Here is a 144,179-nt window from a genome sequence, read left to right on the forward strand (position 1 = left end):
CTATTGGGGCTTTGGGGGGAAAAAAGGAGGAGGATTGGCAATGGATGTTAGCTCAGGGCTTATCTTTCTCACACACACACAAAAAAAGAGTTTATCCTTTTTCTTGCCAAGTAGTATTATAATGTACCAATGCAACACAGTTTCTTTCTCCATTCACCTGATGAAGGACATTTAGCTTATTTCCAGCTTTTGGCAATTATGAATAAAATGGCTATAAAGGTTCCCACAAAGATTTTTGTTTAAACATTAGTTTTCAATTTTCTTCAGTAAATACCTAGGAGTGGGATATCTGAGTCATATAATAAGTATATGTTTAGCTTTATAAGAACCTGCTCAACTGTTTTCTGAATGCAACTATCATGTTGCATTCCCAGTTCTAATTGCTCCTACTCCTGACCCACCTCCTCATGTGGTATTTGCAATTTTATTTTTTATTTCAGGCACCTAATAGGCGTGCAGCATCTTATTGTGGCTTCTGCTTCATTTTTGAAAGTGAGTTCTGCTAAATATAGAATCTTGTGTTGACTTTTGGGTTTTCTTTCTGCACTTGAAAGATGTCATTTTGTTGTTGAGTTGTCTCTTTTGTTTTTGATAATATATTATCCATCATTCACCTTATTTCTCCCTGTATGTAATGTCTTCCCCTGTATATATGTATTTCCCTGACTGCTTTCAAGATTTTCTTTTTATCTTTGGATTTTAGTAGCTTGACTATCATGTACCTAAGTATGCTTTTAATTTATATTTTATTTTGTGAGTTTGCTGACTTTCTTGGATCTAAAATTTTAGATTTTCCAAGAAATTTTGGAAGTTTTATGCTATTACTTATTGATTTGCCTTTCTGCCTCCTTTAATTTTTCTGTCTTTCTCCTCTCTGCTGGGGACTCAATCATCTCACAGGTCATAAGGCTCTCTTCGTTTTTCTTCAAAATTTTTACATTCTTTTCTTCAGACTGGAAAATTTCTATTGCTGTATCTCCATGTTTTTTCTACTGTTTCTCATCTACTTGTAAACTCAAATGTATTTATTTTATTTCATCTTCCTATTTGGTTCTTTTGTGTAATTTCCACTTCTCTGCTGAGTTCCCACATCTGTTCATTCATTATGGGAATATTTTTCTTTACCACCATGATCATCTTTATAATAGCTGCTTTCGTATTCTTGACTGCTAATTGCAACACATTGGAGAGAGTTTCTACTGCCTGCTTTTGGTCACATATGGATTACATTTTCCTGTTTCTTCAAATCTCATGATTCTTTTAAATTGTGTACTGGAAATCATGAAAGATAGGTATAGAGGCTCCGGATTCTGTTGTATTACTTTGAAGAGTGTTGTTACTTTTCTAGCAGGGAATCAACTTGGCTGGACTGAAATTCCAATCCTATCTCCTTTACAGTGGGCATAGCTGAAATCCTCAGTCAGTTCTTTCATCTTCCAACTGCTGTTTTTACACTAGGCCTTCTGGGGCCTACCCTGTATGTGTGTTGTTCAAAGATCTGCCAATTTGGTGTGTGTGGGGGAGAGACTTACATATATATTTTGCGATTTTCCTCTTTGTGTCTCCCTCCCTTCCAGAATTTCTCCCCTAACTTTCCAGCTACTCTGCCAGCCCAAAAATACATCCTCTAACATTACAAGTAAGACTGTAGTTTTTCCCCTGTCTAGGCCATGTACAGATTTTGGAATGCTTTGAGGCAAAAGATTCAAGCTTGCAAATATCTCCTGGTGCAATTCCCATCATTTAAAGGAAGATTCCCTCTCAGTTCTGCTTGCTTTTGGAAGTGATTTATACATACACACAAGTACACATTTATTTTATGTGTATTACATATAGCCACACGAGTCTGTATAAATATATATAATATTTTGTGCAGATTTTATCATTGTTATCTTTGAGAGTGTTAGTTCAACAGGCTACTCCACCATTACTAGAAGCCAGACCTCGGTTTTGTTTCTTTCTTGGATTTTATATAAATGGAATTATAAAATATATAGCCTTTTGAATATAATTTCTTTTATGCAGCATTATGGTTGTGATATTCATCCATGCTATTGCATGTAGCTAGTGTTTGTTCATTTGTTGAAAATAAGTAATTTTTTAATGGTTATAAAATATGCAGAACATAAAATTGTAACCGTTTTTAAGTGTACAGTTCAGCGACATTCAATACCCTCACATAATTGTGTAGCCATAACCTCCAACCATCCACAGAACTATTTTCACCTTGCACTGAAACTTTGTGCCCATTAAGCAACAACTCCCTGTTATCCCTCCCTCTTGCCCCTAGGAACCACCATTCTCCTTTCTATTCCTATAAATTTGACTACTCTAATTACCTTATATGAGTGGAATCATACAGTATTTTTCTTTTTGTGACTGGCTTTATTTCACTTAGCATAAATTCCTCATGGTTCATCCATGTCATAACATGTGTCAGAATTCCTTCCTTTTTAAGGGTGAATAGTATTCCACTATGTGTATACACCACATTTTTTTGGCAGCTCATCCACTGATGGACACCTGGCTTGATTCCAGCTTCCAGCTATTTTAAATAATGCTGTTAAGAACATGGGTGTACATATATGTCTTTATACCTCTGCGTTCAGTTCTTTTGGGTGTATACCCATAAATGGTGTTCTCAGATTCACTTTTTCACATATAACAGGGTCCCCTACACCTCCAAGAAGCAATTCTTGTAATGCCAGCTGGTTGCCAGATAATTCAACTCAATTTGATGCTGACAACCCAGAGATACATCAGATTCTACAGGTTGATGGCTCCGTCCTATAATTCTGTGCACCCATCCAACCTCACCTTTACTTCAGATGCCAGTTACAAGCCCAGGTTGTTACCTGTACTTCTGACTTACTGGCTATAAACCAGAGGTTCCCACAACCTCCTCCTTGGGTTTGATTAATTTGCTAAAGTGGCTCACAAAACTCAGAGAAACATTTACTAGATCACCAGTTTATTATAAAAGGATATAATTCAAGAAGAGCCTGTTGGAAGTGGTGCATAGGGAAAGCTATGGAGATAGTACACAAAGCTTTCATGCCATCTCCAGGTGCACCACTCTCCAAGCAGTCCTTGTCATTGCCAACCTGGAAGCTCTCTGAACCGCCTTCTATTGGGATTTTTATGGAGGCTCTCTCACATAGGCATGATCAATTATTAACTCAGTTTCCAGCCCCTCTCCTTTCTCTGGAGGATAAGAGGTAGGGCTAAAAATTCGAAGCTTCTAATCAGGGCTTGGTCTTTCTGGTGACCAACCCCCATCCAGGAGCCATCCAGGAGCCCACCCAGAATTGCCTCAATAGAACAAAAGATTCTCTTAGTGTTCTTATCACTGGGGAAATTACAAAGGTTTTAGGAGCTCTGTGCCAAGAACTGGATGCAGAGGCCGATAAATATGTTTTTTATTATTTCAGAACCCATAAGTGGAAATTCTAGATCATATAGTAATGTTATTTTCAATTTTTGAAGGAACTGCCATACTGTTTTCCACAGTTTTATATTCTCACACTCAGAGCACAAGGGTTCCAATTTCTCAACATCCTTGCCAACACTTGTTATGTTCTGATTTTGTGATAGTAACTCTCCTAATGGGTATGAAAAGGTAGCTCATTGTGCTTTTATTTCACATTTTCTTGATACTTAGTGATGTTGAGCATCTTTTCTTGTGTTTCCTGTTCATTTTATATTTTCCTTGGAGAAATGTCTATTCAAGTATTTTGTGCATTTTTAAATTGAGGTTTTTTTTATTGTTGAGTTGTAGAAGTTCTTTATTTATTCTAGATATTAATCCCCTATCAGATTTGTGATTTGCAAATATTTTCAACCATTCCATGGTTTGCCTTTTTACTCTGTTGATAGTATCTTGTGATACAGAAAACTTTTTCGTTTTGATGAAGTCCAATTTGTTATTTTTTTGTTACTTATGTCTTTGATGTCATATTAAAGAAATCATTTTTGCAATGGCATTTGGACCCAATGACATACAGGTTTTACCATGTGTTTTCTTCTAAGGATTTTATAGCTTCAACTCTAACATTTATATTTTTGATCCATTTTGAGTTAATTTTTGTATATAGTGTAAAGTAAGGGTCCAACCTCATTCTTTTGCATGTGGGTATCCAGTTTTCCCAACAACATTTGTTGAAAAATTGATCTTTTCTCCAATGAATGATCTTTGTACCTTTGTCAAAAATCATTGGACCATATATGCAAAGTTTTATTTCTGGGCTCTCTGTGCTATTTCATTAGTATAGTGTGTGTATTTATGCCAGTACCACACTGTTTTGATTACTTTATAGTAAGTTTTGAAATCAGGAAGTGTGAGTTCTCTAACTTTGTTCTTCTATTTCTAGATTGTTTTGGCTATTCAGTGTCCCTTGAGAGTCCATATGAATTTTAGGATAGATTTTTCTATTTTTGCAAAACCATCATTGGAATTTTTACCTCTTTGAGTAAGTTGATTCTTAAGTATTTTACTCTTTTGTTGCTATTGTAAATAAAAATGTAAAGTTTTTAAATTTCTTTTTCAGATTACTTATTATTAATGTATAGAAGAACAACTAGTTTTTGCATGTTGATTTTGTGTCCCACTACTCTGCAGAATTTACTAGTTCTAACAAATTTTTGGTGGAAGTTTTAGGGGTTTCAACATATAAGATACTCTTTGTAAACAAATATAATATTACTTCTTCTTTTCAAATTTGGATGCTATTTCTTTCTTTTTCTTGCCTAATTGCTTTGGCTAGAACTTCTAATACCATGTTGAATAGAAGTGGTGAAAATGGGCCTTCTTGTCTTGTTCCTGATCTTAGAGAAAAAGCTTTCAGTCTTTCACCCTTGAATATGGTGTTCTCTGTGGTTTTCTATATATGGCTTTTATTATGTTGAAGTAGTTTCCTTTTACTCTGAGTGTTTTTTTAGTGATTTTAGCATGAAAACATGTTGAGTTTTGTTAAATGCTTTTTCTGCATCCATTGAGATGATCATGTGTTTTCTTCCTTCATTCTGTTAATGTAGTTTATTACATTAAATCATTTTCATATATTGAAACATCCTTGTATTCCAGGAATAAATCCCACTTAAAAATGCTGTATAATGCTTTTAATATGCTGATGAATTTAGTTTATTACTATTTTATGGAGGATTTTTATATCAATATTCATCAAAGATATTGACCTATAGTTTTCTTTTCTCTTAGTGTCTTTGGCTTTGATATCAAGGTAGTGCTAATCCCATAGGATGACTTTAGAGGTATTTTCTCCTCTTCAACTTTTTGAAAGAGCTTGAAAAGAATTGGTGTTAGTTAATTAAAAAAAAAAGTCTTTGGCCCAGGAATAAATTCAGCATAAAATAAATACAAATAAATATTTTTTAAAAATATGAAAAAGTTTTTTACTAAAAAAATTTAAAAATTAAGCAAGTACATCACTTATCACTTTATTTCTAAACAGTTTTTTAACCTACTAGTAAGCATGAACAAATTGTTAGAATTAAAATGACTCAAGTGTTAATTTTCTTCATTGCAAGTTTTCTGACAGAAGTATATGATGCCGTCATGTATGACATCTTTTATGAAAAAATGGTCATTTTTTGTAGTATTTGAGAATATTGTGAATTTTCCCAGTGGCCTCTGACAATACTCTGATATGCAAAGTTATCTTTTCAACATGTATGTCTCATCATCATCCTTACCAAATTAACAAACTCAGGTACTAATTAATCAACTACTTTTCATATGATTCAGGTTCTCCACCACCAATTTCCCTAAGCATCAGGAAATTCTACAACTTCTGCAAGATTAACGATTTTACCTTACACTGTATATATCTCACGTGGTTTAAAACATCCAAAATCCTTGATAAACTGACCCTGCCCACACTAAAGTATTGTGAATTATAAAATATGGTCTCTGTTAAGTGGGGAGGGATTTCAGGTTGAACTTAATTTTATAAGTGGTCAATTTATTACAGTGTACTGTTCTGTTATGTATTTCACTTCTTTTCTAAAAAAAAGTGATAGTTGAGGGCACTTAGATAATAAAAATTTGAGAAAATAAGGAACTGATACACACTGTAAGCTTCAAGTGTTTTCAAGCATAAGATACAATAGGAACTAAAACTATGAAATGGCAGAGGAAATAGAGATAAAGGGATAAAGTTGCAAAACTGAATCTATAATAATATCTCAATGGCTAACGTTGTGGTGCCAAGAAGGTGGTGAAGTCAAAGAATTCCTAAAGATGATAATAAAGACACTACAAAGAAAAAAACTGAAATTTTCATAGAGAGAATTTTTACAGTGATATGACAGATAGAGAACAGGGAAGAGAAGTTTGAGTGAGAGACTATCTGCTTCTTAAATTATTTCCATTGTAGAGAACAACAAACCAATTTGCTGAAATCTTTATTCCCCTCTATGACCCTATCTTTACCTGCAAAATCTAAGCCCTGAATCTATGTCACAGTCCAATTTTTCCATCCCTGGAGAACAGAGCAATTTATCTCATATGAAACCTCAACAGCTCAGGCTGTGAAACAAGGCCGGCCATCCATTCTCACAGAGGAGCCAACTGGAGGTAGGATTTTTGGTTCTGAATTCAGCTAAATATCTTCAAAGAATTGTATCTGGCCTTCCTTATCCAGGGCTATCAGTGAAGTGCTGGCTGGCTTTCAGAGAAGAGCAAGTCACAGTCAGTGGAGACATTTTCTGTTGAGCTCTCTAGAGAAGGCTGTGGGGCTTGTCAGTAAGAGTTGATTTCTATGAGGATTAAATTTTTTTATTTTATTCAGAGATTTATAAAGAAATTTACATGGTAAGAATTATTATCAATAAAATACGTTGTCTATTCTCTGGTCATTTAAGCAAAATCTTCCTCTCAGGGACAACCCATGGACAAAGCCCAGATTTAATCTCCAAGAGTCTGCTAGGCACTCTGTGGTCCATGGGAAGTCCTCAAGTTGGCAGCCTGTTTCCTTGTGTGCTGTGCTGGTGTTCAATCTTCCATCTCTTCCGGGTACAACTAGACAGACGCCTATCAGATCATCAAGGGACTTGACATTGGAGAAATGTACTTTTCATTATCTTTAGACTTCTACACTTTTCAAAAAGACTCTCAGCATTTCCAGTAATTGTGCAGCAGTTTACCCAACACTAAAGTTCTCACTATTAAAAGTTAAAACAAATAAATTTTAAAAAGGAAAACGTGATCTTTGCAATTTTGTACAGAATCTATATAAAGGGGGCATCCTTATAAATGGAGGTAATGGTGCTCAGGGCAAGCTACCCCATTAGGCACCACCCTGGTGTGTGTATTGTTTCCTGCTGAAGACAATAAGGACTCAGAGAACTCAGGAAGTATATTTGAATTTCCCCTCCCAAACTGCCTAAAGAATTTAAAACAAAAAATCTGTTTCAGGAAGGAGTTATTATCATGATGGTTGTAAAGATAACGTAGGATAGAGGTTACAATAGGAAAGGCACCAAGCCCCTTTTATCAAAAACTGTATCTCTCACTGACCACATTATCTATAGATGACCCTGGGAAGAGTTGTCAGGCAAACATTTGCATTTCTATCTCCATGTGAGTTGTCTTCTTGCCCTCTGTGGTCCTAGACCACTACCCACCCCCAAGACCTTCCTCCTCTTTAGCTACAACACTTAATCGGGCAGCTTAGACAGAGGGACGAGTTGCTCATTTCTGAGTTTCTCCCATGTATACATGTTATTAAACTTGGTATTATTTTCTCCTGCTAACCTGTCTTGTTAACTATTTGGCCAGCCATGAGAACCTTAAGAAAAGGGAAAAGGGAGATTCTCTCACTCCCTCAACAGTTTTTGCACCCAACGTGGGGCTACACTGCATGGCAAGTTACGTTCTCTGGCTGGAAGAAATGCCTTCTCCCTAGATTACTGCAGGGGATGAAATACGGGACCCCCTGACGATAGCCGGCAAAATGTAAGATTCTTACCACGTCAGCCTCCCGGAATCTCTACCTGTGGAGTCCGGTGGAAGGAGGTGGTGAGAAATTTTTTCTCTTTCAAAATTTAGATTAGCAGGAGCAAATATTTGGGAAACTAGTTTCTTGTGCTTTCAGTGACACTGGTAAATTTGGTAGAGTACTCTTGGTTTTGATCTTGATCCCTTTTCCTCCCAGAGATTGTCTCTGTTTTTCTCTTTTGTCTCTGTCTTTTGTATCGTGTGTCATAAGAAGGAAATACCATAGGGTAGGACGCAGGCATAGACCCTATAAGCCTAATGTCCGGGCCGGCCCCACAGACTGATGAGTTTGCGGGTCTCACCAGACTGGTGTCTATTTAGACAAACTTTGCTGTGGGTTAATATGCACATGAAGTGAAGGCCATTGCCAAGGGCATCTTGGAAGCCAAAAAGGTCGCAAATTTGGTGGGCACAGGTCGAGCAGTTAAGAGCCATTAGGGCACTCGCCACTTTCAGAAGACTCCCGTGACAGGATAAGTTGGGTCACGGAACGGGGTAGATGACAGAGGTCCCCCGCCAACTGCAAGAAAATGTCCATGCAATGACGAGGTACTCTGTAAAGCACACAGTCCCCAACCCCGTGGCATCTCCCCCCCCAGGTATTATTCTGACTCAAAGAGACCTAAGGCGTGGCTAAAGCTGTCATTGTGCACATAAGAAAAAAACCGGATGAGGTTTTTCCTTCTGTCTTGTTCTGTGTCCTGAGAAAACTTGGCTTTGTGACCAGTGAGAATATTCTCCTTGGTCTCCACCATACGGAAGGTGCATTTACCGGGGTGCCCCTTGGTGGCCAGTCGAATAGACTGGGGTTCTGAACTGTCTCTTTGTCTGGCTGTGCCAAGCTCTCAGGGGAGTTTGTCATAAAGGACCTAGTCCATAAGGGCTTTTGTCGTCTTAACCTTAGTTGCTTGTTAGTGCTGGAAAAATCCCATTCCAATATTGCCTGCCCGGTGTCACAGATTAGCGGCTCTGTGACTGGAGGCGTCCCACACTATTGTAGGAGACCGGAGACACCGTTTTCACTACACCATCCTTACCGCCTGTGTAACGAAGGTCTTTACTTTCTCTGAATATCTTTGGGAGTGAATTCTTTGGATCATGGGGGCTACATCATCTGCGCCCTCACCAGGGACGCCTCTTGCGTCCATGGTAAAGATTTATTCTAAGCATGGGAAAGTTACCACCGGGTCTTTCCTTAAAAAGGCTTATTGGATCGAGTCACTATTGGAATAAATAGACAAATGAAGATCCTACTCGTCAATGGCCCGACGACAGATCCTTTGAATTGGGAAAACTTCTAAATTGGGGAAAAAAAATATGTTTTGAGAGCTCTCACACAATTGTTTAATTGGTACCTAAAAAAGGGCCAGAAAAAGGAAGGGAAAAATTTAAATAGCCTTAAGAGCTTGACTCAGGTTACAATTGAATTGAGAACATGTAAAAGTGTAAGTGTTGATAAGATTATAAAGGTTGGAATGTTTGAGCTAATTTTATATAAAGAGGTTACATCAACTTTGCCTGTGTATGTTTTAAAATGTCTGACTGGGAATGCTTCCCTTGTCCAAAATTAGAAGACCAACACCTATTGATAAAAATCTTAATGATAACTATGTTTAAAGGTATAAGAGGTGATGAAATTTACATGAACTTTTGTACAAAAAACTGATGTTATTTCTATTACAGAACTGGTTAACAAAAATAGTAATTTAAATGATGGCTAATTTTATCTAATGTCTTATGAAGTCTTTTAGACAATCTAAATAATTATTGGGAACAAGTAACTAAATAGTTGTGAAAAAGATGAATGTTGGGTGAACTTTAAATAATAATTATGTGTTATGGTGGTTACATCTTCCAAAATCTTTTTGGTGACTTAAAACTTTAGAGTTTTGCTAAATTTTGTGATAAAAATTCACTGAGTATCATCATTTCCAAATAAGATAAGATATTAGACATTGATTGCTAAACTCACGATTGTCTACTTTGGGCTTTTCATTACAGGAAAACTAAAAGGTGTTTTGGGTCTATTGGTAAACATGTGTTTTATTAAAAGATTGTACTATAAAGTAACATATTTCTAGAAGTTATGAAGTGTTTATAAATTTTCCAAGCCACAATATACTAATGTAAAAGAAAGTTTATAATGGTTTACTTAGTTTTTACTTACAAATTGGGGTTTCTAAGAGTTAAAATTTCTAATTAGTATATGTGATTGAAGCTACTAAATATTAAGAAAAAATATGTCTGTGTACAAGGAAAATAAGATGTATAAAGAATGAACAAAGAATGGAAATATTTTATTTGATTAAGAAAGATAAATTTGTCTTCAAGTAGTAGGAGGGAAATGAAAGACATGGGACAAATTCTGAATGTAAAAAGAAAGTTATAGGTTTGTGGAAGAGGAATTCTGGAAAAGGAGTTTTTGTATGGTCAAGTTTGCTCAGATTGAAATGAATTTAATTAAGTAAATGAATTTTAATATCAGAAGGAAGCTGGTACAAAATTATAATTTGGTCTTATTTCTCTTAAAAGGATAATTTTCTTGAACTTGATAAAGAGGTTATAAAAGATTTTTCTTTACCTTTGGGTAAGTCTACCTAAAAGACAGAAAAAAAAAACTGTTAAAATAATTTCCTGTGTTCAAAAGACTGAGGTTTCTCTATTAAGGTTTTTGGACTGTTAATGCTCTCTTTGCTTTAACGTTTTCTATTTTTGACAAGCTCCCCAAAATTCATATCTTAAATAAAGTGTTTTTTTTACTTTTTTTCTTTGAGAATTTTCAAAGGGCCCTGCAACTTCTTAAAGAAATTTGCTCTCTTCCTCTCAGGGGAAAGATACTAAACTTATTAGGCTTATTCCGTATGCTAAATTACATGGAAAGCATTGTCAGACAAGTGATGATAAGTCTGCTTAGGTGCTATTATGTGGGCAAATGTTATCGACATAGGTGTTTTAAAATTGTATAACATTACTGAAATTCTGATCTGTCCTGATTATCAGTCATAATTCTGGTTATTATTATTTTAAAGTGTTGTGTGTCACAAAATTAATCAAATTTCTCTGTCAATTGCCATTTTGAGGTCTTGTTGTTTACAGACTTATTTCTTTGCTCTAATGCTTTTGCAAAATATTTCAACTTCAGAAAAATTCATGGAAAGGACTCTGGCATTTACACTGAAGTACAGGTTTCTGACAAACTTTCTGATCATAAAACTGACCTTGGTAAGAAATTACAGAAACCTGATGGAAAGACTGATAACTTCATGAAGCTGCTAACAGAAAGATTGGGATCAAGAATGGATTACACAGGACTGAATGAACTGATAAGGATGATTATAATTTTTATGATTTTTCATTTGAAGTATTGCTGAATTTTTAATGTTTTGATTTTTCAGAGTTAAGGAAAACTTTTTCTCTTTTCTCCTGAGCTAGCTATGACTTATAACAATCTGGTAAATGATATTTTTGTAAGTAAAATTGAAATATTTCTCTATTTCTTAGATCTGATCTCTCGAATTTGGAAACTCTTAGTAAGTGAGTATTGTTGTTTTCATGGCAATATAGTTATTTGCATAAGTTCAATAAGAATCTGTTCTCCTTATAACAGGACATAATTGGAAACACTGGTTATATTACCAAGGCTGTGACTGGAAGATCATATTTGCGATATAACCATACAGCTTTTGAGGAATGAAGATTGGACTTTATGGAATAAAGCCACGTGGAAATATTGGCCTGGTACCTTATGTTCCAAGCAGCACTTACCAGGATAAGTAAAGAATGTCACTTATCTGGCAAACACAAGGAACCTCGAAATATTTTGGGGGAACCTAGGAACAGAGGAATTCACCCAAATCTGTAGGTATTACAGGCAAAGTCTGATGACAAAATCTTTGGCTTGGCTTTTCTGGCCTGGAGAGGCCTTTAAAGTTCAATCTGAGATTCCTTATAAAAAGTTCCAGCAAAGCAGACTTAAAAGAGCCTATGTGATCAATTGCTATTCTTGCTGTACTTATGTAAATAATTGGGCCAACACTATTGGAACTAGACTTATTTTGCAAACTAGTTAGTTTTAATTTGTCTATCTTTGATAAAAATGAGGGTGATCTTAGAAAGAAAAATTATATTTCAGTAAAAACTGTAGTGTACATTTGCGGATATTAGATCCTAGTTTTGTTAATTGTCTGTTAAGGTTTTTGTTTTATATCTGTTGACTGGACTGGATCCTGATTTCTTCTAGTCTCCTAAAATATCTGGCTACAGGTGTCCAAACTAACGTTTTTCATTTTTTCCATCATTTTCATTTGGAATCACTGAAAACTGAACCTGCCCTTTTCCCTGAAGCCTTACAAACTGAAGCTCATGGACTTGATATAAACTTAAGAGATTACCCGATGACATCATCAGAGACATTTTAAACTGCAAAAGATGCTTTGATGCTGACATCTAAAAATCTTCTTAACTAGCTGTCCCCTATACTCAGAAACTGCTTTACAACTTGCTCCAACCATTAACCTTGCTTTTCTCTCTTTTACATAGAAATGCTTCCATTAAATACTTGATTGCTTGCTTCCACAATATAGGCGTAACCTTGAGAGCCCACCTGCATCACCACTGTCAGGGGAAGAGGGGGAATCTCCCTCTGCCCTTTTCCTTAAGGTTCTTATGACTGGCCAAATAATTAACAAGACAGGGTAGCAGGAGAAAATAATACCAAGTTTAATAACACTTATACATGGGAGAAGGCAGGGACACTGCGTTTCTCAACACAATAGCAGATTCTCGTCTTAAATACCATGTCCAACCAAAGACAAGGAGGATGTTGGGGGTGGGAGTGTTAGTTACAGGAGATTATCACTAAAACACTGTAAACAAGAGTAAGATTTATTATGCGGTTTTAAGTCCTCACCTTCTACATTGATAAGTCTCTAGAAATGAGGTCGTCCCCCCTCTTCCCAATACAGAGAGGGAGATACCTTTACAAATGGAGACTTCCCTTGTAAATGATTGTCTGGTAACTCCTCGCAGGGCCATCCAGAGCCTGTGGCCAGAGAGACAGAACTTCCAAAAAGATGGGCTTGTTGGTGCCTTTTCTATTGTAACCTCTATCCTACATTATCTTTATAGCAGTCATGATAATAACTCCTTCCTGAAACAGATCTTTTGTTTTAAATTCATTAGGCAGTTTGGGAGGGGAAACTCAAATATTCTTCCTGAGTTCTCTGAGTCCTTATTGTCTTCAGCTTGAAATAATCCGCATACCAGAGTGGTGCTTCCAGGGGTAGCTTGCCCTGAGCACCAACAGTTCCCTCCTCTGAAACTTCCCTAAAAGTTTCACATATTAAAAGCTGAGCTGGTAACTGTGGAGAGAGAAATCGTGTTAGTATCCGAGTGATAAGAAGTCTGCAAAGAGAGAAAAGAAAGCAGATTAGAATGAGGATGAACAAACAGAAAAGAACAAATCGGAGCACATTTCCCCACACTCCATTAAACCAGTCCCCCAGTCCTGGAAATAAGTCAGTCCAATAAAATGTGTGAGCTTCGTTTATCTGATGAAAAATGTCAATCTTCTCTTTTAATAGATTTAAGTTAGATATTACTTGACCTGTTTGATTCACATAAAAGCAACATTTTTCTCCAATGATTGCACATGCTCCTCCTTGCTGGGCAGTGAGTACATCCAGAGCACGTCAATTTTGGAGCACCACAGATGCTAGGCTGTTAATCTCTGACTGGAGTATGTTCAAGGTTTGCATGGTGGTGTTGAACTCTTGCTCCATTACCATAAAGAGATTTAAGATTGCCTTTTCCAACTCATAATCTCCAAAGCTGGGGAATAGGACTCTCAAGGCTGAAAAGAACTTGGAGTTGTGATATACAAGTGGATTTTCCACGATTTCTCGACTGACACGTTTATGTGGCACAATCTTATGAACAAACGAACCCAAGTTTGTAATTTGGCTGGCATTTAAGGTGGAGTGTTTGGTGACAGAAGGAGCCAGGTATCCAAGTCTGCATCGTCCTGACCAATTAGGTGGGAATCCTTTATACACTTTGTTGCCGCATAAAATGAAAAGACCAGTGTAGTTTAAAGACAAGGTTAGAATTGAGTCTGTAGTTCCCAGGATCTGGACTATTTCATGATCTGTGCCACTTGCACTGTTACTACCTAAACATCTCCATTTCCCATGAGCTCCTGTCAGTCTGCGAGAACAGAACAGATTGCAGAATAGCTGGTAGAGGAGGCCTGCAGTCTGATTTTGGCAGCTATAAAGCCTGGTCTTTTCACCTGACCAGGTGAGTCCAGATCTTTGATCCACCCATATATAGTCTGTGGCATTGGGCAGCTTAACCATGTGGATAGCTGCTATACCCCAAGTTGCACACGGGTGGCTCGTAAGCCATCCAGAGCACTTGGTGATTTGGCAAATGTGTGTGTCAGAGGGAGTAGTGATAGAGTCACTTACAATTCCCTTGAGAGTTCTGAAGATGCCACCTGCGGAATCAAACCACAGAGTTTGACTGCAATATTGTCTCGGTATGTCACCCAGGAAAGGTCCAGCGCCATGTTTACTTTCAATGCAGAGGGAAAAACTTTCACTTATTGCTTGTACTTGGGCAAGGGACAGTCTTTGACCTTTTAAGTAGTCTTTCTGGGGCCCAAGTGACTCACCAGGAGATGAAGCAGAGTGAGGTTTCCCTTGCTGCGGATATCATACTCTGTTATTCATCCATTTTCCGTACTTAGTCCACCAGGTGTTCATATCAGCAGGAACAAAGACTAGTTCAGGTTCTTTTGCACTATCTAGCTGTTGACATAACCAACAGTCAGATTGATTAGTTAGCGTGGCTAGGGCTTGGTAAACTGGCATAAGGGGGTGTTTGGTCTGTGCCCGCCTGACCTGTTGAAAAGGAGATGGTTAGTAAAAGCAAGACACAGATCGGAAAAGAGCCCATAGCAGAGACTTAGAGAGGGGAAGAGGGACAGGTAGAGACCAGCACTCTCCAGTCAGCTCTCTAATAAATGATTAAAAAAAATATATAGGGGCCGGCCCGGTGGCGCAAGCGGTTAAGTGCGTGCGCTCCACTGCGGCGGCCCGGGGTTCGCTGGTTCGGATCCCGGGCACGCACGGACGCACTGCTTGGCAAGCCATGCTGTGGCGGCGTCCCATATAAAGTGGAGGAAGATGAGCACAGATGTTAGCCCAGGGCCGTCTTCCTCAGCAAAAAAAGAGGAGGATTGGCGGATGTTAGCACAGGGCTGATCTCCTCACAAAAAAAAAAAATATATATATATATGTATATATATATACATTGTATATATATATATACGTATATATATATCCACTAATAGTTTGTGTGTGTGAGTGTGTATATATATCCTGAGTTTTAAAGCAAGGTGGAGGAAATGGGTCAAAGAAGGTTTTCTTGATCCGTGATCTTGGGAAAAGCTGTCTACTTCGTGATGTCGGCTGCTTCTGGGGTCTGGGTTTTGGCCCTCGAAATCCTTAGTTTAAGGTCACCTGTGGGGATTATCTCTCAGCTGTCTTGAGAGCGACGTTCTGGGTCTATTTTGGTGTGGCTTGCATGGATCCAGGAATATTTTTTTTTATTTTGATGGCAGTGCAGGTCGTCAGTAAGACTTCATAAAGTCCTTCTCAGCGAGGTTACAGTGCGTGTTTTCTTCTAAAGGCCTTGATGTACACCCGGTCTCCTGGTCGAAAGGGATGGCAAGGCTTGTCAGAAGGTGGGGGCCACGCCTCTTTTACCTGTTGACGATATGCTTCAAGTATACTAGTTAATTTTTGTATATAACTAGTCATAGCATCAAATTGTTCACTTAAGTTCCCATAATATTCATTTAATCCAGGAATTGAAGGTTTAGAGACGCCAGTAGGCATCGGACATCCAAAAACTATTTCAAAAGGAGTCAGTCCATGCCTTTTGTTTGGAGTATTTTGAATCTTCATAAGGGCCAAGGGCAGAGCTTCTGGCCATTTAAGTCCAGTTTCTTGACAGACTTTTCCTAGAGTTCTTTTTATATCTAGAGTTTTATGTTCCACTTGCCCTGATGACTGAGGGTGATATGGGGTATGAAATTTTAATGAATACCCCAGAGTTTTTGCAAGCAAGTGGTTTATCTCTGCTGTAAAATGAGTTCCTTGGTCTGGTTCAATCTATAAAGGAATGCCAAAGCGAGGAATAACTTCAGTTATTAATTTCTTTACCACTGTTGTGGCATCTGCATGTCTGGTCGGATAGCATTCAGTCCATCTACTAAACATACAGACAATAACCAAACAGTGAGAGTAACCTAAAGCTGAGGGCACGTCCATAAAATCCATTTGGAGTGCTGCAAAAGGCAGCGTAGGCCTGGGAGGACTTCCTGGATCACACCGATTTCTCCCAGAAACTTGGTAAGATTTGCAAGTTGTGCACTGGGAGGTGATTTGGTCAGAAATTTTACGGATGCCAGGGCAAAACCAATTGTTTTTTAGTTCTTTAGCTATCCCCCGTTTGCACATATGTCCCATTTGGTGGGAGATAAGTGCAAGCCAAAAAGTCAAAAGAAAAGGAGCTACTGGAAGTCCATTTGGTCCAATGTATAATCCATCTGATAACTGTTTGGCACCCTTTTGTATCCAATTGTCTTTTTCAGATTGTGGGGCATTTGTCTGATAGTTAATAACATCAGTCAGGGATAAAGGCAGGTTTAAAAATTGGGTGGAAAACGGATAAGGGGGTCCATAGTGAGCTGCATGTTTAGCAGCTCTGTCAGCCCTGTCATTCCCTAAAGATATGACATCAGTCTCCTTAGTATGGGCTGAACAGTGAACAATGGCAATTTTTGAAGGAAAGTGAATAGCTTGTAATAAGGCTGTAATTAAGTGTCCATTAGCAATAGGAGTTCTTGCAGAGGTTAAGAATCTACGGGATTTCCAAATTGTGCCAACAACATGGCAGACTCCAAAAGCCTATTTGGAGTCTGTGTAAATAGTGGCAGTTTTTCTTTTGCTAATGTGCATGCCCTAGTAAGAGCTATGAGTTCAGCAGCTTGGGCTGATCTTATGGTGGGCCAAGAATAAGCTTCAAGAGTTTCATGTGGGGAAACTATGGCATAACCAGTTATTATGGTTCCCCGGGAATTTCGTTTACAGGAGCCGTCACAAAACAGAAGTAAGTCTGGATTGTCTAAAGGGATGTCTGAGAGATCCTCTCATGGCTTTGAGACCATTTCTATAGTTGCAAGGCAATCATGTGGAATGGAGTGGGGCTCTCCATCATCAGGAAGGGGCAGTAAAGTAGCTGGATTTAAAGTGTTGCAACGATGTAAGATGATGGAAGGGTTAGTTAAAAGAGCCTGTTCATAGGTGGTCTGTCACCGTGTAGAGACGTGTTGTGTCCTATGAACTTGCAAAATAGCTGACACAGAATGTGGGACATAGAGGTGAATGGGAGAGCCTAATGTAAGAGTACTGGCCTTATCAATCAGGGTGGCAGCTGCAGCCACCGCACGTAAGCATGGGGGCATGCCTGATGCCACAGGGTCTAGTTGGCATGAGAAATATGCTATAGGATGTATTTGAGAGGCAAAAGATTGCCCTAGAATGCCTATAGCAATTTCATTATTTTCATGACAGTATAGATGAAAAGGCTTGTCAAAATTAGGTAAGCCAAGAGCCAGAGGCATGGACAAAGCTATTTTTAAGGCCTCAAAGGAGTTTAATGCTTCTGAGGGCCAGGAAATAGGCTCTGGGGTGATATCTGGGAGAAGAGAATACAGAAATTTAGCAAGGGCTGCAAAATTAAGAATCCATTGGCAGCAGTAACCAGCAGCTCCTAGAAATTTACGTAGCTGTTTCTTTGTTTTGGGGAGACGGATGGATAAAATTGACTCAAGGCTTTTGGAGGTTAGCTTTTGAATGCCTTGAGATATCTCATGCCCTAAGTAGGTAACAGTCATTTGCACCCACTGAAGTTTAAACCTGGAGGCTTTATGGCCTCGTTCAGCTAGGGCTTTCAGGAGAATAAGAGAATCTGTAAGAGCCCCCTGCTTAGTTGGATTACAGAGTAAAAGGTCATCAACATATTGAACAAGAGTGGAGCTTTGAGTAAAGACTACAGAATCCAAGTCAGCTTTAAGGACCTGGGAAAGTATTGAGGGGGACTCACAATATCCCTGAGGTATTCGAGTCCATGTTAATTGTCTCCCTTTAAATGTAAATGTGAAAAGAAATTGTGAGTCAGGGTGTAATGGGATTGAAAAGAAAGCTGAGCAGAGGTCAACTACTGTAAAGCAGGCTGCATCAGCAGGTATTGAGGTCAGGATGACAGTTGGATTAGGGACCACAGGATGCCGAGGAATTACAAAAGAGTTTATGGCTCTGAGGTCTTGTACAAATCTATAGATTTGGTTCCCGTCTGAGTCAAATTTGCCTTCCTTTTTTACTGGCAAGATTGGAGTGTTACAGGGCAAGGAAGTAAAAGCTAGTACACCCTGTTGCAAAAGGAAGTCTATTACGGGTTGAATTCCTCGCTCGGCATCTCTGGAGAGCGGGTATTGGGCTACTGATGGAAACGGTTTATTTTTTTTCCAAGTAACATGCACGGGCTCAGCACTAAGCAACAATCGTACCTCATTTGCATGTGTAGCCCAAAGACTGGTTGGGACATTCTTTAAAGACTCATCTTCCTCAGAAGGATTTAAATCAGGACAAGTTTCCATCATGGAAAGTAGGAGACTTGGGGCTTGGTCAGAAGGCAAGGAGATAAAAACATCTTTTTCATTACAATTTATAGTGACATTGAATTTACATAACAAATCTCGGCCAAAAAGGTTTGCTGGTGAACAGTCAGAAACTAAAAAAGCATGATGAGTGTTAAGGGGGCCTAAATATATTGGAGTGGGCTTAGATATGGGCAGTGAAATAGGCTGTCCAGAGACTCTAACAGCTTGATAGAATCAGAGGTAACAGGTAGAGATAAATCTTTGAATGGATAGTAGAGAATGTCGCACCAGTGTCAATTAAGAAATCCAGTTTCCGATCCTCTATTTTAAGTTTAACTGTAGGCTCAGGAGTGCAACTAAGGATCAGCTGACCCTATCATTTGAGGGAGAAATGTCCCTCAGGTGGAGAAAAATGAGCCTTTTGGTGGTGCTGGGGTCAAGCGGGAACATTTTTTAAACTGCCGGGGGAAGAGAGAGAATCTCCCTCTGCCCTTTCCCTTAAGGTTCTTCTGGCTGGCCAAATAATCAACAAGACAGGTTAGCAGGAGAAAATAATACCAAGTTTAATCACATGTATACATGGGAGAAAGCAGGGACACTGCGTTTCTCAACACAATAGCAGAAATTCTCGTCTTAAATATCATTTTCAGCCAATGACAAAGGAGGATTTTGGGGGTAGGGGGAGTCAGTTACAGGAGATTACCACTAAAGTACAGTAAACAAGAGTAAGGTTTATTATGTAGCTCAAGGCCTCATCTTCTACATTGATAAGTCACTAGAAATGAGCTCATCCCCCTCTCTTCTCCAAACAGAGAGGGAGATACCTTTACACATGGAGATTTCCCTTATAAATATAAATGATTGTCTGGCAACTCTTCGCAGGGTCATCCAGAGAATGTGGCCAGAGAGACAGAACTTCTGATAAGAGGGGCTTGTTGGTGCCTTTCCTATTGTAACATTTACCCTACATTATCTTTACAGCCATCATGATAGATCTGTTCCAGGAAGGAGCCACCATGTCAAATTCTTTAGGCAGTTAGTGGGGGAGGTCAAATGTCCCTAGAAAAAACAACCAAGGTAAAGAGATAGATTTCAGGGTGGCCAAATCCCAATCTCCCACAAAACTTTCCCTTCTCTTAAGAGCGGCACATGCTCTTTTCCAATGCCCTGGTTTCTTGCAATACCTACAATTGTCGGAAGGCAAATAGGGAGCCCTCTGAGTGGGCTTTAGTTTACTTTCAGGGTTGAATTTTTGCTTTTCAAAAGATTCAATTTGCAAAGCAAGAAGAGTTGTCTTTAATTCTTTTTTTTTGTTTGTTTTCTTGCTGACAATTTTCAAAGAATTGTGTAGCAGCCACCATTATTACACTTAATGGTTGTCCTGCCCAAACAACTACACGGTTTTGAATTTGTTTCTTTATATCAGGAAGAAAATTTCCAACTAAAGCAGAAATTAGGAGATTCTTATGCTCTAAAGCTTACAGATTCAATGCAGTGTGTCTTTGGAAAGTCTGAATAAACCGTTCAACAAAAGCTTTATGTTGTTCCCCCTCGTTCTGAGTGCATAATTCAATTTTTGACCGATTAACTTTAGGAGGAAACGCCTCTAGAATCGCTCCTATTAAACCTTGAATATCAGCCCGTAGCTGTGCCACTTCCTGGTTATCTGCAGGAGGGTCTGGGAGAGGGTCTGGCCATCTATTTCCTCTATGAGGGGGGTTTTTGCTAGGGGGCCGTCTGGCCTGTCTGATAACTACAGTGTAGTCATGGGATGGAAGAACGCCCCTTAGCAGCCAGTCAAGGTCTCGGTGGGTGGGGCTATGAATAGCCACTAATCTTTCTAATTCTTCTCTAAATTTAGTAGGGTCTTCTGACAATGGAAGCAGGAGAGTTTTATAATTTAAAAGATCAGCTGCTGTCCAGGGGACATGAATTCTCTGCAGCGGAGGTCCAGGATACATCCTCAGTGGATACTGCATAGGAATGTCTGAAGCTGACAGAGCCTGATTACAAAGCCCTGGAAAGTAGGAGGAGTTGTAAGACACAGCAAAACGAACCTTCTTGCCCTTCCTGGGTGTTTCTACTAAATTTATTTCCTGGTTTTCAACATTTACACAAATAACCTGGATGCCCCTTGCTTGGAGGTCAGGCCTAAGCGCCCCCTGTAAGTCTTCAACAGTGAGAGAAGTTAAAACAGGCACCTGAAAGAACGTCGGAGAAGTTGGAGTTCTGGGACCTAAGGGAACTGGTTGAGGAGGTGGCTGAGGAGATAAGTCTTGATGGGGAGGATTTGGGCCAGGGGCCCAGAAATCCAAAAGATGTTCTGGGGAGTCAGGGACAGGGAGTTGGGGATATAGGGAGTGTAGGAGGAAGGAGACAGGGAATTTCCAGTAAATTTGACATTCAATCTTTGTTCTAACTCCGAATTTGTTCTTTTATTTTATTAAGACATTCCCTAAGGCTACCCGTTATACTTTTCTGGGTTTTCTTTTCAATTTGATTTTCCCATAAATACCAATAAGGCAGCTGCTTGGGATGAGTCAAATATCGATAGAAAGAAAAAGGACTGGGTTTTCCAAAGATGCAACAAGAATGATCAAGTCCCGATTCACACCTAGATATCCTGCTCCTGTTCTCCATGAATTGTAAAATTGAAGTTAATTATCTCGTTCATTTTGTCTAAATCTATTGGGTCACATTGGCACTGAGCCCCTAAACTGGTCCACAGCCTGCTTCAGCAGACACCAAACTCTCTCTCAAGTGCTTGCATTCGGGCGCTGAGTAGGTATTGTATTTAGATCTTTTCCAACAAAAGATCTTCACTGATTCACTCAAGTCCTTACGTATCTACTAGGCGCCAAATGGTCTTGAAATGTTGGGGGTCTGCAAGGAAGACAGATATGTCTAAACAGATAAATTACACGACAGAAATAATGTGAACGAAAGCGATATGAACAAACTGCCGTGGGACTCCAGGAAAAGAACCCCCATGGGTTGACCTACAACTAAGAGATACAGCTCTGTCCTGGGGCTCTGAGGAGAAAAACAACCACCATGGGGGGGGGGGTGGACAGGCTTTGTACCATCTAAGGAAAGGAAAAGGAAGGGAGAGAAGATAAAGATAACACAAGAGAAACGGAAAGGTTTTCTTCTTCTGAGTGTTTCTGCCACCCACTTTCGGAGCACACTGCTTGCTGATGTCCTTTCTGGCCAGTCTTCTCCTTCAGCCGGCTTCTAGAGACTTCAACAATTCGATTGTACCGAGCCGGGCTCCTCCGTGCAGACAATGCCAAGTCTGGAGGGAGCCAGGAGGGGAGCCAAAGATTCACAGGACTCTGCAGCCCTTTTGCAGCTCACTGGTGTGGAGGGGCACCGAGGCTTCACCTTGGCCTCTGTCTCCAAGTTCACCGAAAGGAGGATCGGTGCCTTCCTCGCTAGATGAGCGTGGAGAGAAACCTCGTTCACAGAAGGGATTATGGAAAAATTAATGTCAGAGCCATGAAAAAGGCAAAGGGGGTAGCACCATAAATCTGAAGTAACTGGACGTGTGAGTTAGTAACCAGTAGGACGAGGAGCTGAAGACAAAAAAAGAAAAAAGGCAAAAAACCAGTTCTCAATTTTCTAAGATGGAAAGGCAAGTCTTTCTATTCCAAAAGAAAAAAGTCATTGAACCCTCTCCTTTACAATAAAATTGAAAGGGGCCACATGTTGCAAAGAGGGTTTTAACCATGATGTCAGTACACGATCATGTGTAGCCATCAGTCGTTAAGGGCACTGCAGATAGTTCACACCTTAACAGTTATGTTACCAAAGTTTGCAGTTGAGATATATATATGTATACATATATTAGAAAAGAGTAGAGTGTGTGCCAATTGCTCACTATACTATTGACACTGTCACTCTTACAACTGAAAGCATGACTAGGAGAGAGAAGGTGGTGTGACCCTAGACTGCTAGAGTCACAGCAAGAAAAGTTAAGAAAGTGCCATCAGGTCATTCGGACAAAAGAATGCTATATGGCTGTTGGGTTTGTAAGAGATCCATTGGAGAAAAACAAGTCACTACATTAAATTATTTTCTACTTACCTGCATCACCCTCTCCAAGAACACATATTCTAAAATGAGACAAGTTATTACATTAAAAATGACCGGCTCTGGCATTTGGATATCTACATCAAATAATGAAGTAAAAACTGGGTTAAGAACATCCTGGTATCAATTCCAACTACCATCCTTTACCAAACTACAACTCTAATGATCGCTTATTCACTTGCAATCTAGTGCTCCTCCCATATACAACATCAACAACTTAAAACGTGTCATAACTTTTTTAAAATTTCCCTAAAATTTTAGAGGATAATGTAAATATAGCTCTTGGAAAAGTTGAGAACGATGGAGACACTAGGAAAGGAAAAGATGAAAATAGTACCCCAATCAATGATGTAAAACAAAAGGCTTGAACTACTGTTAAAAGAATTCTCTATGACATTGATCCATTCTACCATCTCTACACCTGGCTATTTCCTATCATTCGTTTGATACATAAACCAATAGAATAGTGTATTTCATGGGATCAGTTCTTTTAGTTGTGTGCTTTCCCTTTGACCACTACATATGCTTTTACGTGTTTGCTTTATTGTCAGGTGGTGTCACATCAGAACACCCTCATCTCGGCAGATCTCTGCGTTAAGGAACTCTACCTTGGCCCTTGATCAACAGTACTCTGTGTTATGGTCAACTCAGAGCCCTACATGGATCAGTGTTTCCTCCCTCCTCCCTCCCGTGCGTTGTTCATGTCAAGGAGTATAGTCCACCGAGTGAACAGTAAACAGTCTTTCCAAAGCATCAGATATTTAAGAGGAGGAGACGCAGGGTTGGGTGTGGGACCCCATTCCGTGCCTCAGTGCAGACAAGATAGAGGTCAAGACATCCCTCCAGAGACTGGGATCAAAACAGGAGGTTATGAGCACGAGGTTCCCTCTGCAGGCCTTGAAGCAGGGACCTGGAATCAAACTGCTGACACCGTGGATCATGGTTGGTTTGACAGGGAACTCAAGAGGAAGATAAGGACATGAAATAATGATAATTATAAGAACAGCAACGAAGACTTCTACTGAGCCAAAGACTGCACCCTGAATGTAAACTCTGTGCTTGAACATATCTTAACTCACATGACCCTGAAAACATCCTGCCATAGTCAGTGTTGTTCTTTTCACCATTTGCTAGATGAAGAGACCGGGTACAGAGGCTAGAAAACTCAGCCAGGTTACAAAGCGGATAAATGGCCGAGCCCAAGCTCAGTGCTCTTCTGTGATGCTCTTGGACTACAACTCCAAGTGAAGTCTCTAACGACTATCTCCGCTCGCACTGCCAACACCATCGTCCTCCGTGGAGTGGATGGAGGCAGGCGTGGGCAGGGCAGGGAGCCGGGTGTGGCAGGCCGCCAGATCTAAGGTCTGGCACACAGGTTGCCAGGTGGCTCCCTCCTCTGAGGGGGCCCAGCACACGCCCCAGGGGACTTGGCGGCAGGCCCCAGGGCCCTTTCCCCCGGATCTTGTCCACTTGAAAGGGGCCTGGCCCAGGTGGCCGGTTGGGCTGGTTGGCCAGCCTCCTTTGGACAAAGCAGGCGAGCCCAGCCAGCCTTCCAGTCGCCCCCGGCGTGGCACCAGCGCCCTCAGGCCGAGGGCCTCACGCGTGCCCTCCAACGCGGATTTCTCCTCAGAGCCGTGGCCTGGGCACTAGGAAGGCCAGGCCCTCCCGACTCCAGAGATGATGCTGGGACCCGTCGCCGGAAGGGCCTGCCCGTGTGGCAGCGGCTCCCCAAGCCGGCGGCCTGCTGGGGCCTCACTCACTGCTTGGCCATAAGCCTGTCTCGGCCCTTCGGATTCCACAGAGCCTTTCCTCCACCTGGCTGGAGTCGACAAGTGCGGGCGTGGGGTGAGGCCGTGGTTTTGCCTTTCCAGGAAGAAATGAGGCCCGGGCAAAAGCAGCTGGCCGAGGCAGAGCCTTGACCTGGCACCCCAGTCGGCCTTTGGCCACCAGGTCCAGACCACCGCTTCCAAAGAAGGGAAGCGGCCGGCCAGCTGATTGCAAGTGGGGGATGGGAGGGAGACAACAGCTGAAGCCAAGTCCAGCAGGGCGTTGGCGTTCCTTCTTCAGCTGGGACTGGCCTGGCCTGGCGGGCGGGCGGGGCCTTCACTGAGGACCCCCGAGGCCCGCCCTAGGCCCTGGCGGTGGCGGGTGGCGCATGCGCCCTTGGCCTCAGGGGTTGAACCCAAGCCCACAGGGCACTCAAAGCAGCCGGAGAAAGAAGGGGCCAGGGGAGAGGAAGGCAGGTAGGCGAGGCGGGCAGGGCTCGCCCACCTCTTCTCCTCAGGTCCCCGAGAGAGAAAGAGAGAGAGAGAGAGAGAGTGAGAGACAGACAGACAGACAGGCAGGGAAAGAGTGAGAGATCCCTGACCTCTGAGTATCTGCATCCACCACTGCTGCCAACTCACAGGCCATCCCACTTCCCCCCCTCCATCCCCATCCCCAGGCACGGCCCCCCGGGGCCAGCCACACCACAGAGAGGCCCCTTCATGGTCACCTCCGTGCTGTCCCTTCCGGGCCTGACCCCACTGCAGGGGAACCGGTTCAGACAATCCAATCGTCTACATGTCCCTCTCCATGACAATTATCTTCTCCAGTCTCACATGCCCAAATCGCACCCCCAACATCCTCCTTTGTCTGCAGCTGGAGATAGGAGGAGAATCTCTGCCATTGTGTTGAGAGACTCAGTTTCGCGGGTTTCTCCCCTGTACACGTGTTCTTAAGCTGGGTATTATTTTCTCCAGCGAACCTGTCTTGTGAAGGATTTGGCCAGCCATAAGAAGCTTCAGGGAAGAGGCGGAGGGGCTTCTCTCTCCGCCCCCGACAGCCCTGAGCTGGGTCAGTGCCTCAGACCTGGCCAGGGGCAGCCCATCCCCCGGCGCCCTCTCCCGGGGCATCCCAGGAAAGCTTCACAGCCAGCCCCACCCCACTCGCCACTGCCAGGACCATCGGCCTCCCTCGGGAGGACGGGGCAGGACAGGGAACCGGGTGTGGGAGGCCGCCAGATCTCAGCTCTGGCACACAGGCTGCCAGGCTGCCTGGTCCTCTGAGGGGGCCCAGCACACGCCCCAGGAAACTTGGCGGCAGGCCCCGGGGCTCTCTCCTCTGGAACTCGTCCACTTGAAAGGGGCCTGGCCCAGGTGGCTGGTTCGACCGGTTGGAAAGAAATCTTTTTCTTCTCTGAGAGACTGTTGCTTGTCATCTCCTGGACATGAGATGACAGACAATTGTTCCCATTTCCCTTTCTACTTGAAACCTGATGGATACATTGCCCACTGCCTTTAGAGACTGCAGGTCTTTCTGAAACTCTTTTCAGTGCGCTGGCTTACTTCAGCATCATTTCATTGTTCCATCCGAAATTCCGTTCAGTTGGATCTATTTTCCTTTCTAATCCTTTTGTATACCTAGATATTTAAAAGCTGCTCAAATCTGTAGTGGAGAAAAGTTGGGTTACAACTCTTTCAGACAGCATGTAAACCCACATTTTAGGGTTTCTACACAAAACGTCTCTGCCATGTTTCTAGCAGCTCTCCTTCCATATATTTTCCTCCAGGACTTCCTGTGACAAAATTGCCTTTCTAAAAGCCAGTCCTCCGTTCACTCTCTTGGCCAGTCACGTTTCCATAGAAAGAAAAAGGACTGGATTTTCCAAAGATGCAACAAGAATGATCAAGTCCCGATTCACACCTAGATATCCTGCTCCTGTTCTCCATGAATTGTAAAATTGAAGTTAATTATCTCGTTCATTTTGTCTAAATCTATTGGGTCACTTTGGCACTGAGCCCCTAAGCTGGTCCACAGCCTGCTTCAGCAGACACCAAACTCTCTCTCAAGTGCCTGCATTCGTGTGCTGAGTAGGTATTGTATTTATTTAGATCGTATTCAACAAAAGATCTTCATGGATTCACTCAAGTACTTAAGCATCTACTATGTGCCCAAAGGTCTTGAAATGTTGGGGGTCTGCAAGGAAGACAGATATGCCTAAACAGATAAATTACACTACTGAAATCATTTGAATGAAAGAGATGTGAATAAACTGCCGTGGGACTCCAGGCAAAGAACCCCCATGGGTTGACCTACAACTAAGAGATACAGCTCTGTCCTGGGGCTCTGAGGAGAAAAACAACCACCATGGGGGGTGGACAGGCTCTGTACCATCTAAGGAAAGGAAAAGGAAGGGAGAGAAGATAAAGAGAAAACAAGAGAAACGGAAAGGTTTTCTTCTTCTGAGTGTTTCTGCCACCCACTTTTGGAGCACACTGCTTGCTGATGTCCTTTCTGGCCAGTCTTATCCTTCAGCCGGCTTCAGGAGACTTCAACAATTCGATTGGAAGAAAACATGGCCCTGGATTAGGCAATGTGTTTGTAATTATGGCACCCAACACATAAGCAACCAAAGGGAAAACAGATCCATTCAACTTCATCAAATTAAAACTTGAGTGCTTTGAAAGACATGATCAAGAAAGTGAAAAGACGACTCACAGAAGGGGAGAATATTTTTACAGATCTTTACATATCTGATAAGGGTCTACTATTGAGAATATATAATACATTCTCCCCTCTCAACAATAAAATACAAATAGCACAATGAAAAATGGGCAATGCATTTGGATAGGCATTTCTCCATAAGAAATACATTCCTGCCTGGTGCTGTGCTGTCCCTTCCCGAGGCTGCGGTTCCTGTGCTGGCCATCAGGTGGCAGCCTCCTGTGTCAGTGGTGCCCACTGAGCTTTGTTGGAGCAATTGGAGAAAGGAGGAGTCATGCAGAAGTCATGCTGACCCTCCACCTGCCTCATGACCCACTTGCACTTCCTATTACTAGTGTTCCTCTTCACCGACTGAGTGGAGCAAAAGCAGGAAGGAGGGATCCAAGATGCCCCTATTTGTTCATTCGGCAGCTATGTGCCAAGCCCTCACCCTGGGCCGGGAGCCCTGGTGGTCCCAAAGGTGGTACTGAAATCTACCCAGTGGTCCCTGCCCACCAGGAGCTCAGTCTGGAGGCAGATGGACAAAAGCACAAAATCAGAGACACGTGAAAGAGAAGAGCATGAACTGGAATGAAAATAAAGAGTGTCCTGCAGGGAGGGCTGGGGTCTCACTGGGTAGGAGGGTCTGAAAGGCCTGACTGAGGTGACATTTGCTGTGACCAGAATGACAGGAGGACCCAGCGCTGCACTCATCTGTGATCAGCGTGCCAGGGAGAAGGCACTGCTGGTGTGGAGACACCCAGGCAGAAGTGAGTTTGGCCAGAGGAGGTTAGAGAGGTGGGCACTGTGGCTGCAGATAGCCTGGAGGGGAGAGGAGGGAGAAGGGCAGGCCAGACCCAGGAACTGGGAGATGGTGTGAGGTGTCTCCTCCTCTCTGAGAACACTGCTCCCCACCCTGCATCTTTAAACCGCAAATATTCTCTCTCTCTCCATCTCTGTGGACCAGGAATCCTGCACAACTGAGCTGGAGCCTCTGCTCATGACGACTTCCATGTTGGGGCTGTGGCCTCCACTGAGGCTGGAACAGGGTGAGATGTGCTGTCAAGCTTACTCTTGTGGGCTCGGTCAGGAGCAGCTTCACTGAGAGCCCGGCTCATTTCTGTCTGTTGGCCAGGGCACTCCCTTGGTTTTCTTCTGTGTGGGCCTCTGCATAGGGGAGCTCAGGACGTCCATGTATGTCCCCAGGTCCAGGGGTTAGACAGACTGAGAGAGGGGAACAAGGGAAGAGGGAAGAGGGAACACAAGAGAGCGAGTGAGAGAGAATGACAGCCTCGGTGATGGAATCTGAGAAGGGTCGTCCTGTCACTTGTGCTGGGTCTGTTGGTCAGAAGCCAGTGCCTAAGCAGTCAGTGGTCCACAGGGACGTGTAGAACAGGCAGGGAGGTCATCCCTGCAGGGGCACGCTGACCTTGACTCGAGTGTCCTGGTTGCGAAAGGCTCCCTTCCTACCTGGGCTGATCCTGCGTTGAGCTCAGATCCTCCTCCTTGGGAGTGTTGCTCATCGTGACCCGGGTGTGCTCTCCCGGGTTCCCTGGGCTCCTGTCTCCTCCAGGAGGGAGATGTACACTGAAGAGGCTGAGGCCAGAGCAAGCAGGGACCACTCCACCCTCCCAGTTCATTTGCTTCCTTCCCCAGGAGGGCCGACTCCTCAGGAGCCTCTCCTCACTGCTCACCATCTTCTCTGCTCTGAGAGCACCTCGTTTCAGCCTCTGAAGAAGACCTGGGGAGAAGCTTGCAGGTGGGAAGGCCTCTCTCCATGGGAGCCCCAGAGTGGACAGGGAACTTCGACAGGGCTGGGCATTGTCCCCTCAGTCAACTTGGACTTCCTGGGAGGCAGCAACACCTGGGGGCAGAGCCTAGGCTGGTGGAAGGTCTCTAAGCTTCCCCACAATGCCCATCTTCCTGGTCTCACCTGATTGGGCACAGGCCTGAACAAGCACACAACATTTCAGACCCCCTGGGGTCATGTGCAGCCCATCAAGGCCGCTGTGTCTGTCTCATTGTGTGGCTGTCCGTCTCACCTTCCTGGCTGATTCGCTGCTCTGTTCTAGATCCAACCTCAGGCGGCTGCAAAGTTGACCTTCCACGTCAGCTTGCCACTGAGATGGTTACTGTTTCCAGAAATGCTTAGGGGCCGGGCTTTGCGCAACCATGGCGACATCAAGTGGGCAACCTCTGACAATAAAGCCACCCCCCTTCAGGCTTGCGCCGCTCACAGGGCCGTCACACTGAGTGGGTGGGGACGGGACCTGCCCTGGGCAAAAACACCACGACTCTCACTGTTCTTCCCTCAGCTTCAAATGCTCCTCAGTTGGTTGTATGTCTTTGGTCTCTTCCCAGAAGTTGTTTTCTGACAGCGCGTCCAGTGTGATCATGGCTTTCCGGGAAGAGGATTGGCTGAATTCCTCACTCAACCATTTGGTGTGTCCTGCCGCCCCACCCCGATCACTTTCTAAAGGCTCATCCTTTCAGCAATCTGAGGACCCAAGATTGTGAGTCTGTGTCCCGGAGGGATTTTGAGAAGAGCTGGTGGGATGGCAGTATTGCAAAGCATAAAGTCTTGCTTCCAGAAAGCTCTCTGGGATCCTCATCATCTTGCTGTTTTGGAGTCAAAGCCCTGAGGTCTTTAAAAAGCCAGCAATGTTAGAACATGGGCAGGACAAACAAAAGTCTCTGGGCTCCAACACCAACTAAAATATTCTGAATTTCTAGTAAACTGAGACGAGTGGAAAGGAATTGGGAGTGTGGAGTGGAGGGGCGGTTTGGGCCAACTACGCATCTGGGAGGAGAAATGCCATGCAGAGCAGCCTTTCTGGGGGCATAAGTGTGGGACATGTGTGCAGACCCCCGCTGCAGACATTGCTGCTGCTGCCCTTCAGTTCCCTCAGCCCACTTGAGTCCCTGCAGTCCCTGGGAGCCAGTCCCCAGCAGGCCCACAGTGTCCCCCTGGAGCACCTGCATCCACTCTCTGCCTGAGGGCTCTCTCCTGCACCGGGAGCTTCATCTCCTGCAAGCCTGTGCCAGCCTGTAGCACAGAAGCCTTCATGACCCGGGGTAAACCCTCCACTCACGGGGACAGAGCCAGTCCGGGTGGGATCTCGTCTCCCAACAGGACTAGGATGGATGCTCACCTCAGTGCTCCCTCGTCAGGCCCCGCACTGGCTCTCCTCCGCCAGGCTCCCTTCCCCCATGGTCTCCCTCGGGCCTCCTCCATCACGTGAAAACAAACCACTTGCGATACAACCTTGTCTGCTTTGGGGGCCGAAACCCTGCCGAGGCTCCACGCTGGCTGTGACTTGGAGTAGGTCGTCCAGGCTTCTGGACTTGAGCTTCCTCACCTGTAAGATGGGGACAAAAGGCCTGCCTCCCGGAGTCTTCGGAGGAGACACAGCATGGGAAGATGCAAACCGCTGCAAAGAAGGATGCCAGGTGATCACCCAGTAAAACACCAACCTTGCCAAAGCAACAGGAGCTCGTGAGGCTGAGGGAGGAACGCGGGCAGCCTGTCCCAACAACGTGGAGATTCACTGACGAGTGTGGCCGTGCAGGGTAGGCCCCCGAGCAGTGGAAGAGCCATTAACAAGGAGGGTGAAAGGACAGAGGCTTCCAAGGAGAAAGATTTAAGTGTTAGAGGATCACAGAGGCCTTAGGAAAATCGTGAGGCCGTGGAACATGTTACTGAAATGCTATTATTGGCCGTAAAAATGTGTTACAAATACCCAGTCCACTCTGGATTACTTCTCTTTGGTTGTAGGAATGAGTGCACACTTGTGATTAGAACCCACATTTTGTTAAATATAGGATATCTTTATTTTTCTTAACTTTTAATTATTTTTTTTGTCGATGAAGTGCCAAGCATGGGTTTTCTCCGTTCTTCTCTTTGCATGGGTGGCCTCTACTTTCAGAAGTGGATTCATGGTGCTCATCACCACTACTATCCCGAGGGACAGCCCTCTTTCAGGTCATACAGTGGATGTGAGCTCCAGGTGGGCAGGGACCACGTCGGGTCATACTGGTGAAGTTACAGTGCTCGGCCCACGGCAGGGACCAGAGCTTATTGGGTGAATGAGAGAGTGAAACAATGAACGAATGCATGAATGAGTACATGAGTGCAGGAGTGAGTGAGTGAGGGAATGAGTGAAGGAATGACTGGGTGAATGAAGCAATAAGTGAATAAACCACAGCAGCTGGATCCATACAGGAGGAGGCTTTATCTGTGGCGGGCTCACAGGGTGTCACAGCACAAGGCCTAGACGGTGGCATGGAGCATGTCCAGCTCTCCTTCCAGCACTGAGCCTCCGTCACCTGCAACACAGTGTGGTCCTGGTTCTTCTTCAGCTCCACCTCAAACAATGCTGAATGTTCCCGGGAGCAGGGCAGCAGGAAGGGAACCTGAGGAGGGACTTCCCAGACCCTGCGCCCTGGAAGACCACTGTGACAGCCTGGCAGGGGGCTCTTAACACGCTCCAGGCACCAGGCTAGAGATACTCAAGCCATTCCGCAGGGAAGTCTCCCAACAGCCCATCAGGAGGCCAAGTCATTTCCTCATTGTACAGATGGGGAAACTGAGGCTGAGAGCCTCACCTGCATCACCAGCTAGAAAGAGGCTGAGCAGGCACTAGGACCCCTGTTTCTCTGACTTTGGATCATTCCAAACCACTGTCCTGCACTGCGGCCTCCTCGGGCCCAGGGGTCCTGGCCTCCCTGGGGCCTGCACCCTTCTGGCCTCCAGCCATCACTGAACTAAAGGGACAGGGTCACTCTGTCTGCCTGGGGCTGGGTATGGTGGCCGGGGAATGGCCAGCCGTGGGCCCTGTGGGCTCTCCCAGTACCAAGGACCAGCCTATCCCCCCACAGAGTGAGGTCTCTCTGGGCATCAGGACCAAAAGTTGTCAGAACTTTAGGGAAAAGAGGTCCCTCCCTCAGCATGGGGGAGCCCTTCTCAGGCAGGCCCCATGGGGTCTAAGAGGCACTGGGTTCAAATCCCGGCTCTGCCACTCTGCAGGGCACAGAGGGGGCAAGTCTCTTTGAGCCTCAGTTTTCTCATCAGTGAAATGAAGACAATAATTGCTCCTCCCCCAAGGAGTTGTGGGGAGGATTCAAGGAGATAGCTCAAGAGGAGAACAGAGGCCCCAGTAAGTGCTCATCACCGTGAGCTGTTCCTGCTGATGTCACCCCACTGAGAGCCCCTTGGGGCCCTTCGCCTCTGCCCACTCTGATCTCCCCCCAGGCATGCCCTACTCGCTCTGACTCCGCTGTTCCTCTGGAATGCCTTTCTCCACCCCATCTCGTCCCACGGCAGTCAGCCAGCCAGGTGGGGATCCAGGACGCAGCCCCATCTCTCCTCCCGTGATTCCTCTTCAGTAGAGCTAGTAGCTGTTGAGATCTGAGAAGGTGCAGGGCACTCCAGGTGCAGCCTCAGCGAACTTGTCTGACACCACCATGAAATGTCAGCTGCCACCCCACTTCACAGGTGAGGAAACCGAGGCTCCAATGGCAGTGCCTCTCCGAGGTCACCAGGGCTCTCTCGCTCATCCCCACTGAGCAGGGCCCCTCCATCGCAGAGGCTGAATGTGCTGGATATGTGGGCTGGGGCTGGCACAGTGCCTGAGGCAGCCATCACTCCTGGAAGACCCTGAGGTGTGCTTTGGGCACAATGACCTTCTCCAAAGCGTCCAGCCCCGTGCTCTGACCTTCTGGCACCTTCTATGACACCTCCACTGTGTCTTGTCAAAGTCACTTCTGCTCACACAAGCTCAAGTGGGTCCTGCTGTTGCAACTGAGAACTCCCCCTGGAGGGGGCATGTTCAAGGAGGTCCCTGTGACTCACTGCACTGCCCTAGATGTGCTTTCCCTACTGAGGATGGGGCTCTCTGCTTGGAGGGAGAGGGAGCAGGCAGGAGTGTCCAGACCCTCATCATCATCAGTCCTGGATGGCAGGCCAGGCTGCTCAGCTCAGGTGTGTTAGGGAGCAGGAGGGGCATGGGCAAGGCCAAAGCGAAGTCAGGTGTGGTAGGGGCGGGGCCAGGGGTGAGGGGAGTGGTAGGGACAGAAGCAACAGGAGCTGGGCCTTCCAGCTGGGCAGGTCACCCCAGGAACCTTCATCCCCTGCATCCTAGCTGCTCCTCCTTCTCCCTCCCTCCCTCAGGTCTCTGCTTCAGGGTCTCTGGACTCCCTGTTCCCAAATAAGATCACAGGGTAGAAGGAGACCTTGGGTGTCAGAGACTGTGACCAAACCTTAACATCATGTTTACATTATGAGCCAGAATCTCCACCTCTAGTGATCGGTCCTAAAGAAGTAGAGATTTATGGATGCAGGTGTCCCTTTCAGCACGCTGACGGGAGTGAAAAATCAGAAATGATCCGTGTTGCCCAGCAGAGGCTCTTAGGAAATTCTGAGGCCGACGCAGAGGAGGAAGAGGATTGACTGGCCAGGGTCCAGCCCTGGGGAAATCAGGTTCCAGAAGAGCACACTCCCTGAAGTCCTTCCCACACGATAGCCGCAAGTGCACACTCACACACATTTGCACATAGACATACCCATGTGCATACAGATGCACATAGCTGAATGGGCACATGCACACACGTGCACACACACGTGCATACAAAGACAAAAGACTGAAACTGTAAACACTGCCTATTAAGGGCACTCCTCAGTTTCCACTTAATTCTTAATTCCCTTAGAATTCATTCTTTTATTCTAATAAACGTTCATTGTCTTTGTAATAAAAACCTTTACAAAGAAAAACTAAATAATGTACGTCAGTCCAAAGATGAGTGATAAATGGATAACATTAACCATGTGATTTTAATCTTGTTAGAATTATAAGAGGAATAGAGGCATATTCTATCAAGTTGAAATATCACGCAGGCCCCTAAAGGAGAAGAGAAGCGAGTGGCAATTCCCATCCCCAGTGGTGAACCCCATGGAAGATTTGGTGCATATCTCTCTGGCTCTGTCTCTCTCTTTCTGTCTGTCTGTCTCTGTCTCTCTCTCACACACAGATTCATTTTCATAGATGCGTGTCTCCCGGCTGATATCACGTATACGTGGTCTTACAGATGGGACGGATGGATCCCATCGCCTCGCCATGGACAGTAGCATTCCTACCAATTGCTTGCTATTGCAACCAGTGCTGTGATGAATAGTCTGGAAAATACATCTTTGAAAAGTTGGGCAGGAATTTCTGTGGGATGAAGTCTTGGGATCAGCACCGCCAGCACAGGCGTGCCCCTGGGGACAACGATGGGTCCTGCAGGCTGGTCTCCAGAGAGGAGTGTCCATTCATACGTGTCACTAGGGGTCTACTGGGGCCTCTGCTTCCTCACATTGTCACCAGGGCTTGTCATCACCACACTGGAACCTTGCCCGTCTGATGGGGCCCAGTGCCCTCTCCACAGTGTCTCCATGTGCGCATCTCCTCCTCGGGGAGCTCGCGCATCTCTGACACGTGCTGCCTCTGTGTAGCGCCTCTCGTTGGTGTTGAATGTGTTTGCTCTTTATCTCCTTTTAAAACTCTGACTTTCGACCTTTTTGTAGACCACAAGGATGCGTAACCTTTCCCTGGCCTTGTGTTATGAGGAATACATTCCGGTTTATGGTTTGTCTTTCCAGCTTTCAACTCTTTTCTTGTTTTTGTTTCTGCCGCACGAAGAGCAACGCATTTCGTGTGTGGCTTCTGGCTCTGGTGTTCCACTTAGAACAACAGTCTGTACCCCAAGATTGTGCACATATGTAGCAAAAGGTCTTTCTTGGATACATGAAATCTAGACTCATCTGGGATTTTCCTATTAAATTAGAGAAATTCTATTTCAAATAAAAACAGAAAAGGAAAACCTATCAGGCCTTGTGAAAATGAGTGGGCAGATACAAATGTCCACCTACGGCATGATTTCACTTATAGGAAACATCCAGAACAGATTAAAAATAAAAAAAACCGTGACAGATAACAGATTAGGGGTTGCCAGGGCCTGAGGGAGAAATGAGGAGTGAGTGCTTTTAGAACAGGGTTTCCTTTTGGAGAAAGAAATATTCTGAACCCAGACAACGATGATGGATGCACAGCATTCTGAATGTACTTGATGCTCATGAGGTGTACAATTTAAAATGAAAAACAATAAATTGTTAAAAGATGAAAGTTAAATTTATTTTAAATATTCAAGATATAAACAATAAAAACAAAGCAATGAAAGGAACCAGGAAGGAAACAAATACAATAAACAGGGTAGGGAAGGATATTTGTGGTAAGGGAGCAGGTGGAACAGGTGGGACTGGAGGTGCTAATGAGGGAGGTTCCCGAGCCAGCTCTCCCAGGGCGCAGAGATTGGCCTCAGCTGCCTCCCTGTATCCTGCAGGCGCCTGTGCAGGGGATGGCTCTCCCTGCACGGAGGCTGTGGCCTCAGCTGCCTCCCAGTGTCCTGCAGGAGCCTGTGCAGGGGATGGCTCTCCCTGCACAGAGTCTGGGGCCTCAGCTGCATCAATGTTTCCTGCAGGTGCCTGTGCAGGGGACGGCTCTCCCTGCACGGAGGCTGGGCCCTCAGCTGCCTCCTGATCTGCTGGAGCCTGTGCAGGGGATGGTTCTCCCTGCACAGAGGCTGAGGCCTCAGCTGCCTCCTGGTGTCCTGCAGGGGCCTCTGCAGAGGATGGCTCTCCCTGCACGGAGTATGGGGCCTCAGCTGCCTCTCGTTCTCCTGCAGGAACCTGTGCAGGGCATGGCTCTCCATGCACAGAGGCTGTGCCCTCAGCTGCCTCCTCTTCTCCTGCAGGAGCCTGTTCAGGGGATGGCTCTCCCTGCACAAAGGCAGGGGCCTCAGCAGCCTCCCTGTCTCCTGCAGGAGCCTGTGCAGGGGATGGCTCTCCCTGCACAGAGCCTGGTGCCTCAGCTGCCTCCCTGTATCCTACAGGAGACTGTGCGGGGGATGGCTCTCCCTGCACAGAGGCTGAGGCCTCAGGTGACTCCTGGTGTCCTGCAGGAGCCTGTGCAGGGGATGGCGCTCCCTGCATGGACGCTGGGGCCTCAGCTGCCTCCTGGTCTGCTGCAGGACATGGTGGATATAATTTTTCTCCCGGGATTGAAGCTGGGTCATCTGGTGGCTCTGAAGGTTTTATCACTGTCACTGCAGACCCTCTCCCGGTAGCTGCTGATTCAGTCCTGTGGGACACCGGCGCTCGATCGGGGAGATGGATGGAATATCCCCTTCCACCAGTTCCACGCTGTCTCCTGTCTGGAGCTCTGCAAAGACAGTGACTGGCTCTGTCCCAGAGGCATCAGAGCCCTGCCCAGCTGTCCTTGCTGCTGCTTCTGCCCTCTGGACCTAATTCTCCCAGATCAGGCACACACCTGTGTCTGCACAGTATTCCACCCCTGAGGAAAGACCTACACCTCAGGGGCTTGGGATAAACCTCAGGCAGAAGGGTGCCATCCCCTCACTCCACATCCCACCCAGCCGGCCTTGACCTGGGCTTTGAATCTGACCGACACCCCCCAGGCTTCTAAAACCTCACCGACTGCTCCTGCTCACGGTGGTCTACCCACATGAACCCGCCCTTCCAGGTACACATGGGGAGGTGATGTAGGGCTGCCCAGATGGGACCATAGTGGTAGCCTGGTTTGGAATGGCCTTCCCTGGGCCTCCCGGTGTTACCTTTCCGTCCCTCCGGGTAAACGGCAAGAGCTGTCGGCCGTGAGAGGGGCACCAGCATCTGCATGGGTGTTTGGGGGCTTTCCTGGGGCTCCGGCCCCTGGTCATTGGGAAGAAGCAACTAAACATGTTGCTCCTTCTAGACAAGTGCTAGACAAGTGAGCTCGCTTGGGGGCTGTGTTTAGGATGTGTGTGCCTAGTTAGCAGGGTTTCCAAGTTCTGTTTGGCTCTGTGAGGTCACTCCCTGGGATCCCCTTACCTAAGCTTCCTCCTCACACAAGACCTTCCTAAGGGCCCCCCGGGTTGCTGACTGCTCACTCTCCATCTCCGTACCCTGTCCAGACACAGTCACACCAACACAGTCCACCCCACAGCCTCTGGGGAGGTCTGGACGCAACCGGGGCCCCAGCTTTGAGGACACAGAGTTGAATTCAGTCCCGCTCCTGCTTCTTGCCAGTGATGTCACCCTGGACAACCCTGCGTCTCTCACTGCCTCCCCTCTCAGGGTCTCTCCTCTGTTCATGTCCCTCTCTGTGTAGTGGGGGTCATTCTAGCATCTACTTCCTAAGGATGTCATCAGGTGTATAGACCTAGAGATCCCTTCAGAATCTGTGAATCCCGTGGGCTGCTCCCACACATAGCTCCTGCACAGACTTGGCAGTGCCAGGATTACAGAAAGGGCTGGCTGTAGCAGAGAATACAACGCAAAGAGGCTTGGGTCTGCTGGGCGTCTGGGAGAGGCACTTCCCCTCTTGCCTGTTTCCCAGTGTCCCTACGGAGGGTTGAAATGAAATGACGTTCAGACATCATCTCCTTCGGGCTCGCAACCCTCCAGGGCCTCCTATTATATTTAGACTCAGGTCCAAGTGCCTGAGTGGCTGTCATCTCAGCGTATGTGGTGGGCAGCCCCCACAAAGGCTCCCAGGGTTCCCACTTTCTAGGCACACATCCTATGTAATCCCCGCTCCTCAATGAGAATGGACTTTGCGGCTGGCTTCTAACCAATAGAATAGGGCCGAGTGATGGGTGGTCACTTCCACGGTCGGCTTAATGAAAAGTCTGTGACTTCTGCCTGGTTCTGTCTTTCCTGTGTTCATTCTATCTCTCTGTCTCTGTCTCTCTCTCTGTCTCTGTCTCCCTGTCTCTGTGTCTCTGGCTGTCTCTATCTCTCTTGCTCTCTCCCTGTCTCTCTGTCTTTCTCTTTGTCTCTCCTCTCTGTCTCCCTGTCTCTGTCTGAGTCTCCTCTCTTTGTCTCTCCTACCCATCTTTCTATCTCTGTGTGTCTCTGTCTCTCTTTCTCTCTCTCTTTCTGTCTCTCTGATCCACTATTCAGGAGAAGCCAGATCAGATATTATGAGCTTTCTTCCCTATGGCACCCCCTAATGCAAAGAACTGGCAGAGGGTCCAGGGCCACAGACAGAAAAGGCCTGAAACCCCCCATCCAAACTGAATCCTACCACTGCCCCGATACTGGTGAATGATCTCCGAGATGGCTCCTGCCTCTATCGAGCTTCAGTTGAGAACACAGCCCCAGCCTCCTGCTAGACCTTGATGGGGAGCCTCCCAGCTGACCTGAGCCTGGACCCTGGTACAGACACTGTCAGATGCTCAATGATAGGTCTCGTAAGTGCTAAGTGAGGCTAATGCTGTCACCCAGCGTAGACAGCTAGTACCTCCTTCCAAGCCTGGGTCTGGCCCTACCATCCTCTCTCCCTCACTTCTCTCCTCCTCAGCTCACTCTAGCCACACTGGCTCTTTTCTCACCTCCTCTCTTGTCAAATTCTCTTCTGCCTCCAAGTCTCTGTGCCTTTGAGCTTCCCCCCAGCACGCTGTTTGCAGACAGATGCAGGGCTGGTTCCTCTTGTCCTTCTGCTCAGGGCACAATTGTTCCCAGGGGGGCCCTTTACACCCACCTAGGGGCTCCAGGCCCTCCCTCCTCCAGCACCCTGCTTCATTGCCCTGTATCACCTGCTCTTTTTTTCGCATGGATTTGTTCATGATTTTGTCCCTTCTACCTCCAGGCTGTGAGCTCCTGGAGGACAGGGACCATGTGGGTGCTTTCAGCACTGCCCTCAGGACAAACACGGGCCGTGCTCAGGGTGAGTGCTGGGGCCACAGTAGCTGACAGAATCATGAGAGGATCTCAGAGTCCCCTCCCGCCTCTGATCAGCTCCCATTGTGAACGTGGATGCCAGTAATGAAAGGTGCCTGTTGCTTTAGTCAGGGGAACACCCAGAACGAGCCCTGGGCGTCCCTTCCCTGCTCCACTTGCTCCATTGAGCACGAATGGACACAGGACACCACTGGTGGTCAGCCCTAGCCTTGCAGCCCTAAGCAGGAAAGCAGAAAGCAAAACACACACCTTTCTTTGTTTGGGGTCCTCAAGGTAGTTGTTCCACCAGGGCCGAGGGTGCAAAGGAGCAGGACCTGTGGGCTCCAGGAGGGACGTGAGGGACCTCAGAAGCCTCTCTTGCTCCCTGCTTTCCTTACACTGGCCCTGGCGTGTCCCGTTGACTCACAAGGCCTCCTCACCCCAGCCAGGCCAATGACTCCACCTCACTTCCAAAGGAGGACCCCGAGGCTCCGACACGGATGGCCTTGTCCCTGGTCCCCAGACAAGTCGACCAGTGCTCTGCCATGTTCTGCACTGCCTTACTGTTATTAGGGAGCCCCCTGGGTGCTGAGTGATTGCACCCCATTTTACAGATGACCAGTGGTCCCAGCATTCAAGGTCACTCTGCTCTAAGTGACCAAGTTCAGACGTGAACAGGGGACTAGATATCCTTGCTTTTCACCAGCTTTGAGCCCAGCATTGACCATCGAGGCCTTGTCGTGTGTTGGGGCTCCCCCAGCCAGGCGACCTCCTGAGTCCAAGCACTTTGGGCACCTTCTTCTCCCTGCTTGAATCCCAACACACCCTCTTGAGGTCAGAGTCACTGACCCCAATTTTCATGGAGGAAACTGAGTCTCCGAGAAGACACCGCATTACCTTGTCTGTCACAGGGCTGTGAGGTGACCCAGCTATGGGTTTGACCCCAGGTCAATCTGACCCTACAGGCTCTGCTAGCACAGGAGCCTGAGGAGGTGGCCTGTGAGCCCAGCACAGAGGTGAGTCCATCCTGGATGGGGGCTCGGGGGAGGGGCACTGCAGGCTAGGAGCTCTGAAGGGGGCAGGGGCTTGGCAGGGTCCTTGGGGAGGAAGGCTCTAGGGAGGGTGGGGTGCGGTGAGGGGTACACTCTGGGCACGGTGTCTGGACCAGATCACACAGGGCCGTGACTCAGGCAAGGAGTCGGGCCTCACTACAGGTTGGTTGGACGTGAACGAGCAGTCTCATCAGAGCCTCTGGCAGTTAGATCCTAGATTTGGAGGGAGCTTGGTGTGGGCACCTTATCCACGTCCACCCAAGCCCTGTGGCTGAACAGCACTAGGGACTGAGGAGAAGGTGCCCTTGGCAATATCGAGTCCCTCCTCTTCATGTGAGGCTGGGTTGAGCTGGCTCCATGCCTGACCTCACCCCCTTGGTGACGGTGGGCTTCTTCAGGTCAAAGTCATACTAGGCTTCGGGTTCATTGCATTGAACACATTGGCATCCTCAGGGGTATTCAGCATGGGGGGGTGGGGCCAAAGGAGGGTTGGCTGTGCTCAGGACAGCCATACCAGGGACAGGGAAATGCACAGAGACAGGAAGCAGATCAGTGCTTGTCAGGGTGTGGGGAAGTGGATATGGGGGCATGGCTGCTTCATGGGTACAGGGGTTCTGGTGGGGTGAAGCAATGATCTGGAACTAGATAATGGTGACGGTACACAGCATAGAAGATGTAGTTAATGGCCGGCCCTGAATTGTACAACTTTAAGTGATGAAAACACTACACTTTATTGAATCTAAATTTGAACACATAAAACATAAAAAATCATAAAACATAGAAAAGGGAAAAGACATCCTGCCCTCACAGGCAAGGTGAAGGACAGCTCTAGGGTGGAGCTGGAGCCGGCTGGGCCTTAGTTGCTGACGATGAGGGTGGTGCTGCAGCTGCTCTAGCGCTGGAGCCACTGCTGTGGCTGATGCTAGAGATACCACCAGCTCTGGCTGTGCCACTGGCCCAGGAGCTGGACTTGATCTGGGGCTGGAGCTCGGACTGTCTCAGGCGATGGTGCCTGACCTGCTTCTAGAATTGGCTCCGGTCCTGAGACTGACTCTAGCTCTGCATTGTTGACAGATTTGGTGCGGGAGCCAGTGATGGAAATGGCTGCTGCTCTGGAGCTGGTCAAGTGTGGGAGCTGGAGGAGCTCTAGTTCTGGAGCTGGCCGCAGCTGAGCTCTAGAGCTGGCACCAGAGCTCTCACTAGTCCACAGCTGGAGCAGGATCTGGTGCCATGTGGCTCTAACTTTGTAGGTTGAGGTAACTCTGGCTCTGCTGCTGGTGACCGAGCCTTCTCTAGCGCCACAGCTGGTAAACAACGTGTCCTGACCTTTAGATGGGGTCAGTGACATCACCAACCCATCATGAGCTGTCCATCAGATGGTGGGAGCACTCCAGCAAATAGGATCTATTACATTAGTGTTATTTCATCTCAGTTCCAGTTACATATTTATTTTAAATATACTTAGAAGGAGAATAGGATAACAGAAACCATTACTCTTTGCTGAGATTTAACAGAGCACACCTTATTGATGTCGTTTTTTAAGAAATATTACACAGTGGAAGACATCATTCTCCTTCCTCTCTCTTTCCTCCCCAGAGGTAAGTACCGTCTTGACGTTAATATATGTATTTTGTACACATTGTCTTTTGCAAAAAGACAATCGTCCCAAATTTGCTGAGGTTTTTGTTATAAGTGGCCATCAAAGATATGCGTCCTAGTGGATACTGTTAAAAACTCTGTCCTTTCAAAGTAAAGACAACAGTTCAACAGTTAGTTGTGAAGGTACCTGCTTTGTAGATAACGTTTATAAAAGAGAGGTTTGAAAATATCTCCATTATGTTATCATTGACCCTCCTTATTTGGAAGAGTTATGTTCTGTCAATTCTTTGCTGACACTGCATGAGCAAGAATGAACCAGTGCTCCCAGGGGAAGGACAAGGTGAGGTTTCCGCAGCCTCTGGTCGTGACATGTTTGGGAACCTCTCAATGCACAACCTTGTCTTATGTGTGTCTCTTGAAAGACACCTTATTTCATATAGATTGTTGATTCATTAGTTGAACTCTCAGCCAACAGCACTATCTGTAACTCATGCCTGAAGGAAGCTCATCTAACACAAGCATTTTCTACGAAAGGCCCATCACAGGCTCCTTGTGCTTAGGAACACTACACAACACTTCAGCGTTTGAGGGCCATTCTAAAGAGCTAAAGCACCAAGGAGAAGCACAAAAGGTGAGAAACGTAGCATTCCATAGATTAGAAAAAGGACATTTGTTGACGTGAGAATTAAAACAAGAGTTTTAATACTGTAATAGCAAAAACTGGAAACAACCCAAATGTGCACCAAAAGAAGAACAGTCAAAGGAGATGTCGTTTACTCATACTAACATGTAACAGTGAAAAAGAATGGCATAGGTCCAAGCAAATTGTTACAAAAATATCTCCAATGTAGTTTTGAGTGAAAAGAGGAGGTTGCAGAACCAGGTCCATGCCTCACAGGAACAGGACTGCCTGAGGTTTGATCTCCAAGCAGCTCTATCCAGCCTAATGCCAACTGCTGTGAAAAAGGAAACAAAAATTCTATTTCTGGAATGTGCTATTTGCCTAAAGAAAATCTTGCAAGCATGTGGCTGGTAGGTTCATCTAAAAGGACAGAGAGCTGAGACTTTGCTGAGCTTACAGAATAGGATTTACGAGTTCTTTCATTCCCTGATTCCTAAGGAATATTTTTAAGTAAATGTCTGCTTGTGTGACAACATTTCACGTGAGACTCGCTTGCATTATAACCTGGTAATGAGGTTGTGGGCCTTAGCTAACCATTACCAAGGCAAAGTTTTGCTGGCTCTCCTCTCTACCAAAAGCAACCTAAAGTTGGGCAGGACTATTTTGGTGTATCTGGTGTTATTTGGGCTGGTTTGCAGCACACACCCCCAAGAAGTCTCTCACCTCTGGGCCTCTGTACTTGAGGTAGCCTCTGCCTAGAACCTCTACCCAGGATGTGTAAATGGCTCACTCTTCATTTATCATGGCTTGGCTCAAATGTCCTCTGAGAGGTGGACACCAAGACAGGATTAAACGGGCAAGGATTTTATGAGGGGAAATGCTTCTGTAACAGAAAATGGGGTGGGGGAGCCTGGCAAAGTGGGAGAGCCATCAGGCCATGATGCAAGTCTGACTCTAAATGAGGGGGAGATAGAGGGAAGGATGGGTCCAAGTGTCCTACACTGCTGTATAGTCTAAGGAAGGCTTAGGAATGCCACTGGGGAGTCCTTGAGCACAAGCAGATCAGCAGAGGAGTCCATGCCTCCCAGGAACAGGTCTGCCTGAGTGTCTATCCCTGCCTCACTCACTGATTCAGAGCAGTCCAAGGGAAGCACGACCTCAGTGCAAACAGAGGATAGATCTCATAGCCCAGCAGACTACTGACTTCATAGCTTTGGTTAATTACGTTTGCTGCAGGTGGAGGCCTTCGAGGAGCAGTCTCCTGGATACCATATCTTATCAGTCAGTTTTCCCTGATCACTCTCTGCAAAACAGCCCCACAGAACAGTAAAACATCCACCACATTTCACCAGGAAACAGTAAAAACACATTTCAGACTGGATACAAGGCACATTCCAGGACAACAAGGTAATCTGAACTGGTGTTGGGAGTAGATTAAAACTGGATTACTTCTAGGGATCAAGCAATATCAAGAGAAAGAGAGAGAAGGAAGCAAGGGAGGGAAGACAGAGGGCGTTGGCCCTCAGCATTTGGGGCTAGTATTTGGGCATGCCCACCAGGGATCATAACCGGCTGCAAGACATCCTACAAGCCATAAAGTCAAAACACCTCATTCATTTTAAAAATATCATTTCATGTATTGACTTTTGTTTTAACCCGTCCCCTCATTTCAGACAGGAGATCCAGAAAAGGGAGACAACTAGTCAGTAGCCGAAGCAGGACTAGAAACAAGGGCCCCAGACTCCTGGTCATTCATTCAGGAGGACACCCCTTGTTCCTGGCCGCCTCCCAACCTGTAGGAGGACAACATTGGTGAGGACAACCTGAAGGAACTGAAGTACTTGCTTTCACAGAAGTTCAAAGGAGGTGCTTGAGCTGGATCTTAGAAGATGACTAGGAGTTTGCCAGACATCTGAAGGGCATTGGAGGCAGTGCGTGCAAAGTAGGGAGGCCTGAAACAGCGGTGGGATCAGAAGGCACAAGTGGAGCCCTCTGCTCAAGTGGATGAAGCGCTGAGGAGTGAGGTGAGCCGGGGAGGAGGATGCACTGTGGAAGACAGTGGGGAATGCCTGCAGGGGTTTTGGCAGCGAATGCCAATAGGAAGAGCTACCCTCTAGCTCACTGTGGCTGGAGCAGGGACTGAGTTGCCTAGTAGCTGATGAGGGTGGGGAACGCCCACGACAAGGCCAGGGAAGAGATGACAACGGACAGTGGCAAAGGGACTACACAGGGCAGGGGAAGGACTTACCTGGAGATGCGCGGAGGGCGCCACCCCTCCAGCGTTTCCCAGGCTGATGCCAAGAAGCAAAGGACCTGGCGACAGGAAAGCGCCCTGCGCCCTGAGGAGCCGGGCAGATGCTCGGGAAACGTGTGCTCCGCGGGAAGGGGACGGCGCTCAGGCGGAGCTGGAGCTCAGAGGAAGGTCGCGCACCAGGTGGCAGGGCCAGGACCTGGGCCCCATCCACCACCCTGAGGATCGCAGGTCCCCGGCTCCGCCCAGCCCAGCCCCCCTGGATGCGCCACTGGGGTCCCTCAGCACCTCTGCCTTCAGCCAATAGGAAACCTGGAGGCGGGCGCATTCGCCAGGGCGTGGGGTCAAGGGTCACACAAATTGGCCTCGCTGGGTGGCCTGGAGGGGTGAAGCTGCGATGGCGCCGGCGGCGAGGGCCCGGCTGGGGCGCCGGCTGGGCTGCCCCGGGGGCGGGGCGAGGGCTCTGAACGGCGGCCGTGTGCTCACCGAGTCGGCAGGAGGCGGCGGAGGCCGGGGGCGCGCCTGTGGGCCTGTAGGTTGGCGAGCGCGCGGCCGGCGCCGACCACATCCTCGTGGGGGGCTGCAGCTTTTCGGGGCGCAGGGCGCCCCCCCTTCGTGCTGCCCAGCTCCGGGCGGAGCCCCGCGCCAGCTCGCGTCCGCGCCGCCGGGTCGAGCCGCTGCCATCCCTCCTGGAGCTGGAGCGGAAGGAGCGGGCGGCCCCTCCCTCGGCGCGTTCCGGCCACTGCCGCCGCTGCTCCTCCCCGTGCCCTCGGCCTCTTGAGAAGCTGCCACGCTGGAGGGTGAGACTCCGGGAGGGCACCCCTCGAGCGGCCACAGGCACAGGAGGGGGAGGCGACAGGGGCGCTGCCTGCCTTGATGGAGGCGCGGAAACGGCGGGGTTGTGGCGGCCCGTGGGAGCCACACCTCCCCGGCGGGTCGGGGTGTCCCCACATATCAGGGAGCAGAGGGAGGCTCAGACAGGTCAAAGGACAGGCCCCAGACCCCACAGCTGGTAGGGGGAGGTACAGTGGGATCAGCACTCGGGCGGTTGGCCCCGGAAGTTCTGATGTTAGGACAGACGGCTGCAAAAGCTCTGGGACCTTGCGGGCCGGCTGGAGTCGGTGGGCCAGAGGGAAAGGAAGCGTTAACTGGAGCAGGTACAGGGATGAGCGAGGAGGAGCGGAGGTCCGCACACACTAGGGTGTTTGCACAGGAGGCGTCTGCCTTGACTCAGGTTTGAAAAGATGGCAGCAGAGGGCGACCTGTGGCAGCTTCTCTTGGAGCCAACAGTCAGAAGAGCAAAACGAGGTGCTTGGGATAGGTTCTTGTTGGGGATGCTTGTGGGAATCTCGATGCGGGATGAAAAAGCAGCAGATTGGACCAGTGTGGCTTCTGACTTGTCTGTCAAGGGTAACAAGTGATCTTGAACTGAAAAGGGGAGATCAAGAGAAACGGGGCATTGAAGCTCCAGAGGAATGACAAGTTGCGTTGTTTTTTCCTTAATATTGAGTTGTAAGAGTTATTTATGTGTGCTGGATAGAGGTCCTTTATCATATACATGATATGTGCGGATATTTTCTGCCAGCCCACGGCTTTTCTTTTGATTTTCTTAAGTGTCCTTTGAAGAGACAAATATTTAAATTTTAATGAAATTCAGTTGATCAGTTTTTCTGCTGTGGATTGTGTTTTTGGTATGTGTAAGAAGTCTTTGCCTAACCCAAGATCACAAAGATAGTTTTCCTATATTTTCTTGTAGGAGCGTCATAGTTTTAGTTCTTCTGTTTAGGTCTATGAGCCAGCCATTTGACCTGGTATTTGTGTATGGTGTGGGGTAGGGGCCTTTTTCCATGTGGATATCCCATTGTCCTAGGATCATTAGTTGAAAGACTATCCTTTCCTTATTGAATTGTTTGGCACCTTTGTCCAAGTCAGTTGCCTGTAAACAGTCAGGGTTTATTTCTGAACTGTCAGTTCTGTTCCGTTGATCTATATGTCTAACCGTATGCTAAAATTATGCTCTTTTGATTACTGTAGCTTTATAATAAATTTTGAAATTGGGAAATGTAAGTCCTCCAGCTTGTTCTTGTTTTTAAAAATTGTTTTGTCTATTCTGAGTCTTTTGATTTTCCACATAAATGTTAGGATTAGCTTGTCAGTTTTTGCAGAAGTACTTGCTGGGATTTTGGTAGGGATTATGTTGAATTTGTAGATTGATTTGGGCACAAATGCCCTCTAACATTCTTTTGTCTTCCAATCCATGAACGTAGAATCTCTCATTTAAGTAGGTCTTTAATTTCTCTCAAGTATGTTTTGTAGTTTTCAGTATACAACTCTTGCATTTCTTTTGTTACAGTTATTCCTAAGCATTTTATCCTTTTTGATGGTATTTTGAATAGAATTGTATTCTCAACTTAATTCTTGGAGCTTTCCTTGCTAGTATATAGAAATACCTTTGGTTTTTGTACATTGACCTTCTATCTTTTGACTTTGCTGAACTTGTATATTAGTTTTATATGTTGTTGTGTATTCCTTAGGATTTTCTACATACAGGATGGTGTTGTCTGGTTGTCTGTGAATCAAGACAGTTTCACGTCTTCATTTCCAATTTGCATGGCTTTGTTTCTTTCTCTTGCCTAATTGCACTGGGTAGAGCCTTCAGTACAGTGTTGAATTGAAGTGTTGTCCGTGTTCTGTTCCTGATCTTAGGGAGACAGCATTCAGTCTTTGACCATTGCGGGTGATGCGAGCTGTAAGGTTTTCACAGATGTCTTTCCTCAAGTTGAGGAAGTTCCCTTCTTGTCCTACCTTATGCGGAGTTTCTTTTCTTTTTTAAAATCCTGAATAGGGACTAGATTCTGTCAAATGCTTTTTGTATATCTGTTGAGGTGATCATGTGATGTTTGTCCTTTATTCTGTGAGTAGGATATATTACGTTAGTTGATTGTTGGATGTTAAACCAGCTTGCATTCCTGGGAGAAATTCCTCTTGTTCTTGGACAATAATCCTTTTTCCACTGGGTTGGTTATGCTAACATCTTATTGAGGATTTTTTTCTTGTGATGTCTTTGACTGGTTTTGGTATCAGGATATTCCTGGCCTCATAGAATGAGTTTCTGGAAAAGTTTGTGAAGAATTGGTGTTATTCCTTAGGTAAATGTTGGGTTAATTTACCAGTGAAGTAAGTTATCTGGGTCTGGACTTTCCTTGGTAAGAAGAGCTTGTTTTATTACTAATTTAATTTTTTTAAGCTTGTTATAGGCACATTAAAATTTTCGATTTCTTCTTGAGTCAGCTTGGGTAATTTGTGTCTTCCTAGGAATGTGTTTTTTCTTGTTAGTTATCTAATTTGTTGGCATAAAGTTGTTTCTAGTATTCACTTCTGATCTCCCACAGTTCTGTACGTTGGTAGTAATCTTCTTTCTTTAGTTCCCGATTTTGGTAATTTGTATTTTCTCTTTTGTCCTTTGTCAGTCTAGCTAAAGAATTGTCAACTTTATTAATGTTTCGAGAGAACCAAATTTTTGTTGAATTGATTTTCACTATTGATTTTCTGTTTTCTGTTTGATTGATTTCTAGTTGTATTTTTAGTATTTCCCTTCTTTGCTTGCTTTCGGTTTAGTTTGCTCTTTCTAGTTTCTTAAGGTGGAAGGTTTGGCTATTGTCGAGGTCTTTTTTCTTTTGTCATGTAGGTATTGAAAGCTACATTACAAGCTTTAAACTAAAGTTTAAAGCTAAAATTATAATTTTGTCTCTAGGCACTATTTAGCTACAGCCCATAAATTCGGATATGTTGTATTTCTTCTGTCTTCATTTACCTTCAAGTAGTTTTCAGTTTTCTTTGGAATTTCTTCTTTGACCCTGGAGTCATTTAGAAGTGTTTACTTTCCAAATATTGATGGTTTTCCTAATTTCTTTATTTGTGGATTTCCAATTTCATTCTGTTGTGGTTAGAGAACATACTTTAATTTCAGTCCTTTTAAATGTATTGAGACTTTCTTTTTTCGCCTAGAATATGGTCTATCCTGGAGAATGTTCCCTGTGTGTTCTAAAAGGATGTGTATTCTGCTGTTGTTTGGGTGCAGTGTTCTAGAGATGTCAGGTCAAGTTGGTTGATAGTTTCTGGGTTAATCTATATTGTTTGCTCCTACTATTATGCACCACCCAGGCAGCTTTAATGTTCGTTATTAGCCTCTCATTGTTTTCAACAGACACTCCAGGAGGAAAGGCTGTTTGTTTTGGGTGATATCTGCATCAGGTCAGAAAAATAGAGCCTTGTTAATGGGGTCTTGCAGGGCACTACCAGACAGATGAAACGCGAGTTCTCTGGGAGTGGGGCTTTGCAGTTGTTCCAATCCTTTTCTGCCTCCCCCCATGGCTGCCAGATTGCTGATTTCCACTGAAATTGTGAGCTGTTTGTGTTGAGGGCTCCTGCAGAGCTGAGGAGAGGTGGATGGGAATAGGTCAGATTAAAATGCGACCAAGCTTGCTGTTCTGACTGAGAGTCAGCTGCTTTCCTGGAGTAAACATCCCCCAGATTGCTTGAAGTCTTTGGTTCTTTGTCAGAGTTTTGAAAAGTGGATTCTGACAGTTTCCCAGTGTTTTTGTTGCTCCACTATTTTCACCGACATTGCTCAATCCATGTCCTTTGAATGTAGTTACGGATGTGGTCGGATCACATCTGCCATTTTGCTCTGTTTCTTTATGTCATTTTTTTCTCTCTGCTCTTCCTTTGAGGCCCTCTTTTGTGGTTAATAGTTATTTTTCTAGCGGACTTTTTAAATTCCTTTGTTTGGTGTTTTACTATATTTTGTTTGTTTTTTTAGTAGTTGCTCTTGGGATTAAAATATGTGTCCTAATTTATCACAATCTACTTCAGGTTAATAGTGACCTAATCCTGAGGAAACTAACTTTGTTTCAACATTGCTCCATTTCCTCCTCTCTCGTTTGTGTGGTTGTTGTGATCTATACCACATCTTTCTACATTTGAAGCCCAGCAAAGCAATTTATAATTATGATTTTGTGCGATTGTCCTTTAAATCTCTTAAGTGATGAAGATAGACAAAATATATTTGTGCAGTGTTTTATATTTACCTTTATAATTACTTTGACTGATGTTCTTCATTTCTTCTTGTGATTGTTACTGACCATCTGCTGTCATTTCCTGTCAGCCTGAAGGACTTCTTTAGTTCTTGTTCAGACGCGTCTGCTCTCAGTGAATTCTGTCAGTCTTTGTTTGGTCATGTCTTTATTCCAGCTTCAATTTTTTTTAAAGTGTAATTTTGCTGGATATAGAATTAATGCTTGGTTGACAGTTTTTGTCTTTCAGACTTTGAATATGTCATTCTATTCGTTTCTGGTCTCCGTAGTTTCTGATGAGAAGTGAGCCGTGAATCTGATTGTTGTTGCCTTGTACCTGATGAGTCCATTTTCTTTGGGTGCTTTCCAGAGTTTGTTTTTTAACAGGTTAACTGTGTTTTGTTGAGCATCTTTGATCTTAGATTTATGTTTTTTCATAAAATTTGGTGGGTTTTCTGCCATTCTTTCTATAAGTGTTTTGTTCTACTTTCTTTCTCTCTTGCCCTTCTGAGACTCCCATTTCCTGACTGTTAATACAATTGATGTTGTGCCACAGGTCTCTGCAGCACCATTCGTTTTCTTTTTCAGTCTTTTTTTTCTCTATTTTTCAGAATGAATACTTTCTATTGCTATTTCTTCAAGTTCACTGATTCTTCTGCCATCTCAAATCTGCTGTTGAGCCTATATAGTGAATTCTTTATTTTGTTATTTTGCTTTACAACTTTAAAATTTCTATTTAGGATTTTTGTGTTTGTTTTTCTGTATTCAGCGTCCGTATTTGTGAAGTCATTGTCATCATGTATTCATATGGTTTTTTAACATGGTCTTAAAATAGTCTTTGAAAAACAGTTCATTGATATCTTTGATAAATCTAACATCTGGGTCAACTGCGTGTCAGTTTCTGTTGGCTGCTTTTTTCCCCCTGGTATATGTCACTCTTTCTTAATTCTTGTATTTTTTTTTTTTGTTAAAAACTGGAGTTTTTCATGATATATTATAACAATTTTGGATTCTGATATTTTTCATGCTGAGGATTTTTTCTTTTGTTTTGTTTTTTAATTTTTATGGACTTGATCTATAGCCTCAGCCTCCTGGGCTGTGCGTGGCCACTGATGTCTTTGCTCGGTTCCTCTTATTTTTTTAGCCTGACTTCCTGAGGGTTGCCCCCAGTCTGCATCCCTTTGTGGTCAGCCAATGATTTGGGCAGAGGTTGTGCTCAAACAACTTGAGCTTCTAAGGTTTCTACTCTCTACCTTTGATTGTCTGTAGGTTGGAACCACATCAAAGTTCAGCCTGTTCTCCAGTCTCCTCATCTTTACTTTCCACCGGTGCTCAGGTCTCATCTGTCCATTCGTGCAGTTTCTCAGAAAGCCGTGGATGTGGGCAGAGGCTTCTGTCGCTCTCTCTTTTCTAGCATTTTCCCATGAAATTTCTGGCTGGTCTGCCTCTCCTCTTGCCCCAATCACCATTGCAATCAGGCTCGTCGAGTTGTGCATTTTACTTGTTTGTTTCCTACTAGTTTGCTGATGGGCATGAGTTTGCACCCTCCAGTTTCAGCATCCAATGAAGGTCTGTGCATTCTGGCAACAAAGCTGAAGGTTTTCATGGCCAGCCCTGTCCTGTTCAAACTTCTGTGCTAACTGAGCTGGGGCAGAAGGAACAACACAAGACAGGAAGTCTGAAGTCTCCAGCTGTTCTTACCTGTAGTTCTCACAGTCTTCTGTGAATAATTCCTCAGTTTCTTTGTGTTTTATTGATTTCCCAGGCCGTGAAGTGGTGTTTTTTAAATAATTTTGTCCAGTTTTGCAGTTCTTTTTTGGTGAGAGCTTCACTAACTTCTTCACTCCACCATAGTTGGAAGTGCTCTGCTGGCACATTATTATAACACACATTACCGAATGCTGACTCTGTGTCAGGTGTTGTTCGAAGCCTTTTCCCATACTAGCAGATTTAATAACAGAGTAGGTGCTCACCAAGTATTTGTTGAGTGTTGAATCAACAGCTACCACAAGCAATGAGAGAAAGCATAGAGTGCTGGGCATCCTCTGTGGACTCGCTTCTTTTCTATGTTTCCTGCCGTGTGGTCGGGGGCTGGCTCCTGCCTCCCCAGTGGGTCGTTTCTGTGGACCCAAGCCATTCCCAAAGGCCAGGGAACTGAGCTTTTTGACTCACACAGGGGTGCATGTGTATATGTTCCCTGTGAATGTGAGGAGAGAAAATATCACAGGGAAAAAGGAGGGATATGTCACTTTGGGATGACTTGATTAAACAAGTCACCAACACGTCAAATTTAAAGGAAATATTTAGCTAGCTTTCCTCAGGCCATGCTGCAAGTAAAAAGAAAATCTTTCTTTTGCTGAGGAAGAGTCACCCTGAGCTAACACATGTGCCAGTCATCCTCTATTTTGTATGTGGGTCGCAGCCCCAGCCTGGCCACCAAAAGTGGTGTAGGTTTGCATCCTGGAACCAAACCCAGGCCACCCTAGCAGAGCGCGCCGAACTCACTCACTGGGAACTAGTCCACATGGCCGGCACCCCCGCCAAGAAAATTCTTCACATTTGCTCGTTATTGGTCAGCTGGCTTTTCCTAAGGATTAGGTTTATATATAGTCTCTGAGATTGACTACAGAGGCCTGTGATAAACTGTAAACAGCCAAGGGACAGTGGGGCATCATTTGGGTCACTGTAGAATTTGTTGTCCAGTTTGTTCGAGAGTGAACGTTGGGACATCAGGTGTAAGCTAGGACTATCCCAGGCCACCCGGGAAGGTGCTCACTCTGGGTTTTATGGGAAAGGAGCCGATTCTAAAGCCAGGCTGCCCTTGGCTTCAGCCCTACCAAATCCTCCGTTTCCTCATGTGGCCAGTGAAAGTGAGGATTGATAACATCACATCGCGTTTGGGTGAAACACCCAACAGAGTCACTGGGCTGTGAATGTGTCACTTTCGCTGTGGCTGTGGTATGAATGCTTCTTCATGGCAGGGCTTTGAGAATGTCACAGTGCAGTATCAGGGTCAAGAGGGTGCATTCTGGAATCAGACAGCCTCCACATCTTAGCCGCGTGACTGTATTAGACAAGTTACTTAATCTCTAGGAGCCTCGATTTTCTCCTCTATCGACTACTCTTCTTACTACCACCAGTAATGATAGTGAGTACGTGCCGTCGCTCTTACACATTAAGTCAAGTACTATTCACTGTAGGGGCTTTAGCTCTATTAACTCATTTAGTCCTGACAACAACCCAATAAGAGAGATATTGTTCTCAACTCCAGTTCACATAGAGGGAAACAGACACAGAGAGGTCAAGCAGTCTGTTTCAGATCACACAACTGGTCAGGGTCTACCAGCTGTAGACCCTCTGGTGTTGCCAAGATTCAAACTAAGGTAATGTTCAACTTTAGTGCTTTGCGAGACTGTGTCTTGGTGAATGGGGAGGATCTGATAACTAGATCCTTGGGTGAGTGTGAAGATGAAATGAGATAGTGCATCTCAAGCACTTAGCATGTAGCAAACATTCCATAAGTGTTGGTTGCTGTGTTAATAGTGTGTGTTCTTGGAATGGGTAAACAAGCTGCCATTTATTGCTGGAAAAACTGGACGTCCCAGATCAGTGAATGCTTTATGGGAACTTTTTTTCAGATTTCACCTGCCGCCTGTGGCCATGGATTCACACTGCTGTCCTCTAAAGCTAAGGATGGGACGAAAGTTTGGTAGATGGAACTCAACAGAGATTCTCAGTTTGGATTTCACAGGAGCCGAAAAGAGAAAATTGAGGCTCTCGCCTTGGCTTTTTCTGCTGTGATTTGCTGAGGAAGCTCCCTCTGATTTTCAAGAATCTGATGACATAAAGCAAACCGTAACAACAACATAGATGGAGTCTTGAAAGGCACATTGTTTGGAACTATCTGGACTAGATTATTTTCAGCCTGTTTGGTAAAGGTCCTTTGCTGATAAGTAGGGATGTTATTTTTTGGCCCCAGAGTGATGACCTTTGTTTCCTAGCTTGAGATATCCTGAGACACTCTACAGTGCCTAGAATGTGGTCTGGGCAAAAAATTCAATGAAAGCCTTAAGATGGAGGCTTTATTCCAGATATTTGAAATTGGATTATAAAATGTTAGAAATGATTTATGATATTTGCAAAAGTAGACACAAGTCAATCAATATGATGAGGACAATATGAAACATTTTTTAAAATAAAGGGGAATTACCCAGAAATACATACTGGACAAATCTTTCTTTTCATTTTTTTCCCTCTTCCCTCATTTGTATGCAAATGTCTGTTTATAGAATTTTGATCACAGTGTATATTTTGTTTTCTGCCTTTTTTCACTGAATTTCATATCAGAATCCTTTTACCCTTAGTATTGAAGTCTTTATTGGCTGTACGATGCCAAATGACATTTCTTTTTACCTTTTGTTAAGAATGATTGTAGACATATGCAAAAGTGGATGGAATAAGATAATGCACCGCATGGGCCATCACCAGCTTCCACCATCATCAGCTCATGACGATCTTGTTTTACACATTTCCCCCATGTTCTCCCTCAGCAAATTTAGAGCAAATCATAAGAAAATTGATTTCATTCATAAATATTTCAGTACATATCTAAAAACATAAGGACTGAAAAGAGTGGTAAGTATAGCATCACACCTAAAAATAATTAACAATGTAATCCCTTAATATCAAATAGTTTGTCAGTGTTCAAACTGACAGTTGTCTTATAAGTGTCAATAGATTTTTATTTTATTTTTAAAAATTTATTTGAATCAAAAGCTGGATAAGGTCTAGACATTGCAAGTGGTTGAGAAGACTTTTATAGTCTTTTAAGTCTGTTTGAATCTTTTATCCTTGAAATGCATTTAACGAAGAAATCTCATTGTTTATTCTATAGAATTTTCCAGTCTTCAGTTTGTTGAATGCATCCCTGTGGTGCTGGTTGACATGATCCTCTGTCCTCTGTATTTCCTGTCAATAGGTAGTTGGACCTAGAGCCAGTTTCCCTTTCAATGTTATATATTAACTTTTCCCAGGCCCTTAGGGGTCCATGCAGATAGTAATGGGGGATGTGAATCACTTGTCAGTATTTTAAAGTACTTCATATTTTCAGCTACTAATATGAGCTAACAACATTGTCCATTTTCTTTGATTTTGCCTAGAATCACATCATCTCATTGTGATAAACCAGTTATTTCATGCAGATCAAAAGCTCTGTCTGCAAATTATATCAGTCACTGATGAATATGGATGGGCAAGTATATTATTATAACATTCATAATGCCATTTATTTGGTGGATGAGATGTTTTTAAAGATGAGGATTATAGGAGAAGATAGGGGGTCATTAGTGAGGAGTATGTTGAGAACCAGTGCGTTTGCAGATCTTCTCCTCAACTCCAGACTCCACTGTAAATAGTCAAAAGTTCATTGTTTAAAACCTGTCAGAGGAATTCCATACATAGACCAATCTGGCCTCTCCAGTAGGATTATAAAGAAGAATAAGTTTCTGCTTTAATTCCTTTATTTTTTATTATTTATTTTTTGTGAGGAAGATCAGCCCTGAGCTAACATCCGATGCCGATCCTCCTCCTTTTTGCCGAGAAAGATCGGCCCTGAGCTAACATCTGTGCCCATCTTCCTTTACTTTATATGGGACGCCACCACAGCATGGCGTGACAAGTGGGGCGTCGGCGCACGCCCAGGATCCAAGCCAGCGAATCCCGGGCCGCCGAAGCACAGCGCGCACACTTAACCGCTTGCGCCACCTGGCCGGCCCCAAGTTTCTTCTTTAGAGTGACTTCTAGACAACATTTCATCTTACATGCTTATTTAAAAATTAAAATTTTCTATTTTGAATAGGTAACATATTTGCATAATTTAGAATCGTAATGGCGCCATAGAACATATGATGAAGAGTCTGCTTTCCACCTCTGTCCTCCCAGGATCATGATTTTTCTCCCTGTCGACAACCTGTGTTAACAGTTTCCTGTTTATCCTTCTGGAGAGATGTAATGCATGTGCGAGCAAATGCATCTACAAATGTATTCTTTTTGCTTCCTTTATTAGAAGTGGTGTCATATAACATGTGCTGTTTTTCACCATACTGAGAAATCCTAGTGGCTATTGCAGAAAGTGGCTATTGCTTTTACTTTCCTGAAAAATTCAAATGGTGTGAAATGACATGTGAAGAGCTTTCTTTAATAAGACTAAGGATGCTTTTCAGTAACCCCATGTGTCATGGAGGCAGTGTGGTGCAGTGGGTTGGACTTGGGGGCCAGGGTTCTGGTCCTTGCTGTGCCACTAACTTATGTGGCTTGAGTAAGTCATTCCGATCTCACTGTGTAACAATGTAGGGGTGGGGCAGTGTCATCTCTCATGTTAGAAGTGCTCTGACTCTGCGTCAGTGCACTCGCCCTGGTTGTGTTTGTTTCAGCGAGGGGAGACGCGTGTGTTTTGGAGCTCTCACCTGTCCCACTGCCTCTGGACAGACCTCAGGAGACACAGGTGCTACAGGTCTCCTTTGGCAGCGCCCACTGTCGTCCTGACAAGACGGTGAAGGACGTGAATTGACCTGTTCAAGATTGATGGATGGTGGGGGGACCACTTTCTTGCCATAGGGCCTGAAGTGGCCCATTTGATTGACCCACATCTGATTGTGAGGCTGTTGGAATTTCCCGAGCAAATCAGGAGCATGGCTCAAGAGACTATGTTGGGCAGACTTGGCTGACTCTTTTCTGTTCTCTGCTCTCTGTGGTTCTTGGGAAATCTGAGGTATATGTAAACATGACAGTGCACACCAGGCAGCCTCATCAACGCCTGCCTTTGTTGTGAAGTCACTGAGCTGGGCTACGTGTGTAAACGGCTTTTCCCTTGTACTGAGAGAAGCCTGTTTGCTAACACTTCCTCCAAGACGCGGGGCTTTCAGAGTCCAGGCTCCTGGGTAACCCCGACCGTCTCCAAAAAAGTGGTTATTCCAGGGAAGGCCAACTTGATGAAATTCATCACATTTCATTTTCTGGCTAGGGTTCTTTGTAGGAAAAGCCGAAGGTGGTGTTTAGGAACTCTTTCCAGAGGGGACTTGGCCTTGAGGGCAACCTGGTGACAGGTGCAAGGAATGGGGTGTTATGAGCGGTTCGGGGGATTCGATTGGAGACGTAAAAGAAACTCCACTCCAAACAAATGGACTGAAGGTATATCTTATTATACAGAGGATAGTAAAGGCGGTAGTCCTCCAACAGATCAGAATAGGTCAAATAATAAGAGGGAAAAACACCAGCTCCATCAGAATGGGAAACCCCTGATCAGCTGAGATAGCGGCAGATTCGAATAGGTCATATAATAAGAGGGAAAAACATTGGCTCGATCAGAAATGGAAAAACATTGGCTCGACCAGATCGACTGAAGGGAAATGACACAAGGCAACCGGAAAGAGAAACACCAGGTTGACCGAAAAGAGAACACATCAGATCAATTACTTCACAATAAATCCATTACTCACAACATCCACGCCCCAGTACCGAGAGAGTCCTGTCAATCGACATGGGTGTGTGGGAATCACACGTCCTGGGCAAGGCGTCCCTTCCACAAGTGGAACTCTCACCAGGCCTTGCTTTCCAGCAGTTTATATAAGCAGTTACAGAGTTTACAGAGCAAGCATTCAGTGTTTCCATGCACAAAAGGTTATCAGTGGCGTACATGCACTGAGCACCCTGGCTGTTGTCGCAGCCCAGTAGTTGTGTACGTGCATTGGTTTGTGGTTATCGTCCCAGCCCAGCACAGATGGTCAGTCAGGCCCAGGCTGTGGCGCCCGAGGGCCTTGAAATTTTTACACATTGCAACTATGTTCATGGGAGAAGGGCCAGTTCCCACCACTCAGAAAGCAGCTTTTATATTTCTTTTTGTGCTGGTGGCTGTAGGTCAATGGAGTGGCCAAACATGGCTGTACTCATGTCAAGACAAGGGGGTGCTGAGTCCTTTCACAGGAGGTGCTCGCCTCTCATGGAATTCCTGAGAGGCAGAACGAGGGCCCAGAGGAGAAGCAGAGGGAAAGTACAGGTGGCCCAGCCTGTTGCAGCATGTCTGGACCCCAGCATGCCTGGAGGTGTGCCTGCACTGGCTGGGAATATTGGAGAAGGAAACCCAGTGGCAGTTGGGTGAGCAGTTGGACTAGGACCACTTTCCAGACCCCCTTCCAGTCCTGACATTCTTGGGTTCCACACACCTGTAGAACTGATTTCATTGGTGGTGGTATTCTTTAGTCTTCAGCCTGGCAAACAGCTATTACGGACAATGTGGAAGGAAGGTGGTGGAAAATGAACCTTACAGGTGAGTTCCCACAAGGACTACCCCTCCCCAAGTTGTGTTGAGCATTAAACATCTCTGGAGTGATTACTGTGTGATAGAGTCACAGAGCAGTACCAAGCAAGGTTCCTCAGGCCTGAGAGGAGCAGTGAGCGCTCCACGGAGAGCTGTGGAGAGTGTTGTTCCATCTCAGGGGGAGCTCCGTGCATCAGCCTGGTGGGAGGGCAGGTGCATGAGCATTGATTGGGATGGCTAGACCTTCTTTGGATTCCTTCTTTATTTTTAGCCAAATTGATTAACTTCAAAAATTCCTCTGTTTCAGTTCTATTTCTGTTGGTCTTTAAAAAAATTTCCCTCTAGTTCCTCGCGTTATGCTGGTGGGTTTAAACACCAGTCTCAGCTCTGGCAGCATATTAAAATCACCAAGCGATTTAGTTTGTATTATTTTACCTTTGCACCTGTGTCTAACTCTGCCTTCTTTTTGACCTAGAGAGTTTCCCTAACAGTTACTATGTGTGTGTATGGGGCCGCCAGTGAGGAATGACAGAGGAGAGGCCAGAACCCCACAATGCTTACCGTGACCATATGTCTTGCTTCTCCCCAGATTGCCCTCAGCCATTAGCAGAAGTCACAAAGTCCATAGAACGCAGGCCTTCGATGGACAGGTGGTCCAGGTAAGAGGCGTGGGCTGAGAGCTACTCATTCTGCCCCTTAGGGCACTTTTGAAAGGGGGAAACTAGGGGGGGGTGATGGGAAATTTTTAGGCGGATTTTCTGAATTAATAAATTATTTTATACAAATGGTCGCCTGGCTACTGTAGGCCAGGATGTTCAGTACTGGAACATGGGGTACCAAGTTGAATAAGGTTTGGGGGGAAAACACTCTAGTGGGAGAGACAAGTTGAAAAAACTAGCTGTGCCTGAGTGTGCCCAGGCTCTGTGTGTGTTTCAGGCTGGCTTTATCTTGTTCACCATTTATTCCCATGTTTGGGGCAGTTCCTGGCACATGGTAGATATCTATAATCAATACTTAAATACATAAATGAATGCATACCGAAAGTGCTATAAGAGTAGCAAAGGGGAGTCATTAAGTCTTCCGGGGATGGAATGGAAGGCACAGAAGGCATCGTGGAGGAGGTGACAGAGGAATTTACCAGATAGACCAGGAATGGGTGGTGGGAAAGGTTTCATGGCAGAGGGGAGGTGGCAGGTGGAGCCTTTAACTGCTGAGAGCATGTGGGGTGGCTGGAGTTTGGTATGCTTACAGGGGAGTGCTGTGGCATAGGCTGGAAGACAGGTGGAGAGTGAGCGATGCAGGGTTTTCTAGGGTTGGGGGAGGAGGTGATGAAGGCCACTTGGGAAGGCGTGGGGAGAAGGGACATGTGGAGAGACATGTAAGGAGGATTGACCAGATTTGGGGCTTGATAAGAGGTCCAGGGAGTGAGCTAGAGGGAATGGAGCCTGACTCCACTGGCAAATGAGTGGCTGCTGATGTTCTCAACCCGGATGGGGGAGTCCTAGAGGAGGAGGCTCGTGTTGAGTGGGAGAGAGAAGCAAGGAGGAGGTAGAGAGTGAAATTGTTTTTAGTATGCAGTAGAGTATAGTGCGTCTTGCACAGACTTGAAAGTCCCATGGATGCGAATTCAAGTCCCTGCTTCCCCACATATTAACTGGATGACTTTGGGCAAGTTACCAACCTTCTCTGAGATTCAGTTTCTTCGTAGGTGTTCTTGGTTATTGACTTAGCACAGTGCCTGGCATAATAAGCATTTAGTAAACGGTGCTTTTCATTAGGCAGTTAGAAAAGCAGGTCTGGAACTCAGTAAAGTTGTTGGGAATGGAGATAGCAGTGTACAGGTGACAGAGAAAGCCTTGGAAACGGATGCAGCCTCCCAGGGGAGTGTGAAGAGGAGGAGAGAAGAGGGCAGAAGACAGACCTTGGAGAAGGATTCCAACACTGAAGGGTAAGGAGTAAGGCTGAGCTAGGGAGCAAGACTGGAAGCTATGGGAGAGGCAGAAGAGAGAGATGGGGAAGAGAAAGGCTTGTGGAGAAGGGAGTGGTTCTTCAGGGATGGACTGGGATGGAGGAGCTCTTGGGTCTTCTCCTTAGGACATCTGGCCCTTTCCTTTAGCAAGAGCCGCATCAGTGGAGGGGCAGGCAGAAACCAGGCTGCAGTGGAGTGAGAAAGAATAAGAAGTGGAGGTTGTGTGGGGCAGCCTGCCTGGACTTGGCCCCCTCAGGTTCAGGAGCAGTAGGGAATGCTCCCGTGCTTTGGGTCCTCTGAGCAGGACACTGGGCTGCCAAGGATTTCTTCTCATCAACCTTCCCTCTGTTTGTCTGATAGATCGCTTGTGGTCAGGACCATAGTCTGTTCCTAACGGATAAAGGAGAAGTCTATTCTGATGGATGGGGCCCAGCTGGGCAAACAGGTAGTGGACCTTACACCTCCTTGGGATGGTGCAGTCTGGAGCTGTGAGCAGTGGGGCTCTCATGGGTTCGAACCACCTGCCTTCATTTGACTCTTACCTCTCTTATCACTTCCTGGGGACACTGTTCTGTTTGTCCCTTCCCAGTTCCCTCATCCCCAGCTCCCATGGAAAGGAACCAATAAAGGATTGGGTGGAGGATTAGAGCCACCCCTCAGCAGAGGAGCTGTGAGCCTTTCTCTCAGCAGAGACAGGAAGCTGTGTGAGGCTTTCAAAGAGAAAACAAGTGTCCCCTAAAAGGAGCTTGATGTTCACTGATTTGAGAAGAATGTGATTAATGCAGGGAGGAATGATTGAGACATTTTCTCAAGCTTGTATATTTAACCTTTTTGTTTCTGATATTGGTCTGAAGAGAGGGCCATTAATATAAGACTAAATCTTGTAGAAATCCTCAGTAATCCTACCAGCAGATGAAATCATCTTTGTTCATTGTCTACTGTTTTCTTCCAATCCTCGTTCATATGTGCACATTTTTTCCCCCAAAGCCACAGTAGATAGTTGTATGTCATAGCTGCACATCCTTCTAGTTGCTGTATGTGGGACACGGCTTCAGCATGGCCGTAGAAACGGTGCGTCGGTGCGTGCCCAGGATCCGAACCCGGGCCGCCAGCAGCAGAGCGCGCACATTTAAGGGCTAAGCCACGGGGCCGGCCCTTTTTTTTGATGAGAAAGATTCGCCCTGAGTTACCATCCGATGCCAATCCCTCTCTTTTGTCTAACGAAGATTGCCCCTGGGCTAACATCTGTGCCCATCTTCCTCTACTCCACATGGGATGCCGCCACAGCATGGCTTGACAAGTGGTGCATCGGTGCACGCCCGGGATCAGTACCTGGGAGTCCCAGGTCGCCGCAACGGAGCGTGCACACTTGACCGCTCCGCCACAGGGCCGGCCCCCATTTGTGCACATTAGTATACAGTAATCACAGCATAGGTGTGGTTTTATATGCTTGTTTTATCATTTATACTTACATAAAGCATTTTTCCATGGTGGTAATATTTTCACAGTTACAGTTTTTAATATTTGTATGATATAGCATCAATTTAATTTATCATAATTAATAATTAATTTAACCATTTTATTATAAAATTACATGAGCATTTCCCTGTTGTCAGGTGGCATACTTCTTTGGAGACGGAGTGCGGTGGCCGTTGGAGATATTATGACATTTATCTTGTGTGCATACGTGACTTTTTCTTTCGTTTGGATTATTGCTCTAGAATAAATCCCAGGAGTGTCAAAGGAGTAGGATATTTTTATTCTTGTCAGTATGTATTGTTAAATTGCTTTCCAGAAGTTTTATCAGTTGATACTGCCAGCAGCAGTGGGTAGAAGTACCACTTGAATTTTGTGGGTGAGGCATCGTGGGGGGGCTTAGCTGGGTCTTTGGCTCTGAGTCTCTCAAAGGCTGCAGTCATCGTAGGGTTCCACTGGGAAGGCTCTGCTTCCAGGAGCACACCGATGGTTGTTGGCAGGATGCAGGGGCCCCAATTCCTTGCTGGTAGTTGTCCAGCAAATGGTTGCTGGCCAAGCCTTCCTCGGTTCCTTGCCATGTAGGCTTCTCCATGTGGCAGCTCCCAACATGGCAGCTGGCTTCGTCAGAGTGACCAAATGAGAGGGTAAGACGGAGTGCCAGTGAGACAGAAGCCAGTGTCCTCTCATTTAATCTGGGCAGTGACCTCACCTTCACGTTTGCTGGCCTTCTGCTTGTGAGAAGCAAGTCACTAGGTCCAGCCCCCACACAAGGGAGTACACGTGGGTGTGAACAGCAGGAGACGGGGCTCACTAGGGGCCATTATAGAAGTAGCCTGCCACAACCATGATCTTGACTGTGGCCTGAGCCTCCCTCTGTCAGTGACAACAGTGATTTCTTTCCAGTGGCCCTTGCCAGAGCACAGTTAGGTAAAGAAGCTCTCTGCGAGCCAGGCAGCAGAGGCCAGGCCCCAGCTCTGCCAGCCTCGCTCACCTAGGTGTACACTTTCTGGGTCAGTAAACCCCTCTTTTCCTTTTGAGTCAACTTAGGGACCGTTGGTGTGCCGCGGTCTTCACCAAAGCACTTAGAATCTGTCTTTCCAAAGTTATCCCTCAGCAGAGGCACCAAGATCAAATCCTGCTGGAAAGCTAAGTTGGCCACACTTCGTCCTCCAGACCGCTGACCCTCCCATCTTTCACTCTCAGCAGAAGAACCTGCCTCCTGTTTCATAGGGGAAACAGATGCCGTCAGCTGAGAAAGCCCTCAGTTTCCCACTCGGACTCCTGCACACTTGCCTCTACCTGTCCCCGCCCTGGGTCCCTTCCCTTTACAGTGGTGGGGGAAGCGTGTCTCTTCCTGCTGAAGCTGATGATTCTCTCTGTGCCCTGGATCCCTTCTCCCCCCGTTCCTCAGAAGCCTCACTCCATCTGCTGGGCCTTCTTCCCCACAACTTCAGCCTCTCCCTCTCTACTCGTCCCTCGCCATCAGTCTTGACACCTGACTCAGGTGTCTTCCATCTTAAGAGGCCCTGTGTGGAGCCCTCCACATCCTCCCATTCCCCCAAGTCCCACCCCTTCGCTTCACCTCCTGCCTCCCCTTCTAGGCGAGAGTTCTCAGGAGCTGCATTGACTTACTGTCCCCATTTCTTCGTCTCCTTCTCATTCCTCTGTCCGTTCCACTCAGCTTCCACACTGATCAGTTTGCTGAGTGGCTCTTGCTAGGGTTACGGTGACCTCCATGTTGCTGAAAACAATAATAAAGAACCTGGAGACCATTGTCCAATCTTTCCCTTTCTTGATCTCTCAGCAGCGTTTGACATTGGCCGTGACGTGCTGAGCATCTTGGTGAAGAGCGGTCTTCCTTTCGCCCCTGTGACTGGGCTCTCCGAGGGCTCTCTTCGTTTCTCGTTCCTTCTGGACTCATTTCCTGGCTCTCCTCCTGGGCCAGGCCCTCCCATGTCGGAGGTCCCCGAGGCGGGACTGTGCTCTCCTCCTTTCCTCTGCCTTCTCCTTCAGAAGGTCTCACCCTCACCGTGGTTGCAGTCACCGTCTGTGTGCTCAGGACTCTCCAGCTGGCTGGTGAGGCCAAGCCTGCTGTTCGGAGGTGCGAACATCTCTCAGTGCCACTTGACGTTTTCCCTTGGCCGTCTCTAAGCACTGTGAGTTCAGTGGGTCCAAAAGTGAACCCCTGCTCGTCACCCCCCCCCGCTCCTTCTCCACTGTTTGCCACGTCCACTCACGTTCCCCTCTAGGAATCATGTCCCTTCCCTACTTAGAACCCTTACCGTCTCCCCATTGTGCTTAGAATAAAGACCAGACCCTTCCGTGGTCTACAGCATCCTGCATGACCTGCCCTCCCTGCTCCCCACTGGCGTCTTGCAAATATTCCCCCTCGTCCCCTGGCTTCATCCACTCGGCCCTTGTTTAAACTCCCTCAGTGGGCCATGGCCCTTCCCTCCCTGTGCAGGTGCTGTCTCCCCTACGTGGAATACCGTGCTCTCCCCTCCCCTCCACACTCCTACTCATCCCTCAGACTACGTGGATAGAGTGAAGCCTCCCGACTGCTCCTGCCCATGAACTACATCAGGCTCCCTGACGTTCCCTCACGGAGGCCCCTGTCCTGCCATCCTTGCAGTCAGCACAGATTAACTGGGTGTTAATTTTGGCTGACCTCTGCCTCCTCCACTAGACTGAACTCAGAGAGAGGGACCGGGTCTCTTCCTTCCCCTCATGTTCCCATCACCAGTTAGATGTTTAGCTTATGTTTACTGTTTGGGACATATTTGTGGGGTGAATGAATGACCTGGCACTTATCTGCTCTTTCCGTTCACCAGAATCCTTCCAAGTTCTCACAAGTTTGTCTTCCTAACAGTATGGACCCTTCCTGTGACTCGGGTGAATGTCCCCCGATACTTGCCCTTCTCAGGAGTGGGGACGGTTAAGCATGTGGCATGTAGGGGCACAGGCTGTGCTGTATGAAATGGTGAGAGCCTCTTGCAGGCAGGTCATTGGGAAGGTGTAGAGGGGTCGATGGCGAAGGGTCGGTGTCTGTTGGATTCACAGGCACAGACCTCAGCCTGAGGGAGGGAACGTGGCTGTGGGAAGACCTAGTTAGAGTGAGTTCAGTTAATAGAGGGTGAGGGTGACGTTCCTGACAGAACGATAGTAGCCCTGGTTTCTCTGTAGACAAATAGCTAGCCCAGAGCTTAGTAATTCTGTAGTAAACCTCTGGAGTGGAGAAGGAACTGCTTTCTCCCCTCCTGTCGCCTGGGCCAGAGACTCTGGCCCTGCCTTCTCCAGAGAGGCTGCACCAAGAAACAGAGACAGAGGGAGAAGAGCCTTAGGGTTTCGACGCTGAGGTCCATGCCCCTGGGATGAAACATCTGGCACCACTGATGAGTATTCCACTTTTTATAAGCAAAACATCATTTCTGAGAGTTTTCAGCATCTGGCCAGAAGTTGTTTTATATTTGGCTTGCTCTCCTGGTCAGTGTGAAACTTAGAGCTGTTAGTAGGGGGATAACTGCCCTTCTGAGGCTCTCCTGTGTTCACATGGGGTTTCTGGGTGATTTGTTGACTAGGCCCCTCCAGGTTGCCCTCCAGGTGTGGGAAGTTTGTATTCTGAGCTTGGTTTGTTTGCTTGACATACGCCAAGAGTAAGAATTTAAAAGAGGAGAAAAGAAACTGATTCTTTTCCAAGTGTAATTAACGTGATTTTGCCAACCAAGGAGGAGAAAACAATCCCTGTGTATCGAAAGCATCCGAGCGGTGCAGTTTGAATTCCTGGTGAGGAGAGCTGCACTTGGTTTGACTTACTGACCGCTGTTTTTACTGTCATGTAGAAGGACATGTTTTTGTCTGAGGCTACGGAATTCTTGGCAACGGAACAAACCTAGTGGAAACCGCTCTTCCGGAAATGATTCCACCCACTCTCTTCAGCTTGATGGAGTTCAACCCAGAAGTCCAGGTTTCCTGCATTTGCTGTGGACTCAGCCACTTTGCTCCCCTTACCAGTAAGTGGCGAAGCCTGTGTGGCCCCAGTGACGGGCCGAGCTGCACTCTCTTGGGTTCATCCTAAGCCGTGGGCAGCTTTCAGTGTCCATCCATCCAGTGGAGGGGCGCCCCGCGTGGATAATTACAGTGAGCAGCTCATCCAGATGTTGTTTGGCTTGAAGTTGTATAATGTGTGTCTTTTTTCATCCTGGAGTTTTGTTTTTGGTTCCTTTGGTTTGTGGTTGGGCTCATGTGAAAGTGAATTTTCTCAAGAGGATGCCAGTCGGTGGTAGGAGGTGGACCCTCGAGAATGTCAGGGTGCTGGGGAACCCAGCAGAGGTTTGATGAATCCCCGGGAGAGCCATCGGGAAATGAAAGTGTGGGGCTCATCCCGCTCCTGGCCAAGCCCAAACCCTGACCCAACCCAGGAATGAGGGACGGCAGGACGCTGATTTGTCAGATACCCTGGGGTTTTGTGGAGGGAAATATGCCCCATTTCTCCAAAGTGCCAGGACAGAATGATCAAAGCCAAGGCTGGAATGGAGCTGTTCTTGAAGGTTTGCCCAGTTACAAAGCCGTCAGACACCCAAGTGCCTCCCGCCCTCGGATGTGCGCTTTCCTTGATTGCCTCTCCCGTTCCACCACAGTAACTGTCAGGTCAGTCTGCTGCTCTTTAGTTGACCTGACTGGTAAGACTGAAGAAAATTAATTTCATTTTGTGGGGATCCTCACGTAAATTCGCTATTTCCTTGCACCTAAGAATGTTAATTTGTAAATCTCAATTACTCATCTCTGGTGAGTCATTGTTTTCTATTTAGGCGTCTGGGCCGGGACAGAGTGGGGTCATCCTTGTTAGTGTTCTCTGGCCCTACGCTACTGTGAGGACTATCCAGAGGCCCCCCCGACCCAGAGTCCTGATTGCCCTTCAGTTGTCGTCTGAGGTTCAGATCTCAGGCCTGTAACACACACGGGCTGTGGCGTGGACTGTGGGGGGGTGACTGTGTGCACAGCACCCTCGGTCGCAGTGATGACCGGGGTAGTCCCTCAGCACCGTCACTCGGAGTCAGCACTTCCATATGCTAATGTCTTGAGGATGCCAGACTCTTCTAAAGCTATTTTGATTTAAAAACTAAGAGTCATTATGGACTCAATCTGGAGGTATCAATGATCTATGGCTTAAACTGTGCAGAGTCACATCCTTGGAAATCCATATGAAATGTGCAAAATATTCAACTAGAGTACACTGTTTTCTGTTTGCTGTCATGCCATGTGGACGTTTTGGGTCACACCAAAATGAAATCCGCTTCTAGATTTCCCCCGAGACCCCACAGCCACCCTCCAGGTGCCGTGACTGTCCTAAGTAGAGGGAGCATCAGAGCTTGGGTATCTCTCCTTCTGTGCCCAGCGTTTGCATGTGGTCAGCTGGGAGTTGGACTTGGTTGGTTTCCCCTGAGATCTGCTAACCTTTTGGGGGCCAGACTGAATTGTTCTATTAAACACGTAAAATCTGAGGGTGGAGTCCCCAGGGTGGTGGTCAGACCAGAGGGGCTCTGATGGATGGGAACAAAAGGATTCCTTATTAATCAGCCAGATTATTTTAGTCCTGGCTTCTCCATGTCTTGTCTACTTCTTCTGCTTCTCAGGTGGAGGTGGTAAAATGGGGCCTCTGTGCCAAGGAGTGCCCAGAGCTGATGTGGACAGAAGTGGGGTCTGAAGGCTGGGTAGCAGGAGGCTGCCCCACCAGGTCTGGGGTCCCGTCCAGAGGTGGGCATTCCCGAGCCCAGTCTAGATTTGTTCTCCTGGACTGTCCTCTAGAGCACTTCGTCCGTTCTTGTCCCTCGTGGCACTTTTTACAGTTTGTAAACACGTATATATTGGTTTGATCGTTTGTTTCTTTCTAACTGTTTGACTAGCTCTTGTCCCATGAGGACAGGAACCGTACGTGTTCACTCACTGTCGTGTCCCAGCTCCCAGCACACAGACATCGACCCGGCCCAAAGAGGTGCCCAGTCACCCTGTGTCCCTTGACCAAATGCTCCCGAGATGTGGAAACCCAGACAAGGGATGACGGATGGAGGTCTCCCTCTATTAGGGCATGACCAGGACTGGAGGGTGCTCAGACTTCAGGACGTGTGGAGGGCAGGGTGTGGTCGGATGTGACTGTGGGTGAGGGGTGTGCATAAGGGACGAGCAGAGTGGGCCATGACTGTGGGTGAGGGGCGTGCATATGGGGCGAGCAGAGTGGGCCGTGTCCAGGAGCCTCCTGGGCCTACAGCTCTGTGCATGTACTCTTCTCCATGTGACGGACACACCGTCATTCTGGGCTTGCACATGTCTTTGGTTTGGGGGTAGTATACCTTTCCCTTCAAAAGGAGGCATTAATGCCTGGTAGAAATTGAAGTTTAACATTGGGCTCTGTTTGTACCTGGTTCTAGAAAGCGTATTCTCATGACCCTTCCTCTTCTTGGTGACTTGCCTCTGGCCTAGCCCAGCCAAGCCACCCTTTTCCTTTCTGTGCAGACAAAGGAGAGCTGTTTGTGTGAGGCAAGAACATCCGAGGGTGCCTGGGAATCGGTTGCCTGGAAGACCGGTATTTGCCATGGAGCGTAAGGCTGGACTGGACGGGCGTGAGTGCGTGCCCACAGAGCAGACTACCTGATGTGGCAGCAGCGTCCAGTGTGTGGCTGGGCCAGGACCAGTTCCCTGGGCACTGCTTCCCCTCCCAGGTCCCAGCTGGCCTCCTCCTGCCCCAGCGCACCCTCTGCCAGGGCATCAGGAGAGACCGCGTAGTGGTGAGGAGCCAGAGCGAGCGCCCAGCAGCAGCTTCTCAGGCTGCAGGCTCCCTGGCGCTGCGCTCCTTCCTGGGGCTGTGAGTGAGCAGCCTGTGCAAGCAGGGGGCAGCCTGACCAAGGGTTCCAGTCCCCCTGTGCCCTGGAAGAGGCCCTGTCAGAGGCTGTCCACGGGCACGTGGAGCAGAGAAACAGAGGCCCCCCGGGGCCTCAGAGAGGCAGAAGCTACAGGCCAGGCTCCACAAGGCCCAGAGGGGCTCCCAAGGGGGAAAGATTTGAAATGACAAAGCTGGCGTGCCAGGAGCTGTTTGCAGAGGCCCGTTTGGAGGAATGTTTTACATGCATTTAAAAGAAAGCAGGATATTTAATATTTAGAGTGCCTTACCATAGCCACCAAAGTGAAAAATAATGTTTTTCATACCGGGGAGAATGCAATTAGACCAAAAGGCTCATTTCAGTGTTAAAGTGTTCTTTCTTAAATTGTAGTTTATATTACTGTTTACTAAATCAGTTCTTCTAAACAAAGCTATTGATGTTTTTGAACACGGAACATACGTACTTGGTACAAAGTGTCTTATGAAAACTAAGTCTCCCGTCTCTTGTCCCAGAGGCACCACCGGTTCTGGTTCTCATGTTGCCTCCAGAGACAGACTGCGGAGAGTGCGTGTGTGTGCCTGCGCGCGACCGTATGCACGCACAGGCCTAAGTATTTCCTTTGAAGGCTGGATTCTAATAATGTCTTTTGAAATTGTGAGAAGCATTTTTAAAAAACACTTGTAAAAATGCAAAAAAAAATGTATAATTTAAATACAATAAGGATTTATCTTTCAAAAACCCACTGCAGAGTGTTTCGAGGCACTTTGGTGTTTCAGGGGCTGTTTCCATCGGGCCTTCCCTCTGCCGCTGGCTCTGTTGGTTCCCTGTGACCTCGGCAGGCCCACAGACACAGAAACTGTTTCCACCATTAGCTTCGTTGCTATAATTTATCCTTTTTTTCCCTGCGAAAAGTCTGTCTGCAGGCTCCGGGCTCCTGTCACTTCAGCGAGTGTGTGAGGACACCCTGAATGCAGTGACCATGGGCCACTCCGACGTGTCTTCTGGCTGTCCTGACTTCTTACACTCAGGCTCTGTCCTTCTGCATGTATTGGGGTCTGTAGAGGAGGCCAGTGCACAGCCCGAGTGGCAGGTGTGGCCTGAGAAGGTGGAGGGACTCTCATCACACGGTGGCCACCATTATCTCCCTCAGTGGATAGCCGTTCCCAGGGGCATAGGTCTCAGTCTTCTGTTCCCTGAGCACCCGCCAGGTGTACATGCTGCCAGTCCATGATGATTTCTGGCGGGGACGGGGGTCTCTTGCTGGCACACAGACCCTGACATCAGTGAATCCAAAACACTTGGCCTGCCATTCTCGTCAGGTCCACCCCTGACTCACTCAGGAGAGTCTTGTCCTGATCATGCTTGTTTCTTGAATATGTGGTTGGCTCGCATTTTCACGAGGTCAGGAAACACCTACTGTGCACTCACTGTGTTCATGTGACACAGTCAGACGCTGAGAACCACGCGGCAAGAAGAGTGCTCTGACTTGGCACAGCGGGTGACAATCTCGCTGAGCACCTGGCACAGGGTAGACACTCGGGCTGCGTTTCTGAAGATCCACACTGTTCTCTCTCCTCATGGGCAGCCCTGGTCAGGTCCCAGAACCTCCTGACAAGCAGCAGAGTTACTCACAACTCTGAGGGCCGTTCTCCCCGCAGGGGCAGCATGGGAGCTGCTCATTGCCTCGGCCTAACCATGCAGCCTGACCTTCCCAGAGACCACTTCAGATGGCCTTGGGGGTGGCCCCCAGCACTGGGGTGGCTCTGTGAGGTCTCCATTCTCCTGGGGCCTGCCCTGCCCCAGGATTGAGCCCCAGGAATGTATCCCCTCCCCCAAGGAGCCCACACTTGCCTTTCTCTCTCCCAGGGTGCATCACCCAGCTACCCTCAGACGCTCATGCTGTGGCGACCAAGAAACCCAGCCTTTCTTCCACACCAACCTTGATATTTCTCATGGAACAGCCCAGATTGAGCTTGAGCTGGAGACAGTGCTTGGAGTCCCTCTTGCTGTGATTTTCTCGGGGCCACACTGAGGGCATGCTGAGCAGTCAAGTTTAAAAGGAAAAATCCCGAGAGTGTGGTCACCTCCTTGAACCAGGAGTCCATTGTCTTGCTAGGGAGGCAAACATGTGTGATGTAGCTGGTGTGGGGGCTGCCCATGAGGAGCAGAGAGACTTGGTCTTGCTGTCGCTCTGGTAGGGTGGTGCCAGCTGAATTGCCAGAGAAGAGCACAGGAATCTGTGCCCATCAGAAAAATGGCCCTTGTGAGTCCACCCTCAGAGACGGAAACTGAACAGGCTCAGGCTCATGACCGAAAGCTGTTCCACAGCTAAGTCATCCACCCTCATTACAGCGGGAGAACACTGAAGATGAAGCAAAGGCCTGATTGGGTCCCTGTTCCTGTCTGACTGTACGCCAGGAGCTGCCAGGTGCAGGGGATGCAGTGGTGAGAAGGACGCGTTCATTCCAGCTGGCACATCTGGGTGCAGGCTGCCTCTAATGAGTCTGGCCTCAAACTAGGGAATCAAGATGAGGCCGCCTGCTCTGGGGGCCATGTTCATGAGGGGATTCCTTTGGGCAGATTCAACCCTTTACCCTGGGCCTCACAACCTTGCCTGTATGATAGAATCATCTGGGAGGTTACTGATTGATTGTTTTGATGTATGCGAATGATCCAAAAAAAATAAAACGCTGGGCCAATGTAAAACTCGTACATGAAGTTCTGGCATTATTCATAATAGCCAAAAAGTGGAACCACCCAAATGTCCACCAACTGTTGAATTCGGTACAAGTGTCTGTGTGAACGTGTTCTCAGTTTTCTCAAGTGTATACCTAAGAAGTGGGATCACTGGTGCCTTCATTTAATTTTTTAAGTTTGGACACTTACCACATATTTCATGACACGCTCGGTGATCTTGAGTCCAAGACACGGAGTATTAATTGCCCTGAAAACAACGCGGGCTGTTCCCTATAGGCTCCTCAGAGACTCTGCCTGCTCTCCGAGGTTCTCCCGGGACAACAGGACCCTCCCGGTGTCCCAAGCTCATCAGGGTGGGAGATGGGCCTGGGTCTCGCTGATGCTGCAGAGCTTCCCGCTGGATCAGATCAGGTCCAGAGCTCCTGGAAAAACAGCTCAAATGAGATGCTCCCCCACCAACATTTGCGAGGTGGGAGCTCCCGGTTCTTGCCTCCGTCCTCCTCCTTCTTCTCTGTGCTGCCTCCACCATGTTGATAGGGACTTCCTCTAACCCTCAAGAGTGTCAGAATAACTCATATTCTTTCTTGGCCATCCTTCACGCCCAGCATCCATTCCTGTTGTTTTTTCTACCACATCGATATTTTTAAAACATTGACATGTGAGTCACATGACGTAGGACCATTTTAAAGTGTACAATTAAGTGTTTTAGCGTATTGTCTATGTGGTGCAACCACCCCCACGATCTCATCCCGCACATTCCCTTTGGAGAGCTCGTTTTGACCATCATGAGCCCCCTGCCCCCCCAGAGGAATGTCACATGATAAACCCGGGGGGCCATGTGACCACAGTTGTTGCTGTTCTGTGGCCCAGTTCTTTACATTACCTTTTAAGAGAGGGTGGGGGACGTTTTACACCGATATTTTATCCAAGAGAAACTGAATCAGACTCTTGGGGGTGGAGTCCTGGCATGGGTAACCCCCCTGGGGGTCTGAATGTGAGCAGTGGTGAGAACCTGCCACAAGCAGCCAGAGCTGCTCCAGGAGGAATTATGCCCTGGTTAGGCGAGGGGCACAGTCATGGTTCTGAGGGCTGGCTGGACATCTGCTGGTCCCCTGATACTCCACTGCCCCCACAACCCCAACTCTGCACAGGGACGACTCTAGAACCAGCCAGGGGCCTCCTCCTGAGAACTGAGACCAGGACCCTGGCAGTCCCCCTTTCCTGCTCCTATCAGCCCTCTTCATAACCAAGACTCCCACTCAGATGCTAAGTTTGGTCCCCTGCGTGGAAGTCCTCAGTGGCTCCCCATGGCCTATAGGAGGGTGAGGCCCCTGGCGGACCTGAGCACCCACCTTGCATTTCAGCCTCATCCCCTACCTGCCGCATCAACTCCTCCCTCCCCCGCCGCACTCCTCCATTCCAGCCAAGGTTCCCTCTGGCCCTCTGCGCCTTTGCTCCTCCCTCTGCTGGGTCCCCATCTTACCAAGCTCAACCCTAATGTCCTGGCTTCTTGTTCTGCCCCCTACTACTGGACAGTGGTCATTCCCTCCCCCTGGGCACAGCACACCCTTGTGGTCTAGCCTGGCCTTGCACTCTTTGGACTAGCTCCTTTCCCTGTCTTCTCACCTCCTAGAGAGACGCAGGTCCAGGGGCCACAGCCTGTTCCTCGGGGTCCCCAGCACCTGGCACAAGGTCCAGCACCGCCCAAGTGACAGTGACTGTGAGTGAGTGGTGGGAATGGGAGATCGGGCCCTGGAGTTCTTTGTAACTTTTGAGATTTTGGGGGAAATCAAGAGTCCCCGTGGATGTCCCAGCTCCAATGGGGTCTCTGAAGGAATGAGGGGGGCGTAGTCTGAAGACCCCAGAAGGGAAAGCATTCACAGCATCCAGAACTTTCTTGGGCTCAGGGTGGTGAGTGAGCTTCATCCTCATTGTCACTCCCTTCAATCCTCAGGTCCACTTTTCCTGCGGGCAGGGGTGAGACAGGTGGGAATGGAGGTTGGTGGGGTTCAGTGCAGGCTCAGGTCTTCAGCACTGCCTTGGTCACACTGGCCCTCTATGGAAAACGTCAGAGAGGGGCAGTGAAGGGTGTCCAAGGTCCAAGACCTCTGTCCTGCTTGGGCATCCTGCGTGCCTACCTGTCAAAAGGGCAGGAACCAAATGCCAGAGCCCTGTGTTAGGGACGCTGGGCACGGAGCCCTCCCTCGTGCCCCCAGGGTATCTTGTAGGGAGGCGTCAGCTCCTGGGCTTCTAGCACCAAGGACCTTCCTGGGGGTGTGACATCCACAGCACGGCTCTAGGCTTGGGCCAGAGGCCCTGTGGCCCGGAATCCAGCCCCGTATCCTCCCCATGCACCAGCAAGGCCCTGTCCTGCTCCGCAGGCCCCCTCACCCCCAGGCCTGCCTCTGCCAGAGGTTTGGGAGGAATGATGGGCACAGTAGCCGGTCTCCAAGATGACCCCAGTGACCTTGGCCTCTTGGTTTCACACCCTTGTGTGTTCTCCTCCTGTGTCAAATCAGAGCAGGGCTGTATGGTGACAGAGTATGGTGGAGGCAGAGGCGTGTGAATTCTGAGGCTCAGGGCCAAAAAACCATTTTGGTCCCTACACTGGCCCTTGAATCCCTTGTCCTGGGGGAATCTGGGCACCGTATTGTGAGGACACTCAAGCAGCCCCATGGGGAGACCCATGTGGAGAGGAACAGTCTCCCTGCCAACAGCTGAGCCCAACTTGCCAGCCCTGTGAATAAACCACCTGGGAAGTAGATCCTCCAGTCCCAGCCAGGACTTCAGATGATTGCAGCCTCCCGAGGGACCCTGAGCCAGCTGCTCAAACTGCTCCCGAATTCCTAACCCACAGAAACGGTGACACGTAAACAATCATTTTAATCCATTGCGTTTGGGGCAACTCGTTACCCTGCATCAGGTAACTAATACAGCCCCTCTTGCTCTGGGGATGTGTCCTCTCTCAGCCGCTGAGTGTGGACGGGGAGGCTGTTCTGCCTTCCTCCCAACCCCTGGCCATGTTCCCCGACCATGGAATGGAGAAGGAAAGAGATGAGGTGTGGCCCTGGAGCAGCACAAAATCAGACGCCCTCAGCCAACATATTTTTCTCCATTTTAATTAACACTTTACAAAGTACAAAATACATTGTATTTTGGGGGGAACAGTTGGTATTTGTTTCTCTCCATCACACAGTACGTGAATCTTGAGGGTCTTGTGTTTCTTCAAGAAAGAAAGAAATCGTGAGGGTCCCCACCAGGGTGTAAGGCTGCCTAGTTCTCCCCTCTCCAGACTTTGGGACAGATGTAAGTGCCACTGCTACTGCTGGTGACCTTGGGCAGGCCGGGTGAGGGCCAGACCCCCGAAGACGAGGTCCTGAACAGGGCAAGGCCCCCCAGAATACCATTGTACCCCCAACATCCACTCACCCCATCTCAGGGTGACGGAAATGATCTTTGCTTAGAGGAGGAGGTTGGCTTGAGATTTTGTTTGTTACCGCCTGACCCCAGCTTTGGAGCTTACCCTGCCCAGCACTCTGGAACATTTCCTGAATAGGTAAACTGAGGTAGGGAACAGGGAAATTCACTGGGCTTAGCCTGTGACTTGGGACATGAATTTGGCCTATTTTTCATCCCCCCTTCCCGCCCCATCTCCAACTTGCTGGACCCTCTTCAGGGACGAGCCCCAGTAGGCGAGGGGGCACCAGCACCCAAAACCTCTCCCTGTGAACAGTATCCTCAGGACTGGATGCTTCTGAAGAGCCAGCTTAGCAGGTCTAGCCCCTTTGGGCTGCATGGACTGCCAGGCCTCGCGCTGCACAGCAGAGCCCCTGCTGGAGACACCTCTGCCCCCTCCACAGAGCAGATTTACACAGTCAAGTGGGCTGGGGCAGTCCTGCATGCAAGGCCTGCCACACCACCATCAGCTCCACATGTGGCCCCCGGATAAGAATGCTACCGAGGCCTCAAAATACGGGATGAGCCAATCCCTCAGCTAGGATTTGGGCTCTGCACACGTGTGCTGGCACACACCCTATTGTGGATGACACAGCACATGCTCACACTTACATGTGTGTGTATGAACACACGTTTGCCGTGTACAGAACACTGTCCTGCCCCCAGGGCAAGGTCCACCTTGCACTCCTGACTCTCACAGCCTCCCACCTCCTTGAAGCAAGAGCCACAAACTCCCTCACCACCAGGCTGCCCACAGACGCCAGGGGCCGGGCCGCAGGCTCCTACCTCCCATCCAGCCGCTCCTGGTGCCGCCTGCCTCAAGGCCAGAGGCTGCCTCAGCCACCAGCTCCTGCCTTTACCTTCCCAAGAGAGCAGGCGTCATAAGAGGGGTGGACATCAAAGCTGAAGGTATGGAAAGGGGATGAGAGACAGTTAAGCTTGTCCTTTTGCTGCCTCTAATTTGAAAATGAAAGAAAGAAAAGAGCCAGATGAGCTCTGAGAGGTAGGGAAAGGTCTCTCCTACAGCAGGGCTCCACTCCCTTCAAGACAGCCCCGCCACTCTTCCCAAGCCTGCCCTCTGCTGGGCCGACCACCGTCCACCACTCTAGTTTCTCCCCTCCCAGGAGGCCTCTGTGAATGGAGGGCTGCTGCCCCTCCCTCAGCACAGTATCCAGGAACCTGAAAGGCCAAAGCTCATGTCTTTCCACTGCTGGGAGACTCCATCATCCTCCCCCAGGCTCCTCTCACTAAGCCAATCACCAACTCCATTTCTCAGTGGATGTGACAGCAGTGACTGGCTGCTCCCTGCCCTGGCTTACAGTGGGCACACATATATTGGGGGTATTTTCTTCCTAACCCTGCCCAGTGTTCACTCAGAGAGTGGCATCAAAAATTTCTCAGTCCCAGGACTGGAGTGCTCTGTTCTCATATGGGAGCTCCTCAAGGTTCCCTCTCTTAGCCGGGGCCGGCAAGGGCCCTAGTTGTCCCCACCTCCAGATCCAGAGGCTCAGAGAGGTGGCCCAGGGTAGCTGTGAGACTCCTAAAAGTCTTCCTGGGAAATACTGCCAGGAGGGGCTGGTGGTGGGTGAACAGGTTCATATTCGATGATCAGGCAAATGGTGCCTTGGCATGGGGTGGGGGCCTGTCCCTTCCTATCTCCCCAGAGCCTTCTCTCCTGACCTCCATAGCCTCCTCTGTCACCACAAAGTGCCAGGCTCCACCAGAGTGTGCATCATCTTCTGGACACCACACTGGTCTCTGAGGCCATGCTGACTGGTGGGGGGAGGTCACAGTGGGCGGCTCTGAGTCACCTGGCTCCCTCCCTTCCCTCCAGGGGTCTGTGGCCTGGGGTTGGTGGGAGGGGGAGAATGCTGGTTCTTGGGGGGCTCTGGACCCTCTGAATCTTTGGGAGTAGAGTTCTGCACACCTCTCCATCTTGGATGAGTACTCTGGGCTGAGGGCAGTGGCATGGGTAACACCTCTTGGGGGCTTTGGAGACCCCCATGGAGGAAGGAGGTGCAGAGTTGGCACTGCCCATCTCTCTCCTGGGTCAGGACTGAGGTCTGAGGGAGAAAGATGTTTCTTGGGAACCAGGGGAACCAATGCCAAAGGTTGAGCGAGGTCAGATTTTTCTACTTGGTGGGGGAGGGAAAGGGGTGGTCAGGGCTCCCCCTGCCCCTCACTCTCCTCTCCTGGAGCTCTCACCACTCTGGATGGGGCAGGGAGGAGCGAGGGTGGTGTAGAGGGTTTGAGCTTTTCTCACCAGGGGGAGGCACGGAGGCAAAGACACACACGGGAGTCCAGGTGGTGGATCTGAGTGCCCGCTCACCCTGCCTTTTGGCAGCCTGGCCCAGGAGCCCCATTTCCCTCCTGTGCCACCTGCCTCCCCAGTCAGTGCCCAGAGATCCTCAGCCCCCACAGGGCATCATCCTCAGGTCTCCCTGAGCCATTGGCTGCCCTTAGCACCCACCTTCGCCTTCAGCCGTTGGGAAATGTGGCCTCCAGCTCTTCTGCTGGGGCATGGGGTCAAGGATCATGCAAGACTGCAGTGCCCAGCATGGGTTTTCTCTGAACTTTTCTCTGCATGACTGGCCTCTATTTTCAGGTGTGGATTTCTGGTGCTCATCACCCCTGGTACCCCCAGGGACTGCCCTCTTTTATGTCACACAGTGGACGTGAGCTCCACGTGAGCAGGGACCACATCAGGTTGTGCTCCCTGGTGAAGTCACAGTGCTTGGCACACAGCAAGGACTGGAGGATGTTGGCTGAATGATTGAATAAATGAACCAGTGAATGAACAAATGAGTGAATGAATGAGTGATGACTGAATGAATGAGTGTAGGAATGAATGAGAGAATGACTGAGTGAGTGATTGAAGGAATGAGAGAATAAACGAAACAATGAGTGAATGGGTGAGTGAATGAAAACACAGAAGCAGGTGTGATCCAAACAGGAGGAGCCTTTGTTTCTTCTCCTCTGGACTCTGCCCATCTCATGGGCCCGGGCCAGTCCCTGTCTCTCCTGGCCTCAGTTTCCCAACTGTCTCCTGAGAGCCTGCTCTTGGAACTGCATCAGCCAGCTCAGTGTGGACACGGCTTGTGCTCTCCCCGGCGTGGGGGCGGTAGGGACGCGCTCGGGGCGCACGGGCCTCCCTCCAATGGGCGGTCGCGGGTGGACCCGCGCGGGGCAGCCGGGCCTCACGTCCCCAGCCGGGCACGCTCTCGGGGCCCACGCACAGCGCATGCACGTGACCCCGCTCCTCCGCGCACATGCGCAACACCAACAGCTGCCACAGGGCTGGTCCCGAGGGTCCCCACTCCGCCGACTGCTCTGTGACCCCCACATCGGTTGGGGCGTTGGAAGAGGCCCTGGATCCAGTGTGGGGCCGGGTCGTGGGTGCTGTGGGGTGGAGGACAGCGTGTGGGGACTCCTGTCTCCCCAGAACTCCCAGCCCCTCGTCTCGGTACAGCTGGCGCCCAGGGAGAGGTTTCAGAAGAGGCTGCGGCTCCCGGAGAGACTGGCCTCCGAGCCCGAGAGAGACCCGCCTTTGGTTCCGCCTCCGGGTTGCACGCGGGGGGACGGTGAACCCTTTGCTCTGTGTCCCGGGCCTTTGTCACGGAGGCCTGCTTGTTCGTGTGTGCAGGGACAGCTGGAGACCTCCATCGCCTCGGTGAGGGAGACGGGCCCTGACCCCGCCAGCCTGCAGGTGAGAGAGCTGGTCCCAGTCCCCAGAGGCAGCACCGTCCCGCCCACTGTGCCCGCCCACTGTCTGGGCACCTGTGGGAGAGACGGGACCTGGTGGCAGGAGCATACCTGTCATGAAGGTTGATGCTACTTGGCCGAGGAGACAAACCTGTTTCGGCTCATTGATGCTCATTCATGACGAGCTGATACATTTATTGTGGGTCGACTATGTGGACTGAGGGGTCAGGACTCCAGTCAATTTGTTCCAATCTCTGTGGGGATGAACTAAAAATGGCAACTTGCCCTAGAGTTTTCTCTTGTCCAGTAGCCTGTTTTGTTTCTGTGTCAGGGAAAGAACTAAAATGATCCTATAGGGCTGGCCCCGTGGCTCAGCGCTTGAGTGCGCGCCCTCCACTACTGGCGGCTCGGGTTCGGATCCCGGGCGCGGCCCGACGCACCGCTTCTCGGACCATGCTGAGGCCGCGTCCCACATACAGCAACTAGAGGGATGTGCAGCTATGACATACAACTATCTGCTGGGGCTTTGGGGGAAAAATTTTTAAAAATTTTAAAAAAGGCAGCTTTCTTTGAAAATGTCCTAAGGATCAGCCCATTTCTGGCATAGAGAGGAGAGTTCTTCGTGGCTCCCCAATGAGAAAGTGCCCTGGACCAGAAGTCAGAGACACTCCCAGTGTGTCCTTGAACCCTCCCTGGGCGTCAGTTTCCTCATCTGTAAAATAGGGCTATTGTGGAGGTCGTAAGTGGTTTCCAGAAGTTCTTACAGCTCTGAGAGTGATGCCTTAAGCTACCAAATGTTCCTGAAGCCATGAAGGAGGGGTCACAAATGGTGTTGTTACCGCTTAACAGTCATAAGCTAGTAAATATGAAAATGAGAGGGGCCCAGCTCGCAGATGGATGATTCCAGTGAAACTCCTTCACACCTTGTGTGTCATGGAAAGTTCTCCTTTACATGCTCCCTGCGCAGGTCCTGCTCCTTACCTATCGCCAGAGTTCATCGTTGACCTTGGGCACTTTCATTGGTCTTTTGGGAGGATTTCTGTTCAACTTGATGAGTTCCTGAATATCGTACCCAGTGAATCACTCCCAATATTACTCATTAATTCCAAGTCCTATTTTTTAAAATCCCATCTCCAGCCCTGTTCTGGGCAAGTTGTCTAAGCAAACCTCAGTGTCTTGGTCCAATTGAATTGTAGTGAAGATATCCCCGTGTACACTCATGTTTTCTCCCCTTTGATGTATTTCCCACATGGAATAGCTGCTTTGAAAATCAAAAGATAAAATTTCCTCTCTGTCCTCTGCCAGCTACCCTCCTGCCAAGAGAGACACTCTAAGCTGCACGTGCTTCACCTTGGGAAGATCAAGGCGTAAATTCAAGGTAAAATTTCATCAGTGTGAAGGTTAGGGTTAGGGCTGCTCGTGCCCATGCTGCTGGCTGGACCAAGTCTGCACCCCCTCCTCCAGTGGCCAACCCCTCCATCCATTCCTTCTGAGGACGTCTTTCCCCATTTCCCTGGGGGTGGGCTTTGTGAAGGTGGGTTTTGTGGGGTTGTGACCCATATCGTTTGGATGGGTTGGGTCTTGGTGTTATAGCAAGTGCCTAGTCCGGCTGCTCCTGGGACCAAGACACATCTCCAAGTTGAAACAAATTATCTTTCTCTGTATTTTCGTAAAACAGCTGTGTTGAGATATCGCTCACATGCCGTGTAAGCCACCCATTTAATGTGTACAAATCAATGGCTTGTAGTAGAGTCACAGAGTTGGGCAACCATCACCACAACAGTGGAACATTTTCATCACCTCAGAATGAAACCCTGGACCCATTAGCAGTCACTCCCCCTTCCCCCATCGCCACAGCCCTAGACAACCACTCCTCTACTTTTTCTCTCCCTCGATCTGTCTATTTTCGACCTCTTATATACACAGAATAGTACAATGTGTGTTGTTTTGTGATAGCTCCTTTAATATGTCATGTTTTCAAGGTTCATCCTTGTTTGTAGTGTATCGGTAATTCTTTCTGTTTTGTGCCAAATGATTTTCCGTTGCATAGATATACTGTATTTTATTGATCCATTCATCGGTTGAGGGGCATTGGACTTGTCTCCACCTTTTGGCTATTATAATAATGATGCTATGAACATTCACGTACAAGCTTTCATGTTTTCATGTCTGTTGGGTACACACCTAGAGTGGAACTGCTGGGTCATATGAAAACTCTCTAAATTTTGAAGAATTGCTAGACTATTTTCCATCTTTATTCCTGCCAACAATGTATGAGGATCCCAGTTTCTACCTATCCTTGACAAGACGTCTTAATATCTATATTTTTAATTTACAACAATCCTAGTGGATGGGAAATGATACTTATTGATTGTGGTTTTGATTGCATTTTCTTCCTGGATAATGGAGTTGAGCATTTTTCATGTCTTTATTGGCCACTTGTATATCTTCTTTGGAGAAATGTCTGCTCAGCTCCTTTCCCCATTTTTAAATTGGGTTATTAGTTTCTTTATTATTGAGTTGTAAGCATTCACTCTATCTTCTATTTGCAAGTAGCTTGTTATATATATGGTGAGCTGGTATAGTGTCCCATTCAGCAGGCTGTCTTCTCACTTTCTTGATACTGCCTTTTGATACACACAAATTTTTAATTTTGATGAAGTCCAATTTGTTTATTTTTTATTCGTGTGTTTTTGGTGTCCTATCTAAGAAATCATCACCTAACTCAAGGTCAAAAGTTTTATTCCTAGGGCCGGCCCAGTGGCGCAAGCGGTTAAGTGCCCGTGCTCTGCTGCGGCAGCCCGGGGTTCGCTGGTTCGGATCCCGGGCGGGCACCGACGCACCGCTTGTTAAGCCATGCTGTGGTGGCGTCCCACATAAAGTAGAGGAAGATGGGCATGGATGTTAGCCCAGGGCCAGTCTTCCTCAGCAAAAAAGAGGAGGATTGGCATTGGATGTTAGCTCAGGGCTGGTCCTCCTCACAAAAAAAATAAATAAAATAAAAGTTTTATTCCTATGTGTTTTCTTGTAAGAGTTGTATAGTATTGCCTCATATTTAGCTGTTGGATCTATTTTGAGTTCATTTTTGTAAGTACTGTAAGCAAGGAGTCCAACTTCTTTGCGTGTGAAAATCCAGTTGTTTCAATAACATTTGTGGACAACATTGTTCTTTCCCCATTGAATTGTCTTTTCACTCATCAAAAATCAATTGACTGTAAATATGTAGGTTGATTTCTGGACTCTCAATTCTATTCCATTGGTCTGTATGTCTATTTTTTATGACAGCACCACACTGTATTCATTATGGTAGCTTTGTAATAATTTTTGAAATTGGGAAGTGTGAATACTCCATCTTTGAACTTCTTTCTCAAGATTGTTTTGGCTCTTGTGGCTCCCTTGCATTTCCATATGAATTTTAGCATTGGCTTGTCAGTTTCTGCAAAAACAGGCAGCTGGGAGTTTGCTTGGAATTCCACTGAATCTCTAGTTCTATTTGTGGAGTATTGCCACCTTAATAGTATCAAGTCTTCGGATACATGAAGATGAAATGCCTTTCCATTTATTTTGGTCTTCATTAATTGCTTCCAATAATGTTTTGTATCTTTCATTGTACAACTCTTGTACTTCTTATGATAAATTTATTTCTAATTATTTCATTGTTTTGGATGCTATTGTAAATTAACATATCTTCTTACTTTTATTGTCAGATTTTCCTTTGCTAGTATATAGAAATAAAATTGATATTTTAAAACTTGACATATGATATTATATTAGTTTCAGGCATATAACATAATGATTCTATATATGTATATATTACCAAAGATCAACACAATAAGTCTGGTTAACATCCATCACCTCACATAGTTACAGATATTTTTCTTGTTATCAGGACTTTTAAAATCTGTTCTCTTAGCATCTAACAGATGTACAATACACTATTGCTAACTATAGTCACCATGTTTTTTGTTACATTTCCAGGACTCATTTATTTTCTAAGTGGAAGTTTATACCTTTTGACCCCTTCATTCATTTGCCCAACCCCCACCCCCTGCCTCTGGCGACCACCAAGCTGTTCCCTGTATCTGTTAGCTCAGTTTTTGCTTTTTTTTTTAATTTTAGATTCGCCATTTAAGTGAGATCATATGGTATTTGTCTTTCTCTCTCTGACTTATTTCACTTAGCATAATGCCCGTCTATGTTGTTGCAAGTGGCAGGATTTCTTTCCTTTTTATGGCTGAATAAGATTCTGTTATATATATATACTTACACCACATCTTCTTTACCGGTTCATCCATCAAAGGACACTTAGGTTGCTTACCGTGTCTTCACTATTGTAAATAAATGCTGCAATGAACAGTGGGGTGCAGATATCTTTTTGTGTTAGTGTTTTTATTTCCTTTGGATAAATATTCATAAGTGGAATTGCTGGATCATATGGTAGTTCTATTTTTAATTTTTTGAGGAATCTGCATATTCTTTCTCATAGTGGCTGCACCAATTTATATTCCTATACAATGGATTTTTTAAATTAATCTTGTATCCAGCAGCTTTGCTAATCTCATTTCTTAGTTCCAATAGTTTTTCCATGTATTCTCTGTGATTTCCTCTATATGTGGTCACATCATTTGAGAATTGAGATAATTTTACTTCATCTCCTCCAATCTAGATACCTTTTACTTCATTTTCTTGCCTAATTGACCTGGCTAAAACCTCCAGCAAAATGTAGCATAGAATTGGCAAGAGTGGCCAATGCTCATCTTGTTCTTGACCTCAGGGGTGGCGTTTCCAGTCTTTCCCCACTGACTATGACGTCGGTGAGCTGTGGACTGTTCACAGATGCCCTGGACGAGGCTCAAGATATTCCCTTCTGTTTCTAGTTTCTTGAGTGTTTCTATCACGAAATGGTGTTGGATTTTGTCATATGGTTTTTCGCACCTAGTGGATATTAGCTTTTGCAGCAGCTTTTAAACCATGAAATTGTCTTCCCTCCCCTCTTCCTCCATCTTTCTCCCTCACACAAACACACAGAACCTCTCTGGAGGCAAACCAGAACCCACATATTAAATACTTGCTGAAAGCCAGTCGAATGACTAGTCTAGACCTCTTGATCCCGTCATCCCTGCCCTGGCTGCTGTGTAACTGGGGGGTGGGCCCACTCCAAACAGGTGACGACAGATATTCACATACTCATGGTGATTCCAAGGATGGTGGCTCCCTCTGGATTGCGTTCTCCGTCGTGTTCTCTTCTCTTTACTGACTGTAGAGTGAAAATATTTAGCATGAAGGGAGAGGATTGTGCAGGAAAGAACATATATCAAGTGTGTGTGCTGAAAGGTAACAATAAATAGGCAAAAAACTTGACTTCTTCAAGAAATGTGTTAAAGGAAATATGACATATTCTCTACAGACCTTCCTGGCATGGAAGCCCACATTCTGAAAATATGGTGTCTGGTTAATTTTCTGAGGCCGCGTGTATCACTTTTCTCTTGCAGGAGTCTGGGTGCTGACCCTGTTGTCGGCCGGCCTCACGAGGGTGAGCTTTCTGTTCCACATTTTGCCCGGTTTCAAGTAAGAGGCCTTTGGGGTCATTTGCATGTCCTCAGCAGGAAAGCGTCAGCCACGCTTTTTCAGAATTACCAGGCAGTGCCGGCAGAGCCCGACATGCAGTACGAGGTCTGGATTGGACAGACACTTCGTCTGCAAACTTCCTATGGCACTGAGTTTCCGAAGCCCTTAAAGAACAGTGATTCTAAAGTGGAAAAAGGAAGGACAAAGGCATTTCAGCATTGTGTTTGTCAGAGTTCTCCAGAAAACAACCAACAGGATACATATGCACGTGCACACATACACACACACACACACACACACACACACACACACACAGATGTGTGTATATGTATGTGTAGAGAGAGAGAGACTGATTCTAATATATTGGCTCATGTGCTCATGAGGGCTGGCAAGTCCAAAATCTGTAGACCAGGCTTGCAGACTAGAAAGTCAGGCAGGTGTCTAGATGCTGGAGTCTCGAGGCAGATTTTCTTCTTTGAGAAACCTCAGTGTTTGCTCTGAAGGCCCTCAGCTGATGAGGCCCACCCAAATTATTGACAGTAATCTCTTTTTCTTGAGGTCAACTAATTGTACGTGTTAACCACATCTACAGAATACCTTCACAGCAAGACACGATTAAATATCCAGTTTGATTAAACAGCTGCATACTATGGCCTGGTCGGGTTGACACACAAGACTAACCATCAGAGCCCACGCTCCCTCAACTTGGCGCCCACTCACATCTCCTTTAGCCGCATTTAATCTCCAAATAAGGACAGGAAGAAAGTCATTCTTCCCTCTAACATGGTACCCCTCTCCTGTGGACAACTCAAAACACAAATACTCTCCCCAAGGAGGATGCAAAGTTCTTGGGTGATGTGCACTCCTTTCCTTGATATCCTATGACTTACATACTATCATGTGAAGTTAACTGTTATTGATACATCTAGTTACATATGATGTTCTGTGATAAGAAGATAAGGAACAGAAGAAAAAAATTTATTTGATACATGCACACTGTCTACAGTCTGGGAAGGCTTCCTGGAAGGCTTCTTGGATCCTTGGGCTGGGGCTTCTCTGGAGGGCAGCGGGGCGTTTTCTGTTTTTGGAAAGGCACGTGGAATGGCAGTCATGTTGCTGAACATTTGTCCTCTCGAAGCACCAGTGCCCGCTCTAAAACAAGCTTCAGAGCTAGTGCCAGCTCCACCACCAGCTCCACAGCTAGCACCGCCTTCAGTGTCAGACATCACACCAGCTCTAGTACCAAATCTGAAGTTCGAGCCATTTCTTGCCCATGTCCAAGAGCTAGAGGTAGTACCAGCCACAGAGCTAGTGCCAACTCCAGAAAACGGTCAAAAGCTGGGGCCAGGTCCAACACCAGCTCCAGCAGCAGCTCAAGAGCTTAAGTGTTCTCTGGAGCCAGCTCTAGCTAGAATCCTGACTCAGAGCCATTTTCAGGACCAGCTTCAACACCCAAGCCACTGCACGAACCAGTTCTATTACAAGCTCCAGAACTAGAGCCAGTGATAGGTCTATAGCCAGAGCTAGCCCCAACACCAGCTCTACCAACAGCTCTAGCACCAGAGTTGGGGCCAGCTCCATAGCTAGAGCTAACCCCAGCTCCCACAGTTGCACAAACTCCTGAGATAGAGCAAGCTCCACCTTCAGCTCCAGTGCTAGTTGCAGGGTCAGGGCCGGGGTTCTCTCATGAGCTAGAGCTGGCTTGAACACTAGCTGTAGCATCAACGCTGGAGATAGAGGCAGCTCTATCACCAACTCCTGTGCCAGTCCCAGTGATGGTTCTAGTGCTCACTTTAGAGTGAGAACCAGGTTGAAGCTAGTTTACAGTCAGTGCCAGGTTCCAAGGAAGAGCGAGCTCCAGCATCAGCTCTAACACTGGCTCCAGAGTTAGAGCCATTTCTGGCACCAGCTCGAGAGCTAGAGTCAGCACCAAGTTCAGAGGCAGAGCCTGCTCCAGCAACAGATCTAGTACCAGCTGCAGAGCTAGATCCCCCACAAGTGCTGGAGCAAGAGCTGGCTTGGGTACCAGTAGCAGACTTAGAGCCAATGCCAGCTCAAGAGAAAGAACCAGCTCTGGCAACAGCTCTAGCACCAACATCAGAACTAGATCATGCTGTGCTACCAGCTCTACCACCGATTTCAGAGATGGAGGCATCTCTATCACCAACCACCCAGCCGGAGCCTGTGCTGCTCTAGTACCAGAATCTGCCCCAACACCAATTCCAGAGGTGGAGCCGGTGCCAGAGCTACAAACCTAATCCACCACCAGTTTTAGCACCAGCTACAGAGCTAGAGCTAGGACTGGTTATACAACTAGAGCCACAAGAACCAGGTCTAGAATGAGAACCACAGTTAGAGCCACTTACAGCAATAACTCTACACCAGCTCCAGTGCAAGAGTTGGAGCCAGCTCAAGAGCTTTATCAAACTGCAGAAGCAGGTCTAGATTATCTCTGGAGGTAGTTCCAGCTCCAGTGCCTTCCCCAGAGCTAGAGATACTGGCGGCTATAGAGATAGCGCAACTCTAACACAGGCTCTCGCATGAGCTGCTGAGATTGAACCAGCTCCACCTTCAGCTCCAGTTCTAGAACCAGAGCCATGTTTTGAGCTAAAGCAAGCTCCAGCACCAGCTCTAGCACCAGCGAGAGGACTAGCCCATGACATCACCATGATGGGTGGGGCCAGGTGTTGGGCTGAGGGGTGGGACATTTTCTGCCAGACAGCTCACTCCCAAGTACCTTGATCACATCCACTGCCAGCTCCTCGTCCTCCCTCACTCCATGAGGTCCCAGCCCCGGGGTCTCTGTGGCCCTGCTTTCCCAAAGAAGGCTCAAAGCTGACAAAGAGCCCTCTGGTGTTGGAAACTGGGGCCAATTCATTAAAAACAGTATACATTTTGACCCAGAAACTCCACGTCATGGATTCTGTCCTAAACAGAGATTTGTGGTTGCAGGTGTTCCCTTCAGCACTATTCAGAGAGTGAAAAACTGGAAATGGCCCCTGGTCCAAGCAGGGGGTCTTCATAAATTCTGATGCCAGGACAGAGAAAATACCAAGTGGAATAGGATTGCCTGGCAGTGGCCATGCCTGGACAAATCAGGCTCTAGAAGAGCACACACCCTGGAATGCTCCGTTCCTGACACCCACAAGTGCACACACACATACGCACGCATGTGCACACACGTGCACACACTGTACAGACTTTCTGTGGGATGAAGTCCTGGGATCAGCACCGCCAGCACAGGCGTGCCCCTGGGGGCTGCGATGGGTCCTGCAGGCTGGTCTCCAGAGAGGAGTGTCCTTTCACACTTGTCTCTAGGAGTCTGATGGGGCCTCTGCTTCCTCACATTGTCACCAGGGCTGGTTGTCACCACACTGGAACCCTGCCCATCTGATGGGGCCCAGTGCCCTCTCCACAGTGTCTCCATGTGCGGGTGTCCCCCTCGTGGAGCTCGAGCTTCTCTGACACATGCTGCCCCTGTGTATCACCTCTCATTGGCGTTGAGTGTGTTTGCTCTTTATCTCTTATTAAAATACTGAATTTCAAGCATTTTTTGGAAGCGAGGGATGTGTAGCCTTTCCCTGGCCTTGGGTTATGAGGAATGCTTTCCGGTTTGTGGTTTGCCTTTCCAGCTTTTTACCCTTGTCTTGTTTTTGTTTTGGCCACAGGCGTTTCATGCCTGGCTTCTGGCTCTGGTGTCCCACTTAGAACAGCAGTCTGTACCCCAAGATTATGCACATATTTACCGAAAGGGCTTTATTTGATACATCAAATCTAGAATCCACCTGGGATTTTCCTATCAAATTAGAGAAATTCTATTTCAAATAAAAACAGAAAAGGAAAACCTATCAGGCCCTGTGAAAATAAGAAGGCAGACACAAATGGCCAGTTATGGCATGATTCCACTTATAGGAAACATCCAGAATAGATTTAACAAAAAACAGTGACAGAAAACAGATTAGAGCGGGCCAGGGCCTGAGGAATAAACGGGGAGTGAGTGCTTTTAGAACAGGATTTCCTTTTGGAGTGTGAAATTGTCTGAGCCCAGATAGCGGTGATGGATGCACAGCAATGTGAATGTCCTTAATGCTCATAAAGTGTACAATTTAAAATGAGAAAACATAAATTTTAAAAAATCGAAACATTTAATTTAAATAATTATTAAGAACTAAACAATAAAGAAAAATCAAAAAGAGCAACTAAGAAGGAAACAAACACATTAATGAGGGTAGGGAAGGAAATTTCTGGTGAGGGAGCAGTTTGAATGGGTGGTACAGGAGCTGCTGATGAGAGACATTGCAGAGCCAGCTCTCCCAGGCCAGATGGTTTGGCTTCAGGTGCCTCTTGGTCTCCTGCAGGACCCTCTTCAGGGGATGTGTCTCCCTGCTTGCATGGTGGGGCCTCAGTTGCCTCCTGGTCTTCTGCCGGAGCCCGTGCATGGGATGGTTCTCCCTGCACGGTGGCTGGAGCCTCAGCTGCCTCCTGGTCTCCTGCTGGAGCCTGTGCAGGGGATGGCTCTCCCTGCACGGTGGCTGGGGCCTCAGCTGCCTCCTGGTCTCCTGCTGGAGCCTGTGCAGGGGATGGCTCTCCCTGCACGGACGCTGGGGCCGCAGCTGCCTCCTGGTTTCCTGCAGGAGTTGGTGGTAATGATAGTTGTCCGGGATGGATGATGGGTACTGAGGTAGCTCTGAGGCTTGTCCAACAGTCAGTGCAGACGTTCTCCCCACAGCTGCTGATGCAGTCTTGTGTCACAGCTGCTCACCCCTGGGGGTGAGGGATTGGATGTCCCCTTCTACCAGCTCCTCGCTGATCTCCTGTATGGAGCTCTGCAACGGCAGTGACCGGCAGCCGACCCAGAGGCATCCGAGCCCTGCCAGCTGCCCAGCTGTCCTTGTGCTGCTTCTGTCCTCGGGACCTAATTCTCCCAGATCAGGCACATACCTGTGTCTCCACAGAATTCCACCCCGGATGAAAGACATACACCTCAGGCAGAAGGGTGCCACTCTAGCACTCCACATCCCACCCAGCCGGCCTTGACCTGGGCTGTGAACATGACCCACCAGGGTCATGTTAGAAGCCCACCAGGCTTCTAACACCTCAGCGACCTGCTCCTGCTCACGGTGGTCCACCCTCATGAAACCGCCCTTCCACACACACACATGGGGAGGGGATGTAGGGATGCCCAGATGGGACCACAGTGCTGGTCTGGTCTGGATTGGCCTTCCCTAGGACTCCCTGTGTTACCTTTCTGTCCCTCCGGTTAAACGGCCACAATTGTCGGCCATGAGAAAGGAACCAGCATCTGCATTGCGGGTGGTCTTTGGGAGCTTTCCTGGGGCTCTGGCCCCTGACCATCGAGAAGAAGCAACTAAACACGTTGCTCCTCCTAGACAAGTGCTAGACAAGTGAGCTGGCTTGGGGGCTGTCTCTAGGATGTGGGTGCCTAGTTACCAGGGTTCCGAGTACTCTTGGGCTCCATGAGGGTACTTCCTGGGGTCACCTTACCTAAGCTCCCTCCTTACACAAGACCTCCCTAAGGGCTCCCGGGGCTGCTGACTGCTCACTCTCCATCTCCACACCACGTCCAGACACAGTCACACCAACAGAGTCCACCCCACAGCCTCTGGGGATGTCTGAACGCAAGCAGGGCCCCAGCTTTGAGGACACAGTGTTGAATGCAGTCCCGCTCCTGCTTCTTGCCAGTGATGTCACCCTGGACAACCACGTGCCTCTCAGGGCCTCCCCAGTGTCCCCATCTGTGCAGTGGGGGTCATTCTAACATCTACTCCCTCGGGATGTCATCAGGTGCGATATAAGATATTTTACGTTTTCAAGTATATGTGGAAACCATTCTGGTTGGAACCTGATTTGGCCTGAAATTTATTTGAAGCAAAGAAACCTGACTCATGGCTTGTCAGACATGCATTGTCTGTGTACTTTAATCGTTACCCTAAAGTAAAGAATGTACTCTTTGAAGAAAAAAAAGCATCCCTCCCTTCCTTTGATGCCAGCACCCTTTCAAGATAAGACTGAATGCCTCATTTCCTCCAGCGCCGAGGCCATGGTGACTTGCTGTCTATGTGCTCATCAATAGCAAAATATCTCCTTGAATGCTTGAGAGAATGTGCACCTGTCATGCTTGATGTGTGTCTCTGTCTTTGGAAACGGGATGTAACTCTGCTGAAAACCACTCTTCTTCACAGCGCTTTCTTCCCTTGCAAAGATGTGCTCCGGGCTAGAGTCCTCAAATGAAATTGGGCTCAAATAAAACTTTGTGCTACAGAACGATTATTGATTATTTGCGGCACCTTTTCCTGGCAACCACGAAGGGACTTCTGAGACACCCACCTGAGTCCAGGTGGAGCCTACTTTCAACCAACACTGGTACCACAGGGGACCGTTGAGCTCCACTACCCCTCCTCCCCCCCGGGTTCACTGCACTCTTCAGGTGGTCTGGTGAGTGCTCCCGAAATCTGGACCTCCTTATTTAAGTTGACAGTCCTGACTTGTTATTCCAGCTGTTTTGGGTCTGAAGACTTCAACATCTTAAGGGTGTGTTGGTACTCTTCCTAGGTAAGAGGAACCTGGGGGGGACATTTCCTAGGTGAGGGGAGCCAACAGGGAGACATTTCCTAGGTAAGGGGAACCAAGGGGGAAGTTTGGAGTGAACTGGGTTAGCTGACCTCTTTAATTTGGCTTTCAATTGAAAAAGAGACATGTTGATAAAGTCTGAACAAACTGACAGCAAAATGAGAGACTGAATTTGTTTCGTTCTGAAGAAAAGGGGCACTTGCTCTTTCCAGCCACAAGTTGTTCTCAGGTGACTGAGAACCTGGTGTAAGTGTCTGAGGACAATCTCCATGACAAGCGGCAGTCGCATAGGGAACTCAGTCACCATCATTCACTTTAAATAATTAATGTCTTGTCGAGGGGCCCGCACACAAGGATTGTTCATCCAGTGCTCTGCACCCCTACGGTAGTTGTAGACTGCCCGCAGGAGAAGCTAAGACACGTGAGAGAGTGTTCATCACCTTTTAGGAAGTGACACTCACAAGCAGCACAGTTTTGACCAGCTACACTGTCCTTAGAAATTGTTCAGACTTGATATTAAAATGAAACTAAAAGAAAATGAGAAACCACACTTTCAAAGCCAACAATGCCAGATGGGCACCCACCCACTGGAATTCTGGCTGGCTCTGTGTACAATATGTATGGAGCCTTTACTTGCAAGTACTTAACCAAATGGGGATAGCTGTAATTGGCTGAATCTTTGGATCAGGATAACCTGGAATAATTTAAAATTACACTGGCCACCTTTGGGGATCCTTTGAGCTTCCAAAACTTGTCTTTTTGTGCACTAGATTTGAGAACCGTGGAACAGACAGATTAAATGCAATCTTTAATCTCTAAAGAGTTAAGCATGCCACCTTCCAGCACACCTGCTCGAAAACTAAAGGTTGCAGAAGTTGTAAATATTTAAAACAACAGCAAAATCTTGCTACGCTTGTATTGTGTCCTGAGAGCTTGGCTTAGTAACCATCAGGTTGGGCGCCCCAAAATATGGTCAGACAGAATTGCGGGTTGCACCCAATTTGCAGTCAGGTATGGTTGGACAGAAATATGGGTTGAACTCCATTTGTGGCTAGGGTCCTACCAAAATGCCACCAGCTTCAGGGGTGTTACATTGGCCATTAGAAGGAATGATCTAATTAGATAAGATTGCTTAAGATGTGCACTTAAAAGCAAAGCCTTCAAAATTCCAAAAGAGCCCTACTGAAAGTTTGGTTGCAAAAAGCTAATAAAAATTAAGCTATAAAAGTTACCTAAAAGTCTATTAAATTATGGCTTTACAGACACCCCCATAATCGACCTTCTAAGAAGGGCCCAGTATGAGCCCCTCTCAGAGTTAATGAGATCATGAGAGATTTTCTGGGAAACTTAACGTTATTCCCTTAAACAGTCCATGGGAAACTTAAATTAAAAATTAATAGAGTTGTTTAATACTGCCAAAAACACAGTTTGGATCCAACTATTCTTTTTTAAATTAGTGAGTTTTGTATTGTACCTGATTCATAGGAAACATTTAATGAAAACTATTTAAGGTCTCCGCTTGTGTCTGTCTGTGTATCTATGTATGTCTATGTGTACGCGTTATATATATGTGATATTTTTCTACCTCTGGATGATGTAATTTCTAAAAGAGCTCCACTAGTAGGCTTAAAGTAAGCATTTATATAAATTGTTTCTAAATGTAATGGAAACTAACCCAAATGTTTTTCAAGTTAACATGATATCATCTTTAGTAAATGAAAGCTTATTTAAGTTTGTTGGTTTGATGAAAATAAGCATGTTTTCAGTATTCTAAAAATTATATAAAATTCCTAAAAATCTGATATGTCCTGGTATAATTCTAGTCGTTATCTTAAAATGTGGCTTATAAAATAACCAAATTTCCTTGTAATTACATTATCATGTTAAGTCTTTTGCCATTGCCAGATAGTCATTATTTTACTCCAGTGGTTTTACAAATACATTTCATCTTCAGAGAAATTCGCAACAAGGCCTCTGACACTCCCAACATTTGACACACATGGAGAGAAAGCTTCTACAGTACGTTGGTTGTGTGATTTATCCTTTTTTCCTGTGAAAAGTCAGTGTTGGCAGGCTCCGGGCTCCTGTCACTTCAGCAAGTGTGTGAGGACACCCTGAATGCAGTGACCACGGGCCACTGTGACGTGTCACCTGGCCGTCATGTCTTCTTACACTCAGACTCTGTCATTCCACCTATATTGGGGAAGAAGCGAGGCCAGTGCAGAGCCCGAGTGGCAGGCACAGCCTGAGAAGGTGGAGGGACTCTTGTCACACGGTGGCCACCACTGTCTCCCTCAGTGGACAGTCGTTGCCAGGGGCCTGGGTCTCCGTCTTCCATCCCCTGAGCCCCCGCCGGACGTGCAGGCTGCCACTCCATGATGATTTCTGGAGAAGGGGCTCTTGCTAGCACACAGACCCTGACATCAGTGAATAAAAGACACTTGGCCTGCCGTTCTCGTCAGGTCCGCCCCTGACACACTCAGGAGAGTCCTGTCCTGACCACGCTTGTTTCTTGAATATGTGGTTGGCTCACATTTTCAGGAGGTCAGGAAACACCTACTGTGCACTCACTGTGTTCATGTGACAGTCAGACGCTGAGAACCACGCTGCAGGAAGAGTGCTCTGACTTGGCACAGCAGGTGACAGTCTCGTTGAGCACCTGGCACAGGGTAGACACTCAGGCTGCATTTCTGAAGATCCACACTGTTCTCTCACAGATTACGCTCAGGTCCCAGCACCTCCTGACCAGCATTAGAGTTACTCACACCTTCTGAGGGTCATTCTCCCCGCAGGGGCTGCATGGGAGCTGCTCAGGTGCCTCGGCCTACCGTGCAGCCTGACATTCCCACAGACCACTTCAGATGGCCTTGGCGGCCTCAGCACTGGGGTGGATCTGTGAGGCAGCCATTGTCCTGGGGCCTGTCCTGCCCCGTGGTTGAGCCCCAGGAATGTATCCCCTCCACAAAGGACCCCACACTTGCCTTTCTCTCTCCCAGGGTGCATCACCCAGCTACCCTCAGACGCTCATGCTGTGGCGACCAAGAAACCCAGCCTTTCTTCCACACAAACCTTGATATTTCACACGGAGCAGCCTAGATTCAGCTTGAGCTGGAGACAGTGCTTGGAGTCCCTCTCGCTGTGCTTTTCTCAGGGGCCACACTGAGGGCACGCTGAGCAGTCAAGTTTAAAAGGAGTAATCCAGAGATTGTGGTCACCTTCTCAAACCAGGAGTCCATTGTCTTGCTAGGGAGGCAAACAGGTGGGATGTAGCTGGTGGGGGAGCTGCCCATGAGGAGCGGAGAGACTTGCTCTTGCTGTCGCTCTGGTAGGGTGGTGCCAGCTGAATTGCCAGAGAAGAGCACAGGAATCTGTGCCCATCAGAAAAATGCCATGTGTGCATCCACCCTCAGAGATGGAAAGTGAACAGGCTCAGGCTTGTGACCCGAAGCTGTTCCTCAGCTGCAGTCATCCACCTTCATTACAGCGAGAGAACACTGAAGATGAAGCAAAGGCCTGATTGAGTCCCTGTTCCTGACCGACTGTACGCCAGGAGCTGCCAGGTGCTGGGGATGTGGTGGTGAGAAGCATGCATTCATTCCAGCTGGCGCATTTCGGGGCTGGCTGCCTCTCATGAGTCTGGCCTCAAACTAGGAAATCAAGATGAGGTCACCTGCCCCCAGAGCAGCCGAAGGAGGCCGTGTTCATGAGGGGATTCCTTTGGGCAGATTCAACCCCTCCCCCTGAGCTTCTAACCTTGCCTGTATGATAGAATCATCTGGGAGGTTACTGATTGATTGTTTTGATGTACCGTATTCAACATTTGGTGGACATTTGGCTGGTTCCACATTTTGGCTATTATGAATAATGCCAGAACTTCATGTATGAGTTTTACTTGGTCCAGCATTTTATTTTTTGGATCATTCGCATACAAGTGTCTGTGTGAACGTGTTCTCAGTGTTCTCGAGTGTATACCTAAGGAGTGAGATCACTGGTGCCTTCATTTAATTTTTTAAGTTTGGACACTTTTACCACGTAATTCATGACACGCTCGGTGACCCTGAGTCCAAGACACCGAGTATTGATTTCCCTGAAGACACCTCGGGCTATTACCTACAGGCTCCTCAGAGGCTCTGCCTGCTTCCCCGAGGTTCTCCCTGGACATCAGGACCCTCCTGGTGCCCCATGCTCATCAGGGTGGCAGATGGGCTTGGGTCTCGTTGATGCTGCACAGCTTCCCGCTGGGTCAGCTCAGGTCCAGAGCTCCTGGAAAAACAGCTCAAATGAGATGCTCCTCCATCAACCTTTGCGAGGTGGGAGCTCCGGTTTCTTGCCTCCGTCCTCTTCCTCCTTCTCTGTGCTGCCTCCACCATGTTGATAGGGACTTCCTTTAAGCCTCAAGAGTGTCAGAATAACTCACATTTTTTCTTGGCCATCCTTCACACCCAGCATCCATTCCTGTTGGTTTTTCTACCACATTGATATTTTTAAAACATTGACATGTGAGTCACATGATGTAAGACCATTTTAAAGTGTACAATTCAGTGGTTTTAGCGTATTGTCTATGTGGTGCAACCACCCCCATGATCTCATCCCACGCATTCCCTTTGGAGAGCTCGTTTTCACCATCATGAGCCCCCGTCCCCGCAGTGGAATGTCACATGATAAAACCAGGGGGGCCATGTGACCACAGAAGCTGCTCTTTCCTCCTGTAGCCGAGTTCTTTATGTTACCTTTTGAAAGAGGGTGGGGGAGGTTTTAAACAGATAGTTCATCGACGAGAAACTGAATCAGATTCTTGGGGGTGGAGTCCTGGCATGGGTAACCCCCCCAGGGATCTGAATGTGAGCTGCAGTGAGAACCTGCCAAGAACCAGCCAGAGCTGCTCCAGGAGGAATTATACCCTGGTTGGGCGTGGGGCAAATTCATGATTCTGAGGATTGGCTGGATATCTGCTGGTCCCCTGCATGCGCCACTGCCCCCAACACCCCAACTCTGCACACAGAAGACACTTGAACCACCAGGGACCCCTCCTGAGAACTGAGGCCAGGACCCTGGCAGTCCCCCTTTCCTCCACCTATCGGCCCTCTTCATAACCCAGATCACCACTCAGATGCTAAGTTTGGTCCCCTGCGTGGAAGTCCTCAGTGGCTCCCCATGGCCTGTAGGAGGGTGAGGCCCCTGGCAGACCTGAGCACCCACCTTGCATTTCAGCCTCATCCCCTACCTGCCCCATCCACTCCTGCCTCCCCCGCCGCACTCCTCCATTCCAGCCAAGGTTCCCTCTGGCCCTCTATGACTTTGCTCCTCCCTCTGCTGGGTCCCCATCTTACCAAGCTCAACCCTAATGTCCTGGCTTCTTGGTCTGCCCCCTACTACTGGACAGTGGTCATTCCCTCCCCCTGGGCACAGCACACCTTTGTGGTCTAGCCTGGCCCTGCACTCCCTGGAATAGATCCTTTCCCTGTCTTCTCACCTCCTAGAGAGACTCAGGTGCAGGGGCCACAGCAGGTTCCTCGGGGTCCCCAGGACCTGGCACAAGGTCCAGCACCGCCCGAGTGACAGTGACTGTGAATGAGTGGCGGGAAAGGGAGGTCGGGCTCTGCAGGCCTTTGTAACTTTTGAGATTTTGGGGGAAATCAAGAGTCCCCGTAGATGTCCTAGCTCCAAGGGGGTCTCTGAAGGAATGAGGGGGGGCGTAGTCTGAAGACCCCAGATGGGAAAGCATTCACAGCATCCAGAACTTTCTTGGGCTCAGGGTGGTGAGAAAGCTTCAGCGCCATTGTCACTCCCTTCAATCACCAGGTCTGCTTTTCCTGCGGACAAGGGTGAGGCGGGTGAGGATGGAGGTTGGGGGGTTCAGTGCAGGCTCAGGCCTTCAGCGCTGCCCTGCTCACACCAGCCATCCGTGGGAAATGTCAGAGAGGGGCAGTGAAGGGTGTCCAAGGTCCAAGACCTCTGTCCTGCCTGGGCATCCCAAGTGCCTGTCTGCCAAAAGGGCAGGAACCAAATGCCAGAGCCCTTGTGGGAGGGACGCTGGGCATGGAGCCCTCCCTCGTGCCCCTAGAGTATCTTGTTGGGAGGCATCAGCTCCTGGGCTTCTAGCACCAAGGACCTTCCTGGGGGTGTGACATCCACAGCAGGGCTCCAGGCTTGTGCCAGAAGCCCTGTGGCCCGGGATCCAGCCCCTGATCCTCCCCCTGCCACCAGCAAGGCCCTGTCCTGCTCCGCAGGCCCCCTAACCCCCAGGCCCACCTCTGCCAGAGGTTTAGGAGGAATGGTGGGCACAGTAGACAGTCTCCAAGATGGCAGCAGTGACCTTGGCCTCTTGGTTTCACACCCTTGTGTGTTCTGCTTCTGTGTCAAATCAGAGCAGGGCTGTATGGTGACAGAGTATGGTGGAGGCAGAGGGGTGTGAATTCTGAGGTTCGGGGCCAAAAAACCATTTTGGCTCCTATACTGGCCCTTGAATCACTTGCCCTGTGGGAATCCGGGCACCGTATTGTGAGGACACTCAAGCAGCCCCATGGGGAGACCCATGTGGAGAGGAACAGACTCCCTGCAAACAGCTGAGCCCAACTTGCCAGCCCTGTGAATAAACCACCTGGGAAGTAGATCCTGCAGTCCCAGCCAGGACTTCAGATGATCGCAGCATCCTGAGGGACCCTGAGCCAGCTGCTCAAACTGCTCCTGAATTCCTAACCCACAGAAACCGTGACACGTATACAATCAATTTAATCCATTGCATTTGGGGCAACTTGTTACCCTGCATCAGGTAACTAATACAGCCCCTCTCGCTCTGGGGTGTGTCCTCTCTCAGATGCTGGGTGTGGACGGGAAGGTTGTTCTGCCTTCCTCCCAGCCCCTGGCCATGTTCCTCGACCATGGAATGGAGAAGGAAAGAGATGAGATGTGGTCCTGGAGCAGCACAAAATCAGATGCCCTCAGCCAACATGATATTTTTCTCCGTTTTAATTAATACTTTACAAAGTACAAAATACATTGTCTTTTTGGAGAAACAGTTGGTATTTGTTTCTCTCCATCACACAGTACATGAATCTTGAGGGTTTCATGTTTCTTCAAGAAAGAAAGAAATCGTGAGGGTCCCCACCAGGGTGTAAGGCTGCCCACTTCTCCCCTCTCCAGACCTTGGGACAGATGTAAGTGCCACTGCTACTGCTGGTGACCTAGGGCAGGCCAGGTGAGGGCCAGACCCCCGAAGATGAGGTCCTGGGCAGCGTAAGGCTCCGCAGAATCCCACTATACCCCCAACTTCCCCTCACCCCATCTCAGGGTAACAGAAATGATCTTGGCATAGAGCAGGATCTTTTGTTTGTTACCCCCTGACCCCAGTTTTGGTGCCAACCCTGCTCAGTTCTTCCCTGGACCATTTCCTGAATAGCTAAACTGAGGCAGGGGACAGGGACACTCACTGGGCTTGGTCTGTGACTTGGGACATGAATTTGGCCTATTTTTCAAACCCCCTTCCCACCCCTTCTCCAACTTGCTGGACCCTCTCCAGGGACGATCCCCAGTAGGCGAGGGGGCACCAGCACCCAAAACCTCTCCCTGTGAACAGTATCCTCAGGACTGGACGCTTCTGAAGAGCCGGCTCAGCAGGTCTTGCCCCTTTGGGCTGCATGGACTGCCAGGCCTCGTGCTGCACAGCAGAGCCCCTGCTGGGGACACCTCTGCCCCCTCCACAGAGCAGATTTACACAGTCAAGTAGGCTGGGGCAGTCCTGCATGCAAGGCCTGCCACACCACCATCAACTCCATATGTGGCCCCCTGGTAAGAGTGCTACCGAGGCCTCAAAATACTGGATGAGTCAGTCCCTCAGCTAGGATTTGGGCTCTGCACACGTGTGCTCACACACACACTAATGTGGATGACATGGCACATGCTCACACCTAACATGTGTGTGTTAACACACGTGTGGCTGTCCACAGAACACTGTCCTGACCCGAGGGCAGGGGCCACCTGCACTCCTGACTCTCTCAGCCTCCCACCCTCTTGAAGCAAGAGCCACAAACTCCCTCATCACCAGGCTGCCCACAGACGCCAGGGGCCGGGCCGCAGGCTCCTACCTCCACTCCAGCCACTCCTGGTGCCGCCTGCCTCAAGGCCAGAGGCTGCCTCAGCCACCAGCCCCTGCCTTTACATTCCCAAGAGAGCAGGCTTCATAGGAGGGGTGGACATCAAAGCTGAAAATATGGAAAGGGGATGAGAGACAGGTAAGCTTGTCCTTTTGCTGCCTCTAATTTGAAAATGAAAGAAAGAAAAGAGCCAGATGAGCTCTGAGAGGTAGGAAGAGGTCTCTCTTTCAGCAGGGCTCCACTCCCCTCAGGACAGCCCCGCCACTCTTCCCAAGCCTGCCCTCTGCTGAGCCGATCACCATCCACCACCCTGGTTTCTCCCCTCCCAGGAGGCCTCTGTGAATGGAGGGCTGCTGCCCCTCCCTCAGCACAGTATCCAGGAACCTGAAAGGCCAAAGCTCATGTCTTTCCACTGCTGGGAGACTCCATCATCCTCCCCCAGGTTACACTCACGAAGCCACACCTACTTCATTTCTCCATGGATGTGACAGCAGTGGCTGGCTGCTCCCCGCCCTGGCATACAGTAGGCACAGATATATTGGGGGTATTTTCTTCCTACCCCTGCCCAGTGTCCACTCAGAGAGTGGCATCAAAAATTCCTCAGTCACGGGGCTGGAGTGCTCCTCTCTCATGTGGGTGCTCCCCAAGTCTCCTCTCTTCGCTGGGGCCGGCAAGGGCCCTAGTTGTCCCCACCTCCAGATCCAGAGGCTCAGATAGGCGGCCCAGGGTGGCCGTGGGACTCCTATACTTCTTCCAGGGAAATGCTGCCAGTTGGGTGGGCCAGTTCATCTTTGATTATCAGGCAAATGGTGCCTTGGCTTGGGGTGGGAGCCTGGCCCTTCCTATCTCTCCAGAGCCTTCTCTCCTGACCTCCATGGCCTCCTCTGTCCTCTCAGAGGGGACAAGCCCCACAAGACCAGTCATCTTCTTCTGGACACTACACTGGTCCCCGAGGCCGTGTTGCCTGGTGTGGGAGGCCACAGTGGGCAGCTCTGGGTCACCAGGCTCCCTCCTTCTCCTCAAGGGGCCTGTGGCCTAGAGTTGGTGGGAGGGGGAGAATGCTGGTTCTTGAGGGGCTCTGGACCCCCTGAATCTTGTGGAGGAGAGTTCTACATGCCTCTCCAGCTCAGATGTGTGCCCTGGGCTGAGGACAGTGACATGGGCAACACCTGCTTGGCGGCTTTGGAGACCCCCGTGGAGTAAGGAGGTGCAGAGGTGGCACTGCCCGTCTCTAATGGATTAGCGTTGGGGGCTGAGGGAGAAAGGGGTTTCTTGGGAACCAGGGGAGGCCATGCTGACGGTTGAGCCAGAGCACATTTTTCTAATTGGGGGTGAGGGACAAGGGGTGGTCAGGGCTCCCTCGTCCCTCACTCTCCCCTCCTTGAGCTCTTACCACTCTGGAATGTACAGGGATGGTGCAGGGACGAGCGAGGCGTGAGGGTTGTGCAGAGGGTCTGAGCTTTCTTCACCAGGGAGAAGCACAGAGGCAAAGACACACCCGGGAGCCCAGGTGGGGGCTCCAGTCACTGGCCCACCCCGCCTCTCGGCAGCCGGACACAGGAACACCATTGCCCTCCCATGCACGTGTCTGTCCAGCCATGGCCCAGAGATGCTCAACACCAACAGGACACACTCCTCAGGCCTCCCTGAGCCATTGGCTGCCCTCACTGCCTTTGCCTTCAGCCAGTAGGAAATGTGGCCATGGGCTCTTCCACTGGGGAGTGAGGGCAAAGGTCATGCAAGATAGCGGTGCCCAGGAGAGCTGAGGCATGAAGTAGAGAATGGCACTGGCAGCCCTGGCATTTTGCTGATGTGGGATTTCCACCCCTGCGCAGATGGCTGAGCTTGCCAGATGCAGGTCCCCTTGTCAGCCCAGCAGAGTGAAGGAGAACAGCCTCAGATCACTGATGGTCCAGCTCAGGGCTGCCCCAGGTGTCCTGCACCAAGCACAGAGCAGAAGGGACTGGGGACCTCCCTAACCACCACCCAGATGAGAAATCTGCGGGAAAACCTTGGCCCTGAGTCTCAGAACTCCCTGGTCCCATGAATGGCCCGGAGTAGAGTTCACAGGGCTGTGGGGAGGACAGGATAGGGGCTCAAGGTGGGCGCTGGTATTTTAGATGAGTGGGAAGGCATGAATTTTACCACATTTTATCCTTAGGAGAGTTGGAGGAGCAGGTGCAGTCGTGTCTACATATCTGCCCTCCCTGCGTTGATTCTACTCATCTTGACAACTACCGCTGCACTGCCTGCTCCACGTGCACTGATCTCATTCAACGGCACAGAATCCCCACCCTGGGAGCAGCATTGTCCCCATGTCATATGGGGAATTGGAGGTGCAAAAAGTGTCACCAATGCCCTCCTTCAGCTAGCAAGTACACCTGGTGTGGAACTGACGGTCAGGAAAAGTGTTCCTGGAGTTTCTACCTGCTGAGTTTGGCCGGGTTCTCACACTGCCCTGGGCGGCACCGTGTCTCCCGAGTTTTGGGAAATGTGTGGAGGCTCTTTGGGCTGTGCCAGTGAACGGGGGAGACCACTGTCATTTAAGGAGGCAGAACATGCCACAGACTGAAGAATTGTCGCCACCCCCAACCCACACCCAGGGTGCCCAGGTAAGAACCCCTGGGAAAACTGGGGAAGGACATTCTAGCTCTGGCCTCGCTTGGTCACTGGGGATAAAGAAGGTGCTCCTAATCAGCACAGGTGGCTGGTCCCTGAAGGCATGGGCACTCTGCACTTGGAGCATATTAACAAAGACTTTGAAACACTTAGAGCCCCAGAGTGTTCTGATCCTTTCACCTTCTGTAAGGAAGGATCCCCTTGGCCTTGGAGCTGGGTTGAAGGCCACAGGGCCAGGGGCCTTGTGTGACCTTGAGGGAGACTCTTGTCAAGGGCAGCCCTGGGAAGCTTCCTTGAGCCCCACTGACCCCACTGTGCTCCTCAGCATCTCTCAGACATAGTCCTGCCCCTTGGCCAACCCTTGGTTCCTTTGCTGGGACTCCCTCCCAGGCCCCTGCTCTTCTTTGCCCCAGCCCCTGTCCAGCCTCCCACCACCACTCTCCAACTGAGCTACCAACCCTCCTCGGTCCTGCCCACCTGTGACCAAGATCACAAACTAGGTCCTGCTGGTCAGTCAGAGGCCACCACTCAGCTGGGTTTCACCCTGATGGGGGCCACCTGCAGCAGGAGCCCCACACTGGTGGGGCCTGATGGACACCAGAAAGGCTCTGGGGAAGGAGACCCTGGGCCAAGCAGGGTCAGGGCTGCCTGCACTGCCCACTGTTCTCCCTCCAGCCCTCCTGGGGCCAGGAGGGATAGGGGTGCACAATCTCATCTCTCCACCTTTTGTTGTGACTCACAATTGCTGCTGGTTTTCTCCTGGTGAAGTGAATGTGCTTTTAAAAAATGTGAGAAATTGAGAAAGGTGTAAAGAAGAAATTAATAATCGCTGCTAATCCCTGCCCGTGTAACTGGGCAAAGGCTCCTTCTGCTTGCTGCAACCTTGAAGCCAATCAATCACAAGATGAGTCGGTGGTGAGGAAAGGAAATTACTCGATTAGCTAGCAAAATTGGAAGATGATGGACTCATGTCCCAGAGACCATCTTAAACAAGCACATAATCTGAGGCAGTTCTGTAGGGACTAGTGGGCTGTGAAGGGGGCTCAGGAACATTGACCATCTGGCATCGGAGACTGGAGACATCACACCAGGTCTTTCAGTTGTCATCGATGATGGATGCCGGTATAGATGATCTTCCTGAGGAGGTCGTCATGTTCCTAAGAAATTCAAAAGAATAAAGTTATCATCTGTCACTCTTGGGATGTACGTGTGTCAGCCAGGATTATTTCCCAGACCTGTTTATCTCCTAGGCTAAGTGCAAGGTAAAACACACAGAGCTTGAGTGAGCTAGTCAGAGGTTACTCTAAGTTACAACACGGCTTCCCTCGAGTCAACTTGCTCTAGGCCAGTATCACCCACGGGTAACATTTGGCAAATTTTCTCCCAGGCCCTGCTGCATTTGTGCTTTCACTTCTTGTTTTCCTCATTCACATTAATTCGTAAGCATTTTCTCAAGTCAGCACAAATATTTTTCCAGCTGTATTGAGGTACGATTAACAAAGAAAAGTTGTATATATTGAAGGTGTACAATGTGATGATTTCATGTATGTGCACATTGTGAAATGAATACCACAATCAAGCTAATGAAGAGTTCCGTCACCTCCTGTAATAACTCCCCCTTTTTTTAATGCTAAGAACTCTTAAGATCAATTCTCTTGTGTATACAATGCATTATTATTAACTCTGGTCACCTTGTTCTATATTAGATCTTGAAAACATCCTCATGTTATAACTGAAAGTTTGTACCCTTTGACCAACATCTCTCATTCCCCTCGCACCCACCAACCTCCATCCCTTGTAGGCACATTCCACTCTCTGTTTCCACGAGTTTGACGTTTTTAGATTCCACGTGTAAATGAGATCATGTAGTGATTGTCTTTCAGTGTCTGGCTTATTATGCTTAGCATAATGTCCTCCAGGTTCAACTGTGTTGTCAGAAAAGGCAGGATTTCTCTCATATTGAAAGCTGGATAATATTTAATTGTAGATACATGTAATGTTTCTTAATCTAATCATCCATCAACAGACACTTAAGTTGTGTCCATATCTTGGCTATTGTTGTCACCAACTAACTGCCCCGAGTAATTCAAAGGCAATTTCGAAAGCACTTAACTGTTTCTTTTTTGTTGTTTTGGTGAGGAAGATTAGCCCTTACTTAGCATCTGTTGCCAATCTTCCTCTTTATGCTGAGGAAGATTTGCCTTGAGCTAACATCTGTGCCCATCTTCCTCCGTTTGATATGCGGGACGCCTGTCATGGCATGGCTTGATGAGCGGTGCATAGGTTGGCACCATGGATCCGAACCTGCGAACCACAGGCTGTTGAAGCGGTGCGCCCAAACCCAACCACTACGCCACGAGGCCGGCCCCTTAACTCTTTCTCAAAGTTGTTTCTCTGTTACTTTAAGAGACGCAATCACCAACCACCCTGAACCAGTCCAAACAGAACTGCAAAAGCAACGCCTGCACAGATGGGCCAAGAAGTCTCCAAAGTTACTTTTGCTTCATTTTAATGTTAAGATCTCCACCCCAGGAGGAGCTTAAGCCTTATTAGCATAACATGAAAGGTAGGGGAAAGCACGTTTTCAAACTACGCCTGGGCTGGCTTATACCCACCTCTATACGTGATGACGAAACTTTCCTTTTGAATATTTATTCCCTACCAAAAATAAAAGGCACTTGTTTTCCCTTGCTGAGAGGGCCACAGCTTTGGAAGTGATTCCCTATGGTCCCCTTATTTGCGGCAAATGAATCGTACTTTGTGTGAGAACAACTTCTAGTAAAGGCTTTGATTTCAACTCACCAAATAGGGAACTCATTTTGGTTCGGTAACATTGTGACAAGTGCTGCAGTGAATATGGGAGGGCAGATATCACTTGAAGATACTGATTTCATTTCCTTTGGAACTATACCCCGTAGTGGGATTGCTGCATCATATGAGAGTTCCATTTGTAATCTTTTGAGAAAACTCTGATCTTTAATCTTTGAGAAAACACTGTTTTCCATACCGGCTGTACCAACAAAAATCAATTCCAGGTGGATTTTAAATCTAAACGGGGGTTTTTACAACAACTTCTCTAGTAAGTACCGTAGAAAAACAGTTTCAAGATCTTGGGGCAGCCAAAGATTTCGCAGAACACAAAGAACAGTAAACATAAGGAACCAAAAGATAAACAGGAAATTATTAAAAATGAGAACTGTCAGTGAAAAGAAACTTTTAAGAGAGGAAAAAGGGCAGGCACAAAGGGGATAAACACTTGCCATGTATTTATCTGACACAAGACTCTCATATAGGATATTTGACTAACTGGCATAAATTTATAAAAATATTACAGACAATCCACGAGAATAAAAGGGGAGATTTCGCTAGGCACTTCAAAAAAAAGATAACCAAATGGGAACAATGAAATGGAAAAGGGCTCCACGTAATTACTCAGGAGGAAAATGCAAATTAAAACCACAATGAGCTACCACTACACATACACCACCACGGTTAAAATCAAACCTCTGACGGCACCAAGGGTTGGTGGAGATGCGGAGCAACTGGAACTTTTATACACAGCTGGGAGTGCAAACTATTTAATCTGCTTTGATACTCTTTGATAGTATCTCCTAAAGGTGGATGTACACATACTCCATGACCCAACAATTCCACGCTTAGGTATATACCCAACACAGATATGTTCATATGTTCACCAAAAGATGTACAAGATGTCCAGAGCAGCATTTTTTGGCATATCATCAAATTGTAGACAACCCATTCCGCATCAGTAGTGGAATGGATAAATAAAATGGGTTATATGTTTTATAGTGGAATACTATACAGAAATAAAAATTAACTACAGCCACATTCAAGAATATTGATGAATCTTACAAGCAAAATGAAAGAAGCCAGACACCAAAGAAGACACTCCGTATGATTCCATTTAAATCAAGTTCAAAGACAAGAAAAACAAATTCAGAAGTTAGAATATTGGCCCTCTCTCTCTTGGGAGAGAGAGGGAAGTGACCTGGGAGGGGCACATAAGAGGGCCGTTGGAGGGCTAGTCATATTCTATTTTTTTGTGGGTACTGGTTAGCGGTTTTGTTCCCTTTGGATAACTCACGGATCAATGCAAGTATGAATTCTGTACTTGCTGGTATGTATGCTATGCTCCAGTACATTAGTTCTCAGTACACGATGGTGACTCACGGTTACGTTCGTTACCATCACCACCATCTTTATTGTGTTGAGTCTGCTAGAAAAACCAGCACATTAATAATGTAGAGGATGTTGGATCAACTTGGCAGGCTGCGGCCTGGCTCCAGAGCACAGGTAGGGGGTGAGGCCTGTTTCCAGGACCCCAGGCTCAGGATTGGGGAGCTTGGAAGTAGGAGGGGAGGGAAGAACACCCACATGATGAGCATCTTGAAAACCAAATGACCTTGAAGTTCATTGTGAAGCTGAAGGGCAGCAGGGCTGATGCCACATTTCCTCGAGGTTACTGGTCTAGCCCAGGGCTTTCTATACCATTTTCCTCAAAGCTGGAATAAAGGGATGTCTGTAATAAGGGCTTTAGGGAGAAAAATGCAAAAAGCTGATAGAACTGAGCCCAGATGTCTCTCAAATGACTAACATCGGAGCAGATGTGCATAGCTCAAGGAATATGGACTGTGAAGTTGGATGAAATAGGGAAAGAGAGATCAAATGGTTGAGGGAGCTGTGGGAGGCAAACAGCCATGTGTCCCCACACTTGGGTTCACCCTCCCATCTGATCAGCATAGGAAGCTGACACTAATAGGAAACGTCCTGTAAGATTTCCATAGGAGCTGCCGTGGCCCTAAGATCCTGAAGAGGAGGGGCAGTTAATGGGCCCTTTGAGAGGAGAACTCCAAAAGAAATTGGATGCCTCTCAGAACTGGACATGCCCCCAATCCAGATCAAGGAAGGTGTGAGCAAGCAAGAGGAGAGGATGGAGCAAATGTGCATGGAGCTCACAGTGATGGTCAAGTGGATCTAGACCCCATTACTTTAGAGGTGTCCAGGTGTGCTTTATTTATCCTGGCCTCATAGGTATCCATCGATCCATCTATCCATCCATCCATCATGCATCCATACATGATCCATTCATCCACCATTCATTCATCCATTCATCTATCCCTCATTCATCCATCCAACGGTAAACCACACATCCACCCACCCATCCATCCATCCATTCACCCATCCACTCACTATCCTTGCATCAACTACCCTTTCATCCAACCATTCATCATCCATCCATCCAGCATCCATCCGACCATTCATTTAATTGAGGAACATGGGATGAAAATTATTATGATTATGTGTCCAGACCTTCCTTTGTCCTGACAGGGTTGAAGGCCTCAGGTCCTCTAACCATTACTATTGCCAAACCGTTTCCCCTGAAATCAAGTACAGTTTCATTCTGATGATGAGCACACATTGCATGATATTCCCCAGGTTTTGGGTGTGACCAACCACCAGGATCTGGTTTCCCAGCACCAGCTCCCACCTCACTCCTGGGTCTGCTGGGAATCACTTTCCTTGAGAGGCTGAGGACAACTCTCAGAACTGAATGAGACCAGTTTTTTCAGGGGTAGGGGAGATGGAGGACCTAGACATGGGCATTTAAGAAGGAAAAGGCAAAGAGAGGGGAACTTGGGTCCTCAGGCCCGGGTGGACAAGACTGAGGCCGGCATGTTGACCAGCTCCGAGAGAGGGACAGTAGGCATAGGGAGGCAAATGAGCAGACAGGGGTCAGGAACCTTGCACTGTACAGTTGGGGATGCCTGGAGCCCAGTACTGAGTGTCAGGGATGTCCAGGTCACATGAGTACCAACAAGAGGCACAGAGGGCTCACAAAGAGGTGAGGCTGTGACGGTCCCTGTGGGAGGGTAGTGACTAGGGACTGGGTGGCACCTAGACATTTGCAGACCTCAAATATTGTTCCAACAGCACCATGGATTTTTGAAGTTGATAACACGTTTTGTAACAATGTGTTTGATTTTTAATGGCAACCCCAGCGCAGTAGTCTTGCAAAATATAAACACATAATAGGGACAACAGTCCTCACATTTATAGATGGGCTTATAATATGTAAAGTTTCTTCCAAAACATGACTTTAGCCTCTGAGGGAACTATGTCTTAGAAAAGCTACCTGACTTGCCTATAACTTCACCAGGAGTAAGGGGTTAGCAGTGACCCATTGTGGATGGAAATCTGTCCAAGGCCTCACTGAGTTCCCCTCTCCCATGCTGGGCAGGAAGATGTCCCGCTCTGCCTGGGAGACACCATCAAAGACACAAGAGAGCAAATTCTGGCCCAAGTCCACCTGGGGTTCTGAACAACAGGACTGAGACCCTAACCCAGTGCAGGTGGCTGACCTGGGACACACACGTGCCCACTGCCCAGCCCTCCCAGAGACTCTCAAATGACCTTCACAGTGTGGTTAGGAATAAACTGGGTCCCTCAGCTCACAGCACGAAGAGCAGACTCAGTCCAGCAGTCACAAGGGACAGCTGCAGGGCTGGGTGGGGGACCCTACACCTCCTCCCTGCTCACCTGTCTGGCCCTGGGCTGACCTGGAGACAGGATCCTGCCCCTCCCTCATCTTCATAAAGGCCCCTCATTTTGACTTGTAGGTGGTGATTAAATCATTTTTGGGGGGGATCCTGTGAATTTATGTTCTTAATTTTGCATAATTAGCCATCATTACTCTTGGGTTTGATTTCTTCTGAGAAAGCTTATCTGGAAGGGAGAATGTTATCAGAATGGGAAGCAGTACACCTCTGCATTAAGAGCTAGCAAGATAAAGCAATGGCTTCCTCGTATGTACCCCCTACTCCCATGGTCTTTGCTGCCCCAGCCCCAGGGATCCTGGACCAGCCCCGGTCACTCCAAGCTCCCCTGAGAGAGCTGGTCCTAGTCCAGGCTCCAGCTCCAGCCTTGGAGCTGATGTTGCCACCCCGCCCTTTCCTACCAGACCTCTTGAACTACAAGCAAAGTGTCCAGCCTGCTCTAAATGCCCCCACCATGATGTCCATGGCTCCCATTGCAGCCCCCTCACCCCTTGCAGGCTGAATTGATCTCCTTTCCCTCAAATGTACCCTGGCTCCTGTGTTCTGTACTCCCGTCAGTGTCCTCAGTGACCCTGGGGGGGGACCACATTGACCTTCATGTCTGCTACCCATACCACCAGGTCTGCTGGCCCCACACACGCCCCTAATCCACCTCCTCCCTCTATTACTGCTGCTCTTCCCCCGTTCCAGACTTGTGAGTACTGGGGTGACTGCACTGACTGACACACCCTGAGTGGTCTCTGCTTTCCCTGCCCCTCTTTCCTACTCCATTCTGCTCCCAGAACTTTCTACCAAATGCAAATGGCATCATCTTGCTCCTGTGCATGTGTGGGTGCATTTGTGTGTTTGTGTGCATGTGGGTATGCCTGTGTACACATGTCTTTCTGTGCATATGTTTCTTTCTATTTGTATGCAGCATGTGTACACGTGCATATGTCTTTTGTGCCTACACATATCCACGTGTATGTGCATAGACGCATGTGTGCATGTGTGTTTTCTGAGTGTGTGCATATGCAGAGTTGTGTATGTGTCTCTGTGTGTGCATATTGTGCTGCATATGTGTCTGTGTGTGAGTGCATGTGTATGTGTGTGTGCCAGTGCATGGCAGGGGGAAGGCTCCAGAACATTCCCACTGCTACCAAGTTCTTGCTCCAAGGGGTGGGTGAATCCAACTTTACCAGGCCCCATAACCTTCTGTGAACCCTCTAACCCCAACCATGCTGCACCCCTGCTGGGGTGCATCACGCATATGGTAATCACAACGCTCAGGGCTCTCTTTTATGAGACTTCTTCCAGCTGCTCCTGAGGAGGGTCAGCCACCCTGTTGTGTTCCCCTTTCATGGCTCCTCACACACCAATGACTCCATCCATGGCTGCTGTAGGCAGGAAGGTATATTTGCATTCTGTGTGCACTGCCCTATCCAGAGGCCCTTGGAATTGTTCATGTCAGAGAGACGGATCCTCACTGATTCTCTAACAACACTACATGCAATGCCCTTCCCATCCAGTCAAGGACCAGAACCTCTGAATATGTTAGGTTTCAAGGCAAAGAGACATGCAAGTGCTCATGGATTAAGGGGCTGGTCAGCTCACCTTGAGATGGGAGACATCCTCGATTGTCCAGGTGGGCCCGGAGTAATCATATTTCTTACAAGTGGAAGAGGGAGTCAGGAGGGTCAGAGGAGAGAAGACGTGAGGACGGAGGCAGAGTCAGAGTGATGTGATGTGAGGAGGACTCTGCTGGACACTGCCGGCCTTGAAGTTGAAGGAAGAGCCCAGGAGCTAAGGGATGCAGTGACCTCTAGAGGCTGGAAAAGGTGAGAAAATGGATCCTCCCCAGAGCCTCCAGAGGGAACCTGCATGAATTAGAAAAACAACACTGGTCTGTTGAAATTGGTGATTTGAGCAGCACCACTTCAGCTGAGTCAAGAAGGCGTCCCGTTGCCCAGCAGACAACGAGGCAGGGGTGGTCTGCATAGAAAAGGTACAGGAGGTGTGTCTATGTGAAGATACCTGGCCCAGCCCCTGCAGGACCACAGGCAGTAGTTGTTCTCCAGTCTTCATGTGGGCGTTTCAATGGGTTGTGATTCAGCCTGAGGTGGAGAGCACTACCCCTGGGCATGAGATTGGCTTGTGTGAGTGTGTGTGTGTGTGTGTGTAAGTTTCTTAGGACTGTTGTAACAAATCACCACAATGTTGGTGGTTTAAAATAACAGAAACATTCTCTCACGGTTCTGAGACCAGGTGTCTGAAATCAAGGTGTTGTCAGGGAGCTGTGTTAACACAGCGCAGATCCCAATGAGTGATACCTGTGGCCTCAGCCCCATGTCTGAAGGCCCAGGGTGGCCTACTGACTGAGCTCTTCCTAGGGTGGGGCTGGGGTATCCCACGGCCCCCTGCTTCCTGCACATTCTCCAGGCCGATTGTCCAGATATTTGTGAATTCTGTGAACTACAGGATCATCTCCTTGTAGTTTATTTCTGCTTAAATTAGCTAGAGTTTCCTCTGGTATTTGTAGTCAATTACCCTCATTGGTCCAGATGCTCATAAAGAAAAAATTCACCCCTGTGACCCTTGCACTTTGAGATCGATGGCAAAACTAGCTTTCCAGTGTCCTTGGACTGGGTCTGCCAGACAGTAGGACAATGAAACGTACAGCTTGTGAAGGGAAATAGAAAACTCCTAGAAGGTGCATTGAGAGCCTACAAAACTTGTGTGATCCAAAGAATTGCGACAGGGACTCAGACAAGTCCATGAATGAGCATGTTCATTGCAGCATTATTCACAATAGCCAAAGGGTGGGAACAACCCAACTGTCCACCAACGGAAGAATGGATAACCAAAGGTGGTCTCTCCAAGCAATGGAATATCATTCAGCCATAAAGAGGAATGAAGTTCTGACACACACTTATAACATGGATGAACCTTGACAACATCATGCTAGGTATTTTCATATTGTAGGATTCCATTTATAAGAAATGTCCCGAGTCAGCAAATCCATAGAGATAGGGAGTAGATTAGTGTTTGTCAGGGGGTGGGGAAGGGAGGGAGGAGTGAGAAGTGACCGCTAATAGGCATGAGGAAGCTTTATAGGATGATGAAAGTATTCTGGATTAAGACAGTGGGTGGAGGAGGTGTGGCCGGGGGCTGTGCCTCTCAGAAGGGGCAGTGGAGGAGTTGAGTGGAGTTTCTGAACTTGATGTGGAGCAAAAGTGCAGTGATCAGCGACCTTAGCTGGCCTAGTGGCCTTTGCAACCCCCATCTATGGCTGGGACCTCTCAAGGTTGACCCCAGCAAGGTTAGGGTTGAGGTCAGTGAGCCCCCACAGGGCCAGCTTCTTGGCTGTGGGTCATTTCCTTCTGTTGAGTTGGATGGCAGGGCCTTTGAAGTGCTGGGCAGACTCAAACTGAGTTCCTCTGGGAGGAGACCAGCGTGACTCCTGCTTCAGATGGTTCTTCCCAACACTTTCGTAACTAGACTTCAGTGGGCAGGCAGCTCGTATGTGCAGACCAGTTGCTCCTAGGCATAGTGACCATGAGTGGACATGCACCGCCCTCTTGACCAGCGTGTGAGCAGGAGGAAGTCTGGCATCACCTACCCGGGGAACGACTGAGATGAGGGGGTCTCAGGGTGAGTAGCATTGAGAAGGGACAGCTGAGGGGAGGCAATGACAGTCAGATTGGCCCCAGGACCAGCTGCAGCAGGTCGGGGCTGTGGTTTGACCACTGACCTCCCTCTTCTGAGTGTCCCCTCAGGAGGTACATTTCCTGGACCCGGAGAATCTGCTCCCCAAAGGTGAGCAGGGGCATTTACCTGCACACATGACACGGCAGATGGGCTGTGTTGTCCTCACAGAGCACCGCTCAGAGCCTCTTCACAAGAGAGCTCGCCACTGAGCTGCAAGACCAGCAGCAGGCCGAAGGCCACCAGTGGCAGTGCCCCAGGATGGAGCACATGGGGAGATTTGGGGAGGAGGGCGCTGGGCTGGCCTTTCCACTCTGCAGGCTCCTCCAGGGGCAGCCATGGCCCCCACCTCCCTGCTGGGCCAGTGAGGCTCCTGGGAGCGTCTCCTGCCTCTTTGGGCTTCCTTCTCCTTCATATCAGGCCTCAGCCCCCACACCCCTCTCGCTCTCCTACACAGCTCAGCACCCACTTCCCAAAGGACCCAACTGAGTAAGAAACCAAAAAAAGGCGCCAGGGTAGAAAGGGAGAAATAGAAATGTTGTGTCTGCAGGAAAGATGAACTCTACATGGTCAAACCCCTTGGGGTCCCAGTGTCTCCATGATGAGCTCTCTGGATGTCATGTGTGTTCCTGGAAAAAAGGCTTTGCTGTATTGCATGTGTAGGGAGTAACTTGTTCTTGCAGACATAGCGTGAATGTTCCAGTGTGAGAATGAAGAGTGCGGCCAAATGGGGCGGCCACAGAGCCTTCGGCCCCAGGATTTCAAAAGGCAAGCATATGCTTTGGTTCATACTTTTTGAAGCTGAGGGCCAAGTTGTCACTGCTAGAAAAAGCCCCACCCCAAAACTAGAGAGTATGGGCGTTGACACCAAGTAGGTCAAGAAAGGATCGGATGCCCATAGACAGCATGTGCTAGCAGTGTGTCCTGCCCAGCCAGCAGGCTCAGAACCCCACATCTTGGCATCTGGGTCCTCAGCCACTGGCAGCAAGTCTGGTATTTCTCAGGCCTGGCACTCGATCAAGGCCCTGCAAAGATGAGACCCTCAGATATGGAAACCCGTGAACACAATTCCTACAGGGTTATTTTGTCATATTGTTTTAATAATGCGGCACATTAGCACCAAAAGTCTGTCTTATTTAAGGACATTTGGGGACATATATTCTAAAGACTCAATCCATTCCTGAGAACTCCACCCTCTACTTTTCCACGCCTCCTGAGTAGTGCCTGCGATGGGTCTAAAGTATTCCTTAGCATCCTTTTCATCATTGCCCCTCTGGCACCTGCCACAGGCAGACACTCCATAGACGCAGTTGCACTGAATCCAGCCCAGCATCTCGTCTGGGGTGGGGAAAGACAACAGCAATCAGAAGAATAATAATAAGTGAGCATCGGCACATACTATGTCTCCCTGAGTCCCCCTATCCAGGAGGCACTTGGCCCATGGTCACATAGCTGGTCGGGCCCGTCTGACTCCTAAGGTCCCAGCCTTGGCCTCTGCTCCCTGGGACTTCAGAGAGCCCAGAGCTGAATGGGAGTGAATGGGGTCACAGGAAGTGTGCTCTGGTGTTGCTCACACCGGCTAACCCAGCAATAGCTGTCATGCATCTCCAACTTCCCCTCTCCTCTCAGGACTCCTTCACCATCCATTTGGTCTCAGTTGTAAAGATGAAATGTGTCTAGTCAGGAGCAATGAATGACAGATGGAACATGTTATTTTTCCCCCCCAAAACATCCTCTGTTCTTTTGGAATCCCTGCAGTGCAACTTGGACCAGCAGGTTTGGGGAGCAGGTAAGCACCCTACTGGTTGCTGGTCTCCTCTTCCATCAGGCCGAGTGGAGGTGTTGGGGACAGACTGGACAACACCTGGTGTGGGCCAGGGACTCTGACACCCACTGGGGCCTAGGAGCACCCTCCTTCACCGTGCATCCACACAGACCAAGGCAAGGAACTGCCCTTGAGGATGGTGTCCAAGTCTTCATGGCTGGTTTCTCCTAAATTTTAAATGGCTCCAGGGGCTCAAATATTCCCCCGGTGGCCCTCCCATGCCAGGGTGCAGGGTTTTCCAGTCTGATGTCTACAGCCTGCAGGGCTGCATTTGGGCTCTGGATGGTCACCTGGATCCCACAGCAGCAAGTAAATCTCAGAAGGAGGTGAGGAGCTGTAAGAACCAAGGCTTATTTTTGTTCTGACATGTTAATTTTGTAAACGTGTATGAGCTGTGCATTAGACACCAGCTTTTAATCACTCTCATCTGATCTTTCCACGTTTTTCTCCCCTCCAGATAACTCTTGTGTTGTCAAGCTACCAGACCATAGTAGTGTGTTTCCTCCTTCCAGGAGAGGTTCCTCTGCTGTGGGGTCCCACCTTGCCTATGGGTTCAGAAGTCCAAAAGAGAGATTGTTTTTTGAGTGAGTTGTCAGTGTCTCTGCATTCTGCCTCTGTCTTCCCTGGGTGAGGTTGAGCTGAGGCATGTGGAGCATCCCTGGGGCTCAAAGTTCACAGAGACTGGTACCCGACACCTGTCCCAAGGCTCTAAAGGCAGAGACTGGCCAACTCCCAGGTCCTCAGGGCCACAGGGAGCTGTGTGAGGCTGTGCATGCTTCCCAAGCACCAGGCGTGAATGCTGGGAGGAGGCCTAGGCTGAGCTGTCTTCAGGGGGACTCTGCCTATGATGAGAGTGGACCTCAGAGGCCAGGCCTGAAGGGCTGTCACAAGCTGTCAGCTCAGAGCACCATCACCTCTGTCCGGGGCTTGAGGACAGAGACCATCAGCTGGCGGGAGGTCTGAAGACCCACAAAAGCACTTCCTTAGAAATGGGGTAAGCATTGGACCTCCACTGAGCCCAGTGGGCACCCAAAAGAAGAGTCAAGAAGGATTTTGCTTCTCTCTAGCCTTTCCTCTGTGGCCTGTGCTGGCCCCACAGGCTCATTTGGAAACCTGGTACACGTGGGTGAGGGACAAGTACAGCAGCTGCAGCAGCACTGGTCTTTCCTTCTGTCCTGCTCCCTGCCCAGCTCCTGCCCCTCTGGTAACAGGACTAATGGGGGCAGACTCTGTTCTTCTGCTCCCTGGTGTGGGCATCGGCCTGGAATCATGTTTTAAACTTGTTACTTTCCCAGTAAATGACCAGGTTAAGTATCTGAAGAGGTTGGAAGGGACTAACGGCCAGACATAGTTGGGTATGAGATTGGACTTCTTCCTCTCTTCCTCCTGCAAAACTCACAGTGGTGGTCCCCAGGCTCACTGGCAGAGCCCAGGCAGGAGTCTCTGCAGGCTGGGGTGGGTGTCCACTACTCGCTCAAGGAGAAGGGTGGAAACCAGGTTGGCATCCAGGCAGGGTGAGCCACCAGCCAGATAGCCACCATGGACAGGCTGCTTAGAGCTAATGTCCCAAAGTATGTGATCATAGAGCAGGGCGCCCTTGAAAACTCCAGGGAGGCAAGGCCAGTGTGCGCTTCTCATTGAGCTTCAGGTGCTGAGAAAGACAGGTGGATGGCACCCACAGACGCAGATGTGGCAAGAAAAATGAAGAGTCGAGAGCCAGGCAGGGCAGGGCACACTCAGAACTGCAGGACAAATTCCCTTTGATTCTACTATATGCAAAACAACGTGTCAGTTTCTCTGAGACTAAAACAAGCGAAATCAGATGTCCTGTGCTGCTGCGGCTCCAAAGACTCTCTGAGGCACCACATGTGAAATGTGGCCTACAAAAGGCTGCTGCTGGCCTTTTGTAGGCCTCTCCAACCAAAAGTGGACTCGGGTCACCCATCACCATAGCTGCCATCCTGGGTGCTTGAGCCCACCTGGGGGACTGTGGGGAGAGGGAGGCACCCTAGAAGGAGGAAAGAAGGAAATAACACCACCCTAAATCTTGCAGTTCTGCCCAGAAACCAGTGCTGAAGTGACATTTCCCATGACCGGCTTGCACGTGCAGCCTCCACCCTCATGCCACACACACTCTGGGAAAAGAGGGGGTGTGCATTAGGAAGATCCTTGCTACTTGTTCTAAAACTGATCAAATCTCTGAAATCACTTAGTGAAGACTAACTAACTGCTCTAAGATTTCTGATGGATTTTTCTTTATAGTTTCAATCTCTTTTGTGAAAAAATTCCTGATTTCATTGAATTGTCTGTTTTCTTATATTTCATTGAGCTTTTTTATGATAGCTATTTTGAATTCTCTGTCATTAAGGTTATACATTTCTGTGCTTTCAGGGTTGATTTCTGGGTGCTTGTCGTTTTCCTTTTGGTCTGGAGATTTAATATATTTCTTGGAAATCTTTTCATGTCAGTACATGTGGATCTACCTTATTGTTTCTAATTGCTCTATAATATTCCACAGCATAGAATTACTATAATAGTTTTAGTGTAAAACTGTCATAGAAATAGTGATATTTTTGAAATTTAATTTTTTTAATAATATTTTCTTTTTTTTAATAACGTTTGAGTGTGGTTTTTTTGGTTTGTTTCCTGGAAGTTGGAATTTTCTTTTTCTTTCTGTGTTATGGTTGGTTTCAAGGAGGAACATGAAGCTTCTTTGGTCATCTTCAGCCAGGTGTCTTCATTTATTTACTCGTATCTTTGCATAATCTAATTGCAAAGAAATTATGTTGTATTTGGCAGCATTTGGGAACTGTTTTATTGAAGAGATTATGAAATGTAGATTGATTTGTACTATTGTAAGCAGTCACTTGTATGACTGTTTTTGGAAATTTGTTTTGTTTTGTTTTGTTTTTTTGTGAGGATGATCAGCTGTGAGCTAACATCCATGCCAATCCTCCTCTTTTTGCTGAGGAAGACTGGCCCTGAGCTAACATCCATGCCCATCTTCCTCCACTTTATGTGGGACGCTGCCACAGCACGGCCTCAGAAGTGGTGCCTCAGTGTACATCCGGGATCCGAACCCAGGCCGCCAGCAGCGCAGCACACGCACTTAACCACTATGCTGCGGTGCCGGCCCTGGGATAGTCTTCACTGTACACATACTTGTGCATTGAGACTTTCGAACTTTAAAATTATACCACTTTTGATTGTTACTGTGTCTTTTCAAACAGAAACATCAATTTTAAGCAGTTTCTATGAGAAAGGAAGCAGATACCATCTCTACTGGGACTAAGCACTGGTAACATTTGATTTAAGTTGCATGAGAAGTTGATGATTGTATCTAAAGTACCATTGTTGCTACTAATATTATTACTAGTATACTTACAACTCTGATAACGATACTAGTAGTATAGTAACAAAAATATTTGTTAAGTATTTATGTGCCAAGCACTTAGCATAGTGGTATCTCATATATCTAAATAGGCATTTTTACAATATCATCATTTACTTTCTCATTATTGATATTACACAATAATAGTCATGAATAGTCAAACCATGGTATAAGCAAAAGGTTAAAAACAAGCATTAGATTTACAAAAAGGAAGCTTTCCCATTCCTTTGGGGCTTCCTTAACCCTTCTTGAAGGAAGACAAATGCATCCTCTTGTGGGTATCACCAGTACTGCTTCGACTGGCTGACATAATTAGCTGTGTGGCTTTGGGATATTAATAAATGTCTTTCAGCCTGTTTCCTTACAGTAGAATGGAGACAATATTGCTTACCTTGTAGGAATGTTAGGGTGAAATGAGAAAATATACCTAAAGTGCCTGAGAACTTTTAGGTATTTAAAGTGAGCAACTTGAATTTTACCCATGTATAGCAATGATTGTCAACTGAGTTGGAGGAGAGGACATGTTCTCCTATAGAAGCCTATCAGAATTTCTTTTTTTAAATTTTGGTGAGGAAGATCGGCCATGAGCTAACATCCTTTGCCAACCTTCCTCTCTTTCTTTTTGGTTGAGGAAAATTGGCCCTGAGCTAACATCTGTGCCCATCTTCCTCTATTTTGTATGTGGAATGCTGCCACAGCATGGCTTGATGAGTGGTGTGTGGATCTGTGCCCGAGATCCGAACCTGCAAACCTGGGGCCACTGCAGCAGAGCATGCAAATCACTACACCACTAGTCATCAGAATTTCTGAGTGAGGCCTTTTTAAAATCATATATGATCTCCCCCAAATGGACATTCTTTTCTCCTCTTTTTCTTTCCTCCCCCTCTCAACTCTTGAACTATGGCTATGTCAAACAACTTTTCCTGATGAAAGACTTTTATGTTGGGATAGAGTGGAAGAAAGCTTGAGAACTTTTGATAAAAGTAGTAGTTTCCAACTTCCCTGTATCAGATCACTTGGGGATCTTTATCTAAGCAGATTCCCTGGCTGAACTACCTAACAGAAATTCTCAAACTGTAGTATGCATGCACAAAAAGTGCAACTTCCTTTGGATTGCTGAGAGTGAAAGGGAGAAGGGAGGGGGAGAGAGGAGAGAGATGAGTTTTGTGTTTAAGAATGAAGAATCCAGTTGACTTTCTGTAAATTTTTAAGGGTCGCATTCTGCTTTACTATGTCTCCTTGTAACTAACTACTCGCATTTATGCATTGTGAAAGATTGGATCTGTGAAGAAAAAATCACAGGGACTGACGCCCTGTTAAGGGAAATGCTCCTGACTAATAATGCCAAAAACCACTCTCTTAAACAACTCCAAGAAGGTATAGTAGATTGATACTCCTTTTTCCCCTTTAGTAGTGCAAAGAGATGTTAGGCTCATTGAAATCTTAAAATCATGCAGAATTTCCCTGGGGATATTAATAATGTTTTCGTGAATATAATTTTAATAATTCTCTTTGAGTTTAAGGAGTTTTAACCATTTATTTCTGATACGCTTGTATCTGTTACCTCATAGGTCCTACGTTATATCACTGAACAGGTTGTGTGAAAGGTCGATAGAAAGAAGTCAGAAATAAGTGCCACGGAATAGAGCAACGGACTTGCGGTTACTGGATAGTGTTCTAGATCACCACTGTCAAATAGAAATAAGACGCAAGACACACATATAATTTTAACATATAATTTGAAACTTTCTATAGCCACATTAAAGTAAAAACAAAGGCAAAATTAATTTTAATAATTATTTCATTTAACCCAATATATCTAATATATTATTTCATCAGGTGCTCGATATAAACAACGATTAATGAGATATTTTACTGTTGTTCCATACTAAGTCTTAGGAATCCAGTGTATATTTTATACTTACTGCACGTCTCATTTTGGACTAGCTACATTTCAAGTGTTCAACAGCCAGATGTGGTTAGTGTCTGTTCTATTGAAGAGCACAGGATTGATATTATTGAATAACAGCAATCTGCTGAGTGCTTATAACCTATAAAGGGGGCCACCCTTATAGGTATCAACAAATTCCAATCTTTCAAATGAATGTGACTACCAAAGGCAATACTTGTGTATATTTTCATATTTCAATCAATTTTTAAAATCTTTCTGAATCACCAAAGAAATGAACCTTGTCTTTGGGTCACTAATGTGATTTCTTAAATGAGATATGTTTTGTTCTTTGTGAAATAACTACACCTAAATTAATTTTTCTTAAGGTCCTTATTTTAAGTATGGCCAAAACTATGGCTAGGATTGAAAGTTTTACGTTTAGAGCAACGTTGTTTTCTTGATTTGTTTGGCCTGTAGTCTGATAGAGAAATGTTACTTCTTCTTTGGTAAGCTGTATAGAATTTAGATTATGACTGCTAAGTTTCCCCTTTAGCATTTTCAGCTGTCCCAGTAAGACATATGGAAACGATACAGATTCTAGAACGCTTGACTCTACTCTCTGCCAGTGAACTTATACCATAGGCAGAAGTATTAACATCCAATATGAACCAGCTATTGAATTCAGGGGTTCTGTGGAGAATGCTTCAAACAGTCAATAAACTATGGATGGTTCTTAATACTGTGATGCCTAGAAGGTAATTTCAGTGTATTGTTACACGTAATAGATAAGTGTATAGCAGTGATTATATACAGTAACCTAAACTTAATGGTTGAAAAAAATTGTTGAGTGTTTAACAATATAAATCCCCTCTGAAGACTACTAATTAAAGAGTCATTATAACTTTCAGAAAAAGCATAAATTTGATCTTAAGAAACAGAGAGAAACTATAAAGTATTTCCAACTTGAGAAACTTCCTTAAAAGTGAGTTCTCCTCTATAGGCATCTGTCATTTGTGGCTAATTGTGATTTAAATCACTGTGTGTCTTGCATCATTGTGGTGGCTCCAAATTTTGCTGCACATTAAAATCACCTGGACAGCTGTTAAAACTTGTTCCCCAATTGTAACCCATGCCAATTAAATCAGAATGTCTGCGGTTGGGAGTCAAGCACTAGTATTTTCTTTTTTTAAGATTCCCCAGTTGATTCCATTATGCAGCAATGTTTAGAGAACACTTGATTAATTATTTCTTTAGTCAAATGGGTCTCTGCTGGTCCATAGATTGCATCAGAAACACCTGTTCAGCTCTGAAAACCAGGATACTGGGCTGGCCTTCCCTGAGATATCAGATGCTTAATGTTCAATCAAGTAAGTTCGATGTGAAAAATAAAAGCATACACTTAAAAAATACTGTAAGAATTTTCATATTTTTAAACAAGGCTGTTTTGTAGTCTTCTAAGATTAAATACAGCGGTCCTGTGTTCTTTTGTTTTGTTTTATTTTAAACTGAGGCTTTGGAATATTTTATGTGAGTAGGAAACCTCTAGGAGTTCAAAAAAGGTTGAAATAAATGGTTTCTAACTAAATGCAGCGCACATTCTTGGATCAGTTTTCAAAGGCTGATCAAAACCTGCTGTGTTTAAATAACAACATGCTGTTTTTCATCACATCCGTTGATGATGTAAACAAAATGTGTAACTATATTAGTAAATGTTAATATTCATGTATTTTAAGTTAAGGTTACAAAATTTGTCACAATGTGATTTTTTTATTCAAGTGAAAACAGATGTGTGCAGCTATTTTGAATATTGGTTTATAAACATGCATATTCTTTATCAAATGAACTTGTAGTTTTTTTATGTTTTCTTTCACTACTGTTCACCTGAAAGGAACAGTTCAAGGGACTGGAATCCAGGACTGTCTGGCTCCAGAGCCTACGTGTATCCACTTCTGTTAACGCCACACACGTCAAATGGCCATACAAGGCTAGAGTCGGTTGGGAGCCTTAGGAATTGAGTGGAGGAAAATCGAAAATCGTAGTAGTTTCCCTGGAGCAGTTACTTAAAGGATTTGATATTTAAAAAAATTGTAAAAGCAGAATAAAAATTTGAAGATATTTTTAAGTATTGATAAATTATCCTTCATTCCACTGTTTTAACAGTAAGTTACATTTTTTATACTTTCCCTCCATCTTTGCTTATGCATATATATTTTCACATAATGGAATTCATAATACCCAGTAGGGAGTCTGCTTTCTTTCATTTAAATTTATATGAAATCTTTTTTGCAAGTTGTTTACTTTTGATAATTATTTTATTGGCTTCCTAATGATCAAACTGATGTATCATAACCGTATAGGGTGCTATTACTAGACCGGGAGGTTGATGACTTTTTTCAGGATTACAATAGGCAATGTTATCAATTTAGGTATTTTTACTTTTTCTTTCTTTTGGATTACTCTTTTAGGATAAATTTTTGAGCCTGAGATTACTAAATTAAAAGGTAGAATTTATTTTTAGCACTGTACATTTTGCAATTGGGGAAGATGCAGTAAAACTGAAAGAGAAGCAAACAAATCCACTCTCCTCCCGCTGCTCCCCCTACAGCAAACCTCTCCCCAAACTAGTTGCTCAAACTTGAGAAACTGTCTCACGTTTTACTTTTTTGAGACACTAGTATCGGAGCCAAGCTTAGGCTATTCAGAAATTGACAAAATCACACTTTGGAGAGATCACGATTAACTCCCTACCTTTGAGGAAACTGAAGTGTACTTCGTGGCAAAGAATAACAACCCGGTTTTAGGAGGGACAGAAGGCGGATGAGCCTTGATGGAGCAGAAGTGACCGGGGCGGGAGCGCTCTACAGCGTTGCTCTGGTTGAAGTCGCTATCCGGGGAAGCCTGGAACATCCTGAGGGTCTGCGGCCACTCGTCAACCAGCCTTGTAGCCTGGCCGGGCTCAGGCTTCTGGCAGTTCCCGCCTCCGTCTGTGCGACACCCGGGCCGACGTGAAGTTCGGAAACGTGAGCTGAGCGGCACTGACGGGCGCTCTGGGAAGAACTCGGCAAGGCTTTCCTTTCGCTTGGTCTACAGACCTGAAGAATGAGACTGCGAGTTTTCAAGGAAACGGATACATGGGTTAAGTCGCCGGTTTCAAAATCTCAAAATGGAGAAGACTTTTCCTTTAAACGCTGCGCTGTGCTCCCATCCATCGCTGTTCAAGCGTTCGCCTCCGGGCCACGAAATACTTTGCGTTGGTTTTTATTGCGGAGGCTTCTCTCGGGGGCCCCCTAACCTCACGCCGGGACTGGTTTCTTGGTTTCTGCTCTGGCGGGTGATTGGGTGCTGGGAGTCGAGGGGGCGGGAGGCAGGAATTCGTCCACAAGAGCGCTTGCGCGCGGCCTGGAGAGAGCGGAGGAGGGAGCGGGTGAGGCGCCGGAGTCCGCACTCGGCCAGGGTGAGGAGGCGAGAGGTTTGGGGCTTCTCCTCTCTGCCAGGCTCCGCAGTGTGTGCTCGCAGATACCATTTCATTTTCTCCCGGGACTCGGAGCCCAGGCAGCGCTGCCTCGGTTTTCCTCAGAACAGGCCAGCCTGTCTCTCCTGGGGTGGCGTGCAGCCTGCCCGAAGAGAGCCTTCTGCTCTCGCCTGGCCGCCATGCGGGCAGTCGGGGTGACCGCGTCCACGGGCCTCGGGGTTCTGAACACGCGGAGGCCAGAGGGATCCTGTCCTGAACCCCGAGGAGAGGCCCCGGGCCCCCTTGAACCTCCGCTGACTCGTGGCAGCGGGGACGATGGCGGGAGGCGGATCGGGGCTCGTCCTTTATCCCCTGGGGGGTTGTGGTGAATGCAGGTGGGATGGATTTCTAGGCTGTATCTGAGGAACTAGCCGGCGTTGCGTTATTGGCTGGGGTGAAGGGGTTAGAGTCCACCAAATCTCTACTCAAGAGTTGCACAGATAGAATCACAGAATAGTAGAACTGGGAAATGCCTCAGAATAGTGGTTCTTAGCTTGTTTTGGAACACATAGGCTAGGGGTCAGGGTATAATTGGCTTCATAAGCTGTTGAATTACTCTTTTAACCATCCCTCCATCCCCAGGTCGAATTTGCCGTTTTTTTCCACTATTGCAAGGAAGTCCTCAGTTGATAACAGTGCATATCAGTCTCCCCTCTGTTTTCAGTTATTTTATTAGGATATAGTTCTGGGAATGAGAAATCCATGGACTTTCTCTTCAGAGAAACACAGTCATGTACCAAGACTTCTGCATGCAATAGCAAGAGAACACAGTCTCTGACTTCTGTCTCTGGATCCTAGATTAAGCATAGGTGGTTTAGAAGAGGTGGGGATTAATGTAGATCACCTCCTCTGTGTCAAATACTGGAGTTTAGGCACGTTCTATCCATTAACTTACTTAATTCTTAACTCAATGCCTGGCTAATTTTCGTCAAAACTCTATCGGGTAGGTAATCTTATCTCCATTGCACAGATGAAGAAACAGACTGAGGTTCAGTGATTCACACAGTGGGACTCACACTTAGGCTTGCTTTACTCCAAAGCCCATCTTCTTTTCATTATACCCTTCTGACCTTTAAATCAGAATTATCAAGCACCTACTGTGTGCCAAGGCATTTTCTCCCTTACAACAGTTTTTCAATTAGGGATTATTACAGATGAGGATCTTAGTCTAGAGAAGTGAAGACATGATCAAGAAACACATCTGAGTTGTGGGAACCTGATCTAGAACTCGTACTTCTACCTCCTGGTCCACAGCTTTGGCAGAGTAGGGATACAAATCCGGATTTGTCAGATTCCGAGACATGTTCTCAACCACTGTGATGGTTAAGACTAGGAAATTCTTTTACTTGCATTTGTTTTGTTGATACATTTAGGAATCCCCTTTTTATTTCTAGACTTCTGTCCTAGTCTAGTTGGGTATCTGGTTTTCTTTGAATGGCATTGTTTCAGTCTTGATTTTCATTTCTGCTGCAGTTAGGAATCTAAGTAAACAGGAAAGCATGACTCTTCAATATGGTCTGAATGTACAGTTGGTGGGGTGAAGATGAACTTTCCTTGTAAAGCTTGTCCATCATAGCTTGCTATAATGAATTCTGCAAGTATTTTTCAGCAGTTAAGTCTTCATTAAGATAAAGATGCCGATAATTCATAACGTATACTGAATCTGTGACTACATTCATTTTCTCAGATAGTAAATGGATTGAAAATATTTGCTGGGTTCATGGAAGAACATGTAACCTTTCAAAAAATAATCCTAATCGCTATGAACTGTATATGGTTAGGAGGCAAAGGAGAGTATTCTGAAAACTATTCTCAGCTCATTTGGCACTTCTATTTACTTTACGGAATTACTACCTTCTACAAAGTATTTACTGTCTTTTACACAGAATACTATATTTCTCACCATATTTTTTGAGATGTTTCAATCATATAGAAAATTAATAGACCAATGGGTAAGCCAACTTTCCAGAGTTGTTCAATCTTAATATTTTGCCATATTTACTTTATACCTTCTTTGCAAGTAACATTACTAGTATGCTGAATTTATTCTTTTTCTTTCCTAGACGTGTTGTTATACTTTTGTTACATATGTATGTATCCGTAAACAATATAGAGCATTACTTTACCTGTTTTTAAACTTTGTACAATGATATGATACTGTACCCATATTTGTTCAGAAGTGTTTTTAGTTGCTTAACATTATTTTTAAGAAGTAGCCTTATTGATTGTTCATCTATTTTAATTGCTGTGTAGTATTCCATTGTATGAATATACCAGAATTTTTTTATCCATTTTCCTTTTGACAGACATTTAAGTTGTTTACATTCTTTTGCAATTCTAAACAATGCTGCTATGACCTTTCTTATGCATGTTTCCTTATGTTCCTGTGGGAAAGCTTTTGGATATATACATAGGACTGGACTTCCTGGTGTTGGGTATCTTCAACTTTACTAGAAATTGTTAATATCTGTCCAAAGTGGTTGTAGCGATTTACACTCCCCCTAGCAGTATCCTCCATTAAGTTTTCATCCAAGATATTAGTGTACTCTAGTTTTAAAGAAATGACGGTGCTTGCATCATTAAGGCACAAATTGCTTTGTTCATTTCTTTTATGCTTATATGCTTTTAAGTCCAACATAATTTTAGGGAGAAAGATAAAGGAATAAGGTCTAGATTGAACTAAATACTAATTCTCCCTTCTGCTATTGCTATGTTCCCTCAAGTACAACCTTACTTCTTGTTGTGTTTGTACTTGTGATGGAGACAGACCCTAATGAAGTAAATTGTTTACTGATTTTTTTATTGTTTTTGTGTCAATAGATTGTCCGAGAATTAAAAAGTAAGCAGCATTGTTTGTTGGAGAGCCCTACAGAAAGTGGGAAAAGCTTAGTCTTACTTTGTGCTGCTTTAGCGTGACAACAGTCTCTTCTTCGTGGTAAGTATTTGGTTGATATATTCAGCTTGATTATTGGGACTTGAAAAAAATATAATAAAGTACTTTTTATCCAGAATGATTCATTTAAAGAAATAGCAGTAACTAAGAATATACTTTTGGTCTTTCTTTTAATCCTCCCTGCTTGATATTTTAATGTCTCAATATAAACGAATACTCAAGTGGTTGTGCCTTTATTACATTATTAATCTTTGACTATTAACTATAAAACTCTTGGAAGAAACCGACCCTCCTTTATGTGAACTTGGAGACAGAGGCCAAGGTGAAGCCTTGGTGCCCCTCCACACTAGTGAGCTGCAGAAGGGCTGCAGTGTCCTGTGAATCTTTGGCGCCCCTCCTGGCTCCCTCCGGAGTTGACATTGCCTGCACAGAGGAGCCCAGCTCCTTACAACGTCATGCTGACGTCACTCATCCAGGCCTGTTTTGAGTGGTGGTCTGTGCTACCTGTCACCCCTTCTTGTTATTCTTCCATCTCTAAGTTTGTGCCTTAGGTTCATGTGACACCAGCCCACAGAGGTAATAGATATTATGTCATATACACTGGGCGACATCTCTAGGAAGTAGATTCTAGCCTGATCCCCATGGTGCAGGTTTAGAGACTGGGGAGGACCTGAGAGGTACAGGGACTTTCTCAGGATGAAGAACTGGTAAGAAAAAGGAGGTCTGCATTCATCTCTGTCTCCTCAAAGCTAGGACCCGACTTAGGGTTCCAGGGAGCTGTGGCTAGGGCTGTGTAGGCTCCTTGTGTACAGCTCAGGAGATGACATGGGGGAGGAGGGTTAGCAGCCAGGGGACAGGGGGCAGCTCTGGACAAGTCTGATTGAGGGAAGGGGCCTAGGTAAAGGAGTCTTGAAAAAAGACCTCACTTCCTTGGTCATAGACCTCAAAAGATCTTAGAACTCTGGTAACCAGTCACCCACAGCCCCCCATCCAGCTCACTTGACTGGAGACAGTCAACAGGAAAAAATATTTTGTTGTTGTATCCCAACTTTTGGAGGATCTAGGCACAAAAAAACCCAGAAAGAGAAACTTTTGGGTCGTTGCTGACGTTGGCTCAGCCCTCATCCCCGACGCCTCTGGGTGTCTGGCAGGAGGCAGTGAAGGGTAACACGGGGCAGCCCAGGAAAGGCTAGTGCAGGCCAGGTCACAACTGTGACCCCTCCTGATCAGCCCCACACCCCTTGTCCCTCATCTTGTGTGTGTGTGTGTCTGTGTGTGTTTGTGTGGAGGGGAGAAGGCAGGGTATGAGGGGCAGGCCATTCCTGGGCAGGAGCTGCTTGTTAGGTGTCGGAAGTGTGGTGGGCCTATCATGTTCATAGCCCAGGTCATGGCTGGCAGCATGAGAAGGTGAGCTCCTCTACTCTTATGTTACTGAGCCATAGAGGTTTCATCTCTTTTCCTGCCTGACCATAGTTTTTGCAGGGATGTCCCTCTGTGCCTGAACTGAGGAGCAGACTTTCTCTTGGGGGATGACCCCAGTGGCAGTGTGCATGCAGCCCCTGATTCCTTCAGGCCCAGCTCCGGAGCAGTCTTTGCAGATCTCCAGTAAGAAGGTCATCGAGGAGCTGCCCAATGGTTTCAATTTCACCAACTCACTAGGCAAGGGGAAGGTGCCTGAGGCCACAAACACCATCCAGTGCTGCTCTGAGATGAGAACAGGAACAGAGGGTCTCCACACTCAGGACCTTGAGATGACCAGGTTGGACCAGAACTAGGGAGTGACCAGACTGGGGCTGTCCCTTTTTCAAGCTAAAGGGGATGCACATGCAGGTAATCTTGCCTGTTTTGGAGCTGAGCTGCCATGACCCTCTTACCCTTGCCTGGTGTGAGCTTCTGGAGGCCACTGAGGCAGAGGCAGAGGGTAAGGGGGACTGCAGGCTGGATATTCCTGGAAGGGAAGTGGGATTTTTCCTTTGTTCAGAAGGACACATGGAAAGTCAGCTATGTGGGTGAATCTTTCTCTTTATCCCACTGTAGCGCCAGCTGCAGAGCTCCAGTCAGTGGCAGAAGCAGAGCAGTGGGCAGTGGTGGAGGTAGAGCTGGCTCCAGCTCTGTTGACAACACCCCTTCTAGCGTTGGAGCCAGAGTCACCTCCCTCAGCAGCGTTGGAGCTAAAGCAAGGGCCAACATTGGCTCCAGCAGGAGTGGGAGCTGCTGAGCTGGAGTCACCTGGATCATCATTTCTAGTGGGAAGTCCGTCTCCACCTGTGGCTGTTAAGGAGCATGAGAAGAAGCCCAACCTCACGGCCTTCTCTCCTAAGCAGGTGGTAGAGCAGTTGACCGTGATGGATGCAGTGAACAGCTGGGCTCTCAGGGCGGGGTGGAACAGGCCTTCCCTCTGCCATCGTTGCCCCAGTTCTGATCCAGACTCCCATGATCTGGGCCCAAATCCCAGCTCCACCCCTTACCAACCATATGACCTGGGCAACTCCCGGAACCCTCAAGCCTTTGCTGTCCACATGCAGACCGTAGAGGTGGACACTAACAGGACCTGCTCCACAGAGTGCCTGTGCTGGCTCCATGAGGTAGAAGAGATGGAAAGCTGGGCAGGGCCTGGCCCATCAGTGGTGGAGGGGAGCTCAGTGTGTGCAGCCAGGTCTACGGTGGCCCAGCCGTCTCCTCAGGAGGCTCAACAGCCTCAGGACTTGACACCTGATGTGTGCTTCACTACAAGGGAGACAGACAAGGCCAGTGGTTGTAGCTGCCACGGGGGAATGTGCATCAGAATGGAGAGTGGGACCAGAGTGGAGATCAGGGTGGTGGCAGATGCCCCCTTGGGATGAGCAGAGTTGAGCCATCATCTGGAGCTTGGAGTTAGCCAGGACGGGCTGGGTGCAAATACCCCTCTCCCTTCCCTACCGTGATTGGGCCCTGGGTCATCCTGTGTTGGGTACCCTCGGTGGACAGAGAAGAAAACCCAGGGACTCTCACAAGGCTCAGGCCACATCCTGAGCTTCCTGAGCTCTAGCTGTAAACTGTGAAAACTGTGTGGGACTTTAGTGGCTGTGGACACAGAGGTGGCCTGTGGCAGGGCTGGATGACACTTCCCCTGTCCCCCAGGAGCTCTTCTGGAAGGTGGTGCCCTCTCAGTGCCTGGGATCCACCTGGCACAAGAAGAATAAGCCTGGCAGTGAGCACTAGACACCCACCATCCAGGCCACCATCGACCAGTTCAGAAGGGTGGCCAGCCTCGTCATCACCACCTGCCTCGGTGACGCGAGCATGACAGCCCAGTACAGGGCGAGGGTGGTAGAGCACTGTGTCCAGGTGGCCCAGGTGTACCGTGGGAGGCCCAGTGGAGCCCCTCTCTGGAGACTTGGGAACTGCCTCTCCACCTTTATCAGCTCCCAGGATTGAAGTGTGTGGTCTAAGCTCCTGCAAGTCCCTAGGCCCTTCCTGCCAGAGGCCCCGCTGACCTTGACTCCAGGTCCCAGTGGGAGGATGCTCACTTCCTACCTGGCTCCTTCCCTGGGTTGAGCTAAACTCCTCCTCCTTGTGAGTGTTACTTTCTGAATCCTAAATGTCCTTCTGGGGCTCCCTGAGAATCTGTCTCATCCAGGAGGGGAGATGTAAATAGAAGGGGACTGAAGCTAGAGCAAGCGGGGCTCCAGTGCCCAACCTCACACCTCATTCTCTTCCCTTCCCCAGGAGTGTGAGATCTGGAAGAACTTCTCCTCGTCCCGCACTTTCATCTCTGCTCTGCAGAAAACCTCCACAAGCCACCTGAAGAACACACGGGGGTAAGTTTCCCTATGGGTAGGCCTCTCTGCATAGGAGGACCAGGATGGATGGGGGATCTCCTGTATGTCTGCCATTGGTGCCTCAGTCAGCCGGGAACTCCTGGGAGGCAGCAAATGATGGGGACAGGGCCTGGGAGTGGGTAGTTGGTCTCTAAGTCTCCTGGTGTCCTTAGTGAACCAGTTCTGCTTCAGGACTCGGTTTCCCTAAATGTCAGCTATTGGGTTGAGCCACATTGGAGATTTCCAAGTGTTTATAGCAACAGAACTCTATGGTCAGTTGAAATTCATAGTGGTCAAAACAGAGCTGCTCTGTAGAGCTGGAGAGTGGAGACCCCAGTGACTAACAGGAGAGCCCCCTCCCAGTCCCATGAGACCTTAGTGCTCAGAGGAGCCCAGTGAGAACACTCCTCCAGGCAGGTTGAATCTCTTGGGTTGTCAAAGAAAAGGGATTTGCACTCAGACCCCTCACATTATCCCTAAATTTACCCTTCCCTCTTTCCCCTCCCCTAAGGTAAAGCTCTGAAAAACTTAAGGAGCTCTATAGCCAAGATGAGTCCTTGAGCAGAGAACTGATGACCAAGATAGAGTGGAGGCTGCGGGTCTGGAAAAAAGAGGAAGGGGGAGAGGGGCAGGGTTACTGGGCAGGCTGTGGTTTTGATAGTTTCTCACTTGAACTTTCTCTGAAACATTCCAGTCTACCTTGTCCAGGTTAACAAGCAGAGGGATCTGTTCAGCTCATGGGCAGCAGGGTGCCATTTTTGGGCAGGAGGCCCTGGTCATGGGACACAGTGGGGTTGGTTGGGCTGTTCCAGGAGGAGTTGCTGAGCTGGTGCCATCAGCAGGTCTCTGGCTTCCATGCGCGTCCATCCTGCTGGATGTAGCTTCTTCCAAGCTGTTGCGGTGGGTTTAGCCCTCAGCCTTAACCTGTCCTCAGGAAGCCAGGCCCCTGCTGCTCCTTCTGTCTTCACCACGTCTCCAAGGGGAGGACACCCTGCCTGTCCCAGGGACATGCATGGCAGAGGATTCCCATGGTCCAGGTGGACAAACAGGCTGCTCATCCTTGGGCCTGAATGGCTGGACCAGAGACAGATGTGTGTGCTTTCGGGGACCACCCCCGGACCCTTAGAGCAGTCACTCGAGTCAACCACAAGAGTCTCATCTGAGTGCCTGGTTGGCAATGACATATGCCCCCAGGGGCTTATGAGAAGCATCTAGGTAACTCATGGATTCTTAGTGGATCCTGCTGAAAGGACGTTAGGAGCTTCACGTAAATGAGGAAGCAAAGCGTCCTGTCACCACCTTCCCTGTGGATCAGAGGTGGCACATTGGGGGTTCAGTTCCTGAGTGGATAAAGAAAGAGTTCAGGGCAGGGGAATGTCCTGAGGGGTTCCTTGGTGAGGAGAAGGCTTTGGCATGGCCTCTGGCCAAGCCTGGGGGCCAGACACTCCACGAGACTGGGGCAGGCAGGAGCCATGCAACCAGACGCCCAAGACACCCCGTCCTCTCCACTGCTTGGCCCAGGACCAAGCTGTGCGAGCTCAGAGGACAGGACTGTTGTCAGTGGTGGGGCTGCGGGTTAGGTGAGGATGTGGGAACAGGGCATCTGGCTGGGAGGGGCAAGCGGCCTCTCCTCTTTGGGCCCCTGAGCAACTCACTGCCCCTGTTTGGGTCTCTGTCTCCTCATCAGGGAAGGGAGGGATGGTGATTGTGTGGTGCAGGCCTCACAGGGTGGTGATGAGTTAAGAGGGTGGACAGGACTGTGGGAGCTTTCTGCCTGCTCCACCTGGAGGGGTGAGGGCGAGCACAATGATGACAGTCATGTGACACTGAGTCATCAGGAGTACTTGTGAGGTAGCTGGAGTTCTCACACATTCCATATGAGAAAACAGGCTCAGGGAGGCCAGACAGAAAGCCCAAGCTCACACCCAGAGTGAAAGTTGGAGCTGGGCTTGTTCTAGAATCACAACATCTTGGAGGATGTATTGGCATTGGTACCAGTTGACTCGAGTCAGATGTCCAGGTTCGGAGGCCAGTGGTGCTGGAGAGAAATGGGGTGAGGGGAGTATGGCCCGTTGACACTCTCCTCGACACTGGCAGGAGGGGCCCTCCACGTTTACCCCCCCGCAGATCAGCCCCAATAGAGTGCAGGAGAAGCAGCAGCAGCAGCAGGTGAGTGTGCCTGTGGGGGAGGGGCTCTGTCCTCCCAGCTGGAGGCCTCAAATCAAGAGAGGACGGTCCTTCCTCTTGCTGCCACAGTGCCTGAATCCCCCAGTAGAATTGACCAGGAGGAGGGCCTGGGAGATCTGGTGCAGGATGGTTGTTGTGGGGAGGACCAGGGACCGCATACCCTGTGATTTGCCAGAAGCCTCCCCTGGGAGGTGAGGAGGAGGAGTGTGGTGTTCTTGGGGTGTGAAGGGAGGAGGAATTGAGGGGAGGCTGCTAAGGGTCCTAGGCTGCTCCCCGTGGGAACCCTGGGGTGGGCCAGGAGGCTGAGGGTGAGGACTTTTCAGGGGAGGGTCTGCAGGGGGCCGACTTGAGAGCAAGGACTCATCCCACCCACACTCTGATGTCACAGAGTGTCATCCCCTATATTGGCACTTTCCTTGGTCACCTGCTGATGCTGCACCTGCTGATGGGTGATAATCTCGAGGTGGGTGCACCTGAGGACCAAGCATTGAGGCCCAGGATCCTGAGCATTGGGATGTGGGAGCCCCTGAACTGAGCTCTGAGCTCTCAGCACTTGGTACATCTCTCCTGAGAGCCTCACAGCCGCCTCTGGGAGCTGGGGCATCAGGCACATCTTAGGGATGAGTGAACAGAGGTTCCACCTGAGACACCCATTCCGGTTCCCCAGGCTGGGGAAGCTCAGAGCTGCCTGACGGCACAGCTGCGTGAGGTTTTATCTGAGCTGGACTCAGCCTCTCCCTCCCATGCTGCCCGTGGAGGGAGAGAGGATTCGGGCCCCTCCAAGTCAGGCAGCACATAAGTGGCTGAGCAGTCCCCTCTGCCTGAGGCCTCAGACTCCAAGTCTGTCATCAGAGAGGGTTGTGCTGCCACGTCCCTTAGCCTCTCCCCCATGTCCCCCTTCTCTGGATCCCAGAGCCAGGCCTAGGTCCAAGTCCTGTTTTCTCTGCATGCCCGGCCCCCTCTGGGGACCTGGCAGTAGTGCAACATGAGAAGGGGTGGGCATAGGGGGCTAGTCAGGCTAGGGGGCTCTGTCTGATGGACTCTGGCTGTCTGCCTTCCAGGAGAATGAGATCAACCTGACAAGAGGACTGAAGTGAACAGCTGCCGCACCCCCTTCAGGGGAGGGGAAGAAGGAGGAATTCAGAGACCCTCTGGACAGAACAGTCCCTGGCTCCACCCCCTGTATCTTACATTGAGTGGACGAGTTTGATAACAGAGAAGTGGGAGACCCATCCAGTTGGCAGGTGGGTTGAGGGGAGGATGGCATCAAGGAGAAAATCCTGGAGGAGGCGCTGCTTATTCCCATTCTGAGAACAGGTAAAACCTGGTAGGAACTGGAGGGAAGGACAGTTCCCAGGACTGGTCCCTGCCCCACCCCTGACACCCGACAAGGCCCATGCAGCATCCCTCACCCAGGCCCTAACTTCAGCCTCTCATTCCCTCTGGTCCCAGGAATACCCAGTCATGAGGGAGATCCTGCTGCTCCAGGTGGCCACAAAGAATTACAACCTAGAGCCCGAGGAGCGATTTGGGGCCTGGTTCCAGGACATGGAGCTGCTCAACGAGAGTGATAGGTGAGGCCGGGCAGGAGTTGGGTGAGGGCAGGGGTGGACTCTTCCTGTTGGCCAGTCCAGAGATCCTGTCACACATTGTGGAGGGGCAGTAGTTATTTGTTGTAAACAATAAATGCCATATTTGAATATTATATTAAAGTCCTGTTCCCTTTACAGTCTGGGAGTTGTGGTGTGGTTCTCTCGCTTTCTGTAGGCATGTAAGTGAGACACTGAATCTCACATTTCTCCTTGAATCACGAACTCTTCCGGGTCATCAGCTTATTGTATGTGGGAGAAGGGAGAAGGGCCAGCCCCTTCCCTGGCTAGTGGGGACACCCCCAAATCCCCCTAATTCCGAAGACCAGTTCATTTCAGTATCATTCAACTCCTCCGGGAGCAGACATGGCCCCCCGCCCGTTCTCTTGGGATTTAAATGTTGAAGGTACTTTCACAGGCAGAGCAACAACCACTGAAATGTGGGTGTCTTTAAAACAGCACTACCCAGGACCATGTCGTGCCACAGGCAGGGGCTGCCTTTCTACATTCTTGAGGAACAGGGAACATTTTCTGCTTCTCTTGTTGAGATTTCTTTTGACTAAATTTTAGGAACTTGTAGTTTTCTAGTTCAATCTCTGGAATTGCATCAGCTCTAAGTGGGGAAAACAATGTAAAAAGATCAAAACGTGCACTTGGAGAGGACAAGGCCCAAGGAAGCTCATTTGCAAATGGACTAAAGACAGGAAGGATCTAGCTCCTGAGGCCCCTCTAGGGGCTCCCTGTTCACCCCTGACCTGGATTTGAATCCTGCTGTGATCCTTGTCCAAGACTCTGAATTCCTTTTCCTGCTTGTTTTGTATCCAGGCGGAAAGATTTGTGATGCAGCTTTTAAGGCTACTGCTGGGCCTCGTTCCATAAACATGATTGCTCCCTGTGAACTAGGATTTTCAGCACCCCTGCCTTCCTTAAGCAATTCCCTTTAGGGCAGAAATTCCCTAGAAGGTCCCAAGCCTCCTCTCTGGCTTGGCCAGAGGATCCCCGGTGAGCTCTACTTTGACAGTATAAGGGACCATAATCCTGGCCAGTGAGTGACTCTACACTGGCCCTTGCTGTCCAAGGTGACATCTGAGCCCGTGTCGTTCTTAGGTCCGTGATCTTGGACAATCCTCCAGTTTACATACTAAGTGTTGGTGTTACCAACTCGTCCAAATGGGGCAATTGGGCCCAAGCCCTTAAAATGTGTCATCCCTGGGTGGTTGTGTTTTTTTCCCCAATCCTGTGCTGTGGTTACATTACCACAACCTCCTGGGTGTGAAGACTGTTTGGAGCTTTGAAAGATGAGGTATGACAGGGGTGTGGGGGGCTCCAGCAGGGAATGCCACTGAACTGATGGTCCATGGACGTGCATGAACACAGCCTTATCAATTAAAATACTGAAATGCTTCCCATCTGGTGCTGAACAGACACTGCTCTGAGCTCACACAGAGAACCCACCACATGACTAGGAGATTTCAAATGGTTACCAAGTGGCATTTTGAACCTCATCACTTGGGAACACCCTGTAAGACAAGGGACAGATGAATCGCTTGGCACTTGTGAGGTATCCCCTCCTTTCTGATGGCTGCAAGTGTCACCCAGACACACAGGCTGCACTCTGCCAGGGAAGCCTTGTCAGAACAGCCAGAATTTGAGGATGAACCCTGGTTCCCGTCATCTCAAGACCTTCCTGACATGGCACAGCCACCCAGGAAAGTGATTTGGTAATGGAAATACTGGGAAGGCCGTACTTTCCCTCCAAAGAGAAAGAGAAGTGCCAACAGTGAAAGCTTGATCCCTCAAATAGACAACTAAATCCCAACAAGCAGTGGTTTCTTTCAGCATTACTGATGCTGAAAAGTTCTCTTTCGGTAATAGCACGATCCCCCAACTGCCATGTCCATTTCCATGAATCACATTTCCAACACATATGGATCTAAAAAACTGTGGGAAATCTGGTATTTCCTTAGATGCAACTCTGAATTGGCATGCAACAGAGAACAGAAAAATGGAGACCTAGAAGTAAATATCTAATTTGAGAACATAGACACAAAAGTGATTTGAAATAATATTTTGGAGTCTATTGGAATATTACACAAAAAGAATAATCCACTTTATGTAGGTTTTACTGTGACTGTGATGGGAAAAGCTGAATCATCCCGTGACGTTGATAACTGGCTGCTGACTTTAAAATACAAATAAATATTGTACATAGTAAAGGAAAATGAGAAAACAGCATGAAAAAGGAAGATCTTTCTCTCCTCACCTGCAACTCAACCTCTCACCTCAGAAAGAAACCTCTATCTATATTTTCTATGTCACGCAGCAGAGTTTAATACAAGAAAAGTATTGGTATATTTTAAAAGTTCAAGAGCTCAAAGCAAGGAAACATTAGGGACGCAGCCATGAGACCTCACTGAGGTGCCTGCTCCATTTCATCTGCTGTCAGGATGGCCTTCTTGGCCCCTCACTTTCTCTGCCTCACTAGCAAGTCTGTCCGCCATCAGTGCTATCACCAGTATCGCTCCTGTGCTCTTCACTGCCCTTTCCTCCTTCCTGATACCTTCTTCAGTCGTCAGAAATTGTTGGCAGTCGAGCTGTGGAATGCCCATAGCAGCTCCTGGAATCATCTCTGCCAAATCTGAAGGCCAGCAGGAGTGCTCAAGGGACCTGGAATGCAGACCACCTGCGAGCACACCTGGCAGGGATTCACCTGTGTGACTAGGTGCAAGTTTTTGCAATGCTTTGGCCAGATTGAAAGGACTTACGAGTTGTCCTGCACTACTGCAGGCCTGGAGTCCTTGCGGTCTCTCGGCCCAGCAGACTTGGTGGGGCTGGTCCAAGGAATCCTCCCAGAGACCCATCATTGCCAGCATGTGATGGCATTCTAGTCTTCGTCCTCTTGAATATGTCACTGGACATCCTCAAAGGCATGGAGATGCTTAAACCAGGCTATGGTTTGGACTGGTTTTCACAGTTATGCTGCTTCCTCTGCGAAGACGTGACTGTCATCCTTCTTATCATCCTTCTTTTCCTCTTATCCTACAAAAACCAATCATGAAAGTGGGTCAAATGATAAAAGAAGCCTGCCTTTTTAGGACAATTATCCTGGCTGTTTTTACTTCCACCCCCTCTCTATCCTCTGGGGATAGATCTGACCTGTGTCCTGGGATGTCATCAGGCAGATTTGCATCAAGAACAGAAAGCTCAAGGTCAAAATTCAAGGCTACTCCAGATCATTTCTCCTCCTCCATCCTGTTAACACCCCCTCCTTGTTTGAGTGTGATTCTATTCTCTTCTTGTCCTTGTCACTCTCAACCGCACAAGTCCTGGCACTCCCACTCAGGACAGTCAGTCCCCAGTCCTTACTAAAACCCAAATCTTACCATTTCTGTGTTTTCTGTCTACTCATTTGCTTAATCCATTGACCACTTGTTGTTCATAGAGGTTAAATCAATAGTGATATTATCAACCACCTCCTGTTAACGACTTCCTCCAATCTCCCAGATGTTCACATAATCCTAGTGGTTATGTTCAAAAGTAAATAATTCAGAAAACATATTCACCCACCACAAATTCCTGTTCCCTAATATTTTTATTCAAACACTCATACAGTAGATACCTGTCCCTCAAGATCAGAAGTAATGCCAGATCACCAATCCTCACCTTAATTTCCTCCTACACCTATCTAATCCTGGATTCCGTGGACTACGATCACAATAATTTCCTTGGAAATATAAAAAATTCCTTACCACTCATTTATTTTGTAAACCTCCAAACCCAGAAGATCCCGATTATCTGCCATGCTGCAGCTACTGCTGGTCTTATAACAAGCTGAAGAAAAAGCACGAAACATGACCTTTTGGTACCACTGTAAACACAAAACCGTCTGCATCAACTGGGAAGCACCCATAACGCCTGGAAATTTTGTTCTCCTTTTTTTCTGTTGGCTCAATAACAAAAAGACAAGTCAATTTAAAATGTGGGCAAGAGATCATAATAGACTTTTTCCAATGAAGATATACAAGTGGCCAACAAGTGTATGAAAAGGTGTTTGGCATCGTTAATCATCAGGGAATGCAAATCAAAACCACAATGAGGTATCACTTCACACTTGTTAAGATGGCGATAATCAAAAAAACTAAAGATGACAAATATTGGTGAAGATGTGGAGAAAAGGAAACCTTGTGGGAATATAAACTAGTACAGCCATTATGGAAAACAGTATGGAGGTTCCTGCAAAAAAGAAAACTAGCATATGATCCAGCAATCCCACTTCTGGTGTATACCCACAGGAATTGAAATCAGGGTCTCAAAGAGATATCTGTACTCTAATGTTCATTGCAGCTAATTCACAATAGCGAAGATATGGAAGTAACCTAAACGTCATTGATGGATGAATGGATAAAGAAATGGAATATTCGTCAACCTTGAAAAAAGAAGGAATTCCTGCCATTTTTGACAACATGAGGGACCTAGAAGATATTATGCTAAGTGAAATAAGACAGACAGAGAAAGGCAAATACTTATATGTGGAATGTAAAATTGTCAAACTCATACAAGCAGAGGCTAGAATGGTGGTTGCCAGGGGCTGGAGGGATGGGGAAATGGGGAGCTGATTATCAAAGGATACAAAGTTTCAGTTATCAAGATAAATAAGTTCTGGAGATGTAGGATATTGCGTAGTGCCTTCAGCTAACAAAACTCTATTGCATACATCACATTTACTACTTGAGTAGATACTAAGAGTTCTTACCACAGAATGATAGTAATAAAGGAGGTGAGAGAAAACTTTGGAAGGTGATGAATTTGTTTGTGGTCTTGATGGTGATGACAGTCTCAAGGGTGTATACTTATGTCCAAATTCATCAAGCTGTATATAGAAAAATATGACACCATCGTTGATTCTTCTGCACCTTGAAATATGCCATGTCCTCATAACAAGAGAAAAATATTTGTAACTATGTATAGACGAATGTTAACTGGACTTATTGTGGTGATCATTTCAATATATACTCAAACATTGAATCATTACGTTGTACCCATGAAACTGAGATAATGTTGTATGTCAACTTTACCTCAATAAAAAAAACCACAACAGACAAAACCATTTGAATATTGTAAATGAGTTCAGTGAATCCCTGAAAGTGCCCCATTCCCATATGAGAGTTAAAGGAAGCAGAGAGGATGAAGTAAATGGAAGAAAGTTGTATAAAACAGTATTCAAATTAAAATCATTTAAGTTGCTATCAGCTCTTTGTGGCAAAGTTCTGTGCGCACTAATCTTCTTTCACATTTTTCCTGGAAATCATACTTTCAGATCCAACCCATAACAGTTTCATCATTTGCTCTAATAAGACAATTTCAACTTAATAAATAAAACCAACAGCATCCCTTATGTATGAATAAAGTTAATGAACTATACAGAGAAAAGAGCATGTTTGCACAATCTCAATAAAGGAAACAGAAGAACTGAATGATGATCAAGTCTCATTCAAGCTTATCTTTGAAAATCAGTAAGACCAGGTTATCTTTTCAAGGATGTGTGTAGAGCTGTCAGCCTTGGGAGATAGAAATAGTGGCCTACTCTAGAACAAAGGGCAGGCTTGCTTACTGCCCAGTATAATAAAAATAACACCCTCCAGGACAAAGGTTAGCAGACATCCTGCCCCTTATCAAAGATTTGAGTTCCTTAGGCTCTGAGATCTTGCAACCCTCTGCATGTCACCTGGCCCACTGTGTATCACCCTGTAGGAAGTGAGATTTAGTGAGCTGGTGCAGATGATGATACTCTGGCCACTGCTATTGCTGTGTCATTGAGTCCTTTGTCTCTGACCCATGGGTCTTGTGTCTTTTGTCAGCATCTGCTAAACCATTGTAGGCTAACTTATTAGCTTGCAAGTAAGGTAAAATATCAGACCTTTCACAGTTCCCGACAAGCCCTTAAAATAACTAGTAGTCTTAGGAACAGAGAGCTATCCAGAACAATATGCATGGATGGTCTTCATAGAAGACTTCATGCAACCAAAACTTTAATAAGTCTCTCTAATCTCCTTTATTTCTACCCCAATTAGAAGGAGAGGCACCAAGCTATTACAGACCTAGGGCTTGTGCAAGCCACCTGGAGACCTAGTGACCAGAAACTTCCCATGGGGAGCAAAGACAGATGGGCATATTTCCAAAATGGACCCATATGCCTCCCTATCATCCAAAAGACAGTACATTATCTTAATTTATGATGATTTGAGCCATTAAAATCTTGTGATGGGCCAAAGATACACTTCTAAGAGGAATGAGGCACATAGGAGTTGTAAGCAGATTAACACGCTTGGCGAATATCAAACGCCGAACTAAACACAGTGTTCTAATCAATTATAAGGTAAAACAAATTTAATAAGGTCAATTAAATGATATTTAACGGTATCCTTGATTATTACTCTGCAATAATGAACAAGAAACTCATGTAGATAACTACAATTGTTCTTACTTTAAAATATGGTAGTCAGGACTGTTTGAGATAAACTGGAGATAAGGAAAGGGAGAAATAGATAAAAGTTAGCTGCTCTGAAGCCACTGTCAAGACCCCTGGATCTACATGTAACCCAGGAGATCGAGGCAGACGGCTGTGTACCTAGATCCTCCTGCACTGTGGTTCTTAGGGATGTCACGGAGCTGAAGCAGCTTCCTGAATCGTGTTTACACGTCCATGTGTACAATACCCCTGACCATAGGGATGAACCACCATTCAATCATCTCTTACACCCCCCTAATTAACAATTAGGTTTCAAAATCATTGTATCATTACATGATCATTTATTCCTCAAACCTGTGGGATGCCGAGCTAAAAGAAAATTATATTTCAATGGTTTCTTTTCTTTGAAGGACCAAGATGTTCTTTCACATTTGGAATCCGGGTTAGAAGATAAAGCCATCAAATCAATGGAAACAACTTAAGAAATGGACAGAGGGATACTTCATTCATATATACACAGTTTGCAGTGTGGCAAAACTAGAGTTATATTTTTAAAAATTAGAATTTTTTGAAATTTTATAGATATTAAAGACTTTGTTCTGCTTATACTCCCTTTGGTTTACCAAACCAAACACACTCTTTAATGGGCGTTTCTAGTATTGAGTGCTAATAACTGCAACTTTTTTAAATTCTTATTTTTCCCAGCTCAAAGACCAAGGGCAGAGGTCATCAAGAGGTCAAGTCTAATCTACCTACAGATGTGGCAGGATCAACTATGGATGTTCAAGCCAGACATTGCCAGCAGAACCACATCTCTTCACCCATAGGTGAGGTTTTACAAGTAATGACAGGGACTTAAGGATATCAAAGGAAATTCTTTATTAAGAACCAAAGTTATAGATTCCTATCTTGGGTTCATTACTTTGAATTTTTGAACCAAATCATATATATCGATTGGACCATGTTCAATTCTATGATCTTTAGAAGATGCAGCCTATAGGTGAAGAGAAATAAATACAACACCAATATCTTACACTCTCTGAAGCACAACTGAGAGCCCCTGGAGTCAGAAGTTTTCAAGACAAGAAAACGTCATCCTTCATTTGAACAGAAAGAGTAGAGGCTATTCAAAGATTCAACTTTAAATTGTTAACATGACTTGTTAGAATGTGATGGAGCAACCATAATACCTTCTAAGTTTCATGATTTTTCTCCAGAATACTGAGATGGATGACCTTGAAGTGCAGCTTCCCCATACATGTCGTTATTCAGTGATAAAATTAATTTCCCTATAAAATAATTACCACAAAATTGTTACAAATATATCATAGTCTCTGACTAAAAGGAAACAAAGCAAATCGAGGAGTTGAAAGCAGTGTAATAAATTCCACACAAGGATCTTATAGCAGCATTATGTATAATAGTGAAACTGGATGTAATCCCTTTGCTATCAAAGAACATATAAACAGATCATGGTATGCCTATTCTTTGGAATACCTCTAAAACTTCTAAAAAAGTAAGTTAAAATGATGTGCACTGATAAGGAGAGAGGTCTATGATATATGGCTTGGGAAACAACAAATTGAAAAACGATGTAGTTATGTAATTTATGTTTAAAAAAAAACTTTGTGTATTTACAAATTCATAGGAAATTTCCAGAAGAATAAGTCACAACCTCTTAACAATAGTTCCTTCTGAGTAGGAGAGTGAGTTTTCAGGGAAGGGGATGAAAGGGGAATGTTTCACTTTACTCTACATAGATCAGTGCAATTTGACTTTTTTTACAGTGTGTACTTGTTTCATAGTTAGAAAAATGAGTGATGTGACCCTTTGGTGCAGGGCAACAGTATGATGTTCACCAGTCTCTGTTCTCTATGTTACGGCACAGCATGGACTGTAGGAGAAAGCCCAGAGGAGCAATGAAGACAAAGAAGACATGACACCTGCAAAAAGTCAGTGGAGTATTTCTCCATAAGATACCTTCCAGGTGAGTGACGGTCAGTATCTTCCACTGCTTCAGCTCTCGCCATGAACCTAGAACCTGCCCAGGGTAAGCCGGAGGACCATGCCCGCTAGTCCACTCCCTGCACGGAGCCTGTTTGTGCAGGGTGACTGCCATCAAGCAGACAATGGACTCAGGATGGAGCGTGTGCCTTTGGGGAGGCTGGCAGAGAGGCATAAAGTGGAACACCAGCTAAGTGCACACACCTGAGAGGCGGAGCTCCAGGTGGAGACACAAAATGTACCAAGAAACTGTGAAGTGAAGGAAGCTACTCCATCTCTCTGAGCTTCAGTGTCCCCCCTGTAATGTGTGGATCACAGGTCTACTTCACAGAGCTGTTGGGGAAGATACATAAAAGTTCCTGTGACAGCCAGTGTCACATTATTAACAAAGTCATATCCGACTTCAAAATAATCGATGAAAAGAATAATGTTAATGAGACCAAAGACGGGATGCTCAACTTCGTAAGCAGCCCCAGCAGCATGAGAATGAGAGGAGCTCCGAGAAAGCAGGGTTCTTCACAGCTCCACTGGAGACGATGAACACGGGCTACACCAGGATAAGTCGCTGTTGTACAGTGACTCGTGTAGTGAGGGTGGGTCCCTAAAGACACTGTGAAATCCAGTTACACACAGTGGCTCCTAGGAAACAACTACAAAGCAATCAACTCAGCAGATAGGAATGGGAAGGGGGCGAGCATAGGAGGGTCAGAGCCACAAAATCTGACGGAAGACACTGAACCACGAGCGCTCAGCTCTGTCAACAGCTTCTGTGGTTGCACCAGGAGATCAAACGTCTGAGAGAGCCATTGTGGGGACTGCTGGGAGCACAGTGGTCACTGCAGCCACAACCCAACAGCAGTTGCATCGGGGCACACAGACCCTGAGACATTCCTCTCCATTAATCCTTGTTTCAAGATGATGAATATCCTCATGTTACAATGTCTCCTTCCAACCCTTGTGGAGGAGTGTCATCAGAACCCCCTGAAGAGGTCACAGGCCAGAGTAGGATGGAACACTGGGGGCTGGGGGAGCGGCGTTGCACCTGACAACACGGACTATCACCCGGGTCTATTGAACACGAGAGAAGGACCCGAGGATGTGGTCCAACGAGAATTCCCTGTCTTGCCACATTCAGAGATACTGCAGAGTTTCTCGTCCGTTCTTTAAAAAAATGTTAAAGAATTCATGTCATTAATTCATAGCGAGGCAAATTCTTCACATAGTGACAGGGTCCAGTTTCCATGACCAGCTTATTCAGTTGTTTTGATAATACCCCACATTCAGGAATTGGAAATGTAACCTATTGGGATGTGTAATATAAACAAGGACTTTTTTTCATGGAGATCAACACCCAAAGTTTTAGGGAGGACATAAATCGTGAAAGCTGCTAACCATTCCTCCACAGGTTTCAATAAGACTTTTAAGTTAATTTACCAATCTCAGGAAAAGATAACTTTTCAATTCAAATTTTTTTTTATGCATTCAAGCGTACAATACAGCCAAGAGAATGAGCATTAAAAAATTAACAAGAAGGTCTTGCTTGCATTTCATCTTTTGCAAATAATCAGGATATTTTATGCTCTGTTCCTTTCACTGCTGTAATCAATTTTTAAAGAATACGTTACATCTGACTATCCCTGGGCATGTTTATCCTGGAACCTTGCCGGAATCCAAAGCAGAGATGTTAAAGCTGACGGGTTTCAAATGCTGCCCAGGTGTTGTCTACCATGAACATGCCTCTCCCAAAGCCGGACCACCGGTCTCTTCCTGAGGGATCAGAGTCATCACTTATGTCCCTGAGAGACTGGCCACTCAGGCCTGAGCTGAGATTAGGTGATCAATCTGAAGGGCAAAATGCTTAAGCTATTCTCATCCTAACGATGCTGTTTTGGAGGCCTCTGCACTGGAATAGGTTAGTGAAAACGGCCTACTAGATACTTGCCTGGGAATTGTGTTGTTCTCCTCTGCCCTTAGCAGATCCTGGGGAAACCAATGATTAACCTCACGGATGCTTTAACTTCCACATCTGTGAAAAAGGCAAGCAAAAGCCAATGTTACCACTTTGCAAAACTCCAAAGTTGTGCATCCAAGAGGGACCACAAGGGTGAATTTCTCCCAAAAGCTGATGAAATGATGGCACTTTGGCTGGAGAAGGCAGAGGGCAGCAGGCAAAGTGGAAAGTTTCTGGAATGTCTAACCAGTTCCCATAAGCACTTTAGAGAAACACCTGGCCCTGGATTAGGTAGGAGGCTGTGGAAGGACCCACAGGTACACAGGGGGGAGGAGGAATCAAGCAAAGGAGGGAGGCGGTGGGGAAGAGGCGCCAGTCTGGGCTTCAATTTTGGACAAAAGCAGTTGCACGCTGCAGGCCCGCGGCTTCCCATGCAGCCGCCACACCCTCCTAACTCCCTGGTAATTTTCGTCTCGTCACATCCCTCTGGGAATCAGTCCACATGGAGCGGGTGCAGGACCTGAGTCCTGAGTCAATGGTTTGGCCCTCGGCCAAGCTCACACCACCCTGCTCCTCCTCCCAGGGCCAGGCACCGCCCTGTGCCCAGAGAATCCTGGGCGTTCTAGTCCTGCAGCCCTACAGGTTGCCAGCTGGGAGCGGTTAAGAGAGAAAAGCTCCCAGCATGCACAGCTCGTGGCCCCAACTCTTGCCTTGTCCTTCGGCCCCTGGGCCCCACCCCTCTGTTTCTCCATCCCACCCTCTTCCCCACCTGTTCTGTATACCAAGCCCAATCTCCATGACCTGTCCACCCCCCAGAGTATGCGCAGTGTGGTTGGGCTGCATCCCTTGAGGCCGGGACTCAGGTAGGGGTGGGGCTCACCAACCTGGCTATTGCTGAGGTTGCCTGCAGCCCTGGTGGAAGCCCCCTGGCCAGTATTTGAAATGTAAATTCAATATCTAAAATGGAAATATCGGGTGCCTGGGATCCTGGAATTTGCCTTTTCAATGCCACCTGTCCTACCATCCCCCCTATCTCTCCAAGCTGCCATGATCCTCCCTCTGGAACCCGTGGTCAGGGTCGCTGCAGAGATCCTCCCTCTGGACCCAATCTGCCTGAAGGGCCCATACCTTGGTCAGGAGTCTTAGAAGGACTGCCCTGAGCCATGTCATAAAAAGGAGAAAACATCACATTGGACAGCCCCAATACCTGCATTATACAGACAGGAAACTCAGGTGCACTGGTAAGTGACCCCTAAGCCACTTCAGGGGAACACATGCATGCCCCTATTTCCACGCTGCACACAGGCTGGTTCACTGGACTTTCTTATCCGAGTGTGGACCTCTTGGCCTCGTTAACATAGGCAACAACACCGAAACTTCCCATTGGTCCTTCCCA

Source organism: Diceros bicornis, chromosome 31 (assembly GCF_020826845.1).
Source record: "Diceros bicornis minor isolate mBicDic1 chromosome 31, mDicBic1.mat.cur, whole genome shotgun sequence".
Classification (NCBI taxonomy): domain Eukaryota; kingdom Metazoa; phylum Chordata; class Mammalia; order Perissodactyla; family Rhinocerotidae; genus Diceros; species Diceros bicornis.